Source organism: Camellia sinensis, chromosome 9 (assembly GCF_055761805.1).
Source record: "Camellia sinensis isolate YWXY chromosome 9, ASM5576180v1, whole genome shotgun sequence".
NCBI classification, from domain to species: domain Eukaryota; kingdom Viridiplantae; phylum Streptophyta; class Magnoliopsida; order Ericales; family Theaceae; genus Camellia; species Camellia sinensis.
The window spans coordinates 46326639-46470817 of NC_138969.1; the positions used below are offsets into that span (position 1 = coordinate 46326639).

At 38.3% G+C, this 144179-nt stretch overlaps 1 protein-coding gene across 19 annotated transcripts; it reads right to left on the reverse strand.

Annotated features, from left to right (window-relative positions):
* Window positions 1–29347: 29347 nt before the first annotated feature.
* Window positions 29348–110970, reverse strand: LOC114286999 (mediator of RNA polymerase II transcription subunit 16). 19 transcript variants are annotated; one of them, XR_014340968.1, is made up of 18 exons: window positions 110521–110970; window positions 103146–103214; window positions 98830–98918; window positions 94928–95040; window positions 93559–93660; window positions 93376–93466; window positions 89204–89800; window positions 84538–85156; window positions 84268–84347; window positions 75089–75171; window positions 74281–74517; window positions 73974–74145; window positions 73249–73769; window positions 39971–40147; window positions 38916–39293; window positions 32570–32745; window positions 31000–31258; window positions 29348–29624 (listed from the first exon to the last, which is right to left on the reverse strand). XR_014340968.1 is itself a non-coding variant. In XM_082888548.1 (17 exons), the coding sequence occupies exons 1-16, from the start codon at window positions 110775–110777 to the stop codon at window positions 32599–32601; spliced, it is 3732 nt and encodes a 1243-aa protein (XP_082744674.1). In that variant the 5' UTR covers window positions 110778–110970; the 3' UTR covers window positions 29532–29624; window positions 32570–32598. The 19 variants fall into 19 exon arrangements, 10 of the variants coding, with proteins under 10 accessions (XP_082744674.1, XP_082744673.1, XP_082744679.1 ...); XR_014340970.1 differs by having other exon boundaries at window positions 29348–29671; XR_014340969.1 differs by having other exon boundaries at window positions 29348–29674.
* Between the last annotated feature and the right edge of the window lie 33209 nt (window positions 110971–144179).

Below are 144179 nucleotides of genomic sequence, written 5' to 3' on the forward strand. Positions count from 1 at the left end.
GCAACAATCACACTTATGCGATATGCTGAAGCGAGTAAAGGCTCACCTAGTACTCTAAGCCAAAAGAGAAATGAGTTAGAAAAAATGCTTGATCCTACCTTATGCAACATGACTAATGCAACGCATATGAAAATGAAACTAATAGGCTTGGCTACTAATATGGCATACAAATTAATGAAACAGCATGCGGTTTAAGCACGTATTTAAAGAAGTCTTAAAACTAACAATACAATTAGAATGATGAACCGAGTCTCGGTGCATACAATACAAGTGGATGCAAATATGAAGTATGCTAAATAAAACGTGATGTCCCTAAACTAACTATCATAAACTAGTAAATAAAAGGGAGAAATACGTGGGGTTGGAAGACATACACGTTATTACATTGCGTTCTCACGAAACAGAGTCAAAATGAACTAACTAACTAATTAACTAACTAAAAGCTAAGCTAAGCTAATTATTACAAAACAAATGAATAAATAGCTAAACTACTTAACTAATTATTACAACAACATACGAATTAACTAACTATTCTAGTGAATTAATGATTACAACATCACAACTAGCTAACTACCTTAACTAATTAAATAATTACAACATAAGTGCAATTAAAAGAAGTAAGTAAGCAAAACAAATAAGTACTAAGCTAACTACTCCGCCTCAGGAAGCGAGGGATGTTCATGCGCATGCTTGGTTTCTACCCGAAAAAGTCACTGTTTTGCTTTCGAAGAGCCTCTGTTGCACAGAGAACACATACACTGTTGCCCACTTCCAGAATAACTCTGTTTTGCCTAACAAACACACTGCTGAATTTTGCATCAGTGGCTGGCCGACCGGCTAGTGATGAGGGTTGCCTGCCACCAGTGATGGTTGGTCGATTATCAAAGGTGGTCTGCCGGCCATCTGCTAGCCATGGAAAGTGGCCACTGCTGCCTAGTTCACTTTGCTGCAACAGAGGACAAACAAAGCATGCACAGAGTATTTTCAAGGGTTTGTTTGCACAACTCACCTCTCATTTTCATGAGCAAATCAAAGGAGTAATGAACTTGGTTCACAAACCACCAACTCAAGTAATTTCATTGCATGATGGCTTATGAGCCAAAGTGTGCAATTTCAATAAATGCAACAAGATAAGACTCTAACCTCATCCCTTTCATGAATTGATGCAGGGAAGTGGTGACCGTGGAAACTTGAATCATTTCATCACTAACGAGTATGAAATGTCTCAAGCTTCCATGTGTTCAATTAACGTCCGATTGAACACAACACTTTTTATTATCTTACACTATTTTAGTCCCAAGTTCTAATTACTCCATTTTAAATTACCAACCATTCTTTAGTTCATTGAGTCCAAAGGTGAGTTTAAGTCTTCTAAATGGAAAGAAGGCTCAAACCAAAAGTTGTTTTAAGCATGAAAAAGACATCATACCGTTGGTAATTATAGCGGTCCCGATATTTCCTGTTGTTGTTTAACTATAATCCGGACTCGGTTCCGTAGATTCGTTGTTATCTTATCCTCATTTCTATCCCTTACTCTTTTAATTAGAATTTTGGGTTGTGTTGGGCAGGTTGGGAATAAGTGGGTCGTGTTTTAAAACTTAGAAATTTTGCCCAGGTGTTGGTCTCTCCGCTCGAGCGGCGATTTGACGCTCGAGCGGGATTTTGTTGTTGCCTCTCTGCTCGAGCGGCAGTTTGGACGCTCGAGCGTGAATTTCCTTCTCTCAGCATTTTGGTCGTCTGCAGAAAATTCTGGGAGAGTGCACCCGGCGCTCGAGCGGATCTTTGGACGCTCGAGCGTGAACCTGTGTCTGTACGCTCGAGCGGGGTGTTGTACGCTCGAGCGGACCTGCTTTTATATCAGTTCGTGAAATCACCTTTTTGATCACTTTTTGATTTCCTTTCTCTCTCTTACTTTTTCAAAACCTCCATTGGAGAGCACCTCACTCTAAAACCGAACTTCTCTCTTAGGATTGATCTACCTAGAGTGTTTTCCTCACATTGGGCCTTTGTAAAAAGTGTGTTGATCGTCGAGGGCTTTGTTGAGATCTGAGAAATTTGGGATTTGGAGCACTTCCGAGTTTTACTCATCTTCTCCCTTGGAGCTCTGAATTTGAGGTAGGGATATCCTACTCCTCTCTATGGATTTTGTCTTTAAATTTTGGTAATTTGAGATGTTGGGGTTGGTTTGGTAATTTTGTGAAAGTTTGGGCCATTTGTGTTATTTTACAAAAGTTGGGGTTTTATTTGTAATAAACCTAGATGCATGTTTGGTATAGAGAAATGGAATAAATGTTGAATCATTGATGAAAATGGGACCTAAGGGTGGTAATGGTAATTATGGAAAATGACCTAATTACATTGTTTAATTAATTGAGATAATTAATTGTGGGAAATGAGGAAATGAAATGGAATTGTTGAGATTGGGAGTGCATGGGGTTAAAGGGTGTAGTTGAATTATTTATCACTCACCGAATTGAAATGTCGATTGAATATCCATTGTGCATTTATTTCCTGCTTAGAAATAATTGCTTTGGGCTACCGGCGGAGGGTAGTGTTGATTGTTGTAGACAATGCTTGATGATTAGGCAAACTAAAACTAATCAATTGGATGTGTCATAGAGTATGTTGGTTGATAGAATACATTAATTTTATGTATTGATTGATTGCATATGTGATTCTGTGTTTATATGCATTGCTTGTGTATGGGAGGAGATAGGGGATGTACTCCACGGTTTAGGGGAAGATGGGGGATGTACCTCTAAACCGGTTAATGGTTTAGGGGAAGATGGGGGATGTACCTCTAAACCGGTTGTTGGAATGTTGATATAGCTCATATGCTTATCGGTTGAAGTGTTGATATAGCTCATATGCTTATCGGTTGAAGTGTTGATACAGCTCATATGCTTATCTGTTGTAGTAGTGATATAGCTCATATGCTTATCTATTGAAAAGTTTGTTTGATTTGATATAGCACTAAAATGTATATCATCATTGTTTGCGAAGTATGGGAGTAGTTTATGTGTTAGTGATACAACACCATAATGTGTATCCACCTTGGATTCGAAGGTGTTCTAGTGATGAACTATAATCTCATCAAACGTTCTGGCCAGAGTACTGAGCCTTGTTTTCAAACTCAAAGTTGAACAAAAATGAAAAGTGAATTGTAATATAGACTTGGCTGTCATGGTAACGTAGGGAGATGTAAATGGAAGTGTCAGTGTTGACCATCTATCAGTTGCTAATCTTTTAGTCATCGTTCATGGTTGGTTTAGTGTATTTCTACTGGGCTGTGGCTCACCCTATATGGGAATATCATTTTCAGGTACAGGTAGCATGCCACCTCCAAGGACGTAGCTTGGGAGGCAAGAGGCGGACTTTTTGTTGTTTTACTTTTGATGTATTACATGTAAATTCAAGCCAAGGGCTTAACGTGTTTGAGTTAGTACTCTTTTGTTGTATCCAAGTGTTAACTTGGAAAGCTGTAAGCCCATAGGGCATTTGCTTTTGTTGTTAACATGTAATACTTTTTGTAATAAAACTCTGTTAAATGAAAGAATGTGGAGCTTTTGAATATCAATGCATGTCTTATTTAATGGGTTTAAAGCTATTATTTTGAGGGCGTTACAGTAATGAACCCCAAAGGGATTAAATCATTAAGCATGACATCTCAATCTTATGCTTTAAACAAACAAGTTGTTTGAACCACTTTCAAAACAAAACAAAAGCCAAGAAAGGAGAGGGGTTGCAAAGATAATTAAGAGTGATCACAAGTATGAAAAGCCATAAATAAATGCAATCAACTCAAATAAGAAGGTGTCTAAGGCCTAGAACACCAAACTCATGAGGACAATTACATTACAAGCATGCAAAACAAAGCTCAAACACAGCCAGCAGCCCAAAACAATGCTAAAATAGGTCTAATACAGTCCTAAATCATACTGGAATTGAGCTAAAAAAAGCTAGATTAATATGCTAAAACATAGCATAAGCTAGACTAGTAAACAAGACACAAGGAGGAGAGACTAACCCCTCCAAATTTGGACTTTAAAACATGATTTTGGCCACTAAAAAAGCTTTGAAAATCAATGTTTAAAAGCTCAAAAACAGATAGTAAAAGGATGGGAAACATAAGGGCAAAAGCCTTCAAAACAAGGTGCAAAGAAGGGTGAACCACCCCTCAACCTTTAATGGCCTTAGGACCCAAGTTTCATCCCAAAAATATAGAAGTTTTATAGCCTAAAAACAGTTGGAAAATTGCAAGAAAAAGAGTAAAAAAATCAAGCAAATAGGCAAAGCCTTATATCTTTGAAGAGGAAAATCAATTTCAAGCAACAAAACCAAGCAAACACACCTTCTAGAGCTCCAACAAGGCTCAAGAATACCTCGGCTCAAAGATGAAGAGGTTTGGTTAAGAATGTATAGGCAAATGTTGAAGATTTATAAGCAAAAGTGTAGGAATTTACTAGAGAGAAAGAATTATAAAAAGAGAGGAAAAATTTTGTTCTTAAAATTTTCTAACCTTAAAACATGAGAGGGAAGCACTCTATATATAGAAATATGAATTCTCCTCAAGAACATCCAGCCCTACACATGGGTGAAGATGCATGCATCTGTGCAAACAGCTGGCACAGCTGTCACAAAATATCTGCAAAAAACACTGGTGGCTGGCCGGCCATCACTGGTAGCCGGTAGGCCACATCAGTGGCCGGCAACCAAAAAGTGATGGCCGGCAGGCCACCAAGGGTTGCAGTCTTGAAGAACCAAGGCTTGGTCCAAGAATGAGGCAACAAGAGTGTAGGGTTTGAAGGGCTCAAAGCTGTGGCATTCCGCTGAGGACTTCGAGCACTTGCCAAGCATATAAACTCATCATCGAGTGTGCATACAATGATGTCCAAGTTGTAAGGGTCGTCAAAAATGAGGTGTCTACACTAGCCGTGCTATTGCAACCAAATTCATTGAGGATACGCACCCATAACATTGGGCGAATGCATTTTTCAGGTATGCACAAAAATAATTGTCGTACCTGTTAATTTGAAACGTGTAATATGCTAACTGTTTGCACTGTCACTTGTGATGTTCATATTAACAGGGGCAACCAGTATGAAGAGATGAGTTCCAATACAGCCAAGTCTTTCAATTCGTGGATACGTGAAGCACGCAATCTCCCAATCACAAAACTAGTAGATAGTATCAGGGCACAACTAATGCAGCAGATGTCGAAACGTAGGGTTACTGCACAGATGTGGACATGCGCAATTTGTCCTAAAATGGAGTCTCGGTTAGAAAATTCGTTCACCAAAGGCCGTTCATGGAAGGTTAGCCAGTCAAATGATGAGGTGTATGAGGTTTATTCACACTTGTCCGTACTTGTCGATATCGGCAGACGTACATGCTTTTGTTTCCAATGGCAGATTAAGGGTTTTCTATGTGCCCATGTTGTTGCTGGAATACAGAAAAACGACAGAGATTTGAAAGAACTTATTGAACCATATTTCCATGTGTCGGAATACTGTTCCACGTACGGCTTGACAATCTACCCAATACCGACGGTTGAAAAACCACCCTTTGATCTAGGGGATTATGTCATTTTCCCATCGGCTGTTAAACGACCACCGGGTTGGCCAAAGAAAGAAAGAATACTGTCACGTGATGAACACGTCCAGTAGATGCGATGTAGTAGATGCGGTCTGTAACAACCCCGACCTATGATTAACGTTAATTCATGATTTTACATGCCTAATAAGTCACTAAGATCAAATTTTGGATTTATTCCACATGTGTTGCATTATTTGTGTTTCTATCTGTTTATTGTAGGAATATCTGTTTGAGATTCTGCTATATTTTGCAAATTGAAGGCCTTATCGACATCTAATTCCGAAATTGATTTGATTTATGTGTTATGTGGAATTTATAGAATTTTTTGATAGGTTTAATTGAAATTCGATTTGGAACGATTAATAATTAATGTCAATGTGATTAATCTAAGTCAATCTTAATTAAGCCACTTTAATTAAGCCTATCTAAGGCTATTTAGACTCCCTTATTTTACTTACACCCTCATTCCCTACTCCTTGAGCTAAAAAACGTGTGAAAGAATAAGGGACCAAGAGTGAGAGAGAGTTGAGATCAACAACAATTGTTGGAATTGGGAAGAATTAGCTTGGAATCTTAGTGTGCTCATTATCTATATCTTACTTGAGAGGTTGAGGTATGAATTCAACACTTAGATTATATAATTATGATGTTTAGAACATGAATTCATGAAGATTATGTTGAGTTAAGCAAGACTTGAGTTAAATAAGATGGTAGAAGGACCATACCATGCATGCATGTCTATTCCTTTACAAATTGAGCATGATTTCCAAGAATTCCCTCATGTATGTCTTGAATTCACCTTGATTTTGGGAAATTATCAAGTTTTATGTTGTTTTATGGCTTTTAATCATGTTTTGAGGAGCTCAAGATCAAGAAAATTAATGCATGTTATGTTCATGAAACATTCATAAAGTTTAAGTTGAATTTTTGAACAATTGGCATGCTTTTGGGCCTTGATTTCACGAAATGATCTTCAAAGCATGATGTTTTGTGAGTTTCTAAGAGTTTTCCAGAATTTTGGCCCAAGAGGATGAGTTTTGAAGTGTTTAGTTTGAGTTTGAAGCTTAGAGATCAAATCTGGAAATTCCAGAATTTGAATCTACGCTCGAGCGTAGGAGCTCACGCTCGAGCGACATGATACCCGCTCAAGCGTGAAATGCATGTATCCAGAAGTTCATGTGTTTTGCAGCACGCTCGAGCGAGGGCCTGAGTCTCATGCTCGAGCGGAGATCGAGCGTCCGTTGAGCGTGAAAAATAAACAAGCAGTATTTTTTCAGAGTTTACAGTCCGCTTGAGCTAAGGAAGTCACGCTCGAGCGAACCCTCACTTTTTGCATGTACGCTCGAGCGAGGAAAGCCACGCTCGAGCGTGGACCCTGTTTTCAGCAAGTTTTGAAAAAAGTGTTACAAATACATTTTTGCATCCTCATTCCATCCTAGGCATTTCTAAGCCAAGATTAAGGCATAATAAGGAGGATCATTGAAGAGACACACTAAGAACAAGAACGTAACGAGTTAGATGCATTCCAATGTGTGTTTCAAAATGTATTTGTTATGTGTTAATGTAGGTCACGTGCCGTAAACCGTTTGATTAGCCTGGTTTGTCTGTCTGCACCCGAAGCCAACTATGAGTAATAACTTAGTAAAGTTATGTTCAACTTTATTTACTTTCTGTATGATGAATTAAGATATGCTTTCTGAAATGATATGTTCTGTACAATGAATGATTGTCCAATTTCTGGCAATGTATTCGTAGCATCCTTGCATCATGTTATATCTGTTAGTTGTTACCCGGTATCGGAGGTTCTATCATAGAACTTAATATGTCTGCAATTTGTTACCCGTACCAGAGGCTCCATCATGGGGCTCAACATGTATATTCTCTGTTACCCGGATCCGGAGATTCCTTTATGGAACTGGTTATTCATAACCACCATATGTTCTACATCTGTTCTGTATCTATTATGTTAGCACTAATGGATGTACCACGTATGATTAAGCATGAACTATGATTTCTGTATATGGTCTGAACAAGAATATGAATATGAATCTGTTATGAATTTGAATTATGATTTCTGAATTTGTATGGACATTATTCATTAAAACCTTTTACTCCATAATTATTCACTGGGCTCCAGCTCACTATTTATATTATGTATGTAGGTGAGCAGGTGCGTAACCAAGCCCAAAGTTGACGGTCTATGTTTCAGTTTTTGTCAGCCAACCTTTATGCCTCCCGAGGAGGTTCCGGATGGAAACAAGTTTAGTGGCTGTTTTTGTGATGTACTAGACTTTGCTCATTTTAAGTGTGGGAAAGATTTCTGTTTATATGTTCATGGAGTGATGTGTAAATACTATATCTTTTGACTTCGCTCGCAAGTTTCAAAAGTTTGAATTATTTGTCTATCTGTCCCATGGATGTCATCACAACTCATTGGACCACGTTTATTTTGTATATTTGTTTCCGTAACCCCTAACTATATGATATTCTGTTAAGAGGCCTTTGGTAATCCAAGGATTATTGGCCGGTTACGATGCTAAACCTATAGGGGCAAGTTTGGGTCGTGACACAGTTGTATGGGCAATTACAACCAGAAAACATACAAGGAACCACTCCATTGAATTATTCATTGACCCATCTTCATCGTGACGCTTATTTCCATATTATAATAAAACTTATTTTATTAGAGCTACTATGATGTCCTCAACACAACCACTGTCCCGATCACGCTAGCCAGGGTACGGCTTGCCCTGACCATCAATCCAATATCTACTAAATAAAGTGATTGGGGTTTATTTATGTGTTATGTGTTTTTCAATATTGTCCACTACACTTTGTGCGTTACGTTGCGTAATAGGGGTTTATTTACATGTTATGTGTTTTTCAATACTTCCATTTTTCATCTATGTTCACGTGTGTGCCATAGTTAATTCACAAACAAATCAGCCCACTTTACACTTTCACATTCAAACCATCTTCAAAGTAACACAAATTCACGCCACATCATACGATTGTCACGTATAAGTGCCGCCTGCTATCACGTTCCAACTAATAGTTACATAACGTCATGCCGTGGACAATTGCATACACACGTAATGAATGCTACACCCACATCACCCACACATGTTCTAACTCATGCAATACATTCAACCAATAAGGTTACCAGTGTTGTTACCTACCCCATTTTCAATGGTGCACGTTGCAAACCTAACCTACAACACCTAATGTGGCACATCAATTGTGAATTAACACCCTTCCATGTTAGATAGCACAACTCAAAACAAAAAATTATCTTCCACACTATTCCTCACATCAGTTTCTCATCAACCAATATTACGACAGACACTTAAAACAAAAACAAAAACAAAAAATTGTCCCACCGACTAACCGTGTCAAACTTATTATCACTTGAGCAAGTCTAACTGTAAACAACAGTACCACATTTACAAAATTAACACTCGACATGCAGATCATGCAACCAACTACATCACACCCTTACCCTTCACACATGAACGTCACGTATGATTCACACACCTTCACCTCACCCCTACGTACATAATGTCTCAGCGTTTCTACTTGCACACCCACGTCCTGCATGACACACACACACAACACCCATTCACAAAACAATTCATATTTCACATCTACCCAAAAACGTTACCGATAACTTCACCCTACACTAATTCCGGTTTGTACTTTGAAACGACTATGTACCCTCCAACGTGGCATAACCACTCAAAATTAACCCTTCCATGATACACAACACAACTCAACACATAAAATTATCTTCCACACAATTCCAATCATTAGTTTCTCAGCAAGTAACATTACGACAGACACTTTTAAATAATAATTAAAAAAAAACCCATCGACCAACCATATCACACTTATTACCACTTGAGCAAGTCTAACTATAAACAACAATACGACATTCACAGAATTAACAATCGACATGCAGATTATGCAACCAACTACATCACACTGTTACCCCTTACACACACACATCACGTATGTTGCACTCACCTTCACGTCACCCCTACGTACACAATGGCTTGGCTACTAACACACCCACGCCCTCCACGACGCACCTACACCACCCATCGATGAAACAACTCCTACTTCACGTCTACCCGAAAACGTTACAGGTAACTACGCTCTTCACCAGTGCCGGTTTGTATGTTGACACGGCCTTGTACCATCTAACGTGGCATAACCACTAAAAATTAACCCTTCGATGACACATAACACTACTCCACCACACACATATCTTCCAAAATATTTCAGTCAGCAGGTTGTCATCAACTAGCATTACACCTGACAATTTTTTGAGATCAAAATGGAAAACCGAGCTACCATAAAAAATGTATCGTGCACTACAACAAGTCAAACAATAAAAAATATTTACACATTCAGTTAAATCCAACTCCCCATGCATATTACATGACTAATTACATGCTATAGTCACCCACACCTGCCAATTACACCCCCAAATCGGACACATACCATTTACCATTCCAATCCACATGTTGCATATTTTGATGTGTTGAACAACACATGCACAGCACGATACACTGCATTTCACGCACATACACAAAACGAGCATTACACACATGACATGTACCGCCAAACAAAAATAATTACTTATCAAACTTAAATTACGGTAACACATCGCACACAATGTCACGTCACCCACACACATAAAAATTTTTACAAACAAAACAAAATAAATCAACAACCATTTAACCACCATGCATCTTTTTCATCACTTAATTAATGAAGAACATTATAGAAACCAAACCCCAAACCCCCATGTACAATTTGCCACCTTTGAAATTATTATTACTTGACAACCATTTATTAACCTCGTTGCGCTCGAATCATACCGAATTCTGCATCACACTGGCTGCCAATCCTTTACCCGGGTCATTTACAAAAACTTTCACCATCGTCACTCGCAGGACGCTACAGTTACCCCCATGTAATGATTGGGCCACATCCAAGTGGTGCACATATTGACGCATGATTGCGCACACAATGATTGCACAGTCTAGTCTGCTTGTCACATGGGAAAAAAAATGGTAAACGCACAAACAAATCCATAAATACGCAAACACGATATGACATATTCAACACTGCAAACACTAAGTCTTACGATTTAGCCCATTGTTGTGGACACCGTACAACTGACTCCATTGAAATCTCAGAATCCTGGGTTTCTACTAAGTCACCCAAATTATTTGCATGCAACGACCGTCTAACAACCTCAGTCACAATGTTCTTCTGTAACATGGCACACGTACCACAACTAAACCACATCCCGTCAACCAAATTAAACACACCAACTACACGAAAAACACAGACATTTTGTTACTATGCTTACCAAGAAATTTCCTCGCTAGTAGTGTACATCCATTATGCTCGGCCTCTCCCTCATTGAGTTGTAATGTTTCCAGTTACCATCCTCTATGTCATGTACTACAAGAGCCCAATGTGAATCATGACATATTGGGAAATGTATGTAGCGTGCATCGCCCGTAGCATTCAAGTTGTCCAATACAAATTTGTCTCTTGCTTGTACATTGTTGTTGCGCATCATATCCTACAGAAGACAGCCCAACCAATCAGGCACTTAGAAAAAAAAAAAAAGAATACAACAAACATAGAAAACAAATAACACTCACCAAACATATGCTGCTAACCAAATAAGACTTTTTTGGGGAATTGTACACCATCATTTAGCTTTACCTGTTCGAACGTTAACTGCACTGCGTATGCATCAATCACTTGTCATTGAAGACACATGCATACAAACACATCACCTTACAATTATGCTACATCATACGTCACCGTCACTTCATACATTTCCCGCACACCAAACAAAAAACGTAAACAGACTTACATTGCTACGAACATGGTCTTGCCGGACAAGCGCTAACACATCTGTCATGTAAACATCACCGACTTCTCCCTTACCTGCCCACACCACAGCCCTAACAACAAACCAAAAAAAAAAAAAAAAAAAATTAAAACAAAATTTAACAAAAAACTCCACCATTAAAACCAAAACACACACATATATAAACACGTACTACACAACATAAACAAACATAATTACTTACCCATCATCGTCACGCTTGTACGCACCAACCACCATAGTTTTCTAATCAACCGTCAACATTTTCCATATGACCAATCTGTTGTTAACGACAAAGCCTGCAATCAATACGAGATCAGGTAAAACAAGTAAAAAAAAATAATCATCCCTAAGTGATGGTGAAGGAATGTGGCAAGAGTTAATGTTTCTTTTATTTTTATTTTTTATTTTTTAATTTTATAAAAGTTATAAAGCAATTATATTAAAATAAGAATAAATAACATAAAAATTAAAAAAAACAAAAAAAAAACAAGACCCTAAAAGACCTAACAAACAACCTAACAAGAACTACAAATAACAAATTACAAAGCTACCAAAAAACACATCTACAATTCATGAAAAGCCACCAATTTTCTCACACATGTGATTTAAAAAAATAAGATATGCATCAAACCCACTATTACCGTCGACATCGTCCCTGTCAGCGTCATACTTTGATCACCATCAGAAGCCCCAATTGAAGGAGTGATGGCATAATTAAGATTATGAATGATGTTAGATGGAAAAAAAAGAGGCTTTTCCCATATTAAGCCAATTTACTATCTTAATTCCCAAACTAGGCCTAGTTTGGATGGAATTCTCAAACTAGAATAAAGCGCTATTACAAATCACGCTTTCACTGTTTGGGGCCGAAAATTTGATGAATAGTGAAAGCGCTATTAGAAACCATGCTTTTAATTAAGAAAGCGTGGTTACAAACCACGCTTTTAACATAATTTTTTTTTTCTGAAGAAAACGTGGTTCCAAACCACGCTTTCACTGTGCATGTCGTTTAATTTGTTTTCTGAAGAAACCACGCTTTCACTGTGCATATTCATTTTCTTAAGAAAACGTGATTCACAATCACGCTTTCACTGTTGATTAATGAAAGCGTGGATTGAAACCACGCTTTTACAATTTATATAAAACTCCAAGCGCCCTCATTTGCAATCTCCTCCCTATCAGACTTTCGCTCTCGCTTTCCCCTCTGCTCTCAGATTCTCACTCTCGCTCTCGCTCTTCCTCTGCTCTCAGATTCTCACTCTCGCTCTCGCTCTCCCTATGCTCTCAGACTCTCTCTCTGCTCTCATTCTCTGTCTCTGCTCTCTCTCTCTCCATGGTATGGCATCTATCTCTCTCTGTCTCATTTGAATCTGATGCATTTATTGAGTTATGCAGAAATTGTGAATGTGTGGTTTTGAATTGGTAATTACGGTTTGGAATTAGGGTTATGCAGAAATTAGGGTTTGGTAATTAGGGTTTGAATTGGTAATTATTGTGTTATGCAGAAATTCCAAATTAGGGTTTGGAATTAGGGTTTTCAATTTGTTGAAATTATTCTTGTGGTTAAATTATGCTTGTGGTTAACTTAGGGATTTCAATTTTTTGAAATTATTCTATATTTTTTGAAATTAGGGTTTGAAATTTTGAATTATAAATAAACCAACCTATATTTGTTGAATTGGAAATTTTATATTTTGCTTGTAAATAAAAGGAATTTTTTTTAATTAAGAATAAAATTATGCGAATTGAAATTCATATAATTGAGAATTCTTAATGTCATATTATGAAATTCATATAATTGAGAATTGAGAATTGAAATTCATATTATGAAATTCATAAATTGAGAATTAAGGTGGACTGGTAATTTCAATTCGAGGTCCACATGCCTACATATATATGATCATTTTGTTTCAGAAAATAAGACTGTAAACTGTATGATTGAATTCAAATTCTAAAAATTGAAATGAATCTGAAAAATTCAAAATTTGAGAGTTTTGAAAAAAAAAAAAAATCATGTTCTCATAAAGTCAATTTTAAAAAAAAATCATGTTCTCTTAAAGTCAATTTTATTCAGTATTTCACCTTTATTTAGTGTTTAGAAATTGGATTAAAATCAAGACTAAAATAGTCAATTTATTATTCTCAAAGTAATTAAGGGATTAGTGTGAGTGATATATTCCCTTTTGAATGAATTATTTTGCCTTTGATTTTGGTCTAATCTCTTAATAGATATTATCCGTTGCACTTAATTCATGCATTCTGTAAAATTAAAGGATAAAAGTTGATGCAATTAGAGCTTCAAAAATCAAATTGATTTGAGACAAGAAGCAAACTGCACGACTAGGGATTCAATTTGCCTTTTATTACAAATGAAAATCATCTACATTTTTTTTTAAGAGAAAGATCCGCATCAAAAAATTTATACAAATTTTGTCAGTATATATCGCTGCTCTATTAATTTTTTATTTTTAAATTTAATCTTCAATATCAAATTTTCTTTTTGTCTTTCTTAAATTTTAAGGAAGAAGTCCTAATAATTGGGTTAATTACTTAAAAGTCCTATTGGTAATGTTCATGTTCCATTAAGTTCTCTTTCTTTTTTGCTAACCCATAAAATCTTATTTTCAAAATATTTATTTATGTAAAACTGTTTTACCTTTATTAAAAGAAGAAGGAATTGTGTCAATTCCTTGAGTGTTAGTAGAAAATTATTAGGTGTTACAAGTGCACCACATGACAATATTATCCACTAATCACCAAGCATTATACCTTATGCCCTAATACAAAATTGTAGGCCCCACCCTCCCCATCAATCATAAATATTTTGAAAATCACTTAACCATGCCTCAAAAGTACTAGATATTTTCTCTTATTCAAATAGTATTGCTGATGTGGAATTTTACTTTTTTTTTTTTTTTTTCAAAACTTACAAATTTCATAATTTTTATTATACACAATTATTTTTAATAAAATATATATTTTTCGAGTCTACACAATGAGATTTATCAAACATGACCAATATTGAATATAAAATTTAATAAAAATAAAATATTATTTTTTTAGTTATACAAAATTAACAATTTCTCAGTTTGTGAAATTATCTTACAAAACTGAGAAAATTATCTAATTATCTAATAGAAAACCCAAAATATGAGACATAAATACCCAGACAAGACTTCTCTTTATAATAGTACTACATATATATACACCTTTATTCAGTATTTCACTTGGTAATATGAAGGTGGGGTTGTATACTTGAATCTGTCGTCTATTATACTATATAAGAAATGGTATTTGTGACCTGATTTATTTCACTATACTATTTTACCCTCTAGGTGTATTTATTCAATTCAAGACATTGTGCATATTCAATAAAGGGCAAATGCCACTTCGATGTGCATGTGCAAACTACCCATATAATTTGGAAATAACTATAATGTTCTTGTGGTTTGTGGACTAAATGAAGTATACCGTCAGACGTTTAATCTAAGTTAACATCAAGTGTGAAACATGTGCTAGGTCATAAGGGGGTTATGTTCTTATTTTCAAATATCAGAGGTAAATCACACATGGAGTAAAGCAAAGGGGGTTAAAGTCAATTTTATCTTTCAAAAAAATGACAAATATGAATTTCAATGAAAAATACTATGTGTATGAAAGATTAACGTTTTTTCCTAAGTTAAATTTCATGAAACTAATCTCTACTAAATGAAATTATTAAAAAAAAATATTTAATTTTGACTCTATTTTATTCCAAAAAAAATATTTTTATTGACTTCAAAATAATAAATGAAAAGATCATGTTCTCTCAAATAAAAGACAAAATGACTATATTAACCTGAAAATACTATTTTACGTATTTTCTTTATTTAATTGTGTAGGTTACATAAGAGATTTAAACATTTCTGGCATCCTTTAATGAAAATAACATTAAAATTTGTAAGTAATTATCTATTAAATGGGTTATCTGTGTCAATTTCATATTATACAGGTTTGACATAATCCTGTTTATTTATCATGTTATTATATAGTGTCAAATTTGTGTTTGTGTTGAAAATGTTCAACCCTAACCCCTAATTTCGTGTACGATTCATGTTGTGTTACAAATTCCCCCCTGTAATAGAATCAAAGTCGGTTCAAGTGGAGTGCCTTTGGCATATTATGTGATCAATGATGCTAACAAAATTGACGTTGTTAATTTATAAAAAAATTGTAAGACCAGTGATACTTTGCAGTTCACATAATATTGGACAATTAAGAAACAACAAACTCATGAAATGAGTGTAGTTAAGATGATGATGCTTAGGTGGGTGTTTGGTAAGTTTTGGACAGAGAGAAATAGAAATGAATATACATTAAATGGTACGAGTAGCACCAATTGAAAATATGTTCAGAGAGAACAAACTAAGATGATTTGGTATATACAATGTAGAGTAGCAGATGAAATGGTAGAGAAGAATGTGATAGGATCACCGTAAAATGAAATGTTAGGGGAAGACGTAAATTGACTTGGGATGTGATAAGTAAAAAAATTAAACGAATTTATTTAATTTAACCGAGCATATAGCTTTTAATAGTATGAAATGACGAAATTATTATTCACGTATCATAGCCCACTTGATTGGGACATAAAGCTTTGTTTGGTTTAGTTTCGCTTGGTTTATTTCACTGTATTTGGTGTGAGGCACCCAAAATATTATAAAAAATTCTTAGGATTTATTTTCATTTGGGTTTCGCTAAACGTTTCCACTTAGACCGGATTGCACTCTGTCCCTCCAAGTCAACCAACAAAAAAACTGATTTTTGGGAGGTGCCACATTCTTCCACAACCATTTGCAAAATCAAAGCAAACAATTTTTTTTTGTCAAATTTATTTATATTTTTCCAAAAAAATCAAAAAAAAGTTTAAAAAATCAAACCAAACCGCTATATCATGTATTATTTTTAATATACATTCAATGAAATTAATAATTTTTATAAAAAATATTAACTTTGATATAGAATAATTTGAAGACATTTCATCATAAGATACTAACATTTAATTTTATATTCTTGTAATAGAAATTTTAAAAAATTTAATGAGCTGAATTTGTAATACATATAATAGCATTATAGTAGAAATTAAAATTTCGTCACAAAACTTAACAAATTGAGAAAAAGTTTTTCAATGGGTATTGAACGAGCCAAAATGAGCTTTTTGTTTGAATTTCATAACAAAGCCTCTATGACCTCTAAAAAGTGGACGAGGGTTACTATTTCACATAAGAAATAACTTTGTCATTAAGGTCCCTAATGGCACAAGTTTGAGCAAATCAAATTAGCTTATCTTTAATTGTCCATAAATCTGAAGAATTGGATTAGTAGTTTTAAAAAATGAAAAACAATGTTTGAAACCTCTATTTTATATTGTCCAAATCAATCGAGTTTTTTTAACTCAATGAGAAAAATAATAATTTCATACAAAACTTACACTATAATTTAAGATGTTTGTATGACTTGTCCAATTTTGTCCAATCTCACTGAATAAGAAAAATATTTGATTGGGTGGTGATTTTTTAAATGTGTGATATATCTGTCTACTTTATCAAAATACTAAGAAATAGATCAAGATTTATGAAAACGAAACAAAATAAGTGTTTTTAAAATTATACTGAATTCTGGTATTTTTTGAATCAGTCTGAATAAGTGTTTTGAATTAAAACAAGAGAGCAATGACAACAAACAATATCTACTTATATCTATGACATTTTTTTCTATATTATCTATGATATACTAGTTACAAATAATATATATATATATATATATATATATTTCTTGAAATCAATCGTAAAAATTTATGTGAAATATTTTTACAAAAATTTTCAATGTTATAATTAATAAATGTCCCACCTGATTTAATTCCTTGGCTCCATCACTGGCCATGACATTCAAAATTAGTGGTGACACTAGAAATTTTGTTAAGTGTTGTAAATGAAATTTATATTTTATAAATTTCATTTTAGGGATGGGTTGTTAACACAAAAAACTTGTTTGGAAATCTACTTGTAAAAACCAAATCAACACTGAAATGTTATCAAAATAAAGAAGAAGAAACATGGAAAAAGAAAAATTTACATTTACCGTGCACAAGAGCATAATGTTAATCGTAATAAATAATGGAAAAACAGAACACAGGAGTTCCATAGACAGTTATGTCTAAACAAACCAACATTCTTTATGTGTTGTAAGCTTTTTTCTTAAAAAGCTAAAAAATCCAAAACATAAGGTTTATTTTAACTCATATTATAATTAAAAATTGAATAATGATTGTTGGATTACAATTACTGATTACTTAGATAAAGTTATTGCCTCACAAGTAATTCGAATTAAATGATTTAAAGTTCATATAATTATTTTAGAAGTAGAATTCGATATATGTATATTGTTGATATTTTAATGTTTATTGTTTCATTGAAGCAAGTATATGGCAACTGTTCCAATTATCTTCTACTGGGAGGGAAACATAATTCGGGATCCCGATGAAGGTGTGTCATATGATGTTGAGTCGAAATGGATATATGGGGTGCAACTTGGCACCATACTTAGCAATTTGGAGAAGATGTTTATATCAAAGGTGGCAAGTTATGGGGAAACAGTCCGATTGATCTTCAAATGTAGATATCCTTATCGCCAGTGGCAAGCAACCAACAAATACAAAATATTACCGATCAATGACGATGAGGCGTTGAACACCGTATTAAGTATCGGTGGAAGTTTCCACCCACCAAATTGTTTGGAAGTGTACATTGATAAAGAGGTTGCATACAATCTCCCGAATATGACACAGATGGATTCTCGTCCGTTCACTACATTACTGACACATGGGATTGACACGACAGCGTTTCAGTCTCCTATGTATGAATCAAATGAATGTTATGCAGCGGGCTACACACAACAGACATTTCATGGCCATGGTGGAGAATCAAGTTCACGTGGTGGATATGAGACTGAATTTCACAATAACACCGAAGATGTGCCCACCTACAGCCATCATACCACTCCAGTTGAAGTTGTTGGTAATATGGCTGAAACGGTTAATTCTGTGCAGTTTGCTGACAGTGACATGTACGGTCCTGATGTTGCCCTAGACAAAGATGAGAATGAAATGTGTGATGAAGAAAATTTATTGGGCGGATCAGATGATGATGATGAAGAAGATGATGCCGACGTTCCCGTTAATATTCAGAATGCCCCTATTCCACCTAGACCTGAAATCCCTTTCTATGAAAACATTCACATGGGTGGTGATTTTGACATTAGTAACCGTGATGTCGTTCCCCGTAACCGAATATGGAATGCTGAAAATCCAGAGTTAGACAAAGGGATGGTTTTCGTTGATAAGAAGCAACTCGTACATGCTGTGAAATTGTACCATGCAACAAATAATCGAGAGTATAAAGTCGTAACCTCCAAGTGAGACGTTTGGGTATGTGCTTACAAGCACAATTGCAGATGGTGGTTACGTGCATCTCTTAGTAGGATACATGGTATTTTTGAAATAAAGCAGTATAGGGGTCCTCACCATTGTTTATACCCATGAATGAATAGGGACCACACTAATATTAGCTCCAGTTACATTGCTTTTCATCTTTTGGGACAAGTTGCGGTGAGTATACAAAATAAATGTTTACATATATATACATATTTGTTTGTTTATAGTGTTCACACCAAAATAATCTGACTCATAGGTATTGTCGTATGCAGAATGAACCTGATATGCCAATTAAGAATGTCATCGAAGATATCAAAAAGACTATGAACTATAGTATATCATACAAGAAGGCGTGGCATGCAAGGGCAAAGGCAATTAGAATGGTATTCGGGGATTGGGATGAATCATATAGGATGTTGCCTAAATTCATGCATGCATTACAAACATCTAATCCTGGCACCATCGTGCAATGGAAGCATAGATATAATTTACCATTACAAAATCAATAATGAAGTTTTGTCATAAATATGCCATAAATGTAATTAGCAACCTCTTATTGAAAAAAAATTCTCATTCAATTTTTTCGCAAATATTTATGTACGAAAACTATCCACATGTTACTGGTCATTATTAAGCTTATGTAACTGAGACCTTAAAATGATTTTGTAAAAGATTTCTATATTAGTTATAGCATAGATAACGATAGGTTCTGTTGAATTGCTTATCATATTTAATGGCACATAAATAGATAAATTTAGATTTTAGTGAATTGCTTCCATGTTAGTGGCACACAAATTGATAATTTTAAAATAATCGACCACATTTGTTTTTCAAGTCGTCGTGTATGGAATAATTTGAGTTTAATTATTATAGTTAAATTACATGCTCACCAATATAGTTTTTTTAAATGTATTTGTTTTTCAACTGTACAGGCTTCATGGCACATCTACCTGATGAGGTCCCACTTTTTAGTCATCCACATCGGGCTGACAGTATATGGGAGGATCCGGTATGCCATAACGTTTGTTGGACTTTACGCTTACAATGAAAATACCCTGCATTTTGTTTTATATTACGTGATAATGCTATAATTTAAACTACTCATTCTGTTATGCAGGACGAGGCATGCACCGTGGTGACATGTCGGCGGGGAGATTCCAGCTTGTGGGAGCGTCCATTGGACCATAGAGTCTTGTAGTGTCTATTACGCACGGGATTCTATGGTGTCTATCGTATAGGCCATATTAGACTAGACCACCCACTCATCACTGCTCTCGTCGAGAGGTGGCACACAAAGACTCATACATTTCATTTCCCGACCGGGGAGGCCACCGTCACATTGCAGGACGTATCTATCCTATATGGTCTACGGATTGATGGGCGAGCAGTTACTGGACCTGACCCACCATTGACGAGGGACCAGTGGATTGCCCTATGTGCTGAGCTATTGGGAGTAGCACCTACACCTGCAGACTTACAGGCAGGTAGAGTGAGAGTGAGGTGGCTGTCCGAGCAATTTCAGGGCCATCTTCCAGATCATGCTCCAGATGAGTTAGTACAGCAGCATGCCCGAGCATATATTCTGTGGCTTATTGGGGGGGTACTTCTCCCTGATAAGTCACAGAACCTGCTCAAGCTGATGTACTTGCCACTGTTGAGAGACATTGACGTGATCGGCCAGTACAGCTGGGGCGCCGTGGCTTTGGCATGCTTGTATAGGATGCTATGTCGAACAGCTCAGGTGGGTGCGAAGGAAATCGGAGGACCCCTTGTCTTGCTACAGATTAGTAAGCATTTTATTACATGTCAATTCATATTGTATGGCATATATCAGTATTGTAATTGTGTTCAAACTATTACAGATTTGGGCGTGGGAGAGATTAATTCGCATTGCCCCGTCTAGGTGGCAACTGGTTGCTCCTGGTGAGGTTCCCATCGGCCAGGGAGACATGCAGTTGCCAGCCGGACCTCGAGGTAGTCGGTGGAGGGTTGACATGGGCCACGAGGTCGTATCGACCCACATAGTCGTCGTGTATAGAGACCAGCTTGATCGGATGATAGAGGGCGAGGTATGAAATTTAAATACCTAAATTTTAATTGTCATATGGAGTGTATATGTTCATGAACGATATTTAATAAACTTGTCGTTATTGTAGTTTATCTAGCAGCCTTATGCTGGGGTCCTCGGTACGCTCTCATACTATTGCTGACTAGGTGAGGAGATATGGATGGCGAGAGTGCCACTCATTTGTTTTGACGTGGTTGAGTGGCATCTCCCTGATCGTGTCCTCCGACAGTTTGGTCGGGTCCAGTCCGTGCCAGATCGGTGCAACACCGAGTGGCGGTTGCATGTTACTGATAAACGTGGTCGAGCCGGCACTGACTAGAGTGTGTATCATATGCGATACATACAGCTGTGGGATGCCCGTCGCGACAGTATTATACAGGCTGACTGGAGCGATGGGGTCCTTCCCTCTCCTGACCCTTACATGTTGTGATATCGGCGACATACACCCTTACTAGTCGGTAATCTGAGCCACCTGTCTGAGTACGGATATCAGGGAGTTGGGCCTTCTCTCAAGGAATTGGTGAGTATCATAGTATGTGTCAAATAATTGTTAATATCATAATTGATTTACTTTCAGTCAACTATAGCCTAATATGTCTAATTTTTTGCTCAGGTGGTTCGAGCTGGGAGGTCATATCACTTGGCTCAGGACGCCCTTTTTGGACGTGATGGACAGCATGCGATGCAGGCCCTTGCAGAGATCCAAGAGTTATTGTACGAGGGGATCCAGCATGCCCATCGGTTAGATCATCTGCATTTTGGCCACTACGGTGTACACAGTGCAGCAACTGCTCCAGACACATCAGTCCCGTCCACGTCAGTGCCTTCCACTTCAGCGCCAGCCACAGTAGGTCCTTGGACTTCAGTCACCCCACCGCATGTTACCCCATACATTTCTCTAGATTCCCCACACGTACATCCTACCCAGCATGCTGACCCTGATTGGACACCGCCCCGATACAAGCATGACGTTGTTACCCCACCCACCCAGTTACCACTTACTTTTCTGGGGACTAGTTCGACTGCAACCATGAGTACACATGATGCAGTTCTCACTGACATCTCCCACGTTGAGGATGAGGCCCATATTGAGCCCACCCTAGAGCGCGAGGGAGAGGCTGAGGTTATGGTCGTGGCAGACGTCGCGGCTGAGATCGGGGTGCGGGCAGAGGCAGAGGTCGAGGTCGAGGTCGAGGTCGAGATACAGTTGCACCAAATGAGGGAGTTTCACAGCTCACAGCAGTATCCGATCTTCAGGCAGAGACATGATCAGGGGTAGCACATATAGGAGAGGGGGGGTCACACTCACAGGCTCCATAGGCAGTCAATGGAGGGCCACATGCAGGGGAAAGAGTGCCAGATATTCAGAGAGTCTACCGCAAGAGACCGAGAAGGGAGGTCCACGGTCGGGGTTGTGGGACTGGGGGCAGGTTAGGGCATTAGCGGGTGTGATATGGACTGTATAGTTTTTTTTTATTTGTAGTAATTGTTAGAGTTTTTGTAAATCAAACTTGTACAGATAATGTAGATGTGTCATACTTATTTATTCGAAATTATAATTTCACAATTTTTTATTCTTACTTATTTTGATGAATCACACAAATCTCTTTCACATCTCTACCTCTCTCTCATTCTCCGTAGTCTCTGCATTATTTATAGTAATTTACGTTTTTTCCTCAAATTTACAAATTGAGACAACCATTTATAAACCAAAAAAATTATCGAACAAATTGAGACAACCATTTATAAAATTGAAGTTCAAATAAATTTTAAGAATTAAACTATAAATCCTAAACCCTAAAATAAAAATGAATAAGGTAGCGTTGGTAACGTTTACGTTTTTGGTTTATGTTTACAAAAAAATTAAAAACTGATTTTTGTTTATTTTTAGAAAAACATAAATTACAAACGCGTTTGGTTTGAATAAAATGTTTAAAAACCCATAAAAACATAAAATAAAAATATGTTTGTTTAGGCCTAAAATATTTATATTTATTTTTATTATTTATAACAATGGGATCACACATATTATAATTGAAAAAAAAATAATTGAAAAAAAATTAATTGAAAAAAAAATTAATAGAAAAAAAAAAGAATTGAAAAAAAAATTATTTGAAAATATTGGTCTTAATTTCATATAGTTGATTATTATTTGCTATTATAAATTTTATTATATATATATATATATTTAATATTGGTCTTCATTTTATAAAATAAAATTTATATATATTAAAAATTATATCGGTTTGGTGTGTGTGTGGGGGGGGGATGAGTGTTTGTGTGTGTGTGTGTGTGTGTGAGAGAGAGAGAGAGAGAGAGAGAGAGGAGAAGAGTGAGTGCATAGAGTGAGTGCATGGAGTGGCTGGTATTGAAAGTGTTCTTCAAAATAACAATAACGGAGAGAAAGCAAAGGTATTTGTTATTTGTAGATTTACAAGAACTCTTCAAAAACAATTGAAATATCTTCATTCATTGATAAGTCGTGGATAAACATTACAAATCCATTACAACATAAATGGTTTGGTCATTCATCCAAACAATTTCATTCATTATCATCATCATCTGACATCTCAATATCAGATTCATACATAACATCCATGCTCCAGGCGAAGTACTGGTGTGCATCATCCATTAACCCATCTTCGGCACGCTCATTTGCGGTCTTCATTAGTGAGGACCTTTGCAAACGTTGGGTCATGCGATTAACTTCGTCACGGATACGATGCAATGCCCTTTGTAACAAGTGTGGAGTGTCAGTTGGCATACGCATGGCTAGCTGGCGAGGAAATTTAATATTAACTTCACGACATAACTCAACGAGAACGTTTGCTCGAGTTATGCGAAATTCCCACTCAGTTCTCATGGTATTGACGGTGGCACGTGAGTAACACAAATTTGGATTTAATGGGTATTGAAATTCATCTCCATCTGCAACCCAATAGCGACCCATTGCTGAATATAGATCAACCACCGTATATCTCATGATGATATCGCTCGAAATAGCTGTAAAACTTTTGTTGTGGTATGATGCGATATTTATACCATATATACACATGGTAGCTGTATGTATGAAATTATTGTAAACAACTATGCATCAGAGTTGTCATGTCAACTTTTATGACCTGAACAACTATGCATCAACTTGATAGGAGTTGTCACTTCGACTTTTATTTACTACTCAGTGCATATCTGAAGGTTTTAAGCAAAGTTCAAATCCGCTTGGAAATTTAATTTAATTTTTCCGCTTACAAATATAATTCAATTTATTTTGCCTTGACAACATATTTAATTTCATTTTTTACCTTACATATTTCATTTAATTTAATTGGAGAAATTTGACCAATTTAATTTGAAGTTAATTATGTGTTGATTTAAGTCGGTGTTGTTCTTTTCTGTAACACTTTCAAGTTCTGTACATCGAAAAATCCATTCATTGTAACTCTACTACAAATTAATCTTCAATACATTCTAACTGTATAATATTTCATCTTCAACGTTAATGAATCTATTTGGGGCTGCATAGGGTGGCTTTTTAAACACAAAGGGTCCAATTGTTTTCTTATTTTGTTCTGACACCCCCTCAAAATTTTTATGAATTGCATAATTCACATGGGCACAGTAGGTATGGTACGATAATAAATTGTAGCTCGGCGCAGTGATACGTCCAACATTTCTTAGTGATGTTCGCCAGTGACTTGAACAGACGTAATAATTTGGATGCTTTGTTTTTTCCTTAGATGCTATGTGACTTTGTACAGCGATGCAGTGATGCATGTGACTTTGTGCAGTGATACAATGATGCATGTGACTTTGTGCAGTGATGCAGTAATGCATATGACTTTCTGACTTTGCCATGCTTGTATACTTTGTGACTTTTTTCCTCACATTACGTGATGCATGTGACTTTGTGCAGCGCAACTTACATGCTTTGTGTTTTCCTCACATTTCAGAATTCATCTAAGTCACATTAATACGACCACATGGCAATAGTGTTGATAAACAATTATGTGATGGACTGAAGGAGTGAAGTGTAATTTACCGAATATAAAAAGAAGCAGAAAATGCAAAGAGGAGAAAATAGGATGACTGTGAAGTTCATTAAGTGAAAATAAGATAAAATATAGGCTGCAAAGTTCCAATCGTGTTTACATATTAGGTGACCATTTTATTATTTTGGTAAAAAAAACAACGATAGTTTTGCAGGTCAAAGTGCGATGGACGGTTGTGTATTTACTTGCACTCTGTTTCATAGTTGTTTATGAACAATATTACTTTAAAACAAAGAAAATGAAAGCCGTTGTTTCATTTTATGATTTCATTTATAATTTTTTGAAAACACCAATTTGTACTGAAATCGTCAATTCCAAGTGACTACTTACTGTATTAAAAAAGTAAGCATGAAAAAATAGTTTCATATGGCGATGTGACAACTCACTGCATTTTGTTTTATTTGACAACTCACTGCTCGAATATGAAAGGATTGCATTGTGATCCTCTGGCCTACAATTATGATTTTATCTGACAACCACGTCCGTGACTACATCACAGGTACACAAAGCCACAGGTACTCAGTATTGGATGAAATGAATAACATAAAATAATATCACGGGTATCACTTCTTCCATAGTGCCCCAGCATACATTATCGTCACTAGATCATCTCTAGTTAACCCCCACTATGATGTCTATAAATAGCGATACCCCCAGTATGATGTTTGTTCAAGTCATAACAATAGTAATATATCTACAATTACTATTATTATTTGTTTGTTTATTTTATGAATAATGTCTTCAAGAGGTGCAAGAAGTTCACGTTGGCAAAGAAATCCGAATGTGTGGCTGCTATCTCCATTTACTTATGACTAACAGAGTGAAAAGTACTCGAGTCCGAAGGATTATTATGCTGGTATCCAAGCAGAATAGGCCTTCAGGGTAATGGAGCAAGAATGATTGTTTAATGATCTACGTAACTTTGGGGCACCGGTACCTCATCGTCATTCATTGACCATGGCTAGACAAAATGTGAGTGACTATGAAAAAGCAGTTAGCAGAATTAAGAAGGAGAACAACAGAATGTTGATGCGAAGATGTCGACATTTCATGCTTCAGCTAGCCACCGAAATGGAAAAAGCAAGCAACAGAGATTTGACAGTGATTGAGCAAAATAATGTCTTAAACAACGAAAAATATCTCTCTGACTACTACATGTTAGATGAGGAATGAGAAATCAAACACCTTTATCTTTTCATATATGTTTGTATGTTGTGTCGTATCTTCGTTACTGGAGTGTAAGACAATGTTGTTGTTCATCTAACGTACGGATGTATTTCAAGTATTTGTTTTATGAACCTGAAGTTTATGAAATAACAACATTTATAACTACACATTTATTAGTTCATGACTTTCTTTATTGAATTGCAATGAGTTAATGAATGTTCTGGATTAATGAATGGATTAATGTATGTTAAATTATGTGAATACTTAAAACACATAAAACAGAACAGGTAGCTCGGTGAAAAGCTTCCCTTAACTTGGGCTCGTGAAATAAGGATCCTCTACGTGAAGAATTTCTATCTCCATCAGGAAAGAAGAAAGAGTCGCCTTTCAATTCCTGGAAGTCCAGTCAAAATGACGACTCTAGTAAGGAATGGGGGGTTGACAAAAAACTAAACTTTGAGGGCTTGACAAAAAACTAAACTTCGAGGGCTGGACAAACAAGCTCAAAGCCAAGTGGTTGGTCCAGTTGGGGGACTAATAAAGTTCAGACAAACGAACTACCGCCTTCAACAACACATAAAACAAAGCAGGTAGCTCAGTGAAAAGCTTCCCTCAACTGGGGCTCGTGAAATAGGAATCCTCTACATAAAGAATTTCAATCTCCATCAGGAAAGAAGAAAGAGTCGCCTTCTAATTCCTGGAAGTCCAGTCAAAATGATGACTCTGGTAAGGAATGGGGGGTTGACAGAAAACTAAACTTCGGAGGCTGGATAAACAAGCTCAAAGCCAAGTGGTTAGTCCAGTTGGGGGACTAAGTTTAAAACCCAATTAGTTTTACTTGATTTGCTTGTGAAAATCACTATTTACAATTAATTATACCCAAATAAATTGTTTTCTGCACTTTTTTAAAGAAATTGACGATTCTCTTGGTATAGAATAGCAATCAACGCAAGGCCAAAAATGTAAGAAACTAGACTTGTAACCAATTCTAATGACGCTGATTTGATATTTTTCGGATTTATACCCAAAGAGAACAACACTTCCGAAATTACTGTGTGACACCAATTTTCTGGACAAATTTGAATGCACCGGTTTTCTGGACAGATTTGAATGCACCATGATATTCACAAACATTGGTGGTCAAGTACTCCTACCTAACCCACGTTTCACTCACAAGATCCACCATTATTTTAAAGTTGATTTCAAAAGTTGATTGTAAATGTTTTCCAAAATATTACAAATTGAATATTCAAAAGTTGATTTTAAAATAATTCCAAATGACAACAAAATTTCAAATAGTCATACTTTTCAATGAAATACAAATAGTTGGTCGTAACAACGAATGATGCATAGCTAAGTGAAACACAACATTGCCTACATAAGCTTCCTTTTTTATTACAGTGACAACTTATCTTTTATTGATATATGTGGGATTCTCAATTCAGAAAGTCACATGGTAACAGTGAATTCACTGATTTATCTTACAGTAAGCATGTCCTTATTTTGTCCGTATATGCAGATGGATTGTCAAGTCATATGACTTGGTGCACAGACTTTGATTTTCTCGATTTTTTGCTCAATTTTTTTATTACAATAACAACTCATCTCTTATTGATATATGTGAGATTCTCAATTCAGAAGGTCGCATGGCAACAGTGAATTCACTGATTTACCTTACAGTGAGCATGCCCTTATTTTGTCAGTATATGCAGATGGATTGTCAAGTCACGTGACTTGGTACACAGTATTTGCTTTTCTCTGTTTTTGCATTCTAGTGACAACTCATACCTTGTTTGTATATGTGGGATTGTCATGCAGAGGCATCTTTCTAAAGCCGTTCATAACCAACTATATAAACGACTAAAGGTGAAGACACAACCTTACAACTTATTTTGCCCTACGAAATTATCATTCATTTGTTTTAAAAAAATTAGCATGGCTATACAATTCATGGAAGGGAGTGGGAATCGCAGAGGTGGTAGGAACTTGTACGACGAGGAGGGGGAAGGGGACGTGGCGATGCTGAAGACGATTCATGGGAGGGAGTGGGAATACCTGTTTTAGATTATGCTTGTGGTTATCGTGATAAGTTTGGGAAGCGACATTTTTTGATGCCCAAGTATTATCAAGTTCAAGGAGGTTCATGTATGGAGCCATCTGACAATCAAACAGGATATGGTTTATCTGACGCTGCTCGTCTCAAGTAGCCCGCACTATTTATAGAGCGAGTGCAAATGAAAAGATTATGTCGGGAAAATCGACTGAAGGTGCCAAAAGCACGTTCTGTTGAGATCCAAAAGGAAGATCCTGATAATGTTGATCGACTATGTAAAAAACTACAACGTGAGATTTCTCAAATGCGTCGTAGGTTAGCCTGCGATATGCAGCTATACATAGTTAATAAGGATGCCCAGAAGAACAGAACAGAACCAAATGTTGCGGCTATCAAGGGTATCATGGAGGATCCTAAACTTGTCTCTGACGCTGAGCTTTCAGATTATTCAGACTCTGAGCCACCTACCGATTTAAGCGCGAATTAGGTGGTAATGTCTACACTTCGGCAATATTAGGTCATGCATTAATATGTAATGTTTGTGTTAGACTAAGTGTTTCCGTAATGAGTTTGTCAAATTGTCTACCTAATATTTGTCTGTCTAACTGTTATGTTTATGTATTGTGTGTTCAGTTCAAGGTGTCTAGGATGTATGTATTGTGTGTTCAGTTCATGGTGTCCAGAATGTATTTTTGTGGGAGACTTATGTCTGTACTACCTATGTAACTGAAAACTGTTACATTTGCAACTTCAGTTATATTATTTTCATGCCTGTATGAGTATTTAGTAAATTAGTGATTTCGTATATTATGTATTAAGTTTTATTACAAAAATGTTGACAAAATTTATTTTAGGAGAAATACACATTTTCTTAACTTGTTCATCTTCTCAATCATGAGAACCCAATAATGTAACCATTATTCATTGAATATAACAAATAACGTTCTCATTCTTACAAAAAACAACACTACCAATTGAATAAAATAAATAACATTTACATTCATTCATTCATTGCACACAATTAGTCTTATGAAATAAGCGAAACCAATTGAATCACAATAACATCAACTCCAACCCAATATTTACATTACATAAGTTCCTGTTCGTAATCAGAATTCAAATTACATACAAGTTACATTACATAGCAAAAAACAGAGAAAATACCATTCATATGTAAAAATACATCACCAAAATTTGAGATCTTTCTCTTATTCCTTCTTGCTGCAGCTCTCGCGGTGGCCTTCGTCTTCTTGGCCTACTCTGCGGTGCTCTTCGTGTCTCACCCTTTATTGTTGTTCGTCGAACTGCACAGTGTGTGGGTATGCTTCAGACGGTAGAGCATGTATACCACCTTCTAACCCAAAACAAAGACAAAAGGGAAAAAAAAAATAATAATAAAATAAAATAAAATAAAATAAATTTAATGAAAACGGCTAGAAAACGGTTTTACTAAACCGGTTTTCTGAATTACATTATCACATTCTAACCCAAAACAAAGACAAAATAAAATATATATATATATTTAAATAAAAACGGCTTTAGTAAAGCCAAAATAAATTTCTGAATAACAACTTCTAATCCAAAACAAAGACAAAAGAAAAAAATTAAAATTTAACATGAAAACGCCTTTAGTAAAGCCAAAAAAAATTTATGAATTACATTATCACCTTCTAACCCAAAACAAAGAATAAAAAAAAATTATATGAAAACGACTTTTGTAAAGACAAAAAAATTCTAAATTACACCTTCTAACCCAAAATAAAGACAAAAAAAAAAAAAAAAATTAATGAATTACATTATCACCAAAACAATGACAACAAAAAAAAAAAATTAATAAGAAAAATAAAAAAAAAATTAAATGAACAGTGAAAGCGTGGTTTCAATCCATGCTTCTTGAAGTGAACATTGAAAGCGTGATTCACAATCACGTTTTCTTCATAAAACAAACTTAAACAATATGCACAGTCAAAACGTGATTTTTTTTCAGAAAACGACATGCACAGTGGAAGCATGATTTGAAACCACATTTTCTTCAGAAATAAAATTTATGTTAAAAGCGTGGTTTGTAACCACGCTTTCTTAATTAAAAGCGTGGTTTCTAATAGCGCTTTCATTGTTTATCAAATTTTCGGTCTCCAACAATGAAAGCGTGATTTGTAATAGCGTTTTAGCCTAGTTCGAGAATTTCGTCCAAACTAAGCCTAATTTAGAAATTAAGACGATAAATTGGCTTAATATGAAAAAAGCGTTGAAAAAAAAAAGACCCGGAATAATTTACGTCTGTAAAAGTCAGACAAGATTTTGGCTTTAATTATTAGATGTCATTTACAAATAAAACTTCTCAATTTAATCATATGTAGTGATTAACTAGGACTGATTCGAGTAAACACAAAGTACAAAGCAAACTATTCACCATCATATGATTTAAATTACGAGTTACATCCCCATGCTCTCTCCCGTGACTAAATAAAACTTACACTGAACATCATGTTACATCAATATGTTATCTCCCTTCAAGTGACACATACATACATACATACATTTATATATATATATATATATATATAACTTACATTGGTCAACATCAAGTTATATCAATATGTTCTTGCGCTTCTTACTAAAAACATGACAGTGATCAACTTTAAGTAGCCAAAAATGGATGATGTGCCGTCGTCTAACCTCCAATTATTCCCCAACACTTGATGGACGGCTTGTAAATAAAAAGATGAGCTGAGCTGGGTATAGCAACAGCAGAATGTTAGTATCTAGGTCATGTTTGGTAGGAAAACATCAATCCTTAACTTTGCTCCTGATTGTAACTAATCCAGTCAACTTCAAGCAGCTATTGCCCCAACTAATTTATTTCAGTCTTTCAGACCTCCCGGCATAGTAACTGTGTAGTCAATTCATTTAAGTCTATAAGAGAAGGTTACACAACCTGCAATCACGAGGAAAGATGTTCTTAACTATTGAGTCAATTCAATGAGGTCTATAACTAAGGATATACAATATGCAATTATGAAAACAGACGTTCGTGAAAGGCAGATAACTTTTCATTTGACAAGTACAAATTTATTGAATTTCATCAAGCAGGGAATAAAGATATGAAGTCTGAAAATAATGAGCTTCTATGACGACCAGAATAATTTACAAAATTAATTCAGAGATCTTGTAGACACTTAAAGAGAGTTTTTGCTCTAGGGATGGAAAAGTATTCAATTTAGGGCTACCAAATGCAACTTCAGCTTAAAATCACTCTTTCATCCTCCAAAGTGAACCTGTAACAACTTTCTTGAGACTAAGCTTCACCAATGATTCATTTGGGGAGTTGCAGCGATCCTTAAGAGCGTGTGCTTTAAATAAATAAATAAAAACAATGTTGTGCCCTAGCTCTTAAAAAACTAAGAGACTTTGTTCACAATTAGAATTAATCTCCTCCCCACTCCATCTATGGTATACAGTTGTGCAAATCACTTTACAAGAAAAACACAGAACTTCCGGAGCCCAATTTCATCACTACATCGAAGGGTTTTTTGTAAATATATTGATAAGATGGCTTGGTGTCCAAACTATGTCAATGGTTGTGATCCTTATTGTGTACATAATTCATGTTAGCATCTACCAAAGAAATTGGGTGGGTATAGGGCATATAATAGAAGTGTGTCCATTTCTATTAATCATAAAAATATAATAAAATAAAATATAAAAAATAAAAAAGAGCAGACAGGAACAGTTTGATAACTAAAGCAGGTTTTGGATTATTTTTCCAATTCTCTTGTTGGCTTTGATACCATGAAATAAAATAGAGAAAAAGAAATTCAACAGAAAGAAAACCATTTTCAAGAGACAAACTCCAGTGAACCACTTTCTTCTTTTCTTTATTCTGTCCACTCCACTTCAAATAATAACAATAAATAAATAAATAAATCCAAGGCTCAGTCTATTTGAAGATTTTCAACGCTCATGCCCCAAGATTTTAAAAACAAATGAATTAGCACTGTTATAGCTTTCTTTTTAAAGTAGTGAAAAACGGGGTAGGAAGGAGCAACAAGCTCATGGCAACCTTTCTTGGGCGTAACCATAATAGGATATACCCACTAGGAAGTAGGGCTAGGCCAGTGCTGGCAACAAATATAAAGGGTCCACAGACACTCCCTCAAGATGAGAGAGCCATAGCCTCACCCCAGCCCCACTGAGGGCATAGTATGAAGGAGTTGGTGATGACAAGATTAATGGGCAGGGACCATACCTGATAACAGAAATGGTCAATGTAATACTCTATACAACTCGAACCCATGTCCCACCACACATTGGACAGCCATAAGCCCAGCGGTTGATCCACCACCTTTCCCTCTCATTCTGATTAGTAGGGTTGCTGGAACCTGGTGAAGCAAATGCTGATGTCTGCCTCAAACACCTTATGCACTGCTTATGAGGACCACACAAAAAAAAGAAGTTAAAAAAAATAGAAAGAAGAAATATAGAAGCAGAGGGAGGAGAGAAATTTGACTAATGTAAGGATTAAGAAACAAGAACCTATGTGATTGTTCGAGTCAACGCCCCAAAAAACATAATAAATTAGGAGGCTTTGTTCACTTAATAATGTTACAGCCAGCAGCATAATCCAGTTCAACTTTTGTAAATCCCTTCAAATGTTATACCTACCATAGAGTGCCCCCTAAAAAACCAATAACCCAAAAGGTCCAGACAGCCTAGATATTACTTATAACTCATTTGAGATTATTACTTGGATTATCAGTCTACGACTTGGACCATGGTAATTTTTGGCTGGATACACAGCCTCGTATTAGAGGAACAATAAAAAAATAAAACAAAGAACAAAGACAAAAAGAAAATAAAAGAGAACACCTTGTTGTTTTAGATTTCAGGTTTAAAAATAAAACAAAGCAAAGTACATCTGAGAATGTTTAAGATGGGGTTGAAGATAAGTTTCAGAGAGAACACACTAAGATGATTTGGTCATGTATAATGAACATGATCCATATAACAGTAAGAAAGAACGATATGATCACCGTAAATGAAAATATTAGGGGCAGGGGAAGACCTATACTATACACACATAGGATGTGGTACTAAAAACTATATACATTTATTTAATTTAACTGAGCATATAACCTTGATAGAGCGAAACTATGTTACTAGAAAACACTAATATCCTAGCAAATTACGTATTGATACATACGTTCCGAAACATGGTACACTTCCGTTCGGTAAATTTAGTGATCCAAAAGCGATCCCATAAAACTCACCAATATATTTCCTTAAATGTTATGTTAGGAGGAAAAAAATCAAACATAATGAACTATAATATAAGGTGAGTTAAGTTTTTACAAGACAAAAATATAAAAAATGAGTCATAATACTCATAGAAATGTTTTGTTATATGAAAAAAAAATAATAATAATAAAAACTACATTTATTAGATGCCTAACAGTTAAAAAAAAATTACTCTAGAGTAACTTAATTGCTTAAGCGTGATATATACAAGTCTACCCCTATCGTACCACATTTTAGATCATGTGGCGTATCACGTTCTAGTGCATGAGGCGTATCACGTTCACATTCCTATTCCACATACCGGAACGATCCACGTTCCAAGTAACATAGGATTTGAGCAAAAATGAAATTTTTTTACAGTACATCTAGTCAGTGATGTTGGGCAACCTAAAAAACAAGTTAATAAATTAAGTATAGCTGAGATGAGGATGTTTAGCCAGATGTGTGGTAAGACTAGGAAATATAGATTTAAAAAATGAATATATTCGTGAAATGGTTTTACCATTTCGCTCCTATGTTACCTGGAACGTGGATCGTTCCGGTACGTGGAACAAGAACGGGAACGTGATACACTACATGCTCTAAAATATAGTACGATAGGGATAGACTTGTATATATCACGATTAAAAATTTAAGTTACTCTAGAGTAATTTTCTTTTACGTATTAGGCATCCAATAAATGTAGTTTTTATTATTTTATTTTTTTTTCATGTAGCAAAACATTTCTAAGTATTATAACTCATTTTTTATGTTTTTGTCTTGTAAAAACTTAACTCACCTTTTATTATAGTTTATTATGTTTGATTTTTTTCCTCCTAACGTAACATTTAAAGAAATATATTGATAAAATTTATAGGATCACTTCGGATCACTAAATTTATCGTTTTGGAACAGAAGTGTTCCATGTTTCGGAATGTGTGTACCAATACATAATTCGCTAGGATATTAGCGTTTTCTGGTAACATAGAATTGATCCCCACCTAATGAATAGTTCAGAAGATCAACTGGTTGAAATTTGTAGTTAAAGTGTTAGATAAATTGATAGAGAAAGAGAGAATAAATTGTGTATTATTGATTGATTTATTACAAGATTGTTGTGCATATATTTTGTACAAGAATTCCTATTATATAGGAGATGATTCTGGAGTAGGTGAGGAGTGAGTGGTGGAGGTAGGTTTGGTGGAGTGTAGTAGGTGATAGGAGTAGTAGGTGGAGGTAGGTTTGGTGGTAGGTGTAGTAGTAATTTACATTTACATTAACAGCCCCCCTCAAACTCAAGGAGGATAGGTACTAGCCAACTTGAGTTTGGAGAGAGTAACAAAACAGAAAAATAGGCTGACAATTAAAAATGGGATAGGAGACACTGTATGGTCGTGTCGGACCGTTGTAGCAGACAGTTTACGGGGTCATGTCGGACCGTTGTAGCAGACACTGTGTGGTCGTGTCAGACCGATGTAGAAGACAGTTTATGGGGTCATGTCGGACCGTTGTAGCAGGACAGTTTACGGGGTCATGTCGGACCGTTGGAGAAGACAGTTTATGGGGTCATGTCGGACCGATGTAGAAGCTGACCGGAATCAATGTCGGGACAGTTTATGGGGTCATGTCGGACCGATGTAGAAGCTGACCGGAATCAATGTCGGGATAGTTTATGGGGTCATGTCGGACCGTTGTAGAAGGACACTGTGTGGTCGTGTCAGACCGATGTAGAAGACAGTTTATGGGGTCGTGTCGGACCGTTGTAGAATATTGTGGTGGTGCACCAAGGGGGCGACTTAGGGAGTGCGCCATGAGCGACTTATACATGATACTGTGTATAACCCCCCCTCAAACTCAAATAGGTGTGAAGATAGAAACCTATTTGAGGTTGAAACAAAGGGATTGATAAAGCTGACCGGTGTAGAAGACACTGTATGAGTGTGTATATAGGCTGCCCAAAAGATATACATGGATGTAGATATCGAGCCCTCAAAAGTCGTGCCCGCAAAAGGTGTGCCCGCACCCTCAAAAGGCGTGCCATCAAAAGGCATGCCCAAATGCATCAAAAGGCGTGCCATCAAAAGGCGTGCCAGGTTGGCGGCGAGCGCCGAGCGGCGCAGGATGCGCGGGTCTGCCTTGGCTATATAACCAAGACGAAGGCAGAGGCTGAGGCAGAGACTGAGACAAAAAAAAACTGAGAGAAACATCTGAAAAACTCTTCGTGTTCTGAGAGATTCGTGTTCTGAGAGAGAAACTCTGTAATATTCTGTAACACTCTGTTGCCCATAAAATGGCCTCGTCGTCCCGCCCTCTGCTTACTCTCTTTCCCGACCTCAACGAGTCCACAAGAGAGATAACTGGTGCGGTGTCCCGTGAACCTCAACCAAACACTACTGGGTTTGCTCCGTTGAACTTTCCGATGCAGTCGGTGGAGCAAAAAATGGCAGTGCAAATGGATGTGGAGGCTAATCAGTATACTTTGAAGGCATGTGTGGAGTCCATGACGGCGGTCACAAACTTGTCGCACCGGCTGCAGAGTAGGACAAATGAGGTGCAGCAATTAAACGCCCAACTAGCGCTGCTCCAACGCATGTATAAGGATGCGCGAGCAGAGATAAGTGTGCTGAAGGCAGAAAATAAGGAGCTGAAGCGGAAGGCCACCGTGATGTTCCGATTTGGAGGGCCGCCATATGCTGCAGTAGAGGAGCAGGGAGTAGTGATCGTGCCCAGTGGAGTGGGAAACACGGAGGCAACACCGGCAAGGGCCGTCCAGGACGGAGGCAAGAAGAAGAGACCGGCGGCAGAGTAGAGAAGAAAAATCCCGCCTGTGGATGAGGTTGTTGTGTGTGGGTTGTTGTTTTTTTTTTTTTTTTTTTTGTGGTGTAAAATGGTGATCGGGGTGAGCTCTGACATGAATAAAATGAGTTTGGTGTGCAGTTCGTCTGCTTCTTCTGCTGTTTGTTTTTTTTTTTTTTTTTTTTTGCAAAGAAATAAGAATAAAAAAAAAAGGTTGCGTGGCCCACGGTTTTGTGAAAACCTGCAATGGAGTTGGTATTTGTGTTTGTAGATGTTTTTGTTTGTTTTTTTGTTTTTTTTTGTTTTTTTTTTTTTTGTAATAATAATAAGAATAGATGAATGATGAAAGCATGTGCCTCGGGGGATTGGAAAGTGAAAAAAAAATGAGAGAGAGAAAGTGGGCGACATGATGAGGATAGTGGATGGTAATATATTAGAATGGGTTGGTATAGTGCAAGTGTGTGTGTATCTGCGGGTGATAGGAGAGAGAGACAATGGGGTTGGTGATGTAAAAGGGGAAGATTGGTTTAAAAAATAAAAAAGGGTATGGGTATGTGCAAAAGGTGGTGGATAAGGGGTGGGAAAGTGGTCACCCTGCTGGATGTCCTTGAGTAGAGAGTGAGAGAGAGAGAGAGCTCTGTTAGAGAGAGAGAGCTGGGTTTGAGAGAGAATGAGTAAAAAACCCATAAAGAGTGTGATGATGTATATGAAGAGAGGGATAAATCTGCGTGAGAGACAGATTAGATTTAAGAGAGAATGAGTAAAAAAAAAAACTCATCAAGGTGAATCCAAGTGGTCCCGGTAGGTGGAGACGGGCTCGGATATGGCCGGCGAGACGGGTGTTTGAGGAGAAGAGGCCGGCAATGGAGATACGACTGCATGTGGTTGCGGTGGAGATCTAGATGGCGGCAATGAGGTAGTGTGTGAAGATGACGGCAAAAAGGGTGGAAAGAAATTAGGCGAGGTTGTTCTGAGACGGATTTTAAGGTATTGGCCAGTCACTAATTGTCAGAATGAGGTTCTGCTTATTGGGGAATTGGAGGAACTGGTTGAGAATATAGAGCTTGAGCAGTACAGAATGTTGGCTCTGCCTTTGTGCACACAAATTACCAAGTGCTTCAACAGTTGGAACTCACAGGTAGCAGAGCGTGCTCTCTACTTATGGAACAACGAACAGTTTGTGAAGATGGCATCACAGGTGATAGAAAAAGTTGTTTCCAGTGATAGTTGAAGGCATGGAGAGGAACCTAAAATGGCACTGGAGCAAGAGTGTCAAACAATTGACAAAAAAACGTGAAGGTGATGCTAGAAGAATTGGAACCGAGTTTGTATAACTAGTGCCTCCTCAGACTTCAATCAAGAGAATTCGTGGCACACTAGGAGGAGAAGTAGAGAGAGTGATGTAGCCATGTTGTGAGTATTTAGCAGCTCAATTGTGTCACCGCCGGAAGAGCTAGTGGCGTCTGGAAGCAGGACACCGTCGCCGAAGATAAAGGCGACGACGCTGGTGAAGCGGTTTCTGGACAGCAATCAATCAGCGGTGTCTATGCAGATCAGAGACGATGTTCAGTTAGCCTATACTCATCCCAACCAGCAATATAGGCTAGCCAAGTCTGCAAGTGGTGGTGGAGAAGTGGATGACGGCAGCGAGGTGGTGTTGGTCGAATCACGGCTGAAGGCAGTGGTCCTCAAGGGAGTGCAAAGCAAGATGGTACCTGGGTTGGTTGAGATCGAGTTGAGTCACTCTTCCAAGATTGCATGAAACTCCATACCATGTGTATGGACTCTTGTTGAACTTCCACCCTGACATGACTTGGTTCGGATCGTTCTCTATCGTCTTCTTGAACAGAATAAGAGCCTCAGTGTTGGTTTTGATGGATGAAAATCCGGCATGCAGAAATAGTTGGAAGATGAGAGGTCCGGCGGGCGGCCAAGGCGAGGCTGCCGCCCGCCGGTGAAGCGAAAATACTAGGTTGTTAACCTAGCTCTGACACCATGTTAGATAAATTGATAGAGAAAGAGAGAATAAATTGTGTATTATTGATTGATTTATTACAAGATTGTTGTGCATATATTTTGTACAAGAATTCCTATTATATAGGAGATGATTCTGGAGTAGGTGAGGAGTGAGTGGTGGAGGTAGGTTTGGTGGAGTGTAGTAGGTGATAGGAGTAGTAGGTGGAGGTAGGTTTGGTGGTAGGTGTAGTAGTAATTTACATTTACATTAACATAAAGAACTCTTCGCCCTTTGGTGAAAAGTTCATGTGGCATTTGTTCATCCTAGAGTCGTGAAAAACATAAGAAAAGACATCATTCTTGGTTATTTACTTGAGATATTTCTAATTGGAATAACTGTATTTCTGAACCCAATAACCTCTGAGGCACAGGTTTTGAAACTATTGTAACTTAGAAAATCTTTTAATCAGTAATCCTCAAACAAAGATCAAACACAATACAAAAGAATCTTAAAAATGAGACAGAACAAACAAACCAAAAAAGAAGTAGGAGAGTTTCTACCGAACCTTGTACCAAACTCCTTCAAGACCAGTCTTCCACACAGCAGTCACAACATCTCTTCGAGATCCCATTATACCAAGATATGCCCCCAGATCCACAGAAGTGTTTAAGCCAAAAGCTGCATCTCTTTCCGACATTCTGCGCTTCCTTGGCCACAAGCCATTAGCCCCACAATAAATATCACTGTTCTCCAATGACTTCAGTTTTAGTGGATCGGATAAAGTGTTAAGTCTGGAGGGATCATCTACAGAACCCATATCCTCTGGATCGGACCAGGGCCCACCAAACATATGTCTCCTGTGCCATTCTTCAGCTGGAGGATGGAGTTCTAACTCACGGAGTAACAGACCAGCAGCATCGGCACCTCGAGGCCGGGGCATATTCTATGTAGAAAGCCCAATAAAAGAAAGAAAATGTCAGAAGCTGAAGTGATCCATAACAGAACTATAAATTCAAAGTTCAAACAGAGTTCCAGCTAGTTCATAGTACGGCAAAACCATAAGTCAAGATTAATTACAACCCTATAAAATTCCAACCACAGAGCAGGCAGTATATTTTCTTTCCTTCATTTTCTTTTAGGTTGTGTGCGTGTTTGGGGGGGAGGCGGGATGATTTTAGACTGCAGCAAAATTTTAGGCAAATTTTAATCTATATTTAATTAAGATGGGGAACAACTTCCATGGAGTAGTTTCCAAACACACGTAAGATTTCCAAATTTGAATAGGAAGAGATAAACTGTAATCTAGAAGACCAAAGTATGCAGTCTATAAGCATATCAACCACACACACACACCCCAAAAAAATTGGTATTATTTGCCTGAAATTTTAAATTTAAGAACACAAATCATTGCATGCTCAGATAATATAACAAAAAGTTTCAAATAAAAAATATGAAGGTAATAGAATAGCATATAATAAAACTGTATTCTGACAATTTGAGTGCCATTGTGGTATAATAATTTTGACATCAAGAAATGCTGTTTGCAAGTTAAATAACTTATTTCTAATCCATAATCTGTTGCAGCCTCCACAGATTAGTTTGAGTAAGGTATGCGAGTACCTGCATATGTGGGCCGAGGGATGCTTCTACAACCTCTGGCAAGACAGTATAGTTCCCATCAATGTAATGCAGGCGGACCTGGATGTTGCTGCCCCCCACCTGAGAAACTGGTAAGGGGTGGAGCAGACCAGCTGTTCGCCGACAGAGATCCATGAGTATGAGGAAGAGAACCTTCACCTATGCGCCAGTTACAAAAACATATAAGAACCCTAGGCAAAATCAGGCATTCCTTTCAAGAATTAAATCACCAGGATCATGATCATCAATGATGTCGCTGAGGTGATTGTTGAAACTCAAATTTTTGAGATATGCTGCAAGTTTTCTCAGTTAATGAATTTAATAAAGATATTCTGCCTGATAATGAAACCTGAGGGAGTTGGCTTTTTGGCATTTTTAGCTTGACTTATTTTCGTCTTTAGTGAACTTTTTTTTTGTTATTATAAATTATGTCAAATTTCTTTACTTTTTAGATCTATCTTGACTAGGTGATCCTAAAAATAATAAAATATATATATTGGATTATTTTCTAAGAGAAGTCCAAAAAAGACGAGTCCCAAAAAGACAAAAATGAGTCAATTTTAAAGATGGAAAAGGAGAGGATGGAATATCACGGGGGAGTTTCTGAGTTACGTATAGAGTAAAAACTTATCATTATTAAGGTTGATAGTGAATCCAGAGGAAGTCTAGTGGAAATCATTGAGAGGAACCGTTTTAGAAGTTATTCTCTCAAGATCGATTTCGGGGGAGTTTTTTGGGCAATGCAAGGTTTGCGTCAGGTTTGGAGATGGCGCAAGGATCGATCCTTTTTCAGCAAGTATAGTAGCAGTTCAGCTGTATTCTGTCTTCAGAAGTACAGTAATAAGGGTGGTGTTTTTGTCGAGTTATCTAAATGGGCGGCTGGGGTACGAAGAAGTAACATTGTTATTCCGGTAGGGGTTGGTGGTCAAGGGTGGCTGGCAGTGGCCAAGATGTTTGAAAGCATTATTCAAGGAAGTGCCAGGGTTCTGGAAGATGGGGAAAGACAGCATCGAAGTGACCATGATTTAGTAAGGACTCGTAGAGGCCTCACAAGTGTGGATATGTCAGTTCAGCAGAAAACAGGGGCAAGTAGAGGAGCTTCGTATGCCGCTGTACTCAGCTCTAAAGTAGATCTTTTGGGAGGCAGTAGCTCTATTTTGGAGAAGAGCAAGGTGGTGGTTTGTACCAGAAACGATTTCTTCGATGAGTGGGCACAGATTGAGGAGGAGTTATGTCGGTCTTTTAAAACTAATATTTCTCTGAGGCCTTTTACTTAGAAAATATGAAGAAGAAGAACTCCGAAAATATGAGGAAGAAGGAATATATTTCTGTTATATTCAAAACTTCTTATCTTACAAGACCAAATGACACTCCTTATATAGGAGATATTACAAACATCATCATAACCCATTATATGCCACTTACATATTATATATTACCACTATCTACCACTATCATATTATATACATGCCACTATCTACCACCAACACCACTATCATATTCTATACATGCCACTATCTACAACCAACACCACTATCATATTCTATACATACCACTATCTACCACCAACACCACTATCATATTCTATGCATGAACACAATTTCCAGCACTCCCCCTCAAGCTGGTTTGAAGATATCTTCCATAGCCAGCTTGCTAGTCAGCTTATCAAATTGCTTCTTGTGTAGTCCCTTCGTTAGCACATCAGCTAATTGTTCACCTGTTGGAAGGTAGGTCATACAGATTATGCCAGCATTGATTTTCTCCTTGATGAAATGTTTATCCACTTCTATATGTTTTGTGCGATCATGTAGAACTGGATTATGAGCTATAGATATAGCTGCTTTGTTGTCACAATAGACCTTCATAGGTGTCGGGTGAGAAAGCTTTAATTCTTCAAGAATTCTTTTAATCCACATTACTTCACAGATTCCATGGGCAACAGCTCTGAACTCTGCTTCTGCACTACTTCTAGCTACCACATTCTGTTTTTTACTCCGCCATGTAACTAGGTTCCCACCTACAAAGGAGCAGTATCCGGATGTTGATCTCCTGTCTGTAACACTTCCTGCCCAGTCTGCATCTGTGTATACTTCAACTTGAAGATGTCCATGTTTCTTGAATAGTAAGCCTCTCCCTGGAGTTCCTTTCAAATATCTTAAGATCTTATAAACGGCCTCAAAGTGCTCTGCCCCTGGTGAGTGCATGAACTGACTTACCATGCTGACTGCAAAGGCAATATCAGGCCGCGTATGAGACAAGTAAATCAATTTCCCTACAAGTCGCTGATATTGTTCTCTCTCTTTGACTTCTTCAGCCTTAGCAGCTTGTAACTTCAAGTTAGGCTCGATCGGAGTCTCCGCCATCTTACAACCAAGCATACCTGTTTCTCCAAGGAGATCAAGAACATATTTTCTCTGATTAACGAATATACCTTCCTTGGATCTTGCAAATTCCATTCCGAGGAAATACTTGAGGGCTCCCAGATCCTTAATGTGAAATTCTTTTGCGAGTTTCTCTTTGAGGGCTGCTAACTCTGCTTCATCATTACCAGTTAAAATGATGTCATCAACATAAACAATCAAAATTGCAATTTTACTGTTTTTTGAATGTTTATAAAATATTGTGTGATCTGCTTGACTCTGCGAGAAGCCACAACTGATAACTGCCTTCCCAAAGCGTTCAAACCACGCTCTTGGTGATTGTTTGAGTCTGTATAATGACTTGTTCAATCTGCATACTCTGTCACTTCCAAGTCTCTGCTCAAATCCCGGCGGTAGGCTCATGAATACCTCCTCTTCAAGATCACCATTGAGAAATGCATTTTTAATGTCAAGTTGATGTAGAGGCCAATCTGAATTTACTGCAAGAGATAACAGTACTCTGATGGAATTTATTTTAGCAACAGGAGCAAACGTCTCCTGATAGTCGATCCCATAAGTTTGAGTGAAGCCTTTAGCTACCAGTCTCGCCTTGTATCTCTCAACGCTTCCATCTGCGTTACATTTTATCGTAAACACCCATTTACACCCAACTGTTTTCTTGTCTTTGGGTAGATCAACTATCTCCCAAGTACCACTTCTCCTTAAAGCATTCATCTCCTCCATGACTGCTAATTTCCAATTCGGATCATCCAATGCTTCCTGTATATTCCTTGGAACAAACAAGTGTGAAATCCTAGATGTGAAAGCTCTATGGTTTTTAGACAGTCTTTGATAGGAGAGGTAATTTGCAATAGGATGTTTAATGCAATTTCGGACACCTTTCCTAATTGCTATAGGTACATCAAGGTCGGAAATAGAAGGAATAGGATTACCTAAAATTTCGATGCCAGAACTCGGGTGGACATTCGGGTCATTAGGATGGACGTTCGGGTCATTATTCCTCAGATGAAATCGCTTCCTAGTATAAACCTGAAGCTCAGGATTTAGATCATTTTGTAGTACTTCTCCCCCTAAACAAGAATCTTCTTGACTAGGCACCATAGAACTTGGTTCTCCTAAGTGATCATTATCAGACAGATGTGGTTTTTGTGTAGGATAAATGACATTGGGGAGCGGGATAGAAATATCCCAAAAACGGTCTTCTACTCCACTTGTCTCCCCCTGAAGAGAAGTGTTGGGGAAATAGGATTTTGTTTCCACAAATGACACATCCATACTCACATGAAATTTCTTGTTTTGAGGATCGAAGCACTTATACCCCTTTTTGTTTGAGGAATAACCCAAAAAAACACATTTTATAGCACGGGGGTCAAGTTTTGAACGAAATTGACTGGGAACATGAACATAGGCAGTACATCCAAAAACTTTGGCGGGTAAATCAGAAAACAACCTCGTGTCAGGAAAAAAAGTTTTGAGACAATCAAAAGGTGTTTTGTATGTTAACACCTTTGTAGGCATCCTGTTTATCAAATAAGAGGCTGTTAAAATTGCTTCACCCCATAAATATTTAGGAACATGCATGTAAAACATTATAGCACGTGCTACTTCAAGTAGATGTTTATTTTTTCGTTCTGCAATGCCATTTTGTTGAGGGGTATCCCGACATGTAGATTGATGAAAAATCCCCTTTTCTTCCAAAAACTCACCCAACTGCTCATTGAAATATTCTGTTCCATTATCAGAATGTAAAATACCAATTTTGGTTTGAAATTGGTTTTCAATCATATTGTAAAAATTTGTGAATAAATTTTTCACGTCAGATTTTTTATTCATCAAATAAATCCAACATAAGCGGGTATGGTCATCAATAAATGTAACAAACCATCTTTTACCAGAAAGAGTAGTGATTTTAGAAGGGCCCCAAACATCACTATGAATCAAATAAAAAGGTTTTGAAGCCTGGTAAGGTTTTGGCAAATAAGTAGAGCGATGAAATTTTGCAAAAATGCAACTTTCACAATGAAAAGAAGAACAATCAATCCCTTTAAATAATTCTGGAAATAAATGTTTCAGATAAAGAAAACTAGGATGTCCTAGCCTATAGTGCCATAGCATTATTTTTTCTCGAACAGAGATTGAACTGGTACTATTAAAGCTCTGAGCTTTTTTATTACTAACAGGTACTTCATCAAAGTAGTAAAGACCTTCAAGCATCCTAGCACGCCCAATCATCATCCCCGAGTTCTGGTCCTGAAATTCACAATGGGATTCAAAAAATGTAACACGACAATTAGAATCCTTAGATAGTTTACTGACAGACAAAAGGTTACAGGCTAAGTTGGGGACGTGAAGAACAGCATTGAGATTAATTTTCTCAGTTAGTTTAATAAATCCTTTTCCTGCAATAGGTGAAAAACTACCATCGGCTATTCTGATTTTGTCATGACCAGAACAAGGGAAATAGGTACTAAATAAATGGGAAAAACTAGTCATGTGATCGGAGGCACCGGAATCTATGATCCACGGAGAGAAGTTTAGGCAAGAGAAGGCTTTAGGATTTCTACCTGTTTGTGCCAACAAAACACTAGGAGTACCGGTTGAGGAGTTGGATTTTATCAGCTTTAAGAGTTGATCAATCTGCTCTTTGTTGAAGGGACCTGAATCGGCTTCATTAGCGGTAGGAAAGCCACGATTCTTCTCTCCTTGTTTGCTGCTTTTCCAGTTGACAGGTTTGCCATGAATCTTCCAACACGTTTCGCGTGTATGGCGAGGCTTGTTGCAAAAATCACACCAGACCCGTGGCTTATCATCAAACCTGCGCTGGTAATTTGCAGCCTTGTTGGCCGCAGCATCGCTAATTAAAGCAGAAATTTCAATTGATTCACCATGACCTTTTTTCTTAAGCATGACGCTCCTTCGGCTCTCTTCCCTTCTGACTTCGGCAAATACTTCGCCAATGGATGGGAGAGGAGGTCTGCCAATAATTCTTCCTCGCACTTCATCGAACTCAATGTTGAGGCCGGCAAGAAACTTGTAAATACGGCTGTCTTCCACAGTTTTCTTGTGGTGGTTACAGTCGTCAACCGATTTCCATTCGTATGTGTTGAAGATGTCAAGATCCTGCCACAACCTTTTCAACGAATTGAAATATTTGGTGACGGAATCATCTCCTTGACGAATCTCTCCCAACTTCAAAGTTAATTCGAAAACTTGAGATTGATTTCCTAGGTCAGAATACATCTGACTAACATTATCCCACAATTCTTGTGCAGTAGTATAGCACATGTAATTAGAGCTTATATCCTCCTCCATGGAATTGACCAACCATGTCATAACCATGGAGTTTTCAGCGTCCCAATTGTCGAACAGCGGATCATTAACAGCAGGAGCCTTGTAAGAAATAATGTATAGAGAAAGAGAGAGAATAAATTGTATGTATTATTATTGATTGATATGTTGTTATTTATTACAATGATTCATGATTCCTATATATAGAAGAAAATGTGGTAGTAGGTGTAGTGGAGGTGATAGTGGGTTAGGTGAAGTGGAGTATATAGAAGAAAATGTGGTGGTAGGTGTAGTGGAGGTGATAGTGGGTTAGGTGAAGTGGAGTGTGTGGTGAAGTGGAGGTAGGTGAAGTGGAGTGTGTAGTGGAGTAGGTGAAGGTAAAGATGGGAAATTCTAACAGCCCCCCGCAAACTCAAGGAGGAGAGAAACTAACCAACTTGAGTTTGGAGAGAGTAACAAAACAAGAAAATACATAAAAATAAAAAAGGATAGGAGACACTGTATGGTCGTGTCAGACCGTTGGTGAAGACACTGTATGGGGTGTCATAACGTTGTAGAGGACACTGTATGGTGGTGTCAGACCGATGTAGAAGACAGTTTATGGGGTCATGTCGGACCGTTGTAGAAGACAGTTTATGGGGTCATGTCGGACCGTTGTAGAAGACAATGTTGTGACAGTTTACGGAGTCTTGCTGGACCCTTGTAGAAACTAACCGGAATCAATGTCGGGACAGTTTACAGAGTCTTGTCGGACCCTTGTAGAAACTAACCGGAATCTATGTCGGGACAGTTTACAGAGTCTTGTCGGACCCATAAAGGAGCTAACCGGAATCAATGTCGGGACAGTTTACAGAGTCTTGTCGGACCCTTAAAAAAGCTAACCGGTATCAAATGTCGGGACAGTTTATAGAGTCTTGTCGGACCCATAAAAAGTTGCACCCTCAAAAGGTGTGCCCAATTTTGTCAAAAAGCGTGCCATCAAAAGGCGTGCCCAATTCATCAAAAGGCGTGCCATCAAAAGGCGTGCCATCAAAAGGCGTGTCCACTTTGTCAAAAGATGTGCCATGAAAAGGCGTGCCAGTTTGTCGGGCGGCAAGAGGCGCGCGATACGCGTGGCTGCCTCGGCTATTTAACCAAGACGAAGGTTGTGGCTTGGAAGCATAACAAACCAGTTGAAACCTCTTCGTTCTCTGTAACATTCTGTAACCAACCCTTCTCTGAAACACTCAGCAACCCAAAAACATGGCTTCTTCTTCCCGTTCAGCTACCCAGAACATAGCCTCTTCTTCCCGTGGTCTGCTCACTCTCTTTCCCGACCTCAACGAGTCAACAAGAGAGATAACTGGTGCGGTGGCCTGTGAACCTCAACCAAACACCTCTGGTTTTGCTCCGTTGAACTTTCCGATGCGGTCGGTGGAGCAAAAAATGGCGGTGCAGTCGGATGTGGAGGCCAATCAGTATACCTTGAAGGCATGTGTGGAAACCATGACTGCGGTTACAAATTTGTCGAACCGGCTGCAGAGTAGGACAAATGAGGTGCAGCAGTTAAACGCCCAACTGGCTCTGCTCCAACGCATGTATAAGGATGCGCGAGCAGAGATAAGTGTGCTAAAGGCGGAAAACAAGGAGCTGAAGCGGAAGGCCAGTTTTATGTTCCGATTTGGAGGGCCGCCATATGCTGCAGTGGAGGAGCAGGGAGTAGTGATCATGCCCAGTGGAGTGGGAAACACGGAGGCAACACCGGCAAGGGCCGCCCAAGACGGTGGCAAGAAGAAAAGACCGGCAGAATAGGCGAGAAGAAAAATCCCACTGTTCCGATTTGTGTTGGTTGTGTTTTGTTTTGTTTTGTGTTTTTTTATTTTTATTTTTTTTATGGTGTAAAATGCTGATCGGGGTTGATCCCCGGCATGAAGAAATGACAAGTTTGTAAAATGTTGTTTTTTTTTTTTTTTTTTTTTTTGTTTTTTTTTGTTTTGGGAGTGTTTTGTTGAAAAAAAAAATAAAATGAAAGAAAACAAGGGAGAAAGAAAATAGATAAAAAATATTTATAGATGGATTATATGAAAAACATCAGTGCGATTGTTTCAAAATAAAGTGGGGTATTTAAAAAAAGAGGAAAAGTGACTTGGAAAAAATAAATAAAAATAAGTGATTTTTGAAATCAAATGGAGGAGAGAATGAGTGGAGTATGGTAAGGGTTTCATCCAAAGCCAAAATTCCTGCAGCGAATCACTTCGCAAATCCTAGCATGAGCTTTTTCTCTTTCCAGGCTTATTCATGAATTTCCTGGTGATTTCAAGAGCCTCTGGTGGCATTGTGGCAGAGAATATCCCAACCTGGATTTTGGGTGGCAGCAACTGAGAACACCCCAACCTGGATTTTGGGTGGCAGCAACTGGAAAATATCATAGATCTGATTTTTAAAAACCTCGTGACAGCATTTCATCAGCTTCATCCAAGACAAACATTTTGATGTAAACAGGGCGAAGTGATTGTCTCCGCAACATGTCAAACACACGACCAAGAGTACCAACAACAACATGAACCCCACTGGAGAGAATGCGCTGATCTTCGCGCACACTAGTCCCTCCAACACAAGCATGAACCTTCACACTTTGCTGGGCAAGTTCAAGAGTGGGTGGAAGAACCAAAGCTTGGCACTCAACCAAGCTATAATCTAGCTGCTGCAGAATTCCAGTTCCAGACTGTCTCGTCATATGAGGTGAAGAATTCTTCTCCATCAGCCTCACACATGACTACAGTTGCACAAATCTTTGTTGATTTTATCAGCGGAATAGGTTGAGGTCCGGCGGGCGGCTAAGGTGAGGTTGCCGCCCGCCGGGGAAGCGAAAATACTAGGTTTTAAACCAGCTTTGATACCATGTAAGAAATAATGTATAGAGAAAGAGAGAGAATAAATTGTATGTATTATTATTGATTGATATGTTGTTATTTATTACAATGATTCATGATTCCTATATATAGAAGAAAATGTGGTAGTAGGTGTAGTGGAGGTGATAGTGGGTTAGGTGAAGTGGAGTATATAGAAGAAAATGTGGTGGTAGGTGTAGTGGAGGTGATAGTGGGTTAGGTGAAGTGGAGTGTGTGGTGAAGTGGAGGTAGGTGAAGTGGAGTGTGTAGTGGAGTAGGTGAAGGTAAAGATGGGAAATTCTAACAAGCCTTCTTGTCACCAGTGATGTAACCGATCTTTCCTTGCCCACGGATATACATCCGGACAGATTGTGACCAGCGGAGAAAATTATCACCATTTAGGCGGATGGTGGTGATTTGGACAGAGTGAGAGTTGGACGTTTTCACCGGAATGGCAGCGGCAGGGGTTGAAGTGGTTCCGGACGTGACTTCCGACATGGCTATGACGGTTTTAGGGCTGCTGTGTTTTTTGTTGCTCTGATACCAACTTAGAAAATATGAAGAAGAAGAACTCCGAAAATATGAGGAAGAAGGAATATATTTCTGTTATATTCAAAACTTCTTATCTTACAAGACCAAATGACACTCCTTATATAGGAGATATTACAAACATCATCATAACCCATTATATGCCACTTACATATTATATATTACCACTATCTACCACTATCATATTATATACATGCCACTATCTACCACCAACACCACTATCATATTCTATACATGCCACTATCTACAACCAACACCACTATCATATTCTATACATACCACTATCTACCACCAACACCACTATCATATTCTATGCATGAACACAATTTCCAGCACTTTTCAATTAAACAAAGCTTTGTTTGTTGCAAAAAGCATTGACGAGGCGGATTATTATGATAGTCAAGGAATGTGTGTTTTTGGTAAGAGCATTGTAGTAAGTTTGGAAAGGTGGTCGGCTGAAAAACACAGTAGGGCTAATGTCATTGCTTCAAATGGAGGATGGATCTCAGTCTGTGATCTGCCTTTTAGTTTCTGGAATAACAAGGTTTTTGAATGAAATGGGATGAAGTGTGGAGGTCTGTTGGAGGTGGATAAAAGAACTAGGACTTTCGGAAATCGTTTTGAGGCAAGATTGAAAGTCAAAGGTCTTCGTAATGGGTTCTTACTTGCGACTATTGATGTTCAAATGGACGGAAATTCTGTTGTTGTTCGATTAAAGGCATTGACAAAGTCTTTTGGTAGACGGGAGGTTCATCGGCAATGGTGCTGCCGACCAGATTCAAGCGATTCCAGTATCGGCGAGAGGGGCGGCGTGGGGTCTCAAGCGACAGCCAAGACACGTGGCCGAAAGGAGGAGAGAAGTCAGACTGGTGGCCCGATCAAGGTGGAAGACAGCAATGGCGGAAGAGGAAGAGAAGAAAGGGGCAGGTCGTTACTTTGTTTGATTAAAGATGGGCCTAGCCACAATGTGGGCTCAGCCCATGTCTTGGTTAATACAAATAACCAGATTAATATTGGGGTAAAGGATCAGTTTGGGCCAAATGATGTTCACAGCTTTAAGGATTGCGGCCTAGATTTTCATGAGGGCCCAAATGCGTTTTGTTTCTTTCAGGACAAAGGCCCAAGTTTTAGGGAAGGTTTTAGGGCCTGTGATTCCAACCCGATGGAGGTTTCAAGGTTGGGTTTGGGTGGGCAGGACAACTCGATTCATTTGGTCTCACGGGTTAAAAATACTGAGTCTATCGGTGTCGAAAAGCCTAGACGATTTTCAGAGATTGGGGGAAAGAGTAAATCTCTCTCCTTCGACACATCAGATCCAGTCGAGTGCACTCATCCTAGGCAATCCATCATTCGTGATGACCTTAGCACAGAGGAAGCACATCTAGGGCTGTCCGATATTGTGGATAGATCCTGTAAGGATTATCTGAGATTAAATGCGACGGATGAGGACTTAGTGGAGATTAATTTGGCTTCGGAAAAATTGGTTCAGGACTTGGAATAGGGTCGGTTCGAAATGCATGAGGTATTGCAAGCTTTGGATGAATACGGATCTGAGAGCTCTGATTCACATTCTGAAGGGGAAAGTATAGCGGATGAACCTGAGGATCAGGATTGGAATCTCAATAACCTTTTCAATGCTGATGGTACTACTGAAGGTGAGGATTTCGAGAGGGTTTCCGAATCTCTAAATCAGGTCAGCCCTTCATTTAACCAAGTTTTATCATTTTCATCTGTACTGAAGAGGGTACAAGCCATTCTAGTTTTTTCTAACTCTGGGGAAGGGGCTAAGGATGGGGATTCATTGTTTCATTCATCTAGATCGATTCGTCCTGTTCTTCAGATCTCCTCAGGTGATGTTCAGGCACAAGGGGTTACCTCTGATACCTCAATGGCCATGGTGAGTGGGTCTACTATTGTGTCTGAGTCCTTACAAGCTAATGGTGTCAAGATCATATGAATGACAATCAGGGAGGGATCTCAAGTAATCATGTTGACAAGGGGGGTCAGGTTTTTAGTAATGGGGATGAAGAAACGGAGAGTTGGTTGAAGGAATTAAGTAAGTATGAGACTTGTAACTAGTTAAAATAGAGGGGACTTCAGGATCTTTTAGTAAAGATATTAGGTTCATAAGAGAGAAAGATGGTAAAAAGATAGGTGAGGGTAGCAAAAAAGGGGCAAGGGAACTTAGGAATTTAGCAAGTTCGGTTAATTATGAGGGCGTCGGGAGGTATTTAGGGGTGAACATGTCTCCCAATGAAGATCATCGGTTGGAATGTGAGGGGGTTGGGTGCTCGGAGGAAGAGGGGTGTTACTAAGGATTTTCTCAGGCGTCATCAACCGGACATAGTTGTTTTTCAAGAATCTAAAGTAGAAGTGTGTGATAGGAGGTTCATGAAGAGTCTTTGGGAAGTTCGACATAGGAGTTGGGTTTGTTTGCCTTCAGTAGGTAGAGCGGGGGGGCATTTTGGTGATGTGGGATGAAAGAGTTGTTTCTCATTGTGAAACTTTAGTGAGGGGAGTTCTCACTATCAGTTAGGTTTAGAAATCTTGACAATACAGAGCGGTGGTTAATAGGGGTTTATGGTCCTAACAGATCGTCTAGGAGAAAGGATTTGTGGGAAGAGTTATATGGGTTATCTGGGCTGTGTTCCCCTAATTGGCGTTTAGGGAGAGATTTTAATTAGGAATGGCAACGGGCCGGGCCGGGGCCGGGGATCGCCCTCCCCGTCCCCGATCCCCGAAGATCAAAATATCCCCGCCCCCGATCCCCGGCGGGGAACCCATCGCCCCCCCCACCCCCGTCCCCAACAGGGATCAGGTTTCCCCGACCCCGCAAAATCCCCGACAATCATCAACCACAACTCTGAAAAATCCCCCAAAAAGCTCAATCATCAACAATTTAACAAAAAAAAATTTAGATAACTCAAAATCATCAACAACCCAACAGTTTAGTATGTTCATTACACACAATTAGATCCCAAAAAAAAAAAATTAGAATGTTCATTACACACACAGAGATCTAAGAAAACCCAAAAAAAATAAAAAAATAAAAAAAATTAGAATGTTCATTACACACACACAGATCTAAGAAAACCCCAAAAAAAAAATAAATTAAAACACACATACATCTTGCCTTTGATTGCTCACACACAAATCTCTTTCTCTCTTACTCACTCTCTTGCCTTTGATTGCACAAATACATAGATCTCAGTCTCAGATTTGCGGAGACGGTGGAAGACACCGGAGACGATCTTTCGATCTAGATCTAGAGACGAAGTCGTTGAAGCCATCACGAGGCAGCGGAGACGAGGCAGTGGAGACGAGGCAGGAGACGGTGGAAGGACGAGAGAGTGAGAGAGAGAGAGTGAGTTTCACAGAGTAGATGGAAGGGAGAAGAACGAACAAGAAAGAGAGAGTGTGTTGAGAATCTGAACTGCTCTAAACTAAACACACATATATAATATATTGTATTATATATATATATATATTATATAATACGGGGTAATGGCACGGGGATAATTCGGGGAAAATCGGGGCGGGGCCGGGGCTGGGGGACCAATCACCGTCCCCGGCCCGAAAATTATCGGGGATGTGTTTTTCAATACCGGCCCCGGCCCTACGGGGAATAATCTTCAGGGAAAATCCTATTTATCGGGACGGGACGGTCCGGGTCCCCGTCGGGCAGGGTTTAAATTGCCATCCCTAATTTTAATGTGGTTAGGAAGAGCTCAGAAAAACTTAATGGGATTAGAACTACTAGGGGCATGAGGGACTTTGATTCGTTTATCACAGATTGTGAGTTGGTGGATCCTCCTTTGTGCAACACTAGATTTACTTGGTCTAATTTGCAAGAAAATATGGTGTGCTGTAGACTAAATAGATTTTTGTACTCCTTGGGATGAGAAGGTTTTTTTCCCAATTTAAGGTAGGAATCACTACCGAGATTAACGTCAGATCATTGTCCTATTATGATAGGAAGTTGCCCTTTAAAGTGGGGCCCAATGTCTTTTAGATTTGAAAACATGTGGTTGGAACATCCATCTTTTCACAGAAAGTTTGAGGAATGGTGGACCAATGCTAATTGTTATGGATGGGAGGGTTTTAAGTTTATGAAAAAGTTGAAGATGGTCAAGGAGAATGTGAAGAGTTAGAATAAGGAGGTTTTTGGGAATTTAGAGCCTTCAAAGAAAGAGATGATGAGCAAAATTGAAGAGTTAGATGTATTGGAGATGCAGGGGAGTTTTACTAAGTCATTTAGGAGGAAGCGATCTCTGTTGAGATTGAAATTGGAAGAGTTGGTTTTTAGGGAGCAAATCTCCTGGTCTCAATAAGCGAAGGTTAAATGGATGAAGGGAGGGGATGTGAACTTAAGATTTTTTCACAAGGTAGCTGTGGGGAATGTGGTTTGGAAATACTTTTCAGATCCTGGGAGACGCTAGTGATCCTCAGCTAGTCACCTGAAAAGATACAAGCACTCCGGTCGGGGGTGCCGGAATTAGCACTCCGACGGACAAGTTAGTTCAGACGCTCAGGATAGCTTATTTACCAGTTTTGTGAAGTGATTCTTACATACCTTTCTATAACCGTTGTTCCTGTATTTATACCTGTTCTTCTTGATCCTCGGGGCCAAGGCCTACTTTTTAATCATTGTCCTTTCCTTTATTCGGCCCTAAGTACTTATACTTTATTCGGCACATATATTCTATTCGGCTCCCCGCTCTCGTAGGATATAGCCGATTAATATCAGTCTTCCAAAGATACACACCATCTGATCTTTCCATTATTCGACCCCCACAATTGCCCTCCGAACTCCCCATTGACGGAAGTTAATCGGCGTGTTTGGTCTTGAATTGGAAAGGTTAAAATAGGTCAGGCGGCTTCGCGTACCCCAATATAGATGTCAGGATGCGCACACCTTTTCGTTCATCATTACGCTTTCCCGCCTCAACCTTGCGTCTCGCATTTATTGTGATTTGAAATTTCAGTCCTTTCGAATGCACAGTTCGTCGAGTATTCGAGACTCTTGGACCGCCAGCAGATATCCCTTCTCTAACTCGCATTCTCTGCAACTCTTCTCCGTCTACCCTCGTCTCCCTTGTTCCTCGTAAGTCTTCTTCTCTTTTCTTTACAATCTTACTTTTTGTTTATCACTTTCATTTTGGTGAACCTTTTATTCCCCGTGAAAATGGCCAAACACTTGAAAGACCTCCTTTCTGAGGGTCGTGTCTCCGGATTCCGGCGATACTTTTCCATCCCCGACGATGTTCATTTATCTCTAGTGACGGACAACAGTCTGGATATGGAGAAAGAGGATCAAAATTCAATCGTCGTTCCTCTTCTATCCATTGCAGACGCTTTCCCCTACATCCATTCCTTAGGGCCGTCCTCCGCTATTGGGGTCTGATTCCTTCTCAGCCCAACATGAACTTTTTTCGGATCGTAATGGGAATCGTAGAGTTAAACCGGCGCCTCAGGATCGACCTTGGGGTTCCGGTCATTCGGCACTGCTATGCTTTAACCAAATCCTCCGGTCGGCTTGGGCGGTACTTTCCTAGGGCCAAGGATACTGACCATCATTTGGTAACCATGCTCGCCAGTTCTGGCAAGCGTGTGGATGGCGTAATGGTCAATATCCGAGGGAACTGGGAATTTGGCGAAGGCGAGGATCGCCTAGACCCTATTCCCAGACGGAGGGGTGAACCAGGTTGCCGTGTGCCTCCTTATGTTTTACTAAACTTTTCTTTTACTCGGCTTTCCCCCTGTGTCTAACCATCTGCCTTTGCAGGCAGTAATTTGAAGAAGATTCTGGTTTCTGCCGACAGCGCGGTCCTTTCGCAAGTTGTGACTGCACTCGGATACTTCGGCCGTCCGAACTTACAGAAGCAAGGGAAAGCGGCCCACATACTCCTTCGATACGAGCCTACTTACACTACTTTTTCGGCCGCTGACAATATTCCAATTCCATCCGGCGATCGACAGCTTACGGCTCTTATTTTCCCTAGCTTCAAGAGTCTCAGACAAGTTGGTCTCGAAGCCTCTAACTCAGGGCAAGACGTCGAGCCGGTGGTAGAGGTAGTCGCCGAACTAGACAGAGAGTTCGCTGAGGAGGCCGAAGAGGTTGACGAGGCCCTAAACTCGGCGTTTGAGGCAGCCAGACGTGGTCAGCCACCTCGCCGTCCACTTCGGGTCGGGCCGAGTTTTCTTTTGGAGATATTTTTGGAGGTTTGGGAGATTTACCCGACGATTTTTTTGAAGGTATGGCTGGGGAAAGCCTCACGCAGATGGCTCGAAAGAAAAATGCCGAGCGTATGGCTGCCCGGAAAAAGGCCGAGGCCGCCCGTTCTGGACCTGCCTTGGTTGAGTCTTTCGAACCCGTTATTGAAGAGCCGGCTAAGATTGTTGAGGCCGAAAAGGTGAAAGAGGTTGAACAACCGGTCATTGATGAACAGTTGATTTCGAAAGAGCGGGGCAAGAAGCGTAGCGCCGAGGGAAAGGCTGGTTCAGAAGATAGTCTTGCCGACAAAAGGCCTCGCTTAGAAGAATCGGACGTGGTTGTTCCTTTTATTGTTCAGCCAAAGATTAGAGACACACCGATTCCTTCTGATGCATCCATCATTACCGACCCAGCGGTAGCCTTGAGCCTGGCAGCGTCAGTCTCCCTACCAGCTGATAAGGCGTCCTTTCATGCCGTGCCGGATTTGGTGGCCATAGTTCTATCTGCGCAGTCGGCCCTTTTGGTAGGTGAACTTTGACTTGTTTTGATTTTGGTTGCCTATGGCATCTAACGATCGCAACTCGCTTTGCAGACGGTCGGCAGGATTGCCGACTTGGGCCGCCGCCTACACGACGCCCTTGAGAGGATTGACCGTTTGCAGTCGAAAGTGGTCGATCAAAAGAGCACGGCCGAGTTTGAGATGATGAGGGCCGCTATGGAGACTGCGCGAGCCGAAGCCGAAGCCGAAGTGGAAAGGGCTCGGGCTACCGATCAGCACCGTTCTGAAGCCGAAGATAGGGCGAATGTGAGCAAAGAATCGCTTAGGCTAGCCGAGGAGGCGTTTACCAGGATGGAGATTGAGTTAGCAGAGTTGAAGGCGGTCAAGAAAAAGGCAGAATCCGAGGCTTCTGCCGCCTTCGAAGCAGGAAAAGGCGCCGCCTTCAAAGAATACGTAGATGAAGTCCCCAGGTTTGAGAATCGGGGGTTCAGACACGGGTGGCTCAAGGCCCTTGGTGCCGCTGGGGTTACATTGGCCTTGCCAATTCCTTATGAGCAAGTGGACGTTGAGCCACTTGAGTTTGACCCCGAGAATTGATCTGGGAGTCAGTCGAATTTTATAAAATACTTTCCCTTTTAATGTATGTTTTTGTTTTTAGGACTTTTATTGGTTCCGAGTAGTTTTCATGTATAAATTGGCTATTGTCTGCGCTCAATTTATTAATGAAAATTATCTTCTTGTGTCACTACTAATGCGCAGTTTGTTATGTTATGTTGATGCAGAATGTTTGCCTTTCACTACTTTAGTTAGAATGACTACTCTGTTGACCTTTCTATGATTGAATATCATGATTAATCTGCCCTTGCCCCAAGCGGTGCATGATCATTCGGGCGCCTGAGGAGGCAAACTTAGTTTTGTTGTCGATTCATGGGCTGGCTGGGGCACATAAGCCGAATAGATTGATTAATCTATCACGCCCTTGCCACAGGCGGCGCATGATCATTCTGAAGTCGATTCGTGAGCCGACTGGGGCACCTAAGCCGAATGGATTCATTAATCTATCCCGCCCTTGCCCCAGGCGGGCATGATCATTCTGAAATCGATTCATGAGCCGGCTGGGGCACCTAAGCCGAATAAATTCCTTGCCCCAAGCGCGGCATGATCATTCTGAAGTCGATTCGTGAGCCGACTGGGGTACCTAAGCCGAATAGATTCCTTGTCCCAAGCGGGGCATGATCATTCTGAAGTCGCTTCGTGAGCCGACTGGGGTACCTAAGCCGAATAGATTCCTTGCCCCAGGCGGGGCATGATCATTCTGAAGTCGATTCGTGAGCCAACTGGGGCACCTAAGCCGAATGGATTCATTAATCTATCCCGCCCTTGCCCCAGGCGGGCATGATCATTCTAAAGTCAATTCGTGAGCCGACTGGGGCATATAAGCCGAATAGATTGATTAATCTATCACGCCCTTGGCCCAGGCGGTGCATGATCATTCTGAAATCGATTCGTGAGCCGGCTGGGGTACCTAAGCCGAATAGATTCCTTGCCCCAGGCGGGGCATGATCATTCTAAAGTCGATTCGTGAGCCGACTGGGGCACCTAAGCCAAATGGATTCATTAATCTATCCCGCCCTTACCCCAGGCAGGCATAATCATTCTGAAGTCGATTCGTGAGCCGACTAGGGTACCTAAGCCGAATAGATTCCTTGCCCCAGGCGGGGCATGATCATTCTGAAGTCGATTCGTGAGCCGACTGGGGCACCTAAGCCGAATGGATTCATTAATCTATCCCGCCCTTGCCCCAGGCGGACATAATCATTCTGAAGTCGATTCGTGAGCCGGCTGGGGCACATAAGCCGAACAGATTGATTAATCTATCATGCCCTTGCCCCAGGCGGTGCATGATCATTCTGAAATCGATTCGTGAGCCGGCTGGGGTACCTAAGCCGAATAGATTCCTTGCCCCAGGCGGGGCATGATCATTCTGAAGTCGATTCGTGAGCCGACTTGGGCACCTAAGCCGAATGGATTCATTAATCTATCCCGCCCTTGCCCCAGGCAGGCATGATCATTCTGAAGTCGATTCGTGAGCCGATTGGGGCACCTAAGCCGAATGGATTCATTAATCTATCCCGCCCTTGTCCCAGGCGGGCATGATCATTCTGAAGTCGATTCGTGAGCCGACTGGGGCACCTAAGCCGAATGGATTCATTAATCTATCCCGCCTTTTCCCCAGGCGGGCATGATCATTCTGAAATCGATTCGTGAGCCAACTGGGGCACCTAAGTCGAATAGATTCATTAATCTATCACGCCCTTGCCCCAGGCTGGGCATGATCATTCGGGCGCCGGCGGGTCTATCCAGTCGGCGCTGGGCGATTGAGATTTTCACAATTAATGAAATTGCCTCGAGGGTGCTGCCTCTGTAAAGGATAAATGGTTATGGATACAACTTTTATGAATACAGTAAACAACTGACTCCAGCTTTTGACGGAATCGTGTGAATGTCGAACAGACTTTTCTTTAACAGCAGAGGGGAAACGAAGACGCTAGCTGAGCTGGGTGGAGACATGCATCGAGGTGGTGACCCTTCGCGCACCGGGGGTAGGAGTTCCAGGGATTGAGAGAGGCGTCAGTCTCCTTGACGTCGAAGCAGGTCGCCCAGGCGGGACAAGCAGTCGCAGGGCAGGTCTTCTCAACCTCGAGTTGAGAAGGGATCTGACTCGAATCCGTGCCCATTAAGCTTTGCGATGTTTGTGGGGAATAGACCCATGACAGAGGCGGATTCGATCATGCGGGACCCAAATGTAGCGGTCGAGTTTGCTCGACAAATTTTTCCTCCTGAGGTTCAGCAATCGATGGTAGGTCGTCAGGACTACGAAGTATTTCACGAAGGCATTCACGGGGCAGTGAAGGAGCTTTACACTGCCTATGAAATCGGCATACGGTTGCGCGCTGCCCACCGAGAGATGGAGAAGAAAGAGGAACGTATTCGAAGTTTGGAGGCTCGCGCGGAGGCGGCTGAGCGCGAGTTAAGGAAGACCAAGGCGGCCCAGGCACAAACCGCCGGGCACGGAAATCCAATCGTGGAAGAAAGGGTTACCAGTCGGCTCATCAGTTCCGCGCTTGCCGATCGTAAGACGGCGAGTATGTTCGCACTGGAGAACGCGAAGGGGAGGGCCTATAAGAAAGGCTTTCATGACGGCCGAAAAGTTGGAATCGAAAAGACAAAGGAAAAACTTGCCGAAAAAGTTTGCCGATGTGAAAATCGTGGATTTAGGCACGGTTGGATCATAGCATCTCAAGCCGCAAAAGCTCTTCGAGCGTCGGGCATTGATTCGGCATCGCCATTCTACCACAGTAAACATTTTTCGTTTTCTTCTTTTGAAGTCGAGAAGAGTGAGGATGAGGGTGACGCCGTATAAGTGTACTTGTTGTAAGGTTGAAACGCAGATCGCGTTGAAAACTATGTAATATATTGCCTGTTTTATCGAATAAAAAGCGTTCTATGATAAATATTTTATTGCAGTTCGTATTTGGTATGTATGCGTTTCATTTCTGTATATGTTTGAATGAATGTATAAACGTTGATCGGCAGGGTCAACCCATACGTGATACTCGTTTATCCCTGAATGAGGCTATTGTAACTTGAGGAAGCCAAAAGCCAGTGGGTAAGGTGGCTGCGGCAAATTCAACTCGGCTCGGGGCCTAGATTTTCGGACGGTGCACGTGCTTCAAAAAGTCGTTTGGATAACTACACCGTGGCGCATGTCAACCGAGGTTTTTCTCATGGAGTTTAGAGTTAGTGAAATCGCCTCGGGATTGGGGCCTCGAGATCGCTGCCAGTATTGAAAATAAAAAGAGTGGGCGCTTCGCGCAGATAAACAATCACTCATGTGTGGTGGGCTAAGTGGGGATGTTAGTTAAAGAGACTGGAGTTCAGCCGATCTTGGTGTTGCCATGGAGTGCGGCAGAGGACCCATCCGTATGGGAAGTAGGGCGTCCAAACGTTGGCATGAATCTTCGAGTCGTCGAAGCAGATCACCCCGAAAGGAAAGGCAACGACCGTCAGGTTTTTATCCTTCCTTGTCCTGGATCTTTGCCTTGACATTGTCAATGGTATCAGTGGAGGGCTTGGGCACAGTTGGCTTAAGGCATTGCAAACCGCGGAGGACTTCCGGGTGACGGGAGGTGATTCGGCGTTGCCACTTTACTAATGCGTCTTCTCCCTTTTTTAGCTTTTAAGTTTGGAGATGGGTATTGTAATGCTCAAATGCAAGTTGCGTTTATGTAACAACTGTGTGATTAAATAAAAATTGTAACGCTCAAATGCGGGTTGCGTTTATGTAACAACTGCTTGATTGAACAAAAAGCTTTATTTTGAACATTTGCGTCTTATTCTGAATTTTTTATATGCTTAGTTAAGCACCTTATTTGCGATGTTGGTGAGTTTTGTTTTGTTCGTGCCGAAGGTTACTCCGAATCCGGAGACTTAGTTTAGCCAATCGTGATATCAACAAAAGGCGCTCCGAATCCGTAGTCTTTAATCGGCCCTAAGGTGTTAGGCACCAAAGGGGGCTCCGATTCCGGAGACTTTAATCGGCCCTAAGGTGTTATGCACCAAAGGGGGCTCCGAATCCGGAGACTTGGTTTGGCCAATCGTGATATCCACGAAGGGCGCTCCGAATCCGGAGACTTAGTCGGCCCTAAGGTGTCATGTACCAAAGGGGGCTCCGAATTCGGAGACTTTGATCGGCCCTAAGGTGTTATGCACCAAAGGGAGCTCTGAATCCGGAGACTTTGATCGGCCCTAAGGTGTTATGCACCAAAGGGGGCTCCGAATCCGGAGACTTGATTTGGGCAATCGTGATATCCACGAAGGGCGCTCCAAATCCGGAGACTTAGTTGGCCCTAAGGTGTCATGCACCAAAGGGGGCTCCGAATCCGGAGACTTTAATCGGCCTTAAGGTGTTAGGCACCAAAGGGGGCTCCGAATCCGGAGACTTTGATCGGCCCTAAGGTGTTATGCACCAAAGGGGGCTCCGAATCCGGAGACTTGGTTTGGCCAATCGTGATATCCACGAAGGACGCTCCGAATCCGGAGACTTAGTCGGCCCTAAGGTGTCATGCACCAAGGGGACTCCGAATCCGGAGACTTTAATCGGCCTTAAGGTGTTATAAACCAAAGGGGGCTCTGAATCCGGAGATTTTGTTTAGTCAATCGTGATATCCACGAAGGGCGCTCCGAATCCGGAGACTTAGTCGGCCCTAAGGTGTCATGCACCAAAGGGGGCTCCGAATCCGGAGACTTTGTTTGGCCAGTCGTGATATCCACGAAGGGCGCTCCGAATCCGGAGACTTAGTTGGCCCTAAGGTGTCATGCACCAAAGGGGGCTCCGAATCCGGAGACTTTAATCGGCCTTAAGGTGTTATACACCAAAGGGGGCTCCGAATCCGAAGACTTTGTTTAGCCAATCGTGATATCCACGAAGGGTGCTTCGAATCCGGAGACTTAGTCGGCCCTAAGGTGTCATGCACCAAAGGGGGCTCCGAATCGGGAGACTTTGTTTGGCCAATCGTGATATCCACGAAGGGCGCTCCGAATCCGGAGACTTAGTCGACCCTAAGGTGTTATGCACCAAAGGAGGCTCCGAATCCGGAGACTTTGATCGGCCCTAAGGTGTTATGCACCAAAGGGGGGCTCCGAATCCGGAGACTTAGTTTGGCTAATCGCGATATCCACGAAGGGCGCTCCGAATTCGGAGATTTAGTCGGCCCTAAGGTGTCATGCACCAAAGGGGGCCCCGAATCCGGAGACTTTAATCGGCCTTAAGGTGTTATGCACCAAAGGGGGCTCCGAATCCGGAGACTTTATTTAGCCATTCGTGACATCCACGAAGGGCGCTCCGAATCCGGAGACTTAGTCGGCCCTAAGGTGTCATGCACTAAAGGGGGCTCCGAATCTGGAGACTTTGTTTGGCCAATCGTGATATCCACGAAGAGCACTCCGAATCCGGAGACTTAGTTGGCCCTAAGGTGTCATGTACCAAAGGGGACTCCGAATCCGAAGACTTTAATCGGCCCTAAGGTGTTATGCACCAAAGGGAGCTCCGAATCCGGAGACTTTGTTTGGCCAATCGTGATATCCACGAAGGGTGCTCCGAATCCGAAGACTTAGTCGGTCCTAAGGTGTCATGCACCAAAGGGGGCTCCGAATCCGGAGACTTTGTTTAGCCAATCGTGATATCCACAGAGGGCGCTCCGAATCCGGAGACTTAGTCGGCCCTAAGGTGTCATGCACCAAAGGGGGCTCCGAATCCGGAGACTTAATCGGCCCTAAGGTGTCATGCACCAAAGGGGGCTCCGAATCCGGAGACTTTGAGAGATGAATGGAGCCACGAAGAAAAATGGTTTACATTGAAGAAGTGATACATATACAAGTATCAAAGCCCACAGATCGGGTCAGTGATAGAGTTTTCATTAAGTCTCTGCTTGTGCCAATTGGAGGGAGCCACGGATTTCTTTAATGCCATGGACTGTCAGGAAGCGCACAAGCTGATGATAAGTGCTTGGAACAGCCTTCATCATATGTATCCAGGTTCGCCCCATGATGACATTATACGGCGAAGGGAGCTTTACGACCAGGAATTCTACCTCGACCGTTCTGGAACCCGCTCGAACAGGTAGTATGATCTTCCCTAACGGATATTCGGGATTCATATTAAAGTCGAACAATGGGTAAGTCGACGGAGACAGATCTGACTTGTTGAGGCCGAGTTTGATGAAAGTTTGGTAGTGCATAACCTCTGAAGTACTCCCCGGGTCTATGAGAATGCGTTCGATGGTGAACCGATTTATGCGTAATTTAATGACCAACGGATCGATGTGGGAAACTGTTGTGCCGCTAAGATCGGAGTCATTGTAAGTAATTGTCAGAGTTTCTTTGGGCCATTCAATCGAAATACGTTGCTTTTGGGGGATTGGATGCGATTGAATTGTGTGCACGGCTAGGGGTTCAGGCAGGCTGTAGATCATATGGATCACGCCAAGTGGAGGTGAGTCCTGTCTCAAGGCCAGTGCCGTGGTTGGCTTTCCCTTTCTCACGTACTGTTGCAGTCGGCCGTCTTGCACCAGTTCTTTCAGGTGATCTTTTAATGTGTAACAACTCTCCGTTTCGTGGCCGTGATCTTTGTGATATTCGCACCGCCTATCCCTTCTTCGCATGTCGAGCAGCCCCATCATCTTTGATGGCCATTTGAAGAATGGAAGGTGTTGGACTTTGGTCATTATTGCAGCGATCGGTTCTGACAACTCTGGGTACTTCTTGTCGGCACGTCTCGAACGCCTGCTGTCGACTTGCAGTTGTTCATCCGTCCGGTGGGAGCATTGATCGCTTGATCAACGAGTATCCCGCCTTTTGTCTCGTTTAGCGCGTTGCCGAGGCTCTGGGCTAGGAGGTGGCGCAGAACTTATTGGTTGAGCAATTTCAAGGGGGGCCGTTTTGTTGGACATTTGGCCGGCTTTTATTCTCAAGGCATCGTCTTCCACCTTGCAATACTCTTCAACTTTCTTCATCAACGCCCAGACTGTTTTGGGGGGTCTTCTGGTCAGGGAACTGCGAAGGGGACTGTCAGGTTGTAGTCCCATTTTAAAGGCGGTGATGGCCATGGAGTCGTTGCAAGCGTCGTCGACGAGGTTGAAGCACTCCCAATAGCGCGCTGAATACGCTCTGAGCGTTTCTCCTGACTGAATCTGCATAGCCCAGAGAGAGTCGGCCTATTTCGGCTGCACCTCGTTGGTGATGAACCTGGCCCTGAAGGATTTCTGTAATTGATGGAAGCTTTTGATCGAGGCCGGCTCCAACTTGTAATACCACCTGACAGCTAACGGCCCCAGGCTGCTAAGGAATATTCGGCACATGAGGGCTTCGTTGTCTGCATGCAATGTCATGGCCTGCTTGTAGTGACGGATATGATCAGTGGGGTCTGATTTTCCATCGTAAAGAGTGAATGACGAAGCTTTGAACTTCTTAGGCAGGGTCGCCCTTGCAATCCGTCGGACAAAAGGATCGTGCTGGTCCTCTTCGTTTGAACTGCTCCTCCTACGCTTGTTCCTTGTATGCAAACTCTTTTCGGAGGAGCTGGAAGTTTCGAATCGTCCCTTCTTGTTGAGCTCCATGGTTAATGAGTTGGAGTCACTATCGGTATCCATTGGTCGGGCTCGAGGTCGTTGTCCACCGGCCCACGGAGGTCGTTCGGGATCTTGGCGCATGGCTTCTCTCGATTTTGCGACTTCGAGGGCCAAATCTTGACGGAGACGTTCGTTTTCAACGATCATGTTCTCCAGCCTTTGTTCATTCTGCTTTGCTTGTTCGATGATCGCTTGCTTGTCTCTTGCGCTGAGGTCGTTGGTAAGTCGAAGTTCAAGGCGCGTCTTGCAGCGATGGTTTCTTTTCCGAGCATATTTGCTGGAGTGAGGTCATCTCCTTGTGCGGTCTCGTTAATGGCTACCGGAGGTTCTTCAGTCACGCCTGCCATGGATGTATTTGAGTATTCCCACAGACGGCGCCAATTGTGGGGAATGTGGTTTGGAAATACTCTTCAGATCCTGGGAGACGCTAGTAATCCTCAGCTAGTCACCTGAAAAGATACAAGCACTCCGGTCGGAGGTGCCGGAATTAGCACTCTAACGGACAAGTTAGTTCAGATGCTCAGGATAGCTTATTTACCAGTTTTGTGAAGTGATTCTTATATACCTTTCTATAACCATTGTTCCTGTATTTATACCTGTTCTTCTTCATCCTCGGGGCCAGGGCCTACTTTTTAATCATTGTCCTTTCCTTTATTCGGCCCTTAGTACTTATACTTTATTCGACACATATATTCTATTCGGCTCCCCGCTCTCGTAGGATATAGCCGATTAATATCAGTCTTCCAAAGATACACACCATCTGATCTTTCCATTATTCGGCCCCCACAGTAGCAGATGGGAAAAGAAAGAAGTTCATTAAAAGATTAGAAGTAAGCCCAGGTGTAGTAGTGGAACAGGAGAATCAAATAGTCAATGGAATTTATGATTTTTATTCTAAGCTTTATTCGAAAGAGGAGATGAATAGACCAGGGATTGAAGGACTTGAATGGGGACCTATTGATCAAGCAGTTGCAACCCGGCTTAAAAGGCCATTTGATAAAATGGAAATTCGGGAGGCAGTTTTCTAGTGTGAGAGAGACAAAGCTCCAGGTTCAGACGGTTTTTCCATAACTGTCTTTCAGGACTGTTGGGAGGTGGTGAAAAAGGATTTGTTGGGAGTTTTTCGGAATTTCATGAGTCGGGGGTTGTTAATTTGAGCTCAAATGCCACATTCATTTGTTTGACTCCTAAGAAAGTGAATGTGTTAAGAATTGGAGACTTTAGACCCATCAGTTTGGTCACATCACTTTATAAGATTTTAGGGAAGGTTTTATCAAAGAGACACAGAATCTCCTTGGGGGAGACTGTGTCGATGGCTCAGGGGGCTTTTGTGAAAAGTAGACAAATCCTAGATGTTGTCTTAGTGGCAAATGAAGTCGTGGAAGAATATAGAAGTTTAGGGAAGGAGGGAATCATTTTTAAGGTGGATTTCAAGAAGGCATATGATCACATGGATTGGCAATTTTTGGATTCTGTAATGGACAAGAAGGGTTATGGTGGGCGGTGGAGATCTTGGATTAGAGGATATTTGTCGACGTGTAATATGTCTATTTTAGTTAATGGTAAACCAAGGGAGTGTTTCAGGGCTTCGCGAGGATTACAAGGGGACCCACTATCTCCTTTTCTTTTTATTTTTGGTGGCAGATGTATTGGGTCTTTTTGCGGGATTGGAGGTAGGGGGGACAGAGTTTGTGTCACGCATTTACAGTATGCGGATGAAATAATTTTTTTCTCAACAAGAGATGAAAGTCAGATAGTTAATCTTTATTCGATTTAGAGATTGTTTAGGGCCATCTCCAGCCTTAAGGTTAAGTTGGAGAAAAGTAGTGTGGTGGGCTAAGAAGCATGGACACGGACACGTGACACGACACGAGTACGACACGGACACGCTGTTAATTTTCAAAAAATGTAGGACACGACACGTGAGGGACACGCATGAAATATGTAATTTTATATATTTATTATATGTTATATATATGAATATATCATTAAAAAGATAATAAAAAATACAATATGATACTAATTCCTATAAATTTATATAGTTTTTGTTTTATTATTGTATCTTAAGTTGTTTTGTTCAAACTTATAATTAATTTCACATATGTCTAATCATTAGACACTTGTATTTAAGCGATGGACACGTATGTCCTTCAAGTGTCCAAAGAGTGTTCAAGTCTTTAAAAAAATTTAAAAAATAGAACACGTTTTGAAGAGTGTCGGACACGTGTCCTGAGAGTGTCCAAAGAGTATCGGTGTCCGACACGGATACGACACGAATACATCACCTTCTTAGAAGTGTCCGTGCTTCGGAATAGGGCGGCTCTTTTAGGGTGTGGTATAAAGACACTTCCGTTTTAAGTATTTAGGTCTCCCTTTGGGGGGTAATCCTAGAAGTAAAGCTTTTTGGAATCCAGTGGTGGAGAAGATTAGTAAGAGGTTGGAAGGATGGAGCAAGGCTTTATTGTCACGCGAGGGTAGATACACTTTGGTTAAGTCAGTTTTGAGTGGTATTCCTATTTATTTCTTATCTTTGTTCAAGATACCGGTTAAGGTGGCAAAGGCATTAGAAAAGTTAAGGGATTTTCTTTGGGAGGGCAAGGATGAGGGGAAGAAGGATTACTTGGTTAGTTAGGATTTAGTTTCGTTACCTAAGGAAAAAGGGGGTTTGGCTATTGGTAACATTTTGGCTCGGCACATGCCCTCCTTGGCAAATGGTTATAGAGGTTTCCACTTAAGAGTGATTCACTATGGCATTTGGTTATTAGAAGCAAGTATGGAACTCAAGACAACGGTGGGGATTCTCGAGTGGTCCTGAGGGGTACTTGTCGTGCTCCTTGGAAATCAATTTCACATATAAACATATGTTGGTCTAGTCATCTTTCTGTAAGGATGGGCAATGGGAAACTTGTTTGTTTTTTGGAGGATGCGTGGATGGGCCAATCTTCTTGTGCTTCTGATTTCCCACATCTCTATAGAGTGGCTCGATCTCATAACTTTTCTATTGCTTCTATGACTTATTCACTTTTGGCTCCAATTTCCGAAAACTTTGATTTTTCTAGAAATCTTAATGATAGGGAGGCTTCACAGTTGGCGTCCTTGTTGTCCAAAATTGAGAATTTTTCTTTGACTCCTCTTCTGGAGGACAAGAGGGTTTGGGCCCTCCATTCATCTGGGATATTTTCGTGTAAGTCTTTTTTTGATGAACTCATCGATTCTCATGTTTCTCAATTTCCTTTTTCCAAGAGAAGTTGGAAGGCTTGTGCTCCTCTTAAGGTGAAGGTGTTTATATGGGTCTTGGTTCATGGAGGCATTTTGACAAATGATACATTGCAGAAACAGAGACCTAATCGATCTTTAAACCCTCAGTGGTGCATTATGTGTTATAAGAATGGGGAATCCGTGGATCATTTATTTTTGCATTGCCCAATAGCTTTGTTTCTATGGCAAAAGTTATTTTTGTTGGGGAATATTATATGGGTAGCTCAGCAAAGCACAGCGCATACGCTCCAAGTTGACTTTTGCGCTATTGGAGGATCGAAGAGAGCCAAATTGCTTTGGTCTTGTGCAGTCATTGCAACATTTTGGGTTCTATGGTTGGAAAGAAACGCGAGGGTGTTTGAAGATAAATCTCAAAGGATAGACTTAGAAAATATGAGGAAGAAGAACTCCGAAAATATGAGGAAGAAGGAATATATTTCTGTTATATTCAAAACTTCTTATTTTACAAGACCAAATGACACTCCTTATATAGGAGATATTACAAACATCATTATAACCCATTATATGCCACTTACATATTATATATTACCACTATCTACCACTATCATATTATATACATGCCACTATCTACCACCAACACCACTATCATATTCTATACATGCCACTATCTACCACCAACACCACTATCATATTCTATACATGCCACTATCTACCACCAACACCACTATCATATGCCACTATCTTATTATATGCATTAACACAAATTTCCAGCACTCCCCCTCAAGCTGGTTTGAAGATATCTTCCATAGCCAGCTTGCTAGTCAGCTTATCAAATTGCTTCTTGTGTAATCCCTTCGTTAGCATATCAGCTAATTGTTCACCTGTTGGAAGGTAGGTCATACAGATTATGCCAGCATTGATTTTCTCCTTGATGAAATGTTTATCCACTTCTATATGTTTTGTGTGATCATGTAGAACTGGATTATGAGCTATAGATATAGCTGCTTTGTTGTCACAATAGACCTTCATAGGTGTCGGGTGAGAAAGTTTTAATTCTTCAAGAATTCTTTTAATCCACATTACTTCACAGATTCCATGGGCAACAGCTCTGAACTCTGCTTCTGCACTACTTCTAGCTACCACATTCTGTTTTTTACTCCGCCATGTAACTAGGTTCCCACCTACAAAGGAGCAGTATCCGGATGTTGATCTCCTGTCTGTAATACTTCCTGCCCAGTCTGCATCTGTGTATACTTCAACTTGAAGATGTCCATGTTTCTTGAACAGTAAGCCTCTCCCTGGAGTTCCTTTCAAATATCTTAAGATCTTATAAACGGCCTCAAAGTGCTCTGCCCCTGGTGAGTGCATGAACTGACTTACCATGCTGACTGCAAAGGCAATATCAGGCCGCGTATGAGACAAGTAAATCAATTTCCCGACAAGTCGCTGATATTGTTCCCTCTCTTTGACTTCTTCAGCCTTAGCAGCTTGTAACTTCAAGTTAGGCTCGATCGGAGTCTCCACCATCTTACAACCAAGCATACCTGTTTCTCCAAGGAGATCAAGAACATATTTTCTCTGATTAACGAATATACCTTCCTTGGATCTTGCAAATTCCATTCCAAGGAAATACTTGAGGGCTCCCAGATCCTTAATATGAAATTCTTTTGCGAGTTTCTCTTTGAGGGCTGCTAACTCTGCTTCATCATTACCAGTTAAAATGATGTCATCAACATAAACAATCAAAATTGCAATTTTACTGTTTTTTGAATGTTTATAAAATATTGTGTGATCTGCTTGACTCTGCGAGAAGCCACAACTGATAACTGCCTTCCCAAAGCGTTCAAACCATGCTCTTGGTGATTGTTTGAGTCCGTATAATGACTTGTTCAATCTGCATACTCTGTCGCTTCCAAGTCTCTGCTCAAATCCCGGCGGTAGGCTCATGAACACCTCCTCTTCAAGATCACCATTGAGAAATGCATTTTTAATGTCAAGTTGATGTAGAGGCCAATCTGAATTTACTATAAGAGATAACAGTACTCTGATGGAATTTATTTTAGCAACAGGAGCAAACGTCTCCTGATAGTCGATCCTATAAGTTTGAGTGAAGCCTTTAGCCACCAGTCTCGCCTTGTATCTCTCAACGCTTCCATCTGCGTTACATTTTATCGTAAACACCCATTTACACCCAACTGTTTTCTTGTCTTTGGGTAGATTAACTATCTCCCAAGTACCACTTCTCCTTAAAGCATTCATCTCCTCCATGACTGCTAATTTCCAATTCGGATCATCCAATGCTTCCTGTATATTCCTTGGAACAAACAAGTGTGAAATCCTAGATGTGAAAGCTCTATGGTTTTTAGACAGTCTTTGATAGGAGAGGTAATTTGCAATAGGATGTTTAATGCAATTTCGGACACCTTTCCTAATTGCTATAGGAACATCAAGGTCGGAAATAGAAGGAATATGATTACCTAAAATTTCGATGCCAGAACTCGGGTGGACATTCGGGTCATTAGGATGGACATTCGGGTCATTATTCCTCAGATGAAATCGCTTCCTAGTATAAACCTGAAGCTCAGGATTTAGATCATTTTGTAGTACTTCTCCCCCTAAACAAGAATCTTCTTGACTAGGCACCATAGAACTTGGTTCTCCTAAGTGATCATTATCAGACAGATGTGGTTTTTGTGTAGGATAAATGACATTGGGGAGCGGGATAGAAATATCCAAAAAACGGTCTTCTACTCCACTTGTCTCCCCCTGAAGAGAAGTGTTGGGGAAATAGGATTTTGTTTCCACAAATGACACATCCATACTCACATGAAATTTCTTGGTTTGAGGGTCGAAACACTTATACCCCTTTTTATTTGAGGAATAACCCAAAAAAACACATTTTATAGCACGGGGGTCAAGTTTTGAACGAAATTGACTAGGAACATGAACATAGGCAGTACATCCAAAAACTTTGGCGGGTAAATCAGAAAACAACCTCGTGTCAGGAAAAAAAGTTTTGAGACAATCGAAAGGCGTTTTGTATGTTAACACCTTTGTAGGCATCCTGTTTATCAAATAAGAGGCTGTTAAAATTGCTTCACCCCATAAATATTTAGGAACATGCATGTAAAACATTATAGCACGTGCTACTTCAAGTAGATGTTTATTTTTTCGTTCTGCAATGCCATTTTGTTGAGGGGTATCCCGACATGTAGATTGATGAAAAATTCCCTTTTTTTTCCAAAAACTCACCCAACTGCTCATTGAAATATTCTGTTCCATTATCAGAATGTAAAATACCAATTTTGGTTTGAAATTGGTTTTCAATCATATTGTAAAAATTTGTGAATAAATTTTTCACGTCAGATTTTTTATTCATCAAATAAATCCAACATAAGCGGGTATGGTCATCAATAAATGTAACAAACCATCTTTTACCAGAAAGAGTAGTGATTTTAGAAGGGCCCCAAACATCACTATGAATCAAATAAAAAGGTTTGGAAGCCTGGTAAGGTTTTGGCAAATAAGTAGAGCGATGAAATTTTACAAAAATGCAACTTTCACAATGAAAAGAAGAACAATCAATCCCTTTAAATAATTCTGGAAATAAATGTTTCAGATAAAGAAAACTAGGATGTCCTAGCCTATAGTGCCATAGCATTATTTTTTCTCGAACAGAGATTGAACTAGTACTATTAAAGCTCTGAGCTTTTTTATTACTAACAGGTACTTCATCAAAGTAGTAAAGACCTTCAAGCATCCTAGCACGCCCAATCATCATCCCCGAGTTCTGGTCCTGAAATTCACAATGGGATTCAAAAAATGTAACACGACAATTAGAATCCTTAGATAGTTTACAGACAGACAAAAGGTTACAGGCTAAGTTGGGGACGTGAAGAACAGCATTGAGATTAATTTTCTCAGTTAGTTTAATAAATCCTTTTCCTGCAATAGGTGAAAAACTACCATCGGCTATTCTGATTTTGTCATGACCGAAACAAGGGAAATAGATACTAAATAAATGGGAAAAACTAGTCATGTGATCGGAGGCACCGGAATCTATGATCCACGGAGAGAAGTTTAGGCAAGAGAAGGCTTTAGGATTTCTACCTGTTTGTGCCAACAAAACACTAGGAGTACCGGATGAGGAGTTGGATTTTATCAGCTTTAAGAGTTGATCAATCTGCTCTTTGTTGAAGGGACCTGAATCGGCTTCATTAGCGGTAGGAAAGCCACGATTCTTCTCTCCTTGTTTGCTGCTTTTCCAGTTGACAGGTTTGCCATGGATCTTCCAACACGTTTCACGTGTATGGCGAGGCTTGTTGCAAAAATCACACCAGACCCGTGGCTTATCATCAAACCTGCGCTGGTAATTTGCAGCCTTGTTGGCCGCAACATCGCTAATTAAAGCAGAAATTTCAATTGATTCACCAGTACCTTTTTTCTTAAGCATGACGCTCCTTCGGCTCTCTTCCCTTCTGACTTCGGCAAATACTTCGCCAATGGATGGGAGAGGAGGTCTGCCAATAATTCTTCCTCGCACTTCATCGAACTCAATGTTGAGGCCGGCAAGAAACTTGTAAATACGGCTGTCTTCCACAGTTTTCTTGTGGTGGTTGCAGTCGTCAACCGATTTCCATTCGTATGTGTTGAAGATGTCAAGATCCTGCCACAACCTTTTCAACGAATTGAAATATTTGGTGACGGAATCATCTCCTTGACGAATCTCTCCCAACTTCAAAGTTAATTCGAAAACTTGAGATTGATTTCCTAGGTCAGAATACATCTGACTAACATTATCCCACAATTCTTGTGCAGTAGGATAGCACATGTAATTAGAGCTTATATCCTCCTCCATGGAATTGACCAACCATGTCATAACCATGGAGTTTTCAGCGTCCCAACTGTCGAACAGCGGATCATTAACAGCAGGAGCCTTCTTGTCACCAGTGATGTAACCGATCTTTCCTTGCCCACGGATATACATCCGGACAGATTGTGACCAGCGGAGAAAATTATCACCATTTAGGCGGATGGTGGTGATTTGGACAGAGTGAGAGTTTGATGTTTTCAATGGAATGGCAGCGGCAGTGGTTGAAGTGGTTTCGGACGTGACTTCCGACATGGCTATGACGGTTTTAGGGCTGCTGTGTTTTTTGTAGCTCTGATACCAACTTAGAAAATATGAGGAAGAAGAACTCCGAAAATATGAGGAAGAAGGAATATATTTCTGTTATATTCAAAACTTCTTATTTTACAAGACCAAATGACACTCCTTATATAGGAGATATTACAAACATCATTATAACCCATTATATGCCACTTACATATTATATATTACCACTATCTACCACTATCATATTATATACATGCCACTATCTACCACCAACACCACTATCATATTCTATACATGCCACTATCTACCACCAACACCACTATCATATTCTATACATGCTACTATCTACCACCAACACCACTATCATATGCCACTATCTTATTATATGCATTAACACAAATTTCCAGCAGATAGATTGTTTGTGGAATTGTGTTTGCCATTTAACTTCTTTTTGGGTTTCAGGGAATCCTCTTTTTAAGGGGGTCCTCCTTTTTTTGTTAGCTAGAGATTGGTTGACAATGTGTGATATGTAGGCTTTTGCATTTGTGTTTTCTTGTTTAGGCCTTTGTTTTGTGTTTTTCCTTTTCTTTGTAAGAGAATGCATCATCCTCGTTTACTTTCCTTTTTGATTTATCAATAAAGTTATTTGTTGTTGATCAAAAAAAAAAAAAAAAGATTTTTTTAATAAAAGTTTGCTTATTTTCATTTTTTTCAAAATTCACTTTTTTTTCTTTTTTTCTTTTTTTTTTTTTTTTGTAATTTTTAGAATCGTCATCAAGATGGACCTAAAAAGTAAAAAACTTTCACTCAAAGTTGAAAAAAGTTCAAAGAAGACAAAAATAAGTTGCCTTTTTAGTTTTAGCCAAATGAAACAGATACTTGATTTTATTTAAACACTTATCATGAATGCAAATTATAGTAGGATCCTCTTTTACCTCCTCAAATGTGTAACCTTGTCCAGCATTACCAGAACCTAATCTTGATCGGTTAGCTGGACCTTCTTCAGGTCCTTTTGTTCCAGAGACGACTTGACCAGCCCGAGCTGCCTGCACTTCTTCCGACCTCGTCATACCAGATATTGGTTTTGTAGGTATAGAGTTGATCTCTTCCACCTTCCCAGGAGCAGCAGGCTGAGGTTTTTGCATATTTGAATTAGCATTTCTCTGAGCACTCCCAATAAAGCGAGGTAGTTGCGTTCGTCGAAAGAAAAAACAGAAAAGCAAAAGCTGGCACAATCTATGAAGGAAATGGCAGTCCCCAATGAGCCTAACTGCTGGAGTTCCCGGAAAAGTTCCTGTGTTAATACTTATAGGCATAAATGATGGCGGACCGGTTATGGGGTTTGGAGTTGAATTCGAAACTCCATCACCGACATTACTGATTTTAGCAATAGCTCCTTGAACCCAAGCTTGCATCTGTGTGCTTCCAGTAGAACTAGTGGTATCACCTTGACCACCTGGCAAAACATGAAGCTACATTTTTGTAGATATGACTCATACAAGACAGCCACATACAGAGAGTTAAAAAATAAATATATAAAATAGATGGAGCATTCCACCAGTTTAATGAAAGTTGCCACAATTTTCACTGGCCAATTGAAACCAGAATTATGCAACAATCCTTTAATATTCTTGAATTAGAAGATATGCTGCACACTGACCCTGACTTGTAGCAGGAGACACAGAATTTTGGGTAGGACTAGGAACCATACTCCGATTGCCACCAGTACTTGCAGTAACTGTATGACTTGCCAACGTACGGCAGAAGCTAGCATAACGTCGCAAGCGTGTGATAAAATGTGATGCTAGGTCAAGGACTGCATCAACATAAGCCTGCATTATATTGCTCCAACAATTAGAAAAACAACTCCGGGAGACATCATGTTTGTATCATATGTTAAGAAAAAATAAAAAATAAAAAAAAGGGGCCAGCAAATCGATGGAAATGGAAAAGAAACCGAAGCAAACCTGGATGCTTAAAACTAGTGCTGGATCGACAGCCATAGCTTCAGGATCAATGCCAGATAACTTCACACCAGATTCTTGCCAAGGCTCAGAAACCAAAGCCGAAGGATTAATCAAAGCTGATTCGATACCTTTGCCCAGCATATCCAACAACAACCTTGCTTGCATATCTAAAACCAATGCCCTAACCTCTTGAGCATTTGCACCTTCCAATAGCCGGCATTTTATTCTGTCTAGGCTCTGTATTATACAAGAATCAGGTCAACTAAATAAGTAATTCTAAATATAAAGCCACATAATTAAGTGGATTCTAAATGTAAGTAATAATTTTCTGCTTCTTCTAGGGTGTGTTGGGGGGAGGGGGTCATCTTATATGAATTGGAAGAAAGCAATTTAGTCCAACCAATAAATGCGAGTATTAGACACAAAAGTAGGTAAATTGGTGGAAAACTCAGAGACTGGTACCAAAATGGAACCAGATGTACAGACTGAGAGAACTTTTGTTAATCCTATCTCGTCCAATACCCTATACTTTAGCACAGATTTTCTAAATCAAGCTACAAGTTGATTTTTGCTCATGATGATGTTATAAGAAGGATATTGTGAAGAGGTTGATGAATAGAATAGTTGGAAGTATAAACTTTGCTTGGAATAATGTCTAAGGAATTGACAGGGTCTGATAAGGATGCTGTAGAAGGACAAACTCCAGAGACACTCTGAACAATTCAACATATTCATATATCCATGATGGAGATAATTACTTCAGTATAAACATGAGACAAGGATTTGGCAATAGTTCATCGAGACATACAGGGCCATGCTGTTGCCTATGCTCAATTGAAGGAAGAGAGTGGAAATCCGCATCCAACACCGCAATAACACCGTTCAGTGAAACTGAAGCAAACAAAAAATACACAAAACAAAAAAGGCACTTTCGTGAACAGTTTACAAGAGGTAAAAGCACATCAGACAACATTGAGAGTTCCCTCAAGATGCATATTCAAGATATCCCATTTATAAATAGTTTCTTAGGAGCCACACTCAAAAGATTGAACTGTTAAGGTCTACATTCGGCATCATTTCATTTATCTGCCATTCATTGGCAAAACTTTCTTTCTGAAAATAATGTCTTCCATTAAAGTATTACATGATACTTAAAGAAGGCATATCAGAGGGCAAAACAAACATAAATCAGACAAAATCGCCCTAAAACCCCATGGAGTAAAGGATGGACAAAATGAATCTAAAACCTCTGACAATGCACAAGCCGAAATAGTTTGAACCAGATGTACTGAATGAGAGTAAATTGCACATAAGACAGCCTTAGAAAATTTAGAATGGTAAAACCCAATGCACAAGCTCTCTAAAACTCAAGCCTGATTAAATGGAAAGGTTACACAGGCATGCATAGGCAGCTAGGATTTTCCCATGACAATTAATATTAAAAAATGCCGGGGCCAATGCACAAGGCTCTTGCTTACAACGGTTCTGGTTCGAAGTTATAGCCAGGCAACCATACACCTACTTTTTTTTATGGAGAGGCTACGTCCCATGACTCAAACCCACATCATAGCGTTGGGGAAGATGGCACTTGTCACAACCCAACAACATTGACTCTACTAAGCCTAAGACCACATAGAGACGGAATAACATAATTTGACCCAAAATAAGGCCCATGGACCACTAGCGCAGTCCATATCCAGAAAACTCTATATTTATCAAAAATACTCTTTGCTTATGTGAGCAACAACATGCTAACTTAGAATAAACATAAATAAGAACTCCATGCTACCCTTGACACTTCACTTTTGATCAAAAAGGCTACTTCATTTTTTTTTAGGCTTCCAGTCCAGTACCAATTGCATTTGTTTAGACACCCACAAGACTATGGCATCACTGGATGAACACTAGACTACCCCTGATCCATATCAGATCAAGAAGAATGGGAAAAGGACAATAAAAAAGAATATAAAAGCTACTAAATGATTTCAGGAAACATAAACATTTATGTCTAGCACATGATATAAGAAGGTGCAACTATATCTATTCTATTTTTATATCTTAAAGGTGTGATAAGAGGTGTGTGGTCAACAACCCTGCTTCAAAATATTAACTACTACTTGAAAAGTAGTACTCTCAACAGCCAAATCACAATTACAAGCTAGACAAGACTAGAAAGGAAACAAACCTTTTAGAGGTGATAAATGAGTAAAGATTAAACTACCAATAGGTCCTAATAGTTGGACTTAATTCCCATCAAGTCCTATTGAAAATAAATCCTAATAAAATCGTTAGAAAAAATATTTTTTTGTGACAATTTTTTTGCACATGTCGCTAAAAATTGACATTTAGCGACTTTTTTTTATTTCAGTTTTTATAAATTATCGCCAAAACTTACAATTAGTGATGTTTTTCTATAACAAAATTTTCAAACTATCGCTGAAAGTTAAAATTAGTGACTTTTTTTGTAACAATTTTTTTTTAAACTGTTGCTAAAACTTATAATTAGTGGCTTTTTTTATAACAAAATTTTCAAATTATTGTTGAAAATTAACAATTACTGACATTTTTTAGTAGTGTTTGATGAAAATGCCATTAATTATCATAGAACCTATTGGACAATAAACCCACCTACTGAGACCTACACGTAAGTCCCCCATGAGTTAAACCATTACCACATTTAAAATATTATTATTTCATCGATTCTTATGAAGCCATTTAATTCAAAAGGAAGGAAATTGTATTTTTTCTTCTTTTTTTTTTTCCTTTATATCTTTGAGTAGGGAACCTTCGCCGTAGCTTCATCAATATTACCTACCATGGAATTATAAAGCTTTAGCTATCTTTAAATGGGACAGTTCTCTACACCTCAAACAATTAGACCTTCCTTATGTTGAGTTTAGTGTTAGAGAAACACTTCGGCTATGTTTGGTGGGGTTTTTGAAATTTAATTTTATCCCTTACTTTGAGTGCATTGTTTGGTTACAGCTTTAGAATATTAATTTCACACCCATTTTTCAAAACACCAACTTTTCAATATCATATGTCACATCACTCAATTCAAACTCTTTTTAAAATTCATAACCAAACAAATTTTTCACACTCAAATCATAATTCCAAAACTCACAAACTCAAAATACAACTCTATTCTCAAATCATAATTCTAAAACTCTACCAAACGCAATCTTCTTGTTTATTAGAGAGCTTTTGTAGCATTGCATCATCATTAATCACACTACCATTTGAAATAATTTTTTTTATAGGTAGTAATATATATAATCTTATGGAGAGGAATTTGATATCCTTGTGTTGCTCCCTTCCCCTACTAACATCTAACTGAAGCTTGAGTAAGCTTGAGTAACCAGCTTAGGGTATGATGAGATATCATCCCTTATTTATAAATAAAGATTAGGGTTTACAAGGTAGACAATTACAAGATGATCCCTGAGTGCATAAAAAATGATTACAGACTCTTTCGGCTAATATAATATGCTAAGTGACTTTCGGTGATTATAATATGCCAACACTCCCCCTCAAGCTGGTGCGAAGATATCTCTCATGCCCAGCTTGCCTAATATGTCATGAAACGGTTTATTCCCAACTCCCTTGGTGAGAATGCCAGCAAGTTGGTCACCAGACTGAACAAAAGGAGTACAAATGGTACCACTAGTGAGTTTCTCCTTAATGAAGTGGCGATCAATCTCAACATGTTTTGTCCTGTCATGTTGAACTGGATTGTGAGCAATGTTGATGGCGGCCTTATTATCACAGTATAACCGCATGGAGTCCGTCTGAGCAATACCTAGATCACTCAACAATAATTTGATCCATAAAAGTTCACACACACCTTGTGCCATAGCTCTAAACTCAGCTTCTGCACTTGACCTAGCAACCACATTCTGTTTCTTACTCCTCCAAGTAACTAGGTTGCCGCCGACAAATGTACAATACCCTGAAGTTGATCTCCTATCAGTTACTGACCCAGCCCAGTCAGCATCTGTATAGGCTTCTACACGAAGATGATCATACTTTGAAAAATACAGACCCTTACCAGGAGCAGACTTCAAATACCTCAAGATTCTCATGACAGCCTCAAGGTGAATCTGATGAGAAGCATGCATAAACTGACTAACTACACTGACAGCAACAGCAATATCAGGACGGGAGTGAGATAGGTAAATGAGCTTACCCACTAAACGTTGATAGCTCCCCCTATCCACAACTTCTCCTCCTTCATCATCCCCCAATTTCTGATTAGGTTCCAGTGGGGTGGCACATGCCTTGCAGCCAAGCATCCCAGTTTCCTTCAACAGGTCAAGCACATATTTTCTCTGTGAGATAAATATCCCATCCTTAGAGCGAGCAACTTCAATTCCCAGAAAATACTTCAAGCTTCCCAAGTCTTTGATTTCAAATTCTTTGGCTAAATATTTCTTCAACAGAGGCATTTCCCCACTATCATTGCCTGTAAGAACTATGTCATCTACATAAACAATAAGTGCTGTAGTCTTACCGCATGAGGAATGTTTCACAAATAATGTGTGATCTGCCTGACTTTGTTTGAAGCCATATTTAAACATAGCCTGAGTGAATCTCTCGAACCAAGCCCTTGGAGACTGTTTGAGACCATATAATGACTTCCGAAGTTTGCATACTTTTCCTTCTGTTTGATGATCCTCAAAACCCGGAGGAATGTCCATATATACTTCTTCTTCGAGGTCACCATGGAGAAAAGCATTCTTGACATCAAACTGATAAAGCGGCCAATCTAGATTAGCTGCTAGAGAGAGAAGTACTCTGACTGAATTCATTTTAGCCACGGGTGCGAAGGTCTCCTGATAATCAATGCCATATGTCTGAGTAAACCCTTTTGCCACAAGTCTTGCCTTGTAACGCTCAATAGACCCATCTGCTTTGTGTTTCACAGTATATACCCATTTACAGCCCACAGGTCGTTTGCCCGTAGGTAACTCAGTCAATTCCCAAGTGCCATTCTTCCTAAGTGCTTTCATTTCCTCAATCATGGCTAGTTTCCACTCAGAGATAGCAAGAGCATCCTGAAAATGGTTAGGAATGCTAACAGAGGAAATATTGGACACAAACGCTCTATATGAGGATGACAAATGAGAGTATGATACAAACTGGGAGATAGGATGTTGAGTACAAGATCTCACACCCTTCCTTTTGGCAATAGGAACATCAAGATCAATGGACTCACGAGATTCAAAGTTACCTAGACTCTCATCAGAAGCAGGAGATGGCAGTGGAGTAGCAGAAATGGTCCCGTGTATCCAGTTAACTTGTTTTTTGTCGATGTCCCGGACATAAACATGGCCATCCTTATTCTTGGTGACAGTGGGTTCTATAGTTCCAGTAGAAGAGGGAGTTCCAGTAGAAGAGGGGGGTGCAAGAACAACTGGTTCTATCATAGGAGGCACAGGACTCACTTCTACCATAGGAGGCACCGGACTCACTTCACACCAAGGCTCCCCCGGAAATGAGGACGGTGACACCGGAGAGGACAAGAAATAGGACTGGGACTCAAAGAAAGTGACATCCATGGACACAAACCACTTACGAGAAGAAGGGTGGTAACATTTATACCCCTTTTGAGTAGGAGAATAACCAAGGAAAACACACTTGAGGGAGCGAGGGTCCAACTTACCACGAGAGGGAGAGTGATTATGGACAAAACAGACACAACCAAAGATTTTGGGAGGAATAGAAAACAAGGACTGAGAACCGAGGAGGACGTGAAGTGGAGCCTGTTTGTCCAAGACCTGGGTAGGGAGACGATTAATAAGATGGGCAGCGGTGAGAACGGCATCGCCCCAATAGGGTCGAGGCACGTTCATAAAAAAACACATGCACCGAGCTATGTCAAGAAGATGCCGATTCTTGCGTTCAGCCACCCCATTTTGTTGAGGGGTATTGGTACAAGAGGTCTGATGGATAATGCCATGAGTAGAGAAATATTGCCCTAACCCAGAATCTATGTATTCCCCGCCATTATCAGAACGAAATATTTTGATAGTGGCCCCAAACTGAGTACAAATCATCTTATGAAAAGTGCGAAACACAGAGAAAACTTCACTCTTATCTTTCATGAGATACACCCAAGTAGCACGAGAAAAATCATCAATAAATGTAACAAACCAGCGATGACCTTTCACAGACAGAACACGAGAGGGACCCCAAACATCAGAATGTATTAATGAAAAAGGAACTAAGCTTTTATTCAAACTGGGAGCAAAAGAAGCTCTATGTTGTTTTCCAAGTTGACAAGACTCACAAAGAAAGTCAGACACATGATGATTTGCGAAACTAGAAGGAAATAAATGCTTAAGTAAATGAAATGAGGGATGCCCAAGACGCCGATGCCACAGCCATACATCAGCGGGGGAAGTAGAAGATGTGGTGGAATAATAAGCAAGTTTGTCCGGTTGATCTAGGAAGTAGAGACCATTTTCTGCACTACCACTGCCAATCGTCCTCCCCGTGACAAGGTCCTGAAAAAGATAATGATCAGGAAAAAACGTCACACAACAATTCAAATCCTGGGTAAGACGACTTAAGGATAACAGATTAACAGAAAACTTGGGAACATGGAGAACAGAAGATAGATGCATGGTAGGAGTGACTTGGACTAAACCTTTTCCAGAAATGGAAGAAACAGTTCCATCGGCAATCCTAACTTTGTCCTGACCTGAAGAGGGCTTATAGGCAGAGAAAAGATCAGAGGAGCCAGACATATGATCTGAGGCACCAGAATCAATAATCCAAGGCAAAGATGTATGACACAGGAAAGTACAAGGAGAAGATGCTAAGTTACCTGAGCGGGCAAAGGACGAGGAAGCGGTACTGAGAGTAGTAGAAGATCGGCGGTCCAACAATTGGCGCAAAGCATCCTCCAGCTCAGTATCAGAAGCCTGGGTAACAGAAGTGGAATTAGAATCAAGGGTATCAACGGCACTAGACTGATGAGCCCGGGAATAGGAACCACGTCCTCGAGAGTGGCCTGACCGACCTCCTCGAGAACCAGACCGATCACCGCGACTCCCAGATGGAGTCCCATGAAGCTTCCAACATGTCTCACGAGTATGCCGCGGCTTCTTGCAATAATCACAGAATACAGACTCCTTAGCAGCAGGAGGAGGCAGGCTGAGGCCATCTCGAGGAGTAGACAGTAATGCGGAACGGTCAGTAGAGACAGGGGACATCATAGCAGACCGACGACTCTCCTCATTTTGTACATAGGCAAATGCCTCCTGTAGTGAAGGAAGAGTGTCCATACTCAGAACTCGACCCCTAACTGGATCATACTCCATATTTAGGCCGGCCAAAAATTTAAAGACCCGTTCCCGTGCGATGAACTTCTTGTACCCGACAGAATCAGTAGGGCAAACGGGCTTATAGTCTTCCAGGTGGTCAAGGCGTTTCCAGCCGTTGGTGAGGAAAGTGAAGTACTGAAGAACAGTCTGCTCCCCCTGAAGTGTGCTCTCAATAGAGCGACGCAACTCAAATGCCTGTGAAAAATTTCCTTTGCAGGAATAGGTAACAGCCACAGCCTCCCAAATGTCCTGGGCAGTCTCCATAGACAAGTAGCCCTCACCAAGTTCTGGAACCATCGAATGGATAAGCCAACTCATAATCAAAGAGTTAGTAATCTCCCATTGGTCATAACCTGAGTCAGTGGTACTAGGTGCCTGTATCCTGCCATCAACATACCCCATCTTCCCTCTGCTTTTCAAAAACAAAGTCAAACTTTGAGACCATGCTAGGTAGTTCTGACCATTAAATAGAGAGGTGGTGATTTTCAGACTAGGGTTGGAGTTCTCAATCATGGTAGTAGGTAGAATGAGACTCTCACTTTTTGGTGTTTGAGACGAAAAGGACACACGAGTGGAATCTGTCATGGATACAATACTACCAAACCCGCAACAAACTAGTGGAAATCACAAACCCAGAAGGTGGAAGTGGGATATCAGGTACAATGACCACTATAAAGACATAACAAAATTACGAAACCATTTAATTTTTGTTTTTTTTTTTTTTGTTTTTTTTTTTTGGAATTAATTAATTAATTAATTAATTAATTAATTTTTTTTTTTTTTTTAAATTGAGTTATTTATGGATACATGTCTTTATATATATAAATACTCTATATCAGGCTATATTTATATATATATTAGGATATATATGTATATATATATATTTATATATACCACAGTGAGATCAGAGTCTGAGGAAGACGAGTGACGAGGAAGACGAGGGACGAAATGGGTGGAGGAGATCGCCGAGCTGAGGAGCTGACGGCTGAGTGATGATCGACAGAGGAAGGCGAGGAGGTCGACTGAGGAAGACGGCTGAGGAGATCGACTGAGTTGCGGAGATCGACTGAGGAAGACGGCTGAGGAAGACGATCCACCCAGGTAAGCTTCGAACCCTAGAGTGTTGTTGGTGAAGAAGGTCTACCAACGAGGGTGAACCGAAACCCTATAGGTTCAGCTCTGATACCATGAAGCTTGAGTAACCAGCTTAGGGTATGATGAGATATCATCCCTTATTTATAAATAAAGATTAGGGTTTACAAGGTAGACAATTACAAGATGATCCCTAAGTGCATAAAAAATGATTACAAACTCTTTCGGCTAATATAATATGCTAAGTGACTTTCGGTGATTATAATATGCCAACACTAACAACTAACCTTACTAATGTACACAGTGTTATGTTATCAGAATCTTAGATTTGCGAATCAATTCATGATTTGATTCACGATTTATCAAAAATCAATACAAATCCATGGGTGAATTTATTTTCAAGTAGAATCTATGGTGAATCGCACGATTCACAATCATTCAAAATTCGATCACTTTTTAAGATTCATGTAATTCTTGAAATTATCGTGTCCGATATAATTAAACTGTCTTTTTTTTACCTCTTTTTTTGGTAAAAATGACATAATACAATTTCTACGAAAATAACCATTACTTATACATGATTTGTTGTTATTTTGGTAATCAGAGAGTTTTTCATAGGATGCAATCAAATCCTGTTAGACCCAACATGTTCTTAAAAATGTCATAATGCATCCTCCAAAGATGTTTAAGGTTAAAGTAACTTGCACCCATAAATTATCTAATGATTTTTTAGTGAAATAAATACGGTTCAATATTACATTGATAAGGTTAATCAACCCAATGATTCCACTTCTTTTTCTTCTTCTTTTTTTTTTCTCCTTTTTTTGTAAAACTTTTTTTGAACAATAACTATACCCTCCTTTTAAATTGTCTTAGATTTTAAAATTTAAAAAAAAATCAGTTAATTATTTCTTCTTATTATACTCTATATAGAGTTTGTAGGTCACTTTTTAAATGTCAACAGAGATTATATTATCGTTGTTAAAAAATTTATAGTTGGTGGGATTTGGACCCGCATAAAGCCAATGTTTTCCCAATTAGACGGGATAATCACGTCCTTATATAAGAACTGTTTCATAACATATGACAAAACCAATTTGTTTCATTTTTTTTTTTTTTTCATATATAGAGCTTTTTAACATTGTTTTCTAGAGTTTGAACTAAATCTCAACGATTCTCAACTCGATTTGATTCACAATTAGTAAAATTAATTTTTCAATTCATGATACCAAAATATATATATATATATATATATACACTCCCTCCGTCCCAAAATAATAGTCCCTTTTGGGGAATTCAACTTTTTTTGGTAACACAAGTATTACACTTTAAAAAAATTAATTTTCCAAAATTACCCTTTGATAGTACATTTTTTGAGGAATATCAATTGTCATAATTATACTTTTTATGTTATTAATGAATTTAAAAGAAGGGTAAAATAGAAAATTCATATAATTTTTGTCCTTGATATTTGAAAAGGGACTAATATTTTGGGACAATGAAAAATAAAATAACGGACTAATATTTTGGGACGGAGGGAGTATATAAAATAATTTAAACATCTTACCAATGCCATCCTCAGCAGCACTCTGTGTACAGCCAATGGCATCCCACCAATCAACTCCAACCCACAAGCTCCACCAGAACCTGCTCTCACAAAACAAGATAGTTTATATTAAGTACAGATAAAAAGGCATTACTTCCTTGCCATGGTAGAATAACTCCAACCCAACATGCATCTGACATAGTTGACGCAGCAACATCAAAAGCAATAAAGCATTACTACATCAGATATCAAAGTTATTTTAAAACTATATAAAACCATTTTGTAAGGTACCTCTCTGCAATTGCACGCTCCCAGTTTGATGAGTTTGCTTTCACTTGACTACTCGGAACAGCAGGAGGAAGAACACGAATTATCTTCAATATAGTACGATCCTTGCTGGTATCATGCCAAACAGATGCTGAACAGCAGCTTGTAGATGAGAAGGCAGGAGCAGCAATAGCGCTACCAACATTAATCTGGTAGTTATCAACAGGTACAAAGCTTGCACCAGAAAAAATCTGAACTCCACCTCGTAGAAAAGCAACAGCAATCTCACCCCCATGAGCAGAATACTCAATTCGAGCAAGAGATCTAACATCACTTGGAAGATCAAACGGATAAAAACAGACCCTTTTTGTCTTCTCGATACCAAAATCAGATGTGTTTCTTGCATCAGAACATGCTCCAGGCACAGAAGCTTGGTGAATTTTGAAATCATTAGTTGGTGGAATGCATTTGTTTACCGTGGTTACCCAAACTGTCTGCATGGGAGGCTGCCCGCCAAAACTGGAGGTGGGGTTTCCAAATATCTGGTGGAGGACAACAGGCTTAAGAGATGATTCCCAACGTTGGACTCTCCAACCTGTGATTGAAGGACCCTCATCTGGATCATACGGGGACATGTACTGCCCTGCATAGATAAAATCAAGATATGATTAGTTTTGAACTCCTACCAAAACAAGGGAGTGGACATAACTACCAAAATTAAGCCATAAATCTGCAATGAACTTCTAATTGTTTGCTAAAAGGGGCAGTCTCAGCACACAAGGCTCCCACCAGTGCAGGGCCTGGGGAAGTTTTAATTGTTTAGTACAGAAGATAAATAGTATACTATTTGTGTGATGGTGTGAATGAGTAAACAAAATCTAATAGCCACAACATACATGAAACCAATCTTAAAGCAATACAGAATCATCATTTACAAATTATAAATAAATAAATATGTATATCAATAATCAAGCAAATTTTACTGCAACTAAAAAGTTGCAAGTATCCAAACTGGGTTACATTTTGGAATGCATGTGAGAACTGATCTGACATGGTAAATGAAATTTTGACAACTAAGATGATGAAGGTAGCATTAAAAAATCTTCTGTTACCCAGCTAGCCTTTAAATAAATTCTCATACATAGACTTCAGAAGAAAATTTTCCATTTAACAGAATTGCTGATAAGTAGTTTGTCAATTTATGCCTTAATTGTAATAATCCCTGTTAAAATTCAATGTATAAAGAGAAATAGAAAATTGTATTACTGATTGATTGTATTGATTATAAGATTAATAATATTCTGTATATTACAATTCCTATATATAGAGGAGAAGATGGTAGTGGAGTGTGTGATAGTGGAGGTGGATGGTAGTGGAGTGTGTGATAGTGGAGGTGGTAGGTGTGGAGAAAGATAGTGGAGGTAGTAGGTGAGTGGTAAATTCTAACAGTCCCCCGCAAACTCAAGGAGGATAGAAACTAACCAACTTGAGTTTGAAGAGAGGAACAAAACAAGAAAATACATAAAAATAAAAAAAGGATAGGAGACACTGTAGGGTCGTGTCAGACCATTGGTGAAGACACTGGATGGTGGTGTCATAACGTTGTAGAGGACACTGTATGGGGGTGTCATAACGCTGTAGAGGACACTGTATGGTGGTGTCATAACGGTGTAGAGGACACTGGATGGCGGTGTCAGACCGATGTAGAAGACAGTGTATGGGGTCATGTCGGACCGTTGTAGAAGACAGTTTATGGGGTCATGTCGGACCCTTGTAGAAACTAACCGGAATCAATGTCGGGACAGTTTACAGAGTCTTGTCGGACCCTTGTAGAAACTAACCGGAATCTATGTCGGGACAGTTTACAGAGTCTTGTCGGACCCATAAAGGAGCTAACCGGAATCAATGTCGGAACAGTTTACAGAGTCTTGTCGGACCCATAAAGGAGCTAACCGGAATCAATGTCGGGACAGTTTACAGAGTCTTGTCGGACCCTTAAAAAATCGCATCCTCAAAAGGTGCGCTCAATTTGTTAAAAAGGCGTGCCATCAAAAGGCGTGCCATCAAAAGACGTGTCCACTTTATCAAAAGATGTGCCATGAAAAGGCGTGCCATCAAAAGGCGTGCCATCAAAAAACGTGTCCACTTTATCAAAAGATGTGCCATGAAAAGGCGTGCCAGTTTGTCCGGCGGCAAGAGGCGCGCGATGCGCGTGGCTGGCCCTGGCTATTTAAAAACAAGGTTGAGGCGAAGGCTGTGCAAACCAGTCTGAAACCGCCGAAAATCCTTTGAAAAAACTCTTCCGTTTCTGAGAAAGAGATTCTGGAACACTCTGTTGCCATTCTGTCACCAACCCTTCCGAACATTACCAGTCTGAAATTGCTATTTCGCTGAAACACTTAGCAACCCAAAAAACATGGCCTCGTCTTCCCGTCCAGCTACCCAGAACCTGCTCACGCTCTTTCCAGAACTGAACGAGCCCACAGGAGAAATAACTGGTGCGGTGTCCAGTGAACCGCAACCAAACACCTCTGGTTTTGCTCCATTGAACTTTCCGATGCGGTCGGTGGAGCAAAAAATGGCGGTGCAGTCGGATGTGGAGGCCAATCAGTATACTCTGAAGGCATGTGTGGAAAGCATGACGGCGGTCACAAACTTGTCGAACCGGCTGCAGAGTAGAACAAATGAGGTGCAGCATTTAAACTCCCAGCTGGCTCTGCTCCAACGCATGTATAAGGATGCGCGAGCAGAGATAAGTGTGCTAAAGACAGAAAACAAGGAGCTGAAGCGGAAGGCCACCGTGATGTTCCGATTTGGAGGGCCTCCATATGCTGGAGTGGAGGAGCATGGAGGAGGCAACTGGCTTGGTGGTCAAGGAAACACGGAGGCAACACCGTTAAGGACCGCCCAGGACGGAGGCAAAAAGAAGAGACCGGCGGCAGAGTAGGTCGGTGGGTGGCCGTCTGCAGAAAAAGAAAACAAATCTGTTGTTTGTTTGTTTTTTTTTTTTTTTTTTTTTTTTTTTTTGTGTAAAATGGTGATCGGGGTGAACCCCCATGAATAAAATAAGGTTTCCGCTTCTTCATTCGTCCCTTTTTTTTTTTTTTTTTTTTTTTTTTTAAATATATATATATATATATATTCTATAGACTCTAGTGGAAGGAATGATGGGTGTGGCGACATCACATTGTGGGAAGTCTGTCAAAATAAAAAAATGAGAATCATGAGGTGGGTTCGACTGTTGTCTGTGTAGAAAGAGGGTTGGTTTTAAAAGAAGGGAATAATAATAATAATAATAATAATAATAATAATAATAAAAATAAAAATATATGAATGGGAAAGCCTGGTGGGGAACAGGATTGGCATCCGTGTGAGAGAGTGGGTGTAAAGTGAGAGAGAGAGAGAAAGAGTGAGAGTGTGGAAAGCAGATGAGGAAGTCGGATAGATGGGGTTACGAGGTGAACACCTCCTCCGATGCTTGCAGTTCTGCAATCAATTCCTACTATCACCAGGTACTGACCTATGGAAGAGAGCGATCCGTAATTCTACAAGCTCCGGTCCACGATCCACACTGTGTTTTAGCAAACATATTCGCTGCTTATTTCCTCTCCTCTTCCAAACCCTCTCGTACTCCTTCTCATCTCCAAGCTGCCAAAGCTTGACTCACTGGCTGCGAAATTCTTGGAAAAGCAGAGTTTGTGAACCCAGATGGGCCTGAGCAGTGAACCTGAGCAGCAACATGATCCGCGGGTTCATACCGCCGTTCATGGGTCGGATGCGGAAACTATCCGCTCTATCGCTAGAGAACAACCGGTTCTCGGATGTGATACCAACCCAGTTGACCCTGAAGGCGGTGCGAAAAAATATCACGAGACCAAATCGGATTAGAGCGAACCAGCAAACACGCCAGAAACATGCTCGCACCAGGAAGCTCCAGCGACCCAACCACTGCACTGGCACCCGAAAACCAGCCCAGTTCTGAAAAGGAGAAGGACCACCTGCATCAGTGTTAGAGGAGGCTCTAGACCTCCTAAACAACAGACTGATATTTGTCTGGAATTGTATCTCAGTAACACAAGGAGGCCTAGCTACGGTCCGATTAGTGGAAACTCGGTAGAGATCAGATGGCGTATGATCGCCTAAGCTGAATCGAGGTTCGAAGGTGGGAGAGAAGAGCATGGAAACGGGGAAGCACATGCAGAGTGATCAAGGTATGTGTAGAAAATTCAAGCGGAATAGGTTGAGGTCCGGCGGGCGGCCAAGGCGAGATTGCCGCCCGCCGGTAAAGCAAATTTACTAGATTCTTAACTTTGCTCTGATACCATGTTAAAATTCAATGTATAAAGAGAAATAGAAAATTGTATTACTGATTGATTGTATTGATTATAAGATTAATAATATTCTGTATATTACAATTCCTATATATAGAGGAGAAGATGGTAGTGGAGTGTGTGATAGTGGAGGTGGATGGTAGTGGTGTGTGTGATAGTGGAGGTGGTAGGTGTGGAGAAAGATAGTGGAGGTAGTAGGTGAGTGGTAAATTCTAACAATCCCTGAGTAAATTTGTATTACACAATAAATGTATAGACAGTAGACAAGTGTTTCCTCATCATGATATAGAATAACAAGGTAGAGAAAGGGGGCAAAACAAAACAAAAGTTCAGTTTTGAAGCAAAATACAAGTCAGTACCCTCAACTATCACTACAGCTATCACAGAACCACCATGAGTTGGGTCAAAGGCAACTGCAGTAACTCCAGAACCCCATGTAGTGGTTGTTGCTGATTGAGCTGCTGCCTCAGGACTCACATATGCAGAAAAATTTGAAACTGGTGAACAATGAAGTGATACCATATCACTATAATCTTGATCTGTGTGCTTTTTCCCTTGCTTTGCTTCCAATATAAAATATTCTTGCCAGCTAAACAAATAAGCAGCCAAAGGAGCAAAACCATCCCAAGAAGGAGGATTAAGTGAAGGTGGGACCCCCATGCTTATACTTGACTTTGGAGTTGCTTGAAATCCATTTCCAGGGCCAGGTGTGACCTCCCAAACAACAACAGTTGATGGATTTACAATTGGAACACCTGCCACATGCATGGCACCAGCATCTGTTATAATAGCATCAGCAGCCATAATCCCACTTGGTCCGGCTCCCAAAAGCCCTTTGCTTGTGCAATACCATTTTGATGCAGCACCACTCTGATTAAGAGGCCACTGAGACCAGTGGAGTTGAACAGATCCCGAAGAGAAAACAGAGCAGACACAAAGAAAATTTGGCCACCCAGCTGAAATCAAAACCCCAAAATTGCATCAGATAAGAAGATCTAACATTCTTAAACTAATAAATACAAGAGACCACATCAATTAGTAAGTTACAACCGCTGATGACAACAAACAACAGAGCACCATCACAAGATAAATGATGACTTTCACCCTTCCACTCCAATGTTAATCACTGGTAACATAAATTAACCATGAGTTCAAATGTAAAGGTTTAAGATAAGCCATATTAGGCTACTGGAAACAGCAGACTCCACATGGCTCTGGGGACTAATGGTAAATTTCAAACTTACATTGATCCAACCAAGACCAAAGCCAGGTTATGCCTGCAAAGAACCTTCCTACTCACAGCTAGGCTGGTTTGCAGTTGCAAGCCTTCCCCACACACCCCCCCCCCCCCCCCCCCCAACAGCAATAGCCAATTAGGGAGAGCCTCTTCTTGAATCATTGACCTCTTGATTGGCAAGAGACCAGAAAGAACAAATTTCCAGGTTCTCCGACAAATGTAAAAGTTCGGAGGCGTTTTTTTCGCTTTACTTGTATTTAAAGGATGATGTGGATGCCAGATGGCCAGCAAAAATGGAGTATCCAAAGAAAATAAAGTAAAATAAAAGAGAAAGACCGATTACAAGAAAATAAAAGAAACCCTAAATCTCAAAACTCATAATATTCTCGATATCCAAGCTCAAATCAATCTCATAGTCTGTCCAAAACGTATTGCATAAAGACCTATTTATAGGCATCCAAAAAAAATCCTTACTAAAATTAACAAAAATAAAACTCAATTACTTCAGAAATATAATATAGTGCCAAAATTAATTATTAAATCCATAATATGTAATATTCCTTAATCCAATTCCACCTCGTTCCACATCATGATGACTTGAAATTCATTAAAGCAAATTGCAGAAGGGATACCCCAAGTGTTAAAATAGGTATCATATTAAATCCAAGAAAAGAGAAATCTCTAAGAGAGAACAATGCCCTCCCATTTGTTGCACAAGCAAGCATAAGAAATCCTTTAGAGCACAGGCAGCAACAAGGACCAACCCTAGAAAACATTCGATTCTTGGCACTCAAATGAAACAAAAAAAGGCTCAACCTCAAAAACTCTAGGTGTACCTCCATCACCACGGCTTCCAATATCAAACAAGGGTAAACAGATTGAGCTTCCTACATCAAGATCATAAAGCCCCTGAGGCTAAGATCTGAAACACACCAACTATATGAGAGATCGCCTCAAGAAGGAGGCAAGCAAGTCCACATGGGAAGAACAAGGAATGAGAGCAAAGATGGCTGATGAACTCCACATAGTATAAATACATAACAAAGAAATCAACAAGAAGAAACCTCTACACAGTGAACCCACCCAACTAACTAAACAGATAAAGAACTCCTTGAGCTCAAACAACCATTCTTTGGTCCACCTTAAGATCATCTAAACGAGCTCAATTGCAATGATTGTCCAATCCTAAAGTTCTAGAGGCCAGGCATATCCACAAGGGATAAGCAAAACTTTTTCATGGTAAGCTATTGATGAGAAGTTGTCTCGGTGTCATCAGCACCCCAACAATAGGGATCAAAAGAAGATTTTCCACTTTCCTCACCTAAAAATATGTCAAATTTCCAAAACTCTCCATATTCACAATGAAAAATCACAATAGCGTAGACATCATTATAATCCTTTCACTTTGCTATTCAAAAAGTCCAGGCTACATCAGAGATCCTTACCACATCCATCACCCCTGATGAATAGCCATAAAAAACTCAATGGGTTCAACACTTTCTCAATCTTCATGCCAAGACCACCATCTACACTTCATCCCCTAAATCTCTCTCCAATAGATTAGGTCAAATCTTAGAAATGATGGCACACCAAACACCTCCAAGAACTAGCTTAAGACCCTCTGTTGCCTAAAGCCTAGATAAGAAACCTAATAGTCCCTCAATAATTGAGATCCTTGCCATCCAACATGGCCCTTTAAAAATTTCCAAAAGTTCTCTTTACTGAAAGTTGTATTTGAGACTTCTAAGCTAGCTAGATCATGTCAATTTTCTAACACAAGGTGCAATACAAGAACAATCACCTGTAACAATGTACAACATTCTCTTCTTAAATATCAATTATTTGTGATTCTTGCTACTCCCATATCATGTGTCATGCATAAATCCACTTCACACTCCACCTCAAACTCATCTGTTTCTTCTTCTTAATGTCATAGTCTTAAAACTTATAACCTACATAATGATATTTGTTAGTGGATATGTCTTGTAGTTGATATCCTATTCCGCATTTGCCCCAAGTATCTATTTCTCCAAAATATAGTTATTTGTCTTCCATGATTTTGTATCATTGCATCACGATAAATCGTTCCTCATTCCAATTTAAAATAAGCTATTCATGCAACGGACAGAATTTGGATACTTACAGACCTTCCCAAAGTTCAAACCTAACAAGCCCTAAACCCTTTACTCTGCCCCTTGGCCTTTGAATTAACCACCAAAACCCCATAAATCATTATTATCCAAAGCTTCCATCACTACTTTTTTTCTGAAAATCCTGCAACTTTTAAAAATTCAAGCCGGGACTCATCTTTTCCATTGAAAAACTCTAGAAACCTTCTTTTACCTCTTAAAACTCTAACCCTAGATTTTAACTTACCTAAAACCCTGTCCAACTGTAGGCAATATTAGGCCAAGTTTCATAAAGTTAACCTACATTAGAAACTTCCACAACAATAGCCAAGATCAACTCAATTACGAGTATTTAGCTGCAAATCTCAATTGGCTTCTATTCTAACTGGTAGTGAAAAATATACCTCTTTGTCATTCTTATCCATCAGCAAAGAAGACATATATGGGGACTCCATCTGAATTAAAAACTCTTAGCAATGAAGAAATGTTGTGTGAAACAACAAAGACTCAAAAAACTTTAAAACAATGTCCTAGAACTTAGCTTCAGAAGTTCAATGGGACACTTCTTTGCTTGAATGCACACAAAGTTGAGCTGATTATATGGTCCTCATCAGATTACCAAGGTGGCCACACCACAGCACTTATTATCATTATTAAAAATGTAGCTGATACTAAAAAACGATCTAGGTAGGAATTATCTAGTTGAAGTTAATATGAAACCCAAAAGTAAGAACCTTAATCAAATGCAACATTTCCTCATCATTAAGGAAGATAGGTCTAGGAAGGCCTTCTTTTTCTTTTGTGTCACAAAGTCTTTTTGGATTTTATAGAGTGAAATATTCAGGTTGAAACCTATGTGTGCTTTGCAACCACACAAAATGGAGTCCCCTCTTCATGTTCCATCATGCTAAAGCACCAGCAAAAAAATGGATTAGCTAATTTAGCTTAATACCGTTATAATCTTGTCATGCAAGTGTAATTTGATCCATTTTCTCCATAACAAGGGGATAAACAACAATAGTCATACATGCCATTTAGTTACAAGGCCCTGCAAAAGAAATAATCGTAAAACCACAGCTTGCATATCAGTTCAAATCAAACAAAACCATCCATGGGCGCAGCAATTATGAATGCATAATAAGCACACAGAAGACAAAGTACTAACCTGGAGCTTGAGGTTGCAGTGAAAGAAATTTTTCTTCAAAAGCTGACTTTGAGTTTGTGGAACTACTGGATCTTGAGGAAAGCCACCTATACTAATTTTACAAGTACAGAAGAAGAAATAAAAGTCAAAGATGCAAGGGTTTACAAACTAAAATAACTGAGAGACAAATAAACAAATGCTTACTGGAGACAATCCTGATAGCCACTTTGTAACAACTGCAATATCCTGCCGCCACTCATGCTCCCGCTGCCAGCAACTTGCATCTCTAACTGGATTAGGCAGGCCCTGAATAGTAAGCCTTAAAAGTGAGCTCAACAATGAGTGAAAGTCCATTGAGGAAAAGGGAGAAAATGGTTGAGTGTTTTAGTGCATGGCCCCGCATCAACAACAGCAAGAGAGAGAGAGAGAGAGAGAGAGAGAGAGAAGAGGTGAAGAAGCCCAGGGTGATACTTCTTTTGATGTTTCATTCCCTCATTTCTTCTCCTGACGTTTCCATTTCTTCCATGGATTTTTCCCATTTGGCTCCGATCTCATCGAATGTTAATTTTTTTTAGAACTCTCAATAATTTTGGAGCAAGTGAATTGGCATCTTTGTTGGCTATATTCTTCATGAATTTTCCTCGAGGCCTAATATTTGTGATAAGAGGGTGTGGTTACCTCAATCTCTAGGGTTATTCTCACAAAAGTTTTTTTCGACAAAATCATTGATAACGCAAGCGTTCCTCGCTTCCATCATCATAAAAGAATCTAGAAAGCAGTTGTGCCTCTTCAAGTTAAGATTTTTTATGTAGACATTGACTCATAACAGTCTCATGATTAATGGCATTTTTCAAACAAGAATGCAAACGTATTGTAGGATTGCGTCTTCTCTGCAATTTTTGGGTCATTTTGTTTTTTAAGCAAAATGCAAGAATTTTTTAGGACAAGATTGAGGATGTTAATTCTTTATGTGGTAAAGTTTGTTATTTGTCATCTTTTGGGCCTCAATATCCTACTCCTTTAGGGGATTCCTATTTTATGTTTTTTTTTTTTCAAGAGATTAGAGGGTAGCATGTGATATGTAGTTAGAGACTTTGTTTACTTCCGTTTTTCTTGTACCAAAAGCTTGGGTTGTTAGGAAATAGGCCCAACAATATATATCAAGCTATATAGCACCCTTCCTCACGTGCAACCCCATCTTGCACGTGGAGAGACAATCAGAGAACCAAACAAAAGGGAAAACAAACAACCAAACGGAGAAGAAGAAACCAAATGGGGATAAAAAACAAAATGCCAATGACGAGACTTGAACCCAAAACCTCTCTCAACTTGAGCTCTAATACCATGTTAAGTCACCAATTGTCCCAAAAGGTTAAAATATTAGAAAACGGGCCTAACAATGTATATCAAGCTATCCAACATTTTCTTTATTAATATATTAGCTAATTTTCTTTTGGTTGAATGCTAAAATATCCATGTTCAAAACATGATGCGGCAAGAGTATGGAATGCCAATAGAAACAAATGCCACTGCCTAAGTATTTGTGGAAAATATTCCAACGATGCTAGCTTACTTCAGAAGGCTGAGTCCAAACAGTTATCCGCCCATGGAAATTAGCTATTAGCAAGGCACGAGGACAAGAGGTAGGTGACCATTCCATGAACTGAACAGAATCACGAGGAGAATCTGTAGAAGGAATCCAGTGCAACTGATTAATTTGCAGAACTAGAATTGTGAATATAAGCGCAACAACTCACCATAAAGCATAACAAATAATGGATTGCCATGATAAACCTAAACAAATACAATATTTAGTGATAATATTTACAAAAATGATGACAACACTGATGATGATTATAACAATGGTAATTGAGTTAGTAAATGACTGATATGTTCCAATTTCCAAATAAACACAGGCTCCTCATTGATAATTCAAAGCTCAAAGCATGGGTGACAACTCAAATTTTGTAACACTCTAGAAATTTTTATTTTTATTTTTTCTCTTCACTCGGGCGTCGAATTGTGCTCTCGAGCGGTCTTTGTGAGCTTCCAGCACTTTTGCAGGTCTGCACAAATATTAAGAGATGGCATTCTTTGCTTGAGCGGTATTTCTTGCGCTCGAGCGGTGTTGGCTCGAGCAGTCTTTCTTGCTCTCGAGCGATGGTCCTCTGTTTGTAAAACTTCTGAGAGTTGATATTCTTCGCTCAAGCGGTCACTTTGTGCGCTTGAGCGGTCCCACTTATTGTGTCTGGTCACTCTAGCGACACTCCTTGTGCTCGAGTGGTCTGTTCAAGATCAACCAATATAAAACCCACTTTTTACTCACTTTCTCTCACTTTCCTCTCTCTCACTCCTCTATGACCGAAAACCCTAGCACTAAAACCTTTGATTTCACCTCATTATACCAAGGATCCCCATTAGATCATGCAAGATTAGTGAAGGAGAAGTGAAGATCTTTCTCTTGACCGATTGGATTGCGATTTCGCAAAAATTTTTGCTTGGGTTTTCCTTGTTAGCTCTCATTGTTGAGGTAGGGAGTTCTCTTAACTCTAATCTTTTAAGATTTAGGTTGATTATGATTGTATTATGGAAGTTTGGGTTGACTTGAGCTTGAAATCTTTGATTAAAAAGATGTTTATATTAAAAAAACTGGGGTTTTCGCCCAAACCTTTGAAATATTTAGAAGGTTTTGGTACTTTGATGGTTAATACTTGATGATTTGAGGATTTAACAAAGAAATGAGGAAAACCAGCAATTTTATTGAAAACCCTAGAATTGGGATTTTTAAATTAAAAGAGGGTTTGAGTTAATCGGTACCTTATGTTGAAAATTAAAGTGATTTTTCATGTTAATAAGTGTTAGATAAATTTATTGTCTATGAAGATATTATTGGTGAATTAAATAAGTTGAATTGTGTGAACATTTGAAATGTTGGAATGATGTAGAGTAATGTTTGCATGGGATGATGGTCGGTAAAGTGTAGAACTTGGAGCGGGAAAAGGAGAATAGTTCGTTAGTTTTTATTTGTTGAATTATTGTGTAATTAAAAGAAATTTCGAGATAAAGAGGAAGGTTTGGAAAACTCATGCGTTGCATTGCATTTCCATGGTGTTGGTTTAAATACTGGATTATTTAAAGGAGTGTCTGTGGTTCCGAAATGCGTTGTGTGTGTGTAAAGGTACCCAATTGCCCTTCCGTGCTCGATGGCCGGAAAATGTGGGGATGTCATTGGTAATTTCATAAAGGTACCCAATCGCCCTTCCATGCTCGGTGGCCGATAAATTTGGGGGAAAGGTTGAAATGATTGATGGGTGTCCAATTGCCCCTCCATGCTTGGTGGCCGGAAAATGTAGAGATGTTTTGAAAATACAATGGGTGTCCAATTGCCTCTCCATGCTTGGTGGCCAATAAATGTAGAGGTTTTCAAAAAGTAAGAGGTGCCCACTTACTCTACTGTGCTTGGCAGCCAATAAATATTGGGAGTATTTTGAGGTATCTTACGGAGAGTTTGTTATAAAACGAAAGTTCTTGGTTATGATAATAGTTAATGAGTTGAGTCAACGTGGGTTACAAATCATGTATTTTAGAATTTGGTTTTCCAAACAGAGTTAGGTCGTAAACATGGCATGACTTTGCATAGCATAATCATATTGATCATATGCATGTTAATCATATTTGGTTATGTTAAGTTTACTTCCTACTGGGTGTAAAAGTTCACTCCCTTTTTATAGGCTGGATATCGTAAAATTCCAAGTGATAAAGGTGAACCTTGTTATTGTTGAAAAGTGGATGGAGTTCAACATGGAGCACTGAAGCTTCTTTAATGTTGTTTGCCTACAGCTATCGAGCTTATTTGTCAAGTTAGGCTTTTATTTGTCGAAATCAAGGCCCTTAGTCTTGAAAGGTGAAAGCCCTTATGACAATTTTGATGTACATTTTATAATACAGTGCGTTGTAAATTATCACAATGAACTCGAAGAGGAATACGTGAGAATGTGACGAGTTCAGTTTATTGAATTGTTATTGTTTATTTATTGTTCACATGAGAGTTGAAATTGGACAATAATAATGGTTTGGTAACAAATTATATGGTATGAATACCGAGGCGTTACAAATTCCAAGAAGTAAGTGCCTTACTTTAGCGTCAAATAAATTGACAAAATAAGCACTACAAATTACAGATTTACTAATTGTTGTCCCACGCACACCAAAATTATTTGATTGCTATTAAGGGTGGGAATTTTTGACATGACACACTAACATGACTTGAACCATACACAAAGTTAGCAAGTTAGGATTGGTCATTTTCCAACACGAACATGAATAGGACATGTCATGTTACTGTTGAACCTGCATGACACAAACTTGACACGGATTACATGTTTGAAGAAAATTATTTACACATTCTAATGTTATTTTCATTAAGGGGTGCCATGACATTTTTTAATTCCTTGCATAACTCAATCCAACTGATTAAAAAAGTATGTAAAATAAGATTTTAAGGCTAATAGAATCTTTTTTTGTTTTTAATTGAAGATAATGTATTTTTTGTCTACTATTTTAGTGTTAAACTAGTTTAAAAAATATATAATAATAGGATATGGTTTTTGTAAATTAGGGAAATGAAATTGAGTTTAAATCAAATATTTTTATGAATGAATTCATCTAATAGAGATTAATTTCATTAAATTTAACTTGTAGAGAAAATTTTGAATATTTTCGTACACATGTTACTTTTAACTAAGAATAAAAAAAATTTGACACATACACGACATGGACCAGACATCGACCGAAAATAACACAACATAATAACATAAGATAATAAACAGGTAAGGTTAGCATTGAGGTAATTACGACGCAAATTCGAAATGACATAACATGAACAAGATCCAACAATGACATGATGCCCACCCCTAATTGCGATCCCAGGTAAGTTGATAAGCAAATTTTTCCATAAGCCTATGAATTTAACATTCACACGTGGCAATAAAGAAATTAAGCATGCATAAAAATTTGCCAAATATTTCTAAGGTAAGCCACATAATGCCTTGCATTACAGAAATTACCATACATCACAACTGATAAAGGTTAGCACCATGAGTCAACCAAAATTAAATACAACACAAGATAGTTTTTCAAAGGGAAATGCTACAATATGCCCCCCTAAAAAGGTGCACATAATAATAAAAAAAATTACGATTTTTGTGGTAAAAGTTATGAATGGCGATATTATAGTGTGTTCCCCTAAAGTCATGAATTGTGGTAGAAGTTATACTTTATGTGATAAGCAAAAAGTTACATTTTTTGTGATGAGCAAAAAGTTACACATTCTGTGGTAGAAGTTATACCTTTTGTATAAGGTGCACACCATATGCACCCTTTTTGAGGTGCACATGGTAACCTTTCCCTTTTTTAAAAGCCTCATGATTAGAAGCCCAAATGACAAATACCTCTACAAAGCAGTAGTCAAAATACCTGCTATGACATTGAACACTGAACACTCCGTTGGTCGCTCTGGGATCACAATATGTATAGGAATCCAAAATGGTGGATTGGCATTAGAACTACAAGAAGAAAAGAAAAATGAAGAGAAAGTTAACCATATCCAATACATTTCTCATAAATATAATTCACAAAACCATTAACAAGCAATACAAGCAGTTGCAATATGCACAGAATGAAGTGTTCATTGGGCAACAACCAAGAAATTAAAAGCTTGAACAAAAATCAGATTGCAATGATTCTGAGTTTTAGTAACCTTTCCACCCATAAGGTGTGAAATATGTGATGAAAATAAGGCTTAAAACTGTTGATTTCAAGTACAGAAGCTTTAGCATTGAGGAAGGGAACTAACTCAAAGATAACACAATACAATTGGGAATACAACAAAATAATCTTATTTTTAAAACTAATGCATAAGCCAAAATGCTTGCAGGAAAACTCTTACCATGTAAGATGATATTGCAATAAAAAAATAAAAATAAAATAAAAAAGTAACATTCATTTGGAGCCGTTGTTGTGAGCCCCCTCTGTCAATAACATTAAAAAAAATAACATTTCATCTCATATCTTGTTCTATCGATACAATGATATCTATCTTCTAAATGGAAGCTACTTTTGCAACTCCTCTATTCTCTCCTACTTCTCTTGCGAACAAAACACTTGGAAGATGTGAAACCCAAAAGCAAAGCGAATGGCCATATTTTATGAAAGAATTTATGTATTATTGATTGATTTATGTTGTTGTTATATTACAAATCAGAGTGGCTCATTATATAGGAGAGGGTTTGGGTAGTAGGTGAGGAGTAGGTGAGGGTAAATTGGTGGTAGGTGGAGTGTAGTAGGTGAGTGTGAATGGTAAATTCTAACAGCCCCCCGCAAACTCAAGGAGGATAGAAACTAACCAACTTGAGTTTGAAGAGAGGAACAAAACAAGAAAAATACATAAAAATAAAAAAAAGGATAGGAGACACTGTATGGTCGTGTCAGACCATTGGTGAAGACACTGTATGGTGGTGTCATAACGTTGTAGAGGACACTGTATGGTGGTGTCATACCGATGTAGAAGACAGTTTATGGAGTCATGTCGGACCGTTGTAGTAGACAATGTTGTGACAGTTGTTGTGACAGTTTACGGAGTCTTGCTGGACCCTTGTAGAAACTAACCGGAATCAATGTCGGGACAGTTTACAGAGTCTTGTCGGACCCTTGTAGAAACTAACCGGAATCTATGTCGGGACAGTTTACAGAGTCTTGTCGGACCCATAAAGGAGCTAACCGGAATCAATGTCGGGACAGTTTACAGAGTCTTGTCGGACCCTTAAAAAGTCGCACCCTCAAAAGGTGTGCCCAATTTTTCAAAAAGGCGTGCCATCAAAAGGCGTGCCCAATCCATAAAAAGGTGTGCCATCAAAAGGCGTGCCCAAGTCATAAAAAGGTGTGCCGGACATGATGGCGAGGCACGTGAGTGCCTTGGTTGGCGTGCCCGTTTGTCGTCTGGTGGCAAGTGGCGCGCGATACGCGTGGCTGCCTTGGCTATATAACCAAGACGAAGGCAGAGGCTGAGGCAGAGAAAAACTGAGAGAAACCTCTGAAAAATCCTTCGTGTTGCTGAGAAAGAGAGTTCCTTGTGCTGAGAGAAATAGTCTGTAATACTCTGTAACGAGAGATATTCTGTAACACTCTGTTGCCCAGAAAATGGCCTCGTCTTCCCGGAGTCTGCTCACCCTCTTTCCCGACCTCAACGAGTCAACAAGAGAGAGAACTGGAGCGGTGGCACTGGAACATCAACCGAGTGCCCCGGAGTTTACTCCGCTGAACTTTCCGATGCGGTCTGTGGAGCAAAGAATGGCAGTGCAGTCGGATGTGGAAGCCAATCAGTATACATTAAAGTCATGTGTGGAAACCATGACTGCGGTTACAAACTTGTCGAACCGGCTGCAGAGTAGGGCAAATGAGGTGCAGCAGTTAAACTCCCAGCTGGCTCTGCTCCAACGCATGTATAAGGATGCGCGAGCAGAGATCAGTGTGCTAAAGGCGGAAAATAAGGAGCTGAAGCGGAAGGCCACCGTGATGTTCCGTTTTGGAGGTCCGCCATATGCTGCAGTGGAGGAGCAGGGAGTAGTGATCATGCCCAGTGGAGTGGGTAACACGGAGGTAGCACTGTCAAGGGCCTCTCAAGACGGAGGCAAGAAGAAGAGACCGGCGGCAGAGTAGAGAAGAAAAAGCCCACCTGTGAATGTGGTTGTTTGTGTGTATTTTGTGTTGTTTTTTTTTTTTTTTTTTTTTTTTGTGTAAAATGGTGATCGGGGTTGATCCCGGAAATGAATAAAATATGGGTGGTTGGTGTTTGTTTGTTTGTTTTTTTTTTTTTTTTTTTTTTTTTTTGCATTATTATACAATAAAATAAAATAAAATAAAAGGAGGAATAGAGAAAATATATTATAAGAAAATATATATATAGATATATATATTAAAAGAAAAGAAAAGTGTGAAATAGCGTGGATAGAACCAGCACATGGTTTTGGTTTTAGGATTCATTATTTTAAGATACCATGTAAGATATATATAGATATTAAAATAAAAGAAAAGATGGGTGGTCAATAATAAAATAAAAGAAAGGAAAAGAGAGGCCAGCAAAAGAGAGTGGGTGCAAAGTGAGAGAGAGAGAAGTGAAAAATAAAATAAAAGAAAACAGAATGTTGGCTCTGCCTTTGTGCACACAAATTACTAAGTGCTTCAACAGTTGGAACTCACAAGTAGCAGAGGCTTGGTAGGTGGAGTGAAGTGGAGGGAAAAAGGGATGAGAGAGAGAGGGAGTGGATTGAATTAAAAAAATAAAATAAAATAATGTTATCATAAAGTGCATGTGGGAGACCACGGGTGTGAGTTTGTCAGTGTGTATGTGTGGGTGTGTAAGAGGTGAAGATTGGTTTAAAAAATTAAAAAAAAGGGTATGGGTGAGACATGGTGGGAAAGAGGGAAAGAGAGTGCATGTGGGTGAGACATGCTTTTCTATTGTAATTACTCCTGTAGATGAGTTGCAGGTGCAAGGGGTTTATAACCCTGGGCTTCTGAGGAAGATCATTGTGACTGAAGCTGCCAAGGTCATACAAGATGTGGGTAGAACTCGGAGATCTGCTGCTCAAATTGGTGAAGGGGAAAGTATGGTCCGCGTTGGATCTTCTGCTGAGGGTCCAGCTGTTTTCAGATCACCATCCAAAAGTTGGAAGATCGTGGGTTCCCCACGTGATGCTTCAGGTGAGCACAGCAGTATACGGCCTACGGATTTGATGCTACATAAATTCGAAGAAGTTAGCAAATCAGTAAAGAAAATGGAGTTGTGTATAGAGAAGTCCCAAGGTTCCGCAGATAGCAGCTAATATGAAAGTGCTTGCTTCCCCGCCATGGTGTATCAGCCTCTGGTGATTGGGAAAGAGAGTACAGAGAGTGAGACAACTCTAGAAGTTGCTGAACCTCGAATCGGTGCTCAACAAGAAAGTATTAGGGGCGAAAACAGACGAAGCTTCAAGGAAGAAAATTTGTGGTGATGGGTTGACTGTGTGAGTCAAGGACAGCGACTCGAAGGAGTTGGGCGTGAAGGCGGTAGACTCGAAGAAATTTCAAGGTATGTGTAGAAACTTTTAGCGGACTAGGTTGAGGTCCGGCGGGCAGCTAAGGTGAGGTTGCCGCCCGCCGGGGAAGCGAAAATATTAGGTTCTAAACCTGCTCTGATACCATGAAAGAATTTATGTATTATTGATTGATTTATGTTGTTGTTATATTACAAATCAGAGTGGCTCATTATATAGGAGAGGGTTTGGGTAGTAGGTGAGGAGTAGGTGAGGGTAAATTGGTGGTAGGTGGAGTGTAGTAGGTGAGTGTGAATGGTAAATTCTAACATTTTAAAATACACCAGATGTGGTTCAACTAAATTCTTTTCCTCCTTCAGTGATTACAAAATTGAAGGGTCCATGCAAAGCCCTAGCTTTCAATCCAAGTGAAGAAGATTTTGAGCCAAGTAAAATTTCTAACCCTCTTTGTGTATTTGAAATTCTCCGAATCTCCATTAGGCATAGCATTGCACCTTTCTAAATACAACACTCTGTAACGCATATATATATAAATAATATAAGCAACAAGATCGTGAACTGCATCTTACATTGTGTTCCCACTGTCAATTATCACACACAAAAGTACATGAACTTAGAACCCCTTTTTAACATAGGCAGAAGCACATACTTTTGCTGTACTTCACTAAAAACAAGAGTAGTTCAATTTGGTACACAAACCTTGGAATTCTCGCGCAAGTTTCTGATGCACATGCTATAGCATTTAGCTTCCCACACCAAGCAACAGAACTGGAAAAAGAAAAAAAAATGGAATTACAATAATCCTTAATGTAAGAAGGGGGAAATAGATGCATTCCACCATGAGAAATGATAGTGTCCACTTCGAGCCAGTTATATTATACCAAATATTTCCTAAAAAGGACTGATAATACATTTAAAAACATATTAAGCTAAGAACTAAATTTTCTAGGTTACACCTCTTTTAGTCTTATGAAAAAAAAAAAATACACTAAGCTAAGCACAGAACTTCTAGGTTGTAGTCTTTTGACTACAACCTAGTGTGCTTATCTACTAGTTACCCAGCTTTATTTTGCAAGGATCTCCACCTACTCTCCACCTACTTCACCCACTTAAACCTACTCCACTAAACCTAACTCACTATACCACTACCACCTCACCTACTCCACTAAACCTAACCCACTACACCACTACCACCTCCACTTTACCTACTCCATCTACCACCTACTACCACCTACTCTTCTATATATAGGAATCATTGTAACATTCAATACATCGATCAATAATACAATCAATATCTATACAATTCTCTATTTCTCTTTATACATTAAATTTTCCACATGGTATCAGAGCAGGTTTAGAACCTAGTATTTTCGCTTCCCCGGCGGGCGGCAACCTCACCTTAGCCGCCCGCCGGACCTCAACCTATTCCGCTGTCATCTCTATCAATACATATAGCTTCCAGTTCGCCGCCACCAGAGGCGACTTCTCTACATACAAAGATCAACCATTCTCATCTCTCTCTGAGATGAAGAGGCCAACCTCTCTCTCTCGGCAACTCTCTCTTCGGTTTCTCTCTACACCACCTTCTCAACCTTTTAGTTCTACTGCTGTGACCCTCTCTATGATGGTTTTGGTGTCTCTGCAATGTGGGTTGTTCTTACTATTGTTGTTGTCTTTGACTTCTCTGTGGGTGCAACACTTGGAAGGGGTGTAAATAGGGGTTTTGCAACACTGCTTGCTGGTACTCTTGGCGTTGGAGCTCATCGAATTGCTAGTTTTTCTGGAGAAATATGTGAGCCCATACTACTTGGGCTTTTCGTCTTCATACTAGCTGCAGTAGTGACATTCATAAGATTTTTTCCAAGAATGAAAGCAAGATACGATTATGGGCTGCTGATATTTATATTAACATTCTGTTTAATATCAGTATCTGGTTATAGAGATGATGAGGTGTTAGAGATGGCCCACAGGAGGCTATCCACCATACTCATCGGTGGTGCCAGCGCTGTGATTGTGTGTGTATGCATTTGTCCATATGTGGTGCTGGTGTTGTCAAGGGCTTCCAGCCATCTATCTATCAGGCAAATAATGGTGGGGCCAATTTTGTGGCACATGGTTAGAACCTTTTCAGAGGACTACAATGATTTGAATGTTGAGCCTTCGTTTGGAGAGACCAATCTCGACTTTGAAGGCAGAGAGAGGAGCACTAAGGAAAGCACACCCATTCTTCTTTTATTTATTTAATCACACTCACCAAGTTTGTTTCACTCTCATTATCACATCCATACACACCGGTATCATGTTGTCTTCAACTTTCTTTTATTTATCATTTTAAAATACACCCTTATCATGTTGTTCCCCACCTTCTTTACTTTATATATATATATATATATATATATCTCTTTTTATTATATTCTATTACTCAAACTCTCCTCCATTTGATTTTAAAATCACTTATTTTTTATTTATTTTTTCCAAATCACTTTTCCTCCTTTTTACATACCCCCACTTTATTTTTGAAACAATCACCCTGATATTTTTCATATAATCCATCTATACATATTTTTTTATCTATTTTCTTTCTCCCTTGTTTTCTTTCATTTTATTTTTATTTTTTCAACACAACACTACCCAAAAAAAAAAAAAATATATTTTACAAACTTGTCATTTCTTCATGCCGGGGATCAACCCCGATCAGCATTTTACACCAAAAAAAAAAAAAAAAACAAAAAAAAAAAACACACACACAAAACAACCACATCCACAGGCGGGATTTTGCTTCCCTACTCTGCTGCGGGTCGCTTTTTCTTGCCTCCGTCCTGGGCGGCCCTTGCCGGTGCTGCCTCTGTGTTTCCCGCACCCACTCCACTGGGCACGATCACTACTCCCTGCTCCTCCACTGCAGCATATGGCGGACCTCCAAATCGGAACATAACGGTGGCCTTCCGCTTCAGTTCCTTATTTTTCGCCTTTAGCACACTTATCTCTGCTCGCGCATCCTTATACATGCGTTGGAGCAGAGCCAGTTGGGCGTTTAACTGCTGCACCTCATTTGTCCTACTCTGCAGCCGGTGCGACAAGTTTGTGACCGCAGTCATAGTTTCCACACATGACTTCAAAGTATACTGATTCGCCTCAATATCTGATTGCGCTGCCATTCTTTGCTCCACAGACCGCATAGGAAAGGTCAACGGAGCAAACTCAGGGGCGTTTGGTTGAGGTTCAAGGGCAACCGCACCGGTTCTCTCTTGTGGACTCGTTGAGGTCGGGAAAGAGAGTAAGCAGACCACGGGAAGAAGAGGCCATGTTCTGGGTAGCTGGACGGGAAGAAGAGGCCATGTTTTTGGGTTGCTAAGTGTTTCAGAGAAGCAGCGATTACCGATTGGTACTGTCAGACAGGGTTGGTTACAGAGTGTTTCAAGATTTGCAGCTCTTCGAGACAAGCTCTCTGAGAATGCAGAGGTTTCAACTGGTTTGTTATGCTTCCAAGCCTCAGCCTCCGCTTCGGTTTATAAAGACCCTGACGAAGAGGCCGATACGCGTTCTGTCGGTCACGTGCATCGCCGCGTGTCTGGCGCGCCTTTTGATGGCTCGCCGCTCGATGATTTCTGTCGGGCACATCTTTTGATAAAGTGGGCGCGCCTTTTGAGGGCGCGACTTTTGCGGGCTCGATATATATATCTACATGTATATCTTTTGGGCAGCCTATATACACACTCATACAGTGTCTTCTACACCGGTCCGACATGACCCCATAAACTGTCTTCTACATCGGTCCGACATGACCCCGTAAACAGTCTTCTACAGCGGTCCGACATGACCCCATAAACTGTCTTCTATATGGGTCCGACAAGACTCTGTAAACTGTCCCGACATTGATTCCGGTTAGCTCCTTCATGGGTCCGACAAGACTCTGTAAACTGTCCCGACATTGATTCCGGTTAGTTTCTACAAGGGTCCAGCAAGACTCCGTAAACTGTCACCACAACTGTCACAACATTGTCTGCTACAACGGTCCGACATGACCCCATAAACTGTCTTCTACATCGGTCTGACACCGCTATCCAGTGTCCTCTACACCGTTATGACACCACCATACAGTGTCCTCTACATGGTTATGACACCCCCATACAGTGTCCTCTACAACGTTATGACACCACCATCCAGTATCTTCACCAATGGTCTGACACGACCATACAGTGTCTCTTATCCTCTTTTATTTTTATGTATTTTCTTGTTTTGTTACTCTCTCCAAACTCAAGTTGGTTAGTTCCTATCCCCCTTGAGTTTGCGGGGGGCTGTTAAACTCCACCTACTCTCCACCTACTTCACCCACTTAAACCTACTCCACTAAACCTAACTCACTACACCACTACCACCTCACCTACTCCACTAAACCTAACCCACTACACCACTACCACCTCCAGTTTACCTACTCCATCTACCACCTACTACCACCTACTCTTCTATATATAGGAATCATTGTAACATTCAATACATCGATCAATAATACAATCAATATCTATACAATTCTCTATTTCTCTTTATACATTAAATTTTCCACAGATTATAACACTCAATAGCCTAATAATCAAGATTTTACTGGAATAAGAGATAACTAATATATGGTTTGGTATCCCAAGAATCAACCATCAAGTTGGTTGTAAACGGAGTAATTCTATTACTACAGTTATTGTTGATTAACCAAGGATAACATGTTGAACTAGAGGAGCAACAAACCCAGGCAAACAAGGTCATGATGCCCTTCAATACAAAAAATAAAAATAAAAATAAAAATAAAAAACCACGTCAAGGTACAATATTACAAAAACACCAAACAAAGCAAATTATGCAACTAAAAAAAGTCCAAGAAGATGCAAGTGGCCAAAACAATTCTTGAAAAATTATGATCAATCTCCTCTTGGCCAGATTATTTGCCACCTAAGAAGTATGAATACACACATGGAACACAAATACGACATGATACAAACAAGTCAACGCAACAATTTTCAAAAAGCTGGGACACGACACGGTAAGAACACGACAAAAAATATATCCCTAAAATAATATAACAATATATTTTTAGTTTTTTAAGTTATAATACAAATATATAGTTATATCAAAATATTAAGAAATCATTTTCCAATTCTATGTATTGAAAATGAAGTGTGAATAAAAGATCATATTATCTACTTTAGAAAGCTCTATTCATAAATAAATTAAATGTTTTAAGCTTTAAAAATCTTTAAATTAAAAGTTTCAATTCACGATACAATTCCCAGTTTGACAATTATGATTTTATGTATTAGCTTAAGAAGTACGGACACAGGCATGTGACACAACACAGACACGCCAACATAAAAATTTACAAAGCTTGTAAGACATGACATGACACATGGGGGATATACACAAAATATATTATTTTTTATATTTATTATATGGAATATACAAAGATAAACCATTCTTACATGTCATATATACGAATATTTAATTCAAAGATAATAATTTTAAAATCTAAAAAAGAATAATATATATTTACGTTATTTTCCCTTTTATCATTGGATTCCAAATTATTTTATTCAAATTTGATTTTTTGTTCAAGTGCCTGCAGCGTATCTCAGTCTAGAAAATTTCCCCTCTAATCAATAACAACGGTCAAATAGTAATTTGTAGCCTAAGGGTTTGTTGTTACTGTCTTAATTTGCTTACTTTTTTATATAACTACTTAACAAGAAGACTACAAACCCAAAATATCTTACCATAATTTATCCAAAAATAGCAATCAATGGTTCAAATTCATTTCACTCATGGACCCCACACCTCATCAATTTAATCTTCACCCCACAAACTGATTCTGGACAAATTTTGGATTCCTAACTTTTTAGTTTACTTAATTTGTTTAAATATTTAATTTCTTAATTATTAATTACTTTTTTTTAATCATTTAGTTGTATAATTGGTTAACTATTTTTAACTATTCGATTTCGCTGCATTTGAAATTGTTGATGTAGTCTAAGTTATAAAACAAACAATAAATTTCTCATACTCATTAAGAACTATGCAATATCTATAAGATATATCTCACTTCGATGAATCTCATGCGTCATGCCTAGGCCACAGGCGCCTCTCGCCTTAAATAACGTTGTTTGCTTTTGGAGTCATAATTTACAATGCACACCAAACTAACTCCCGTTTTCTTCACCCAACGTTATTAAGATGGGAGGTGCATTGAGGCTCTTTATTTATTTGAGGAGCTTTCATAAGATATGCCAACGCATAAAATCATAATGTACTTCATTAGATTTAAGGGTCGATATTGCATCTTTGACAAATTAGGTACAATTGAAAGAGGTGTGTGCCTCTCTGTGCCTTACTCGTCGACTGCGCTTCATTAAAGTTGCCTCACCTCAAGGGTGTTGAGTCGTCTTAGGTGATTTAGGCATGGTTTGGGAAGTGGGTTGGCTTTTTAGCTATTTTAGCTTGGGGCTAAAAAGCCTGGTTTGGGAAGGGTTTTTGGTTCTTTTGGCTTTTTTATGAGAGAAAGAATGTAATGATTATGGGTTGGACGTGATATTTTGTCTTATTGGGTTAAAAAGCCTATTTGGTTTTTTGTGGCTATTTTAACCAAAAAAGCCCCTAAACCCTCTTCCCAAACCATGCCTTAGTGAACCCCACGTCTAGGAGCATGCCTCAGTGAGCTTTTCATAACAATATCCTACTATCTAGTCTGAGATTTTCGTCTGTTCAATGGCACAAAACACCTTCATCAGTACACACTCATATCTCTCACAAACCACATACCTGCTCAATCCTTTGATGTTCCCAAGTACCCAATGTAAAACATCCTCCCCTTTATCATACTACAAACTAAACACCTCCATTGCCTATATAGCCGGTCATTCAACACCTTTAACTGGGCTTCGAACAGCAATAGAGAAGTAGTCAACTAGAAGAAGTAGTTTTGACAACCATTCCCACCTCAAGAAGTAGTTTTGAATCCCGCTAATCCCTTTCCCTGTAAACACTAAATCAGTGTCAGTTGCCTCCTTCCCCCTTCCCTACTAATCGAAGCTCCCCTAATGCTACCCAAGGAGCTAAGCACTACCAATTCCCCTCTGCCACCTGAACGACCTCCCTCTGCTCTATCCATGTCCACCTCTAGTCCCCTTACCCACTCTCATGCTCCATCCTCTATCATAGACCCACAGCCAGAAGAGCAATAGATTCCCATTCCTTTCGTTAGTAAATACAGAAATAGGACTATTGACATGAGGCCCAAAAGAAGAGGGAGAAGAAAAATATGATATCCAGACATATTAAACCTGGCCTTTTAAGTTGAAATATGGTATACATATATTTTGAATAGTTATCCGTTCTAAGCTACATAGTATCACTGCCTTCAAAAGTAAGCCAATGTTGAACTAATTAACAGAACAACGTCCTAAAAAAGAACAACAAATACCAACTCCCAGTGATTTGAGTAAATAATTTGACTCTAGAAAGAATTTGAAGCCATTTCAAAATGTTCACTTCAAAGCTCTTATCCATTTCTTCAACCTTCTCTTTCCAAATTGCTTACCATTTCCCAACCACTAACCAAAAATTAACTAAATTCCAGCAAAAAAAACAGTACTTTACAGATTACAACGCCATGAGACCGTTCTCGGGCACTCATAATTAACTCAAACTACATAACTAAGCAAATTAAGCCCATTAAAATTAAAATTAAAATTTAAAAAAAAAAAAAAAACTAAACAGATTACACGGAATTCAAAAATTAACTAAATGCCAGAAAAATAATAATAATTCAGATATTACAAAGCCATGAGGGGGGACCGTTCTTGGGCACTCATAATTAACTCAAAGTACATAATTAAGCAAATTAAGCCCATTAAAATTGAAAATTAAACAAATTACACTGAATTCAAAAAATAACTAAATGCCATGAAACATGATAAAAGTAATTCACAGATTACAAAGCCATGATGAGACTGAGGCTGAGACTGAGACAGAGACAGTTCTCGGGCACTCAAAATTAACTAAACTACATAATAAAGCAAATGAAGCGAATTACCTGAAATTTCGACAAAGTTCGGGAACACTCATTTTGTGCATCAAATTAGACCTGGGCTGCTGGAGCCCAATACAAAACACGGTAGCGGGATTCACCGCATCCACCTCCATGGGATCCTCTACTGCCACCTCCTCGCCGCCGCCGCAGCCGCCGTCGTCTTGGGCCTTCTCCGAACCCTTTGTCGCTTCAGAAGAAGAAGGAACAGTAGTTGACTCTTCTTCAGGGTCTTGGTTGGCAACGCAAGAGGGGGAATTCATTGTACCAATCAAAATACAAAATTTATATAGAGAGAGAAAGTGGGGGGAGAGAGAGAGAAAGGAAGTGGTGGGGGGGGGGGGAAGTCGCGATTGAGGGCGACAGAAATCACTGTATAGATAGAGACTCTACAGAGAGAGAGAGAGAGAGAGATTGGATGATAGGGTTTTTTTGCGTGTGAGGTTTGTGTTGTGTGCGTGGGGTGGGGACGAGTGGAGTATAGACGAGATTCTTTTTCTTTTTCTTTTTCTTTTTTTTTCTTTTGTTTTTTTTCTTTTTTTTTTTTTTTTGAAGGTGTTGGGTTTGGTTCTCCCAATTGCTTTTGTTTTTGCCTTTGCTTTTGAAAAACTATTTTTTGAGATATTTTTAAAAAGATTGGATTTCTCTCCTTTTGGATTCGTTTTTATAATTGGATAAATTATAAATATATCTTAGGAGATTTAATTAAAATAGAATAAATTATACTGACACTTCCTGAAATTTATATTTATTACAGTTTTTTTTATTTTTTGAAAATTACATCTCCTCCTAAGGTTTAAAGTTTCATTATAGATTCTCCTCAACAATTTAATTCTTTTAAATACCAATTTTTCCCTTACTAGATAAATTACATTGACACTCCTCACATTTTAGAAATTACAATCCATTCCCTAAGGTTTAAAATAGCATTACCAATTGCCCCCTCGGTTAGTATTAGTTGAAAAAAAAAATCATTGAAAAAATAAATAAATTGGAAAACAAATTATTTAAAAAAAAAATAAATTGAAAAAAAAAATTGTTAGTAAAATTTTTAATTTCTGTTTAAAAATCAACATAAACTCATTTTTTGAATTTACATTTTTTTCTCAAATTTACAAACTGAGACAACCATTTATAAACTAAAAAAATTATCAAACAAGTTTTTATGATAGTTTTTAAAATTTTTGTAAATATAAATTGAAAACTGAAAACGAAATGGTTATTAAACAGGTTTCAAATGGTAAAAATGTCGTAAAATTAATAAATAATTAAATAAGTTACCAATGTAATAAATGACTTATCAAAAGATTCTTAGGCTATGTATGATTTGATTTTTAAAAAAAATTAAAAAATTAAAAATTAATCTGGTTGAGAAATAAAAAATAACAAATAATTATCATTTTTATATAATTTTTATCTTTCGAGTGGTTATAAATAATTTTTTACAAATTAAATTGAAACAGTCATACGTGTATATATAACCTACCCAAAAGTTAAAATGATAATTATTTTTTTATTTTTTATAAATTAATTTTTATTTTTTTAAAAAAAATTCTAAATATCAAACCATACATAGCCTATGAATCTTTTGATAAAGCATTTCTTACGTTGGTAACTTATTTAATTATTTGTTAATTTTACGACATTTTTACCATCTGAGGCCTATTTGGTGACCATTTTGTTTTCAATTTTCAATTTATATTTACAAAAATTTTAAAAACTGTCATAAAAACTTATTTGATAATTTTTTTGATTTAAAAATGATTGTCTCAGTTTGTAAATTTGAGGAAAAACCGTAAATTCAAAAAATGAGTTTACATTAATTTTTAAACAAAAGTTTTAAAATTTTATTAACAAAAAAAAATTTCAATTAATTTTTTTTTCAATGAATTTTTTTTTTCCAACTAATACTAACCGATGGCCAATTGGTAATGCTACTTTAAACCTTATGGAGGGGATTGTAATTTCTAAAATGTTAGGGTGTCAATGTAATTTACCCAATGAGGGTAAAATTGGTATTTAAAAAAATTAAATTGATGAGGGGAACCTGTAATAAAACTTTAAATCTCAAGGGGAGAGATGTAATTTTTAAAATGTGAGGGGGGAACTGTAATAAACATAAACCTCAAGAGGTGTCAGTATAATTTACCCATCAAAATATAAATCATCCTTAAAATACGAATCGTCCTCCGTAATTTTAAAAATTACATTCTGTCTCCTGACGTTTTTAATTTATAATAAATTGTCTCTTTTATTAATAATTTATCAAGTCAATTAACAGTTTTTAATAATGTTGTAAATATGTTTCAATTAATAATTTAGGTAATTCTATTATTATATAGGAGAACAATTATGAATTTTATTTTTTCAGCTAATTCTGTTAAATAAAAAATTCTAACAATGGGATATTTGTAATTTTTCAAACCACAACGGCAATCTGTATTTTAAGCAAATCTCATGGAATGTATTTGTAATTTACCTTTCATAATTCGAACATTTAGGCTTCATTTTGGAATAAACTATTCTAGTAATTTTTTAATTTTTTATAAAATTATATGTAGAAAAATAGAAAGAGTGATGTAATAACTTGTAGTGACTTTTTGACTTTTTAGCTAAAATATGTAGTAGGCCTTATTTTGTAGGACATTTAATATATATCATTTATAAAAATATTTAAGTCAATTCGATAATCATAATATTTTTATTTTATCACATTTGTCTTTAAAAAAATAAACAGTCTATTTTAAATATATATATTTATCGTCTATTTTTTCGAACACAAATTTAATAAAATAAAAAAAGTTAGTATGATAATTGAATCGAATTTATTATTACAATGAAAAGTTCACATTATTAAAACTTGGCTGATGATGGATCCCATAAGCCCTTTAACTTTTCTCATCTCAACATGAAATAAACCCAGCCCTTTTTAAAAAATCTCAAAGATTTTAAGCTTGTAACAAAATAAATTATGTTATAACTTAATCTTTTAATTAGTTTTCGATTCAAATTGTTTGGCTACTTTTTTTAAGTAAAATTAACAAAAAAAAAATTACTCATTAAATTTAATGTAATTATACATAAAATCTTTAAATAATATCATTTTTATTGAATTTAATGATTAAAATACTAATTTTTCTATCTATCTTACTCAACAAAAATAGGTAAATAATTTATATTGAAAACAATTTAAAATTTTAAAATTAAAAACTCAAAATTTACTTTGTTACGAGATTAAAACTTTAGATTTTTTTTTTTTTGGTACTTGTCCCTATTTATTTTTTTTTATTTTTTTATTTTTTTATTTTTTTTTTTTGAGGGGGGAGAGAGAATCAGGTGTGCATGTGTTTTTTGGGTTAGTTGTGTTTGGTGTGCATCAATAAAGTAATTGTCCATAATAAAAATTATTATAAAAAAAACTATTATAAAGTGTTTAGGTTAATCGTTTTAGGAGAAATTTGGAGACAATAGGAATTGCAAAAAATATTTATCAAAAAGGTGAGAGTGTAATTTTTGTTGTGATTTATTTGCATTGAAAAAATTGTACACAAATGTGTTTGTAATTATTTTTGATGATTTGTAATTTCCCATAATTTTAAGAGAAACTTGGTAAAATAAAAAAAATAAAAATATAAGGGATAAATTACACCTCGCATCCCTGCACTTTACACAAAATCTCACTTTAGTCCCTAAACATCAAATTGTGACACTTAGCCCCCTGAACTTTTAGACAGGGGTCGCATTGGCCCTTCTATTAACAGTAAAGCTAACAGAAGTTACCCTTTAGGGAGTTAAATATCACAATTTTGGTGTGTAGGGGCTAAAGTGAAATTTTGTGTAAAGTGTAGGAATGCATAGTGAAATTCACTCTCACATATTCTCTCTCTCTCTCTCTCTAATAAAAAATTAAAAAAACTATTTTAATCTTTTTCATTTTATTCTCATAATATATATAATTTTTAATATAAAAACTTAATTTTATAAAATTAAAATATCATTGAAAATATACCTTTAAAATGTGACTAATATTAAATATATTTAATAAAAAATTAAAATAAATAAAAAGTAATCACTATGTTTAGTTATGTTTTGAAATTATCATTTTTTAAATATAAAAATTAATTTGATGAAATAAACACACAAAAATCATATTTTTTGAAATTCTCAAAAAAAATCTTCATTAAAAAAAAATCATATAAAAATAATTTTTTAAATAAAAAACACACAAATCCAACCTGTGCATAGGTGTAAATCAAATAGATAGGAGCTTTGAAAAGGTGGTTAAAAGCTAGTTTTTTGGTTTTTTTTTTTTTTTTTTGAAAAAAGCGTGTAAAAAATTCTTGATTACATCATCACATCACCTCTCACATTTTTTACACATTTTTTTCAAAAAAGTCAAAAAAAATCAAAAAACTAGCTTCTAAGTATCTTTCCAAAACTCCTCTGTATTTGATTTGTTCTCATGCACAGATTGGTTTTGTGTATTTTTTATTTCTTTTAAAAAAAATTATTTTCATATAATTTTTTTTTAATGAAGATTGTTTTTGAGAATTTCAAAAATATATAATTTTTGTGTGTTTATTTCATCAAATTAATTTTTATATTTAAAAAAATAATAATTTCAAAACATAATTAAACATAGTAATTACTTTTTATTGATTTTAATTTTTTATTAAATATATTTAATATTAGTCTCATTTTAAAGTTATATTTTCAATGATATTTTAATTTTATAAAATTAATTTTTTATATTAAAAATTATATATATTATGAAAATAAAATGAAAAAGATTAAAATAGTTTTTTTAATTTTTTTATTAGGAGAGAGAGAGAGAGAGAGAGAGAGAGAGAGAGGGGGAGTGAGAGAACATGTGAGGGTAAATTACACTATGCACCCCTGTACTTTATACAAAATTTCACTTTAGTCCCTACATATCAAAATTGTGACGCTTAACCCTCTATAGGATAACTTTTATCAGCCCCACTATTAACAAAAAGGCCAATGTGACACTTGATCAAAAGTGTAAGGGGTTAATTGTCACAATTTGATGTATATGGACTAAGGTGAGATTTTGTGTAAAGTGTAGGGATGCAAAATATAATTTACCCAAAAAAATGAGAAACTACACTTCGATGGAGCCGTGGATACATAATTTCATTTTCATGTGTGTGTAATGCAAATTCATTCTTATATTTGGTGCTAATCTTTTTTTATGTGTCAGAGTTGCATCAAAAATAATTTGTCTGGTGCAATTCTTTAATGATTGTCCAACTTATTTGTAATTTCTTCACCAAAAAAAAGAAAAGAAAAGAAGCTAGATTTTACAAAAACTCTTCTCGTGACTAAAACAAATTTTGTAGTGTTAAATTTATCTTAAAATTTAACAAAATTAATTTTTGCAATATCGAATTTCACCATAAAAAAATTCTAAATTATGGAAAATTTTAATGGCTATAAAAGTTTAACACTATTACAAATTATAATTATAAAGTTAAATTACACCAGTAATTACAATTTATCTATTTTCAAAAAATAATGAATTAAAAAATCAAAAAATTGATACACATTTTTATCAATGGGAGAAAAAGGATTTGGTTGATCTAAAATGGAAGACATAAGTTAAAATAATGGTGATGTGAATTTTGGTTGTGCCAAAATGACCAATAAAGTGGTATGGCTAAAAAAAATGCCTTCAACAATACTATTTTGGTTTTGGTCATTAGAATTACTCTTGCTCTTGCATATTAGATCATCTCAAATTCTTTAATTTTTTTTATCAAATTTAAATTTAATAAAAATTATTTAAATATTATTTTCAATCTTTTTCATCAAATGTTCATTAAATCAATAGAGAGTAATTTTTTTTCATTAAATTGATAACTCATGAAATTTGAATTTGATAAAAAAATTAAAAAGAGGAAATATTGGAGGTGATTTTTTCCATCAAATTTAGTGAAAATTGATATTGGATTATGAGTAAAAATTTTAAAAAGATTTTGATGAAAAATTGATTAAAAAATTTAAGTAATTCATATCAAATTAAATTTTTTATCTAAATTTAAAATCAAATTAAATGAAAAAATTGATAAAAGATTAAAAATGCTTTATCAAGACAACCCCCCCCCCCCCAAAAAAAAAAAAAAAAAAAAATTTGACTTGACAAAGACTTGTACCATTGAAATTGTTGTAAGATCATTTAAGCAATGCTCACTTGAAAATTGGCCACATCATTTGCTCAATTTTTTTTATTTCAATACATTACATTATTTAATAACTAGTGAAAACTCTTACTATACATCAGATGTGAAAAAATTAATAAAATATATTTATATGAAATAATATAAATAATTAGATTTTTATATGTAAATTATGAAAATAAAAAAAAATATTAAAACTTACAATTTGAGTTTTATAATTTTATTACAATTTATGTATCAATTCTTAATTTGTCACAATTTTAATAATGTAACTTTCAACCCATTTACTAAAGTTGTAAATTTGAGTGAGTTGAATTCAAGCAACTCGAGTCAAACCTATAAATTTTACTTTGGTGAGAATCTACGTAAAATTCAAAAATTCGAATAAATTAGAATAGACTTTGACAAAGACACCAAATAACCTGAGCAATCGAAACAAAATTATATATATATATATATAAATATATAAAATTATTTACTAATTTATTTTTTAATTATAAATAAGATTAATTAAAAATTTAATATTAATGAACAAAAGAAAATACATCTTTTAGAAAGGGATCATCGAATAAGTTGATTTAAAAAAATTATATTTTATAATGACATAAAATAATTTAAATATGAGTTTTCAAAAATTATTTTTAATTTAAAAATTACAATAAAATATTTAAATATAATGAAATTAAATTTCTACAAAATAAAAGCATCTGTATAAAAAAAAAAAAAAGATAAGAAAAAAATTTAGAGTGATATTCTCATTTGATCTGAAAATAATTATAGATGACCAATAAATTAGAGTGCTGTTATCAGCACCCCATCAATTGTTTTGGACCCCCGATTTCTTTGAATCTCTACTAATAAATTCTAAAACCCTTAAAATTTATTTTCTCCCTCAAATAATACCAAAATTATCCTTGTGAAAACATTCCACCAATTTAATTGAATGCGCACCCACACACCCAAAGCCAATAAAGGTGATTACTACTTCATCTCCACATGTGTTCATGACCTGATAAAATAAATGTTCGATTGCCTGTTCCCGGATAAATAAACAATGTTCAGTCCTGTGTTCTCGAATTTCGGTCACATGTTCAGAAGTTCAGTTATGAAAAAATAACGAACAATTTTTATTATTTTTGTCATTATTTTCAAGAAACTTATCTTTATAAGGCCAATCTTCTCTGAGTTAAGGACACCATCAAAGTTATGAACATCCTCTAAACTTTTATTATTGTAGTCCTCTCGTCTTATAGAGTTGTGGTTGCCCAAAAAAATTCTACTTATTGTCATTGTCAAAGAAGTGTAGGTAATCAAATGGTTGCCACTGTTACTGACGGAATACTACCATCAAAAGATTTTAAAGGTTTTGAGGGTAGGTAAGTTTTAAAGGTGGAATTTGGAGAAAATGGATGGGTAGTGATGGAGGTGAGTGGTCTCATAAACCCTAACTCATGATATAGTAGGTGTGTGGGCTTAATTGTGAAATGAGGTGTCCCAAAATTATTAATGTCATTTTTAGCAATTTCATTTAAGGTTATTATTGTAATAAAAAAAAACTAAAAAATGGAAATTTAGAATAATTGATAGGGTAGTAATAGCAGCACTCATAAATTAACATCTATAACCCTCATTTTTTTAAAATTTTTAAAAAAAGATATTTCACAAATCATCACTTTTATTAGAAAAATAACATTTATTATATATTTGTTTTAGCAAAACTCACTTTAGCAATCTGAGCCAAAAAAAAATTATTTTTTATTTTAGTTTGTTTAATTGACTACTGGGATTAAAAAAAATTAACAGGATCCACCATATTTCGCAAGTGCTAAAAAAGTATAGATGAATAATAGGAAAAATGTTTGTGACCCACAAAAAAAAAAATCCACAATTGTATCTACAATGATACGGTATCATATGTATCAACTCTTAATTTGCTATATAGTCAGTGACATGGGTCTCAACTCTCTTGTCACATCATTATGGATGAAAGTATGGGTCTATAGTATTGCTAAAACAATAAATTATCACATGTAACTTTTATTTTCTTTTTTTATTATATAAAAAAATAGGTTTCACCAACGATCACTTTTAATAGAAAAAAAATGTTTATTTTTATTTGATTTTAGCAAAAGTCACTTCTTAACTATTTAAGCCAAAAAAAAAATATTTATTTTAATTTTAATTTGTTTAATTGGCAATTGAGATAAAAAAAAAATTTAATAGAATCCATTATGTTTGGCAATTGTTAAAAAAGTCACTCAATTTCTTAATATTTTTGTATTTTGTTAAAACAAATATATTTGTATTAAAAAAATTCATTATTTAAGTCTTTGTCGTTTAGAAGGACATAAATTTTTTTTATACAATTTAAACCAAAAATGACAAAAAAATAAAAATATAAACTTTTAATAGTGATTAATAATTTGAATACATGTATTTAACAACATATTATATTTAGACCAATAATATTATGACAAATCATTATGACACATGAGAATATTAATCCCATTCTAATTGTAGTAACATAATTTAAATTTAAAATTTTATTTTATAATTTAATAAAAGATATATAAATTAAGGAATGAATATTGATCTTATTCTGGTAACATAATTTAAGGAAGAATCTAAATTTAAAATTTTATTTTAAGAATATAAAATTAGTTTTTAAATCAATCATATTGTACATATTAACAAACACTACAAGAATTAACACTTTTGCCGACCAAAAAATTGGTCGCTAAAAGCCCATTTTTGGTCGCTAAAAGTTATCCGCGATCAATTTTTTTGGTCGCCAATTGAGGGTCGGCAAAAGTAATTCGCGACCAAAATTTTGGTTGGTCGGGAAAAGTCAGATTTACCGACCAAATTTTTGGTCGCAAAATATATCATTACCGCGACTAATTCATTTAGTCGCTAAAACACTTTGGTCGCAAAAAGTGAAATTTTCCCGACCAAAAAGTTTGGTCGCCAATTATCACATTCAACGACCAAAAATTTTGGTCGCTAATCGTGACATTCCGCGACAAAAAAATTTTGGTCGCCAATCGTGACATTCCGCGACCAAAAAGTTTTGTCGCCAATTGTGACATTCCACGACCAAAAAAGGCTTTGGTCGCCATTTGTTACTTTTCGCGACCAAAACTTTTGGTCGGCAAAAGTGAGTTTTCACGACCAAGAGCTGTTTTGGTCGGCAATAGATGTATTTTTTGCGACCAAAACTCTTGGTCGGCAATTGTCATTTTTTGCGAAAAAAAATTATTTATTTGTCGCGACTAATAAATTGATCGTCAAAGCAGGAAAACAATACACCTATAATTCCTAATAATTCATTCAATCCATAATAAACCTATAATTTTAAAGCATCATTTAAATTAACTGAATCATTAACATTCGACACAATACATAATTCATTAACATTCGACACAATACAACTCTAAATTGAAGCATTAACATTCAAACACATTCATTAACAACACAACACAATACAACGTCAGGGCGAGCAAAACTACTTGATCCTCTGCGGGCTGTAGCTTCAACTGAGTGAGAAGCATCATTACCTCCTGAAAGACAAGGCATGAACCCAAATGTTCAATTCACAGCACATCCTATTTGGTTTGCTCAATCAAACAATGTCACAATACTCAAATTTGAAAAGAAATAAAAATACTTTAGCTTTCTTCCTGATCTAATAAGGGATTTGGGGGGCAAGGCTTTCATGGATTAATCAAATTATGTGAAAAACAATGTGCCATGAAATTCAAACACATCTTGCCCAGATTAAAAAATAAATAAATAAATAAAAATTACGAAGGTAAGGGACAGAGCTACTGTAATTACTCCTACAACTAGTTCTCGAGCAATTTTTTCATTGATTTCTGATGAATCCCCAACTAAGTAGATTGATGTTCCTTTCAAGAACTGCATAACTCCTACAGTGAGGGACTCCCAGGACTCGATGATATCAGGCCATTTTAAATCTGGGTCTTGTTTCTTCAAATTAACTACCAGTTAATCATCATCCATATACTTGAGGAACAAATAGACTTCAATTCAAACGTGTAATGATTGGTGACTAAGAACACCCATATATGATTGATTGCACAGAATGTAACTGAATCATGAAATTGGTCTAAGAAGATCATCGATACATGTATTAATAACAAAACTTATATTCTTTATTAAAAAAAAATCGATATGGTATATAATGTTAGAATTTTTTTATAAAATAGTAGTTTCAGTATATACACATAGGAAACATAATTAAAACTCAACTAACAAATCGATAAGGTCTCACTTTGAAGCTAAGTTCTATGCATTTATCCTAAATTTTGTAGCTTTCTCAGTATTTTATAGGCACATACGACCATTACCATCAAAACAAAAGCTCAAAAATCACTCAGTAAAGTTTTTATGCAAAGAGGAAAACATTATGGCCAATCATGACAATATTCAATTGTAAGATGTCAAGTGGACTCATTTTGACATTATAAAATAGTACAATATTTATTTATTTACTATTTTATAATGGATAAATAATGGATACGAGGACTCTGGAGGTACTACTAATTGAGTTGAGGAATCAAAGTATATTAATTGCTTTCTAGGTTGTATTGCGATGCGTTTTTAACTATTTAACATTTTTATAATAATTACAGTAGCACTCTTCATGTTCCAGCCTCACCTACGTACATATATACATATATATACAGAAGCAAACTTCAAATAATACAATTCCAACTCCTAAAGCAATTAAGCTTGGCAATCAAAAACAAAAACTCCTATGGCATTTAAATAAGTATGTAGGCATGTGTTGCAATTGAAATCATCGGCAATAAATTCTCATTAATTGAAAATCAAATCTGTTGATTCGGCATAAATCCGAACAAATAATACACATATGAACGCCTTTTTTTCGCATCTTTGTCCTACAAGAAACTGCAAATCTATAAATCTAATATACAAATGAAGAGTTGTACCAGTAGATGAAGAGGAGTAGCATTGGAATGTAGCTCTGCGGCGGCGGCCGAAAAGTACGGTCGGTAAAGCAGCGGTGCGTGGACATCCGGAAGATGAGAGGGAGAGCTCTCACCAGCGGTAATGGGAGATGAGTCGCACCAAGATGGAGAGGGAGAGCTGCGGTAATAACAGGGTAGAGGATAAAGAAAGAAATACAAGAGAATGCGAATAGTGAGATGATTATCTTCCTAGTATGCATTTTGTATGTAACAAGAAGAAGCACATTATTTACCTCAATGCATAAATATCACACAAGAGTAACTAGTTTAGTGCATTTAAAAAAAACAAACATTTTAGTCCAGCCCACCCATCAAAAGGAAATATTTACCACCATACAATTGACTTAAATCATGTAAGAGATTATATCACGTGGTCATCAATGCACACCTAGGCAACCAACAAGACTATCAACTAGGTATTTTCAGCACCGGGAACACGCATGAATCTATGCTTAAAATATGAATCTAGCATTGCTTTAATTATATGATAAAAACTTTGAGGGATCACTTATATTACTTACCTCCTGACCTGGCTCTAGTTTAATTTTCAATAGTTTGTGGCCAGTTTCCTCAAAATCAACGCTAGACATAATTGTTAGATAAATTGTCCTCCGAAGGTTTACAGGATTTGTCTCTGTCTCATCTTTTATTTCCATCTTCTCTTCATCCTCTTCATCAGATTCTTCATCATCCTCATCATCTGGGCCTGCATCTGAATCTACATCAGCATCATCCTTGGACCCCTCACCAAGTATGGTCTTTTTCACTTCTTCATAGCGCTTCTTATTCTCCAAGAACTGTGCATCCGGCTTGAAAATATCTGGATGTGGGCAATAACAAGCATTAGAATGATATATAACCAAAGTTAAAACGGATAAAGGATATACATATACCTAAAGCAAATTCGTAGGTCTGCCCCTAATTCCAACCATTAATTGAATAAGATAAACACAATAAAGCTACTTCTGAAATAGCCATAGAAGCACTAATACTATCAGTTACTCAAAAACATCATTATGATTCAAGAAGAAAATAATGAAAATAAGACATAGGTGGACCTAACCTAATACTTCATTTAGCTTTAAGTATTTGGAAATACCAACAAGTAGTTGGAGTTTTGATCTAAGAGCTTTAAGTATAAGGCAAACTTAAGAGGGTAAGGAGTATATCAAATATATAAGCACAAACAAAACAATAGTCAAACAAGCAAACAAAACAGGATTGTGGGAATCTAACATTTGCCCCCCAAAGCATAAATATAAGCAGAGAGAAGAAGTTTAGTAGATGCAATTTCTCAGGACACAAAATTAACACAAAATGAGAAGAAGTTTAGCAGATGCAATTTGCTCGGATTTGATTGACAGTGTAAAAAGTAAAAAAGTTTCATAAGGAACTCCTCATCAATAAACTTGAAAATCTACTTCAGATCAGTACCTTCGAGACTTGTTCTAACCTATGTTGACTAAATTCTAGTAGTGACTTGAGAATCAGTTTATCTAAATAAGAAGCTGAGAATAAATTAAACACATCAATGATATTAATCCCAGAAGAAAAACAGAGCAATAACAATGAAGAATGGGTAAGCCTAACCACACTTCGAACAGGACAATATGAACAACCCAAACCAAGTATTTAACATTGCTAATAGAAAACTCAGCAGCAGTGCAAAAATAATGTCATCTTGACATTGACCAGGCAAAAATAGGCTCGAAACCTTTTGGTTGAGTACACTGCTGTGCAGTGTTGGTATCTAACTTCCTATCTAAAAAAAGAAAACAAAAACTTCCATAACCCCACCTGCTGAGAACTGAAAAGAAAAAACAACCCCTTTCTCAATATGATGGTGATTGTAATTGGACACAATATGTCAAGCACAGGAAACTACTAATCAACCCACATTTAGTCTTACATACACAGGGAGGATTTTATCTAAAAACGTTTTTTTGAGTGTTTTCCAAAAACATGCAATAGCAATGTTGACAAACACATCAAAAAGATGTCGCCATGTCATGCACAACATGAAAAGGAACGAGTCTAAGATGTGTTAGATCCACATACTATCAGGTGTATAAAGCAACACGAGTGCTCAGCAAATGGAATAAAAAGTAAAACCTCAAAATGAAGGAAAAAATGAGATCCATTCTGAGATCTTCCCAAGGTAAAACAAATCAAACTCAAAAAGAATTGCAAATTGAATAATAATGCAGGTGAAAATCAAACATTCTGAATCGGCTCTAATCAGCCTAACAAATCAAATCTCACATCTCATGATTCAATAAGGAAAATCCCAAAGCCAATCATCAAAAAAGGCTTCATAGAATCATTACAGCTTTCAATAGATGAGCACTCGGATCTAATCGAAATCTCAACAATTCATAAAATCAGCAAAGGCAATTGGCGATCAACACTTTTACGAGCAGATCGATGAAAAAGCAATGGAAATCAAACACATTATAATTAAATAATAAATTAGAAAGACAGATCTATGGAGAACCTAGGGGAAAGAAGCGCTCTGAGCTCAGACGCTGCCGTCGTGGCCGAGGATGGAGGTGGATGTGAGGTGATTGCCCTCGATGTCGTATATCAAGTGATCAAACGGAGTCCTATAAAGAGATCGATCGATTCTAAAAGGTGAAGGTCGATTGATTCTGATATGAGGTGAAAGTCGATTCTGATAAGAGGCGACACAAGGATCGATCCGGATTGAAGATGAACATCGATCGACGCCGATTTTGTTATGAGGTGAAGATGATTGAAGTTGAAGACAAAGCTGAGATCAATTGACACACGCAAGAGGATGATTTTATTTGGTCCGTTCAACCTTTAGAAACCAAATAAATTTGGTCTCCAGCTTTTACCTACCTCACACACGCGGTGGTCACAGACTGTGTGTATGAGAGAGAGAACAAAAGGAGGTGTAAACTTAAACAGGGCGCCAATATTAAACTGGGCGCTAAATTTGAAATGTCAAATATTTTAGTTCTTTTAGCAACTAAAACTATTTAGTCGCTAAAAATAAATGTTTGGTGACTAAATTTCTAATCGCCAAAGATAAAAAAATAAATTTTTATGTTTTATTCGGCGACAACATATTTTAGTAACCAAAATTAACTATATAACAATTAAAATATTTATTTGTTGCTGAAAATAATTTTGTGGCTACCAAACTTTTGGTCGCCAAGTATTGAAAGTAAATTTTTATTTTTCATTCAACGACTAAATAATTTTAGTAGCAAAAAATAACTCTATGATGACTAAAAGATATTTTAATTCCCGCCTCCACGTTTCAAATTTCCCTCCCAAACTTTTGGAGACCAAAAGACCAGATTAGTCGCAGAAAAGGTACCTTCGCCGACAAACTGTTTTAGTTGCCAAATCTCAATCAACAGGACTAAAATATTAGTCGCTAAAAGTACTAATTTGGCGACTAAATTTTTTTTGGTTGCTGAAAATAAGTTTTTGGCGACCAAAGTTTTGGTCGCCAAAGAAAAAAAAAATTATTTTTCATTTGGCGACTAAATTGTTTTAGTAGGATGTCGACTAAATTATTTTTCATTTGGTGACTAAATTGTTTTAGCCAAAACTCAATATACGCCGACAAACTAGATGTTCGATCCTCGTCAACTGATATTCACTGGAGAGAGATGAGAGATATGGAGAGAAAGAGGGGGGTAGGATGTCGACTATGATAGACCGATCGACAACGAGAAGAGAGAAAGTGAAGGGGATCGGCGACGAGAAAAGACCCCTAGTGATAGTTCCTTTTTCATCGAAGAGAATAATGGAGAGAGAGAGACTCTCACCGTCGTTGATGAGAGAGAGTGAGGGGGTCGGTGATGAGAAGCTTCTGGATCGGGAGAGCACAAATAAAGAAGAGATGAGAGAATGAAAAGGATGGAGAGAGAGAGAGAGAGAGAGAGAGAGAGAGAGACCAAGTGGTCTGATGATCCCAAAAAAAATAATTTTTAAGTAATTATTTTTTTCAAACAATAATCTTAAGTGATTTTTATTTTTTTAATGGTGGAGTGAATTATATATATATATATATATTTTTTTTTTAATTTTAAATTTTTGTTTAGTTAGGTATAATATAAATATTTAATTCTTTTTATAAAAAAAAATTTAAAACTCAAAAAAAAAAAAAAGAGTGACGTCATTTAACAAAATAGAGAAGACGGAATGAAAAGAGTGAGCAACGCCAACATAGTGGGAGAGAGAGAGAGAGAAAGAGAAGAGAGAGAGAGAGGGACAAAAAGATAAAGAGATAGAGAGTGAGAGACAGAAAAAGAGACAAAGAGAGAAGAGAGATGAACGAGAGAGACAGAAAGAGAGATAGAGAGAAGAGAGATGAGCGAGAGAGACATAGAGAGAAGAGGGATAAACGAGAGGGAGAGAGAGAGATAGAGAGAAGAGAGATGAGCGAGAGAGACAAAGAGAGATGAGAGAGATAGAAAGGAAAGAGATGAGCGAAGAGATAGGGAGAGAAAAGAGATGAGAGAAGAGATAGATGAGTGAGAGACACAGAGAGAGAGACAGATAGACAGAAAGAAAAGAGTGATGAGTAAGAGAGAGAAAGAGAAGAGAGAGAGAGGAAGATGAAAAAACGGGTGAAAAGATATAGACAAAGAGAGGAGAAAAAAAAAGAGCGAAAAGAGATAAACGAGAGAGACAGAGAGAGATGAGCGAGAGAGATAAAGAGAAGAGAGACAAAGAGAGAAGAGAAATGAGAGAAATAGATAGAAGAGAGATGGACGAGAGACACAAAGAGAAAAATAGAGAGAGAGATAGATAGACAGACAGACAGACAGAGAAGAGTGATGAGTGAGAGAGAGAAAAATAAGAGAGACAGAGACACAGAGAGAAAGAGACAGACAGACAGACAGAGAAGAGTGATGAGAGAGAGAGAGAGACAGAGACAGAAAGATAGGAAGATGAAAAAATGGGTGAAAAAGTTCCGTGTCTAAAGTCTCCTTTTCTAGTAGTAAGTTGTCCCTATCATTCATGGGTAGAATAGAGGCGCGGATTTAGGAATTGTATATTTTATATAAAAATCAAATTGAAATATTTTATACAATCACACCTATTTAGGGAGTGTGATTAAATAAATAAATATATATATATATATATATAATTACACTTATTTAAAAAGTGTGATGAAAAAGTAGTAATGTATATATAATCACACTTTAATTAAAATGTGTGATTAAAAAATATATATATAATCACACTTATTTAAAAAGTGTGATTAAAAAGTAGTAGTGTATATATAATCACACTTTAATTAGAATGTGTGATTAAAAAATATATAAATAATCACACTTTAATTAGAATGCGTGGGTAAAAAATATATATATAATCACACCTATTTAAAAAGTATGATTAAAAAGTAGTAGTGTATATATAATCACACTTTAATTAGAAGGTGTGATTAAAAAATATATAAATAATCACACTTTAATTAGAATGTGTGATTAAAAAATATATATATAATCACACTTGTTTAAAAATTGTGATTAAAAAGTAGTAGTGTATATATAATCACACTTTAATTAGAAGGTGTGATTAAAAATATATATATATATATATATATAATCACACTTAATTGAAAAGTGACATAAAAAATAAATATTATCACACTCAATCAAATTAAGTGTGATTAAAACATCAATCTAATTTTTTTTATCACACTTCCAATAAAAATGAGATTTTTTTTTTGGTCAAAGTGTGATTTTTAACTATTTTTGTAGTAGTGGAGAAACAGAGAGAGCAAGAGACTGAACTTATTTGGGTCTATGTACATATTGATAGAAAATAAATTGGGCGGTAATGTAAGAGTGTATTCCCACCAAAAACATGAATCTGTGTTTTTGAAATTGTTTAACTTTATTGCCGACAAAATGTTTTTTGGTCCCTAAAAATAAGTATTTTGCCGACCACATTTTTGGTCGGCAAAGATCAAAAGTAAAAAAATTTCATTAATATTTGGCGACGAAAATATTAGTCGCAGAAAAGGTACCTTCGCCGACAAATCTTTTTAGTCGCCAAATCTCAATCAACGGCGACTAAAATATTTGTCGCTAAATGTATTAATTTGGCGACTAAATTTTTTGGTCGCTGAAAATAACTTTTTGGCGACCAAATTTTTGGTCGCCAAAGAAAAAAATAATTTTTGGCGACCAAAAGACCATAGTAGTCGCAAAAAAAAATACCTTCGCCGACAAATATTTTTAGTCGCCAAATCTCAATCAACGGCGACTAAAATATTAGTCGCTAAAAGTACTAATTTGGCGACTAATTTTTTTTGGTTGCTGAAAATAAGTTTTTGGCGACCAAATTTTTGGTCGCCAAAAAAAATGTGACCTTCCGCGACCAAATTTGTAGTTGGTCGGCAAAAGCATACCACTTTCTGCGACCAACTCATTTTTTGGTCGCCAAAATATAACATTCTGCGACCAATAATATTTGGTCGCCAAAAATAATGATCATTCGCGACTAATTAATATTTGGTCGCCAAATGTCATTTTTTTGCGACCAAAATTTTTTTGGTTGGCAAAAGTGGTCGGCAATTGTGTAAATTCTTGTAGTGAAAAATTAAACAAAATCAAAAAAAAAAAGAAAAAAGAATTGCATTCAACTTTAAACTTTAATAGGATGACAACGTTTTTTCAATTATAATAATATATAGATTTTGTATGAGCTTTTGAAACTATAAGAGTTGTTATAAAGCATTCTTTAAAATTTATAAATCATGCGATAGATCATTATAATTTTAAATTTATATTGTGCCAATTTTAAATTTAAATTAATAGATTGCATTCCATATTTAATAATCCGCAAATTTGAATTTTGATATAGATTAGTATACTTTTTATTTTTTTTAGATTTGATATACTTTCCATTTGAAAGTCATAATTTAAGGGATATTAATTTTTATTTTTTTATTTTTTCTTGAATAAAAGTAAGCCAATAATTTTTTTTTTCATTTTTAAGAATTAAAAAATTATAATTTAAATTAAGAATTTAAAGTTCTCACAAAATTTGTGGGCTAAAAATTCTTTATTTTTTCCTATATAATATATATAGATTATAACAGTGGGATTTGGACTTGTTATTCTCACCTACATCACCATTTTTGCAGATTTGACACTTTTTTTTAGCTAGTCAAGGAAAGGGCATTATTTCTATGAATTTTATAATAAGTAATTAAACTATGACTAGTAATGGTTGTGAATTTTATAATAAGTAATTAAACTATGACTAGTAATATTTGTGAATTTTATAATAAGTAATTAAACTATGACTAGTAATAGTTGTATTATAATAGTAGGCTGCCTAGAAGTTTTGACTATTATGATTATTAAAAGTTTTGACCATCAAACAAAGCCTCGTCCAGATAAAATAATTCGGAATTTTTATTGAATAAATGTATTAATAATAGAATTATCTGCCTTTTTTTCTGTCAATGGTCTAGACAGGCGGTCATCTTTATCCTATCCAAATCTTATCTCACTACTTTGATTAAAGTTTCAACATTCCAATTTTTAAATTGCATAGACTAATCACATAAGATAAGGATTTTTTTGATTAGGGAAAAAAATTTGTTGGAAGCACCAAAAAAAAAAAAATGTACAAAGTGAAGTAAAGAAAAATAAAATAAAATAAAAAATATTTTTGTTTGTCTAAATTTAATTGAGGGAAAAGAGAAAAAAATTAATGAATTCTAAATATAAGTCATTATTTTTGTGGGTGCTGTTTTCTGACCTTACTGTCAAATAGGTGCTCAGCTGGAGAACACCAGTAGAATAGATTGCGCCCGAACAACCTGCCACAGAAAGATAAGACTCCGGCGGTGGTTCTTCCACCTAGGGGCATTCCGACGATCAAGTCCGTACTCAATTATCTCTCAAAGATAACAAATAGTGCTTAACTCACTAGCCAAGAAACAAAAAACGTACCTTAGACCCACGATGGTGCCTTACTTTTATAGCCAGCACTAACCTGATCTCTGTAGAAGCCTAGCTTCTCTTGGACTCTGGCTCTGATTAAGGCCGAAATGTACATCATTGAGGCCGTTAATTAGAATCTCTTAACTTCACTTGCTGGTCAAACCGTATATTTTATGTGTGTTGAGTGTCAATCAGGTTATACATCGTCGGAGCATAAAATGAGCAAAAAGACAGAATTTGGCAGAGTTGACTTTTCCCGCACGTGCGTTGACTTTTCCCGCACGTGCGTTGACTTTCCCGCACGTGCGTTGACTTTTCCTGGGAAAGTCAAACCGACGTTTTAAACCTGTTTGGACGAGATTGGAAGCAGAAAAAGAAGAGAAAAGGGTTGGATTAGGGTTCTGAAATTGTTTTGACCTAAAGAGGGAGGCTAGGGTTTGCAAAAGAGGGAGAAACAAAAAGCTTCAAGGATGTCTCCCATGGTGATTCCTTCTCTTTCTACTTCCTTCCACTCCTCCATGAGTGGCTAGTCTTCTTTTCTAGGGTTTTGATGAAACCCTAGCCATGTAATTATGTAGCTTTCTTTTTTGATTTTAAATTATGTAAAGGTTTGAACCATTGTATGGTGTATGGTGTTTTAGAAATTCTTTATATATGATCTTCATTATCTTTTCAAATATTTGACTTTCTGTGATTGTTGAATATTATCCATACATGAGTTTTCTTTTCATTCACATTCAAGGTATGGGACGAACCATGCTACGAGGAACGAGTCGTATCACTACCCTAGTTTAGAGTGAACGATTCGTATTGCTTGAGATGGTTCGTGCTCGTACATTGAATGTGATAATCTTCTTGTTAAATGCTTTGAGCTTGTAGTTGTGAAGCATTAATTCGTTCAAACCATAGCATAATTAATTTCAATTGGAAACCCTAATTATGTGGTTAGTGGTGAATTCTCTACCCTAGGATTTTTCCCCAATTTAGTAAATCCAATTTCATTTAATATTGATAATTTAATTCCTTAGTTTAATTTATTTGTTAATTAAATTAGGTTATGATCATTCAATCTTTTTATCAAAATTAATTTAGGAATTTAACAATTAAATTAGTTTAATTTCACAATAGTCCCTGTGGATCGATACCTGGACTTGCCATTATTCTGATAGAATTTGGTATAGTTTAGTATTTAATTTTGGTGTGTTCAACGACCCATCAAGTTTTGGCGCCGTTGCTGGGGACTTCTGGCGAAATTAGTTAATTTAAAGTTACATTCTTATTTTAATTTTTTTAGTTTAGGATTTTATGCTTTTGGTGTTGCTAAGTGTGCAGAGTGTTTGAAATTGGAGCTATCACTGAAGTGCAAGCGGAGCGCAGCCGAGTTTTTTTTTTAAAAAAAAACCGCAGTGCTAAAGTGAGTAAACAGAAGCAAACACTCACAAGCAAAGCACCAAAGTGCTAAAACAGAAGTCAAAGCTCAAACAGAGGTTGGGGACAACGTCTACACGTCAACCATCCGTAAGACGAGTAAAGCGTTTTCGTTAAACCGCTGTGAGTATTTCTTCCTTTGGTATTTTGATTTCATACCTAGTGCACAGAGTCGGAACTTGTTGTGTGTGTTTGGGTAGTGTATGCACGGGCGTCGTTCTTGTCGCCCTGAATTGTGGAGTTTGGACCTTGAACTAGAAAGGACCCTTAGGAGACTTAGGACCTCTGCCCGTATTCCTAGGCTTGAATATTCATACATTGAGCCATTAGAAATGGCAGATCCTAATGTCCCGAATGAGCCTAACCGGACACTTAAGGATTATTTACACCCACTGCATATACATCACCATCATGCATCCAATTGCCCAACACCACTGCTGCTCATTATGAGATTAAGTCCAGCACCATACAAATGCTCCCATCATTCCATGGACTAACTCATGATGACCCTTATAAGCATTTGAATGAATTTCTGGAAATTTGCTCGACAGTAAGGATCCAGAATTTCACAAATGAGGCCTTAATGTTGCGATTGTTTCCATTCTCGTTAAAGGATAAAGCCAAACACTGGCTAAATTCTTTACCTGCTAATTCAATCACAACTTGGGACCAATTACAGCAACGGTTCTTGGAGAAGTATTTTCCCATAGGTAAAACCAACCAACTTAGGCGAGCCATCACAAACTTTGCTCAAATGGATGGCGAGCAATTCCATGAGACTTGGGAAAGACTTCGAGACCTTCTCCAACAGTGTCCCCACCACCAAGTGCCTAATTGGCAACTTGTTCAAACATTTTATTATGGCTTAACTGAGCCACACCGCCAAATGGTGGATTCGTCCTGTGGTGGGACATTTATGTCTAAAAATGATGCTGAGGCATGGCAATTGTTTGAGAACCTAAGTGATAATTCCCTTCACCATGCCTCCGCAGCCCGGCAAGTCCGGCAACCCATGGTTGGAGCCCCGAAAAGAGGGGGCATTTATGAGGTCGGGCAAAACCTAGAGTTAGCCCAACAAGTAGAGGCATTGTCCCGCAAGATGGACCAATTATTAGCTACGGGACATGCTCCTACCCAACATGATCAGCCTCAATTTCACGAGGCATGTGTTATTTGTGCGAGCCCTGCTCATGACTTGAGTGAGTGCCCTTCGGCATCACAATTTCCAGAGTTAGTCCAAGAGCATGTGAATGCGGCTCAAGGATTCTCCAACCCGGGTAATAACCCATACTCCAACACATATAATCCGGGATGGAGAAATCACCCTAATTTCTCATGGAGGCCCCCTTCACAAGGCACTTCTTACAATCCGCCACCACTAAGGTAGAATTTCAATAATTTTGCCAACCAATCATCTTACCGACCACCGCAACCATATAGACCCCCACAACCATACCGTCAACCACAACCCCCGCCTGTCCCTCAGGGCAACTCTGCCTTTGAGACTCAGGTGTTGGAAGTTCTTTCAGAACTTAAGGGGTTAGCACCGATAGTCCACTCCCACACTCACTCTATTGCCAAGATAGAGACCCAATTGGGTCAAATGGCTAACAACATGAATCGGAGAGAGGAGGGAAAATTACCAAGTCAAACTGTGGCTAACCCTAAGGGACAATACGGGGCAGAGAGTTCGGGTGGGAATGGTAAGCAACATGAGCAAGTGCAGACGGTGGTTGCTCTAAGAAGTGGTAGGGAGTTAGAGCCTCAATCTGTTGCGTCTGATGTAACTAGAGTTAGGAAGGGTGACCACGGTGGTTCACCAAGTGAGAGCAAGGGTGAGGGGGAAACACTTAAGAGGGATGAGTTAGTTCCTAGCACTACATATGTGCCTAAGGCACCCTTTCCCCAGTGCCTTGATACACCGTCCCCTTTTAATAAGAAGGCGGCATCTATGGAGGCAATGATGGAGGTCTTTAAACAGGTAAAAATCAACCTTCCCCTGTTGCAGGCGATTAAGCAAGTACCATCATATGCCAAATTTCTGAAGGACCTTTGTACGCAAAAGCGTAAATCTAGGACACATGTGTCCCAAAAGGTCCTACTCACGGAGCAAGTAAGCTCCATCTTGTTGAATGACACACCTCCTAAGCTTAAGGACCCAGGCGCCCCAACCATTGCATGCATTATAGGGGACCACTTCATTGATAGGGCCTTATTGGATTTAGGGGCTAGTGTTAATTTGTTGCCGTACTCTGTGTACGAGGAATTTGGGCTTGGCGAGTTGAAGCCCACGACTGTTACTCTTCAGTTGGCTGACCGGTCCCTCAAAGTGCCACGGGGCATGATTGAGGATGTGCTAGTTAAGGTTGATAGGTTCTACTTCCCTGTTGACTTTAGTATTAGATATGGAACCGGTAGCCAGTTCTAGGAAACAAATCCCGGTGATTTTGGGTCGACCTTTCTTGGCTACGGCCAATGCATGCATTAATTGTCGGACCGGGGTTATGGAAGTTTCATTTGGTAACATGCAAGTGAAACTTAATGTTTTCCAAGCATCACAACAACCTCATGAGAGAGAGGAGTGCTTATTAGTGGATGTTGTGGATGAGATTGTTGAGGAGGCTTTGCCCTCCATTCTTGTAGAGGACCCTTTGGAGGCTTGTCTAGCTCATTTTGGGTTTGAAAATTTTGATATAGATGGGTCAGTTGAGGAGGTGAATGTCTTGCTTAATTCTTCTTCTACACCGGATTTTCCTCTATGGAAAGCCCGGTTTGAGTCACTTCCTCCTCTGTCGAGAGAGCCTGCCACACCTTCTTTGGTCACACCACCTACACTTGAGTTGAAGCCACTTCCGGCCACACTCAAGTATGCATTTTTAGGGCCCCAAGATACTTTACCGGTCATCATTGCATCTGACTTGACTGCAGCGCAGGAGAGTCAGTTAATGAGTGTTCTAGTGGCACATCGGAGTGCTATAGGGTGGTCAGTGGCTGATTTGAAAGGGATAGATCCCTCCGTGTGCATGCATTATATACACCTAAAAGAGGACACCAAACCTTCTCGCGAGATGCAACGGAGACTGAATCCTAACATGAAAGAGGTGGTGAAGAAGGAGGTTTTGAAATTGTTGGATGCGGGTATTATATACCCCATTTCAGATAGCAAGTGGGTAAGTCCCACACAAGTAGTGCCCAATAAATCGGGCATCACTGTTGTTGAGAATGAAGGAGGAGAGTTAGTCCCCACACGGACCACTACTGGGTGGCGAGTATGCATTGATTATAGGAGACTAAATTCCTCGACTAGGAAGGACCATTTTTCCTTACCTTTCATTGACCAAATCCTAGAGCGGTTAGCGGGGCAGGGTTTCTATTGTTTTCTTGATGGCTATTCGGGGTATAATCAAGTCCCGGTGTACCCCGCTGACCAGGAAAAGACCACATTCACATGCCTTTTTGGCACTTTTGCCTACAGGCGCATGCCCTTTGGGCTGTGTAATGCACCGGCGACTTTTCAACGGTGTATGATGGCTATTTTCTCTGACATGGTGGAGAAATTCTTAGAGGTTTTTATGGATGATTTTTCGGTGTTTGGACCGTCTTTTGAGGAATGCCTTAGGAACTTAACTAGAGTGTTAGAACGATGTACTGAGGCAAACCTAATCTTGAGTTGGGAAAAGAGCCATTTTATGGTTCGTGAGGGTATAGTGTTGGGACACATTGTGTCCCCTCGAGGTATAGAAGTTGACAAGGCTAAGGTCGACATCATTGCAGGCCTTCCTCCACCCAATTCCGTGCGTCAAATTAGGTCTTTCCTAGGGCATGCAGGTTTTTACCGTAGGTTCATCAAAGACTTTAGTAAGATATCACGTCCTTTGTGCAGTTTACTAGTTAAGGATGCGCCTTTTGTCTTTGATGAAGCATGCTTAAAGGCATTCGAAACACTAAGAATGGCTTTGACCACCGCCCCAATCATGAAATCACCAGATTGGTCTCTTCCTTTTGAAATCATGTGTGATGCTTCTGATTATGCTGTCGGGGCTGTGTTGGGCCAAAGGGTCAATAAGGCACCATTTGCTATATATTATGCTAGTCGCACTCTCTCGGATGCTCAATTGAACTACACTACTACCGAGAAAGAGTTGCTAGCTGTGGTCTTTGCCTTGGACAAATTCCGATCTTATCTCCTAGGTTCCAAGGTCATAGTCTTCACTGATCATGCCGCTTTGCGGTATTTACTATCTAAGAAAGAGACCAAACCTAGGTTGATTAGATGGATTTTGTTGCTTCAGGAATTTGATTTAGAGATCCGTGATAAGAAAGGATCTGAGAATGTGGTGGCGGATCATCTCTCTCGAATCCTCGTTGAGTATAATAGCGACCCTCTTATTTTGCATGATTCGTTTCCGGACGAACAACTTTTTGAGCTGTCACAAGCGAGCCCCCCGTGGTTTGCACACATTGTGAATTACTTGGCCATTGGGCAAACTCCGCAGAATTGGTCTAAGCAAGACAAAGACCGATTCTTTTCACAGGTCAGGTATTACTTTTGGGAGGATCCGGAGTTGTTTAAATATTGCTCCGACCAAGTGATCCGACGGTGTGTGCCGGAGAGTGAGGTGCATAGCATTCTTACATTTTGTCATTCTTCTGCATGTGGCGGTCATTTTAGTGGGCATAAAACGGCCGCCAAGATTTTACAAAGCGAGTTTTACTGGCCCACAATTTTTAAAGATGCCCATCAATTTTGTAAAACTTGTTTGCGCTGTCAGCAAATGGGTTCGATGTCTCGGTGTGACATGATGCCAATGTCCCCTATTCTTGTGGTAGAAATATTTGATGTTTGGGGAATTGATTTTATGGGCCCTTTCCCGTCGTCGTTCGGGTTTGAGTACATTCTCTTGGCAGTAGATTATGTGTCGAAGTGGGTGGAGGCAATAGCTACCCGAACAAACGATCATAGAGTGGTAATCAAATTTTTGCATGAAAATATCTTTAGTCGTTTTGGGTTTCCTAGAGCCATAATAAGTGATCAGGGTACACATTTTTGTAACCGGTTCTTTGAGTCGGTAGTTAAGAAATACTCTATCACGCATAAAGTTGGCACTCCATACCACCCTCAAACTAGTGGCCAAGTAGAAGTCTCGAATAGGGAGGTAAAGCACATAATTGAGAAAACGGTGAGACCGGATAGGAAAGATTGGTCACAACGGTTAATTGATGCATTATGGGCTTACCGCACTGCTTATAAGACACCCATTGGGATGTCACCATATAGAGCAGTGTTTGGCAAAGCTTGTCATCTCCCGGTTGAACTTGAGCATCGAGCATTGTGGGCCATAAAGAAATTTAACTTCGATATGGCCGCGGCTAGGCTCAATCGGAAATTGCAACTCAATGAGCTGGAGGAAATCCGGAATGATGCATATGAGAGTTCGAGAGTTTTTAAAGCTCAGACTAAGGAATTCCATGACAAGCACATTAATAGAAAATCTTTTGAACCCAACCAAAAAGTGTGGCTTTTTAATTCAAAATTGAGACTCTTTCCGGGTAAGCTAAGATCAAGATGTGATGGCCCTTTTGAGGTTGTTGAGGCATTTAGTCACGGCGCCGTTGAGGTGCGGGATCCAAGAACTGGCCACACTTTCAAAGTGAATGGCCAAAGATTGAAACCATATATAGAGGGGATTGGGAATGGGGATATGATTGAGTCCATTGCCTTGATGGACCCATTTTACTATGATTGATAAATTGATTCCTTGTTCTCTTTTCTTTCCCTTCTATGCTATTTTGTTTTTCTGTGTTCTCATTATGCTTTACTTGTGTCTAGGAGACTTTAAATCCTCTAAAGGTGTAATTCCTTTAGTGTTTGCCGTGCCCGAACGGCACCTGACGGTCTGGTATAGCCACCTAACTGGGTTTGTAGTGAGTTCCTAGGAGACCAACTGAGACGGTGGAAACTAGAGTTCGAATGGCAAAGCCTAGAACACAAAGGTTTGGGATTTCCGAGACTAAAGTCTGGTTTAAATACCCAGGGGTATGGAGATTGCTTCAAAACTACCTCGGCTTGAACTCTGTATGGCAGCCCCATAGATTGAGGTAACTTTATGCGCCTCGATTCTGGATACCAAATCAACCTAGTCTGTCACCCTGTTGGAGAATAGGGAAAGTTACAAATACAATTAGGGAGAAAAGTAGTACCCGTGGTTTTCGCGTGAAGATCATACCTTTAGTGGGCATTCCGTGTTTTTTTTGTGCGATATTTATTCCGGATGTCAATTAAAAGTAGAAATATTTATTTTCAGTGTTTAAAACCATACTTTCATGTTTATTTTCTATGTTTATACTTGATCCAAAAAAAAAAAAAAAGAAATCGCCGCACGTGCGAGAAAAGTGGCAAAAACCGAGCTTGCATTCTGCTTTAAAGGCAGGTGCGGGACGGATGTGCATTGACCAAGCCGCACGTGCGGCGTGACTCCCGCACGTGCGGGACGCCGATTTGCAAAAAAAAAAAAAAAAAAAAAAAACGAAGTTGAAATCGCCGCACGTGCGGCTTGGGCCCCGCACGTGCGGGAAAAATTCAAAAGCATCAGCCTCCCACTCTGCTAAATATGCAGGTGTGGAGGGACGTGCGTGAACAGCCGCACGTGCGGCTTGACTCCCGCACGTGCGGGACGACGCAATTTAAAAAAAAAAAAATGTTTTGTTTTCTTATTATTTTTATTCTCATTTACTAATTTTTATTTTATTTTAATTTTCGTTTAAAAAAAAAAGGGGGGGTTGTTTTGTTGTCTTATTATTATTATTATTATTATTTTTATTTATTTATTTTATTTTATTTTATTTTTATTTTTATTTTATTTTATTTTATTTTATTTTATTTTTTATTTTTCATTTACTAATTTTATTTTATTTTAATTTTCGTACCCAATAAAAAAAAAAAAAAAAAAACAAACAAACAAACCACCTTATCTACTCTATCTCTCCCAATCACTCTCACACTCTCATATCTCTATCTCTCTCTCTCTCTCTCTCTTATCCCCACAAACCAATCTTCCTTTTTCTTCTTCTTCTTCCCTTTTCTTCTTCTTTCTTCTTCCTCACCACCATCATCTCACCGCCGGCACCACTTCCCTCTCCGTCCGGCGAAACTCCGGCGACCACCATTTTTTCCGGCGAACCTCCATTCTTTTTCTCTCTTTCTCCACTTTTTCAAGGTAAATTTTTCTTTTTCTTCTTTTCTTTCTTTTGCGTAGATTTGTGTAGGTAGGAATCAACTTGTAGAGTTTTTGATTTTTTTTTATTATTATTTTTCATCTTGATCTAGTGTTCATCAAAAAAAAAAAAAAAAAAGAAGAAGAATTTCCCGCATGTGCGGCACTGTGCACGCACATGCCCCACCATCTCACCAAAACATGGTTGGGCACTGCTAGATACGCAGGTGCGGGGGAGATCCTTGACCAAGCCGCACGTGCGGCCTGGGCCCCGCACGTGCGGGACGCCCATAAAAAAAAAAAAAAAAAAACCTCACAAATATTGGTACTAACACTACTCCTAATTTAGTTTTTTTTTATTTATTATATTTGTTTAGTTTAAGTGCTTCGTAGTGATTCTGGGTTAATTTAATTAGTTAGTGAACTTTAGTTTTAGTTTTATTTATTATTTATTTATTTATTTTTTTCTTGTGTAGTTAATGATTTTCTTTTAATCTTATTCTATGATGTCATTGTTCATATAAGTACTAAGTAGTTTAATTTATATTTTATTTTGTTTTGTTTTCTGACATTTTATTTACTTTTCTTCTCTTCAAAAAAAAAATAAAAAAAAATAATAATAAATAAATAAATAAATAAATACAAAAAGTAAAAATAAAAATACATAAATAAATAAATAAACATGTTTAGTTTTGGTTGTTTGATTCTATAATTTAGTCTATTTTGTAGTTTAGTTATTTTATAGTCTAGTTTAGTTTAGTTTATTTTCTAGTTTAGTAATTTAATTTCATGACATGTTACCTCATTTATTTAATTAATTAATTTCGTTTTTACACCAAAAAAAAAAAAAAAGGGAAGTGGGAATTGCATGTGGTACATTCTTTCTTAATTTATTTGATTCTCATGCTGGTTTCACGGGTATCTGTATTTATTGTTGGTGTGTGCAGGATATGAGTCGCCGTGTCACTGCTCGGGCCTCCAAAAAGGCCAGGGGTGCCTCCTCTTCGGCGCCACCACCGCCACCATCACCACCATCCTCGCCACCACCACCAGGAGACTTGCCTCGGCCGGAGTGGGCTTCACGGCCTCTTCATAAGCTCACACAGTTCAACCTGCCATTTTTTCAGCAGGACGAGGACACTACTTGGACGGTTGAGCAGCTCCGACTCCGGCAACAGTTGGGCATTTGTGCTGTGACAGCGCCCACTTATCCTCGTCTGGTGCGCCTATTCTACCAGAACCTGCATGAGACACCCACTGCGGTTGGCCTGCTCTCTGACATTGATGGTCATGTTGTTCACATCACCTCGGCCATGATTGCCAAAGTGTTAGAGTTTTTCGCCAAACCGGAAGATCAGCCTTTCCCGGAAGTTGAGGATCGCCAACCCGTACCTCGCCTCATCCAGCAATACTTCCCGGGAGCCCACGGTGACCCCAGTTTCACATGCTTGCGGCGAAACAAGCTACCTAGCCGCTTGCTTCTCCTTGATTCCGTGGTCCATAAGAATGTCCTTCCACTTGGGCATCGAGCTGAGCGCCGTTTGGAGTTTGTGCGGGTTTTACACGGGTATCAGCTCAGCTATCAGGTCCCGCTTGAGGATTTCATTTTGCTGCATTTGCAGAAATTTCTACGGGAGGCAGTTCGACCTACTCCTCTACAGAACCTGACTTGGCCCCTACCATTCGCCAATTTGTTGACACTGGTGTTTAAGCTGAACCACCTCCCCATTGTTGAGGATGAGGAGATTGATCGAGGGTATCCGACATTCGGCCGGTGGGAATGGCAGCATAGCATATCTCGCATCCCGCAGCCGGTGGGTGCCCCGGTTGAGGAGGCCCAAGACCCCGTCCATGACCACCCGGCTCATCCTGTTCCCCCTGTGCCTCCCCAAGGGGACCCACTTTACATGACTCGCGAGTAGTACTTACAGCTTCAGCACTCTGTCGATCAGGTCCATCATACTCTTCGTGATCACCACCAGAGTCTCATGGAGTTGCGCACGGATTTCCAGGCTTTTCGCGACTATTCTCAGGCGCGTTTCGACCAGCTCCACGCTGAAAACCTCGCCATCCAGCAACAGGGTCAGGATAATGCCTTCGAGACGCGCGCTTTGATGCAAGCCTTGTTTGCCCAACATTTCCCACCACCACCACCACCGGCTTCTCCCTAGTACCAGCCTGTCTATTGCTTTATCTCTTTTATTTTTATTTTTATTTTCCTTTTTCTTCAAACAAAAAAAAAACAAAAAAAAAACAAAAAAAAAAAAAAACAACAAGAGAGTGAAGTGTGTATATGTTACTCTCTGCCTACCTGGATGTGCACCTACAATTCTGGTAATTTTCTCTCATTTCTCTTTACTTTTCCATTGAGGACAATGTCATATTCAAGTTGGGGGATGAGGGTTATATTTTATTTTGTGCATTCCTATTTGGCTCATAATTCATGCTTATACCTGTTTCACTTAACTGCATTACTTCACCTGATGTGACTTTTTGCTAGTAGGGTGATGATATTTGCATATGTTATTTGGAGATCATAGTAGACTTGTATGAAAAGGATTTATTGGGTAGATACTTGCATGCCATGTTTGCACGAGGAGAGTTGTCTGTGTTTGTGATTTTAGTACACTTGTCATGAGTATGTCTTAATTCACATGAACACACTATCATAGCGGTGATCTTTTTATTATAATCCCTAGTGTACATCATTGATAATAGCTATAGTTGCAGAAAAGAATAAATGAGGAGCCAAGATTCCTATAAAAAAAAAATAAAAAAATAAATAAAAACTTAACTGGTTTGGGTCCGTAGCCTTTTTAACTCGAGTTATTAAGCCCGTAGGGGTGTCTCTATACTTAATGCCCTAAAACCGTCTGGTTTGGGAGTCATTGGCCCAAAACTTGCTACATGGGTTAATTAGAAAGCTTAAGGGACTTGGACATTGCACAGTTAAGGAAAAATAAGAAGAATGACTTGTTCAGATTCGTAGCCTTTTCAACTCGAGTTATTAAGCCCGTAGGGGTGTCTTTACACCTAGTGCCCTAAAACCATCTGGTTTGGGAGTCATTGGCCCAATTCTCGTTACACGGGTTGATTAGAAAGCTTAAGGGATCAAGACATTGCACAGTCATTAAAAAAATAAAAAAAAATAAAAAAAAAAACTTTTTAAAATCTTGGCTGCAACAGGTTAGCTTTTCTGTATATGATGGGTGTTATTATGAGTTACACTGGGATATTATAGTGGATAGTTAACTAATATAGAGATTGCACTTTACACTGAGGGTACTCATAACTTGTCTACTAGCATACACAAGTATAGTGAACTTTACTTTTGTATTAACTGAATTGTGGTTTTGACTCAATAGGTTCCTTCATGCTTGTCCACTGTGTCTTTAATGACTCATGATGTCTAAATATCACACTGTAGTGGCACATAAGTTGATTGTTAGGTGGAGTAATGTGGTCATTTGTTGTTGAGTATATATGAATATGTTAATGTTTGTGGGTATCATTTCTAGAAACCCTCACGAGACTTTACTCGTCCACTTGGGGTAACCTTGTGGTTTAAAGGCTTGTTGCATATGCTAAATGCAACCGTTTTCTCACGAAAGAGGAAATAGATAGATTTTGTTTAATTTTATTTTATTTTACTTGCTTGAGGACTAGCAAGTAGTAAGTTGGGGGATGTGATTAAGGCCGAAATGTACATCATTGAGGCCGTTAATTAGAATCTCTTAACTTCACTTGCTCGTCAAACCGTATATTTTATGTGTGTTGAGTGTCAATCAGGTTATACATCGTCGGAGCATAAAATGAGCAAAAAGACAGAATTTGGCAGAGTTGACTTTTCCCGCACATGCGTTGACTTTTTCCGCACGTGCGTTGACTTTCCCGCACGTGCGTTGACTTTTCCTGGGAAAGTCAAACCGACGTTTTAAACCTGTTTGGACGAGATTGGAAGCAGAAAAAGAAGAGAAAATGGTTGGATTAGGGTTCTGAAATTGTTTTGACCTAAAGAGGGAGGCTAGGGTTTGCAAAAGAGGGAGAAACAAAAAGCTTCAAGGATGTCTCCCATGGTGATTCCTTCTCTTTCTACTTCCTTCCACTCCTCCATGAGTGGCTAGTCTTCTTTTCTAGGGTTTTGATGAAACCCTAGCCATGTAATTATGTAGCTTTCTTTTTTGATTTTAAATTATGTAAAGGTTTGAACCATTGTATGGTGTATGGTGTTTTAGAAATTCTTTATATATGATCTTCATTATCTTTTCAAATATTTGACTTTCTGTGATTGTTGAATATTATCCATACATGAGTTTTCTTTTCCTTCACATTCAAGGTATGGGACGAACCATGCTACGAGGAACGAGTCGTATCACTACCCTAGTTTAGAGTGAACGATTCGTATTGCTTGAGATGGTTCGTGCTCGTACATTGAATGTGATAATCTTCTTGTTAAATGCTTTGAGCTTGTAGTTGTGAAGCATTAATTCGTTCAAACCATAGCATAATTAATTTCAATTGGAAACCCTAATTATGTGGTTAGTGGTGAATTCTCTACCCTAGGATTTTTCCCCAATTTAGTAAATCCAATTTCATTTAATATTGATAATTTAATTCCTTAGTTTAATTTATTTGTTAATTAAATTAGGTTATGATCATTCAATCTTTTTATCAAAATTAATTTAGGAATTTAACAATTAAATTAGTTTAATTTCACAATAGTCCCTGTGGATCGATACCTGGACTTGTCATTATTCTGATAGAATTTGGTATAGTTTAGTATTTAATTTTGGTGTGTTCAACGACCCATCAGGCTCAATGCTCATCTTGGACTCTCGAATAGATAAAGATAAACTCCCTCAGAACTTTATCCTTATCTAGGCTGAGGTCCTCCCCCACTCTAGGACTCTTATAGCTTATCCATTCATCTCAGATTCTGGTATCTCCGCAGATAACCTCGGCCTAGCTGAGATTACCTCGGCGCTATGACTAGGACACGTGGCACCTCGGTTGACACTTCGGTGCCACATTGCCCACGTGTCGTTATTCACAAAAATATGCCCCTCACAACTGCCCCATAGGTTCTATTATCTCGGCATCTGAGGTGATGGAACCTATATCATTTGTCTATATAGCACATTGATTAAAAGCTTACTTTATCCCTTGATTACCGAGGTCATAGCACGTCGACTCTATCTATATAAGACTGCAGTCTGCTTTACTAATGCCAAAAAACCTAAGAGCCAAGTTTTTTAACCGAGATTGTTCCCCTAACCGAGGTCTTTGCTTCATTAAATCAAGAACTCCAAGAGTTCTATCCACGCATGAACTGTCACGTATGGTTTCTCTACCGTTTTCGTCGCGCGTCTTTTCCTCATTGATCCGTACCTGACACGTGCCATCAGGTCGCGTCGCTTTTGCACGTCGTCCATCAAATCCGTACTGACAGGCACGTCGTCCAAGACACATTCATTGTGGTTTGCCACCTTTTCGTGTTTTGACAAAAAATCTCATTCTCTCTCCGTCTCTTCACTTTTGAAAAAACACCCTCTCTCTCTCTACTCAGAGCCTCTCTCTCTCGAACCTTCATTTTTAGTCGAAACTCTCTGTAACCACCATATTTACCTCCTCCGGTAAAGCATTTGTTGTTCTTCTCTGCTTGTTGACACCGTCTGACTTCGGCTGTAACAATCCCAACCCATGATTAGCGCTAATTCATGTTTATGTATGCTTAATAAGTAATTAAGAAGAAGACTTGAGTTAATCACATGTGCATTGCATCATTTTGTAGTTATATCTGTTTAACGTAGAAAGATCTGTTAATGTTTTAGTTTCGGTCTGCGAATTGAAGGCCTTATCGGCATC

Coding starts and splice junctions, on each gene's coding strand:
- LOC114286999 (XM_082888548.1), bottom strand. CDS start 110,777: ATGAATTCCCCCTCTTGCGTTGCCAACCAAGACCCTGAAGAAGAGTCA. Junction 89,801..93,375: donor ACTGCAACCTCAAGCTCCAG/GTTAGTACTTTG, acceptor TTTTGATTTCAG/CTGGGTGGCCAAATTTTCTT. Junction 73,770..73,973: donor GTCTCCTGCTACAAGTCAGG/GTCAGTGTGCAG, acceptor ATGTTTTGCCAG/GTGGTCAAGGTGATACCACT.